We start from the raw sequence: 124,234 nt of genomic DNA on the forward strand, positions 1-124,234 counted from the left end.
AGAGAGAGAGCGTGTGTGAGTGAGAAGAGAGAGAGAGATCTCTCCATGGAAACAGTTCTCTAGCATTGCATATCAAAGTTTCCTCCTCATTAAGGATGGCCAGGCTGGATTCTGATCTTTCTCCTAAGAGCTGTTTGTTGATGCAACACTAGAGGTTATTCAATATTTGTATCAAAAAGACGGTTTCTCTTTAATAGTGAACTGTGAATTCTGAGGTAGATACCAGTAAGACTCCCTAATTGGGAGATAAGCTACCATCGCATGTATACACAAATTAAGCAACCTTGTGGTGGCGCTAGAATGGGGGCATGTGAGAAATCAGGGGCGGAGGTTGTGGTTTGCGAGCCAAGGAGTGTGTGTGCAAAGTTTGGCATGGATAGGGCAATGGTGCCGGAGATAAGAGTAGGGCCAAAAGTGTGACGTGACGTGAAGGACAGACTGACAGAGGGACTGAGGGACTGACAGACAGCCGGTGCGGGTTTTGATAGTAACTTCGACCTGACGGTCGCAACAATCTATCGTTGGGCAAGCTAGTTTACTGAGCTAATCTACCAGTTACTCCGTCTACATTAAATGAAGCTTCACTGGCGCTAACCCCCAAATCCCCCCTTCATTTGAGCCTTTGATGTACGACTCAGTAACAATGGGTGGCCTGAATGTTTCGTGGAGATGAGTAAGACCTTTTGAATGAAGTTGAACCTCTATAATACAAAAACACAACCGACCTTGGCCAACAGTATAATGACCAATGAATTTTCGGTCTTGGGTTCCCGTTTGGTGGAGCATTGTTTTTGTTCCCCCACATAATACAAATCAATTCTCATTATTCTATAATTCTATTATAGAATAATTCTATATTCTATAATTTGCATTATATCATTCTAACCTAGCCTGGAACCAGACCAATCCGCCTGGGAAAAAAAACTTGCCCGCTCAATTAGCCCTTCGCTATGCCCCTCCTAAAGCCGTCCTTGTCCAATGCCAAGTTAGCAACAGGTTACTAACGCAGCTGACTTGGCAAGCTGCCATGGCGGCGCGCATCGCTGTACCGCGAGTCTGGCTGCTAGATAGAGATGGGATTTATGGTTCTCTGAAGTGAACCGGATCTCTGAGATCCGTTCCTTTCAAAGAGCCGTTCAAAAGACTGCCTCATTTTAGTTACTGGTTACTTTGTAGATTTTGATTATGATTGTAAATCACTTCCACCCAAATAGGCCTATACATTTTTGCCATTGGATACATTTCTGGCATTTGAAAATAGGTGATCTACAAGCTCACAATGTGTCACGTTGCAATGCATTGTGAGCTTGTAGATCAGCTATTTGCAAATGATTTTTCTACATTTTACTCATTGGAAAACCTGTGAAACAGGACATTCTGCATAATGAGTAGGCCTACGTTCTAATATTGGTAGGCTACTTTAAGTACATTTTGATACCAATACTATTTTACTTTTACTCAAGTACATTAATAACATTCCAAACTTGATTGCAGATATGTTTACCTAAGTAAAGAAATGTATTACTTTTCCCAACACTGTTCATTAGAAAGGAACGGCTCCCTACTGTGAACCGAATCATATCGTTCATTTCAAAGAGCCGTTCAAAAGACTCGATTCGTTCGCGAACGTCCCACCCACTCGCTTCCGTGTCACAAACACTGAAACAAAAACAGAACGGATTGCACTGACCTACACAAACCCACAGGAATAATTTAGGAGCACTTCATGAGAAAATATAACTGGTAACACTTGTGTACTGTATGTTAATCTGACTTTAGTATAGGCTATTGTTTTCTTCCTAGACGTGCGTTTGAGGCAGGTTAGTCTGCAGCTGGGTGCTATTGCTGCACGCCGCCATGGCAGCTTGCCAAGGCACCCGCCTTAGTAACCTGTCGCTAAACGTGGCATTGGGCAAGCACGGGTTTAGGAGGGGCATAGCGAAGGGCTAATTGTGAATCCATTTCCTCTCCCCTAAAATTTGGGAGACCAATCAGGGCCCAACATTGGTCTGGTCTAACCAATCGTGTCCAGAGCAATTTTTTAAACCACCCCTTGGAAATGAAAATTCTGCTCGCGAGTCCAGACTAATATCCAATACGCAGTGAGGAATTAGTATGAGCAACGCCAGGCTTATTCTAATCCACCAGTCGAGTTAGAATAGTACCAAACAATTATTATACCAAACAAAACTAAACGATTATACCAAACTAAACAAATGATTACGCCCCTGGACGATGGGACCCATTTTGCACCTGGAGGAGCACCGGAGTACTTGGTTTCCACTATGTGTTCCGGCCAACTGATGGCGCAAAGTTATAAACGGTCTAAACCGGATATCATATATTGATGCTCATATTAACTTTATAAAGTATTACGTTCTTTTTGAGCGGTGGTCACAACGCTCCTATACGTGGCCGTGTGTGTGGGTCTGTCTGTCTGTCTGTCTGTCTCCGTGTCTGTCTGTCTGTCTGTAGCCTGCAGTAACCTTTTCTGACCACACATGTTAAGGGAGGGGCGCTGTTGCACACACACACACACACACACACACACACACACACACACACACACACACACACACACACACACACACACACACACACACACACACACACACACACACCACCGCTCAGTTCACACGAGTGTGATTTTTTTATTTGCACATGCATTCCATAAATTCCATAGGCCTAGACCACACATGGACATATGACATCAACTTGCGACGGGCATTGTCCCACTTTAATAAAACATTTTTTTCTATTATTTTCTATTAACTATTTCTAAGATTCTGTAAATAAAATGTTTAAGGTGTTTTTAATTTTAAATTTTAGTTATAGAGCAACGAAGTCATGACGTGACTCACTCATCCCCCGGTTCCACGGAAGTAATTTCTCTATGGAGAATAACATTGAGTCATCTTAAAAACAGTCTGTATTAGCGGAGCGGCTAACTGCTTTTTCTCACCAGAATCTTTCAGTTCATGATAAAAGCGTGAAAATTGGCATGGACAGTCTCCATGGGTCACTTGACAAGAAAATTGGCCGAGGCAATTGAAATTTCAAGATGGCGGCCATTTTTCAAGATGGACACCACCGTAGTGAAGCAATTAAGTGATATAAGGGTTTATTTGATGATGCAAGCATGAAAATTGGCATGAACAGTCTCTGTGGGTCACTTGACAATAAGCAACCCACAGCTACTTGAAATTTCAAGATGGCGGCCATTTTTCAAGATGGCCACCACCTTAGGGGACACTTAAGTGATATAATGGTTTATTTGGTGATACAAGCATGAAAATTGCCATGAGCTGTCTCAAAGGCTCATTTGACAAGAAAATGCCCACAGCCACTTTAAATTTCAAGATGGCGGAAAAGATTGCCACCACCTAAATGGAGCATTAGGCAATATAATTGTTTAGTTAGTGACACAAGCATGCAAATTGTTATGATCAGTCTCTGACAAGAAATCACTTCCAGCCACTTGAAATGTCTATTTTCAAGATGGTGTCCCACTGGATCCTCAAAAGATCCATTTTCTCATAGAAAAGTATGTATTTTCCATTAAGGAAAATTTGGTGTAATTTTATTTTAGATTACGCTAAAGAACCACTTTCAACACATGAATATACAACTGTGTTGATCATAGTTAGATTAGAAAATGGCATTGGATGAACGATCGGACTAAGTGTAGGGTTACGGCATGAACTTAGTTGTATCCCATACATCAAAGTACTTGGTAAAAGGTGGTAAAAGGATAAACTACTGCTGCTGAAGACACAGAAGATACCAAAGATATCCATGTCAAGAGGCCAAGAAGATCCCAGCCCTCAAAAGCTTTGTGCTTTATCTGTGAAGATGAGAATGTAACGTCCCCTATACAGGACGCAATGATAAGCTTTGCAAGGAGCTTCTTGTCGCTTAGATTCCATTCATTAACCCTTTCATTAAGTTTCATTGTCAGCACTGTCATCTTCACAGATAAAGCACAAAGCTTTTGAGGGCATGGATCTTCTTGACCTCTTAACATGATATCTTTGGTATCTTCGGTGTCTTCAGCAGCAGTAGACGCTCTCTTTTGGGCCCTTTCCAGCTCTGTGTTGTTTACAGCTTGAATGATATTTTGCCCTGTGTCTTGTCAATGTGCTTTCTATACCATCACCTTCATCTAGTCGGGTTGGACTAAGTAAGATAGGCAGAGCATTGATCTTATTTATAGTGACTCATAGAATAGACTACATGACAACCAGGAATAGTCTGGTGACCACCAGAGAGACGGGTGACAGCCGGAATGTAGACGACATCCGGGAGCAGGTTGGGTTAGTGCCCCAGCTTCTGTCTTCCGTGAGGAAGAAGCCCAACAAACCCACTGTGAGGCCTTTAGGAGGGCCATTCAAGCCACAAGCGGAGCCTGCATGCATGACCACCATTGGGCCAGGTGGAGCCTGCAGTACCATTGTGGCTCAAAATCCACCACTCCTGAGTAAAATGTCTGGGGCTGGAGTCTGGTGCAACGCATAGGTCCTGGACCTGGTGAGACATAGGAGGGGCCCGGACAGGAGTCAATCCACAAAGCCTAGTCCCTCCATGCATGCGCCACGTTTTCCTCTCCCAGTCTCGGCCGAGTAGTTCCAGAGCGGTGGAGTGAATGGTCCTGTCTTTCTCTAATGGGACTGATGGTGGGTAGCTACCGGGACGTAAATCGGGACTTAATCAACCCCGGCTGGGTCAACCAAGTCAGGGGCATGATGTTGCGAGACCCGAAATCCTGATGAGCTTGGGCTACATCACTGAGGTGGATCCATGCAATGTTTTTTTGATATGAAATAATGGAACATTTCTTGCAATGGTATCATAACCAGTATGATCGTGCTCTCTGCTGAATTGTTTTTCCTCTGTGACCTGCTGACAAATGAAACATCTGTCCCAGTTAGTTTTCTCAACTGTTATGATGGCTTCTCTCATCATGTCTTAGGCAGAGACAGAGGGTTTATCCTTGAACCACATTTTACCAAGCACTTTGATATATGGGATACTAACTAAGTTCATGCCTTAACCCTACTTGGTCCAATCGTTCTTCCAATGCCATTTAAATACTGTTTAACCTTGGCTCGGCTCTCCCGTGCTGGCACAACCTGTCAATTCAGGTGCAGCTATCTAACTGTTTTGGGGTAATTAGACAGCATTTGGGATACTAACTTTCAATTAGCTGACATTGAACCCCATTCTGAGTTTAACAGCAGTGATATATCACCAGTGTGTCCTGGCAGTGCAGATAATCACTCTTTTCTTGCCATAAAGACTGCTCATATCAATTTGCGTACTTGTGTCACTAACTAAACAATTCTATTGCTTAATGCGCCATTTAGGTGGTGGCAATCTTGAAAAATGGCCGCCAACTTGAAATTTCAAGTGGCTGTGGGTGGCTTATTGTCAAGTGACCCACAGAGACTGCTCATGCCAATTTTCATGCTTGTATCACCAAATATACCATTACATTACTTAAATGCTGCACTAAGGTGTCGGCCATCTTGAAAAATGGCCGCCATATTGAAATTTCAATTGCCTCTGCCAATTTTCTTGTCAAGTGACCCATGGAGACTGCTCATGCCAATTTTCACGCTTTTATCATAAAATGAAAGATCGTAGCACTTAACCGCTCCGCTATATCTGGTGAAAATGTAACTAATTCGGCGACAGTAACATTAGCGTTTTCTCACCATCAGTTGATTCTTCAATATCCATATGAGTCAAACCGCTGAGATAATTGTTTATAATTGGAACACAGTTCTTATATGACGCAATATGAAAAAGGTCTATGGGAATTCAGAATGGAGGAAGAAAACCGCGAACCAGGTAGGATGTATTACGTCACACTTCACTGCTCTATAGAGGGCAATTATAATGTATAAAGACATATAAGGCTTATTAACCAGGGATCCTTTTATGGATTGCAAGTTTAATAACGGAGAACGCTATAAGTGACGGAACGTGGGTTTAATAGCCAGTGAGATTGGAAATTGCCAGAAAGGTTTTGAAAACCCAAGTTTGGGTAGGTGAGAAAAACTAACTTGAGTCTTAAAGAAAAAATCGAACCTCTGTTCGAAGTGGAGCTGTGTGTGTGTGTGTGTGTGTGTGTGTGTGTGTGTGTGTGTGTGTGTGTGTGTGTGTGTGTGTGTATTGCAGTTGATGCTCAGGGCAGGCTAGACTCAACAGCACCTCTCTGGTCACCCAGGATCATGTGTACCGATTTTTGTGACATTTGAAGAAAATATGTAGGAAAAGGAGCAAAAAGTGTGTTTTGGAGAAAATTCAAGATGGCGGAAAATCTATCCTGGCGCAAATGGGCGTGGCCTATATGGGGAGATGCGTCTTGACCCAAGGAATCCAGGGAAAAAAGAATTTTAATTTTCCGATCTACGGTTCAGACCCACACACACGGCCACGTATAGGGAGCTTGTGTTCCACACAGCTCCAAAAATAAATAACACCCATAGTCAAGCAAAAGAAACACCAACGATAAAGACAGCTATAGTCAGGATGACAAGCAAAGACACAAGTGAGATGGATTGAAGAAACCAGAAGACCTGAGAAAGGGGAAGAAGAATAGAGACAGGAGACGTATTCACTGTACTGTCAGTGTATCGGGTAGAAGGAGAGATGGACAGGCTGTTATGAGAACATAGAAGCCAGAGAAAGCGATGCACTTGTGATAAGAGCAGACATGTACTATGTCCTCTCACATAACCCAGAATACCTATTGTATACCATCAACCTGATACCATACCGTGTTCCTCTCCTCATCGCTCTCTCCCATTCCGCCTGTCTCTCTTTCTTTTTCCAGCTGTCCTTTCTTCTTCAACTCTCCTGCTTCATCTCTGTGGGCGTGCATCATCATCTCTCAGTTTCTTCCGTTCCGGTGCCTGCAGCAAGTCTCCAAGAACCGCAGTACTGCATGACAGTTACAGTACTATACGTCGAATCTAGAGCTGCTCACTCTCCTCCCTTTATCTTTCCTCGTCGAAATCAAACGATCTTCCCCCGATGTCACAGGCGTGTAGCGTAATTGGCTACACTGCGAAATCATTAGTTGATACCCAGACATCAAAATGAATTCTGCTTGGCTCACACGTGTGCTCTGGTGACGCGCAGCACTTCCACGCGCTCAAATACCAAGAGGTGAGCAGCTCCTAATTCCCTAATTTGACTAATTGCTGTACAATTATTTCTGCCTCCTGTGCCAATTATAGCCATATTGATGAGTACGAAGGCCCCAGATGTGCCATTCTCATCATTAACAGGGTAATTTTACAGCGGTTGTATTTGCTGGGTTTCCCGATTCACCTGCATGGAGAGAGGTGTCTAATGTATGTGACGCCAGCATCGCATTAATTCAGTCAGTCAGTGAAAAATGGATGTGGCTGTCAGCTTCAATTAGAAATGTAATGTCGTAGATGATAGAGACGGGGCTCCAGGTGCATGGGATATACTGTAGGCATCCACACAGTCAAATCCTCAGTGTTCATTTTATCAATTTGTATCTCAGAGAGTGTACAAATGTAACCAAATCGACCCAAATTACAAAGGAAAACCTCGTCAATTTACAATCTTTTTTTTTTGTTTTTGAGACTGACAGGAAATGGGGGGAGAGATGGGGAGTGACATGCGGAAAAGGTCATCCGGATCGGGAATCAAACTGGCGATGCCGTCAGGCCTCAATGCCTATGTAGTATGTGGTATGCGCCTGGACCAGTAGGCCAGCGGGCGCCCCGACAATTTACAATCTTAATCCCTGAAAAATCTTGAAAAGATGTGAACATTTCCCAATAACAACTCAAATCTTGTATCTTGGGGCCCCAGACACAAAATATTTTCCGATGCGGGTCAGCGGCCCAATACACATGTATTAATCATTTGGGGGTCCATGGCATGAAAAAGTTTGAGAACCACTGGGGTAGAGGAGTGTGGAGGGAGGGTGAGTGAGGACTAAACATGTCTAGAGGGCAACATTTGTTGCTGTGATTCTGAGCACGGCTGGTGAGTTGGAATTTGGCAGAGAGTTGGAGTAGCTCTGTGGGCTACACTGACAAAGTGCCGAAAGCAACCACACAGACAGATACCGAGAGATGCACCTTAGCATGCACAAAATTACACATATTTTAAGTCTGTGTGTGTGTGCGCGTGCGTGCGCTCCTGGGTGTGTGTGTGCTCCTGTGTGTGTGTGTGTGTGTGTGTGTGTGTGTGTGTGTGTGTGTGTGTGTGTGTGTGTGTGTGTGTGTGTGTGTGTGCCTGTGCCTGTGCGCCTGTGTGTGTGCTGACTGTACGGCCATCCATGATTGGGTCCCCTGCCGGGGCCTAGCGTTGAGATTTAGTGCGGAAGCAGATCTGACAGAGGAGATTAATCGGACAAAAAACTGCGTCCTTCTTAATGTTTACACCCGCCGTGCACACAGATTAATTACACACACACACACACACACACACACACACAGAGACGAAGTACACATCCAGGGACAATGTAGTCATTAGTCTTCCAACACACACACACACACACACACACACACACACACACACACACACACACACACACACACACACACACACACACACACACACACACACACACACACACTTTCAGGAAAAGATAGTGCTATGCTAATGTGGCATCTCTTTGTGGCCCAGGGGTGTGGATGAGTTTGTGTGTATGTGGGTGTTCGTGTGTGGCGGAGCAGCTTAACTCTTTTACCGCCATTTATATGATATTATAAGAATCTAAGGATGTCTTTTAATGCAATAAAAGTAGCTTACCTTTGCGATTTCATAAAAAATATCCATCCATTATTTCCGTAAAAGACGGAATTATTATAATATTATTATTTGTAAAAGACTAGCGTATCCCTCATCGTGTTGTGAGAAAAAAGAAAAAAGAAAAGTCAAACGGGCGCTTCCATTCCAATGAACGAGGCTGAAGTTTGTCCTTGGGTTGCACCAGTTGTAGACATAGAAATGGAGAAACTAGATCTAGGCATAGAAATGGAGGAGAAAAGTGATCCCGCCGCCATTGTTGAGACTAACGTTACGGGAGCTGCTGCTACTGTACTGTACACACCCGCGCCATCCCTCATCTGCTTACAGTGCTCAGACAGGTAAAAGAACAAACGCTCGTTATGGCACCGTGGATAAAAGAACAAGCGTTACGTCGGCGGCAAGAGAGTTAATGGTTAGAAACACAAAGTGCTTTTGACTGAACTCAATCTCACAATTACAACTTTTACAATTACAACTTTTACAACTTGCGGTCCAGGCACAGGAGGCTCTTAAGTAGCCTGACAATGCATCGCTGGTTCAAGTCCCGTTCCTGATGATCTTTACTGTGACTCTCCCCATCTCTCTCCCTGTTTCCTGTCCTTCTTCACTAACACACTATCAATCAATGCAGAAAAAGCCAGTTGAGTGGCTGCACCCCTCCTTCCCCTGACGTAAATCCCTAAGAGATGTGTCGGGGTTCGCGGTGGATAGCTCTTCACCGCGAGTAATGAGGTAATGTTGTAGTTTTATGACTTAATTTAAGGTTTTAAGACTACACCGCGGTGGATAGCTTAGCCTACTATGATAGGGGCTTTACCCTGCACCCCGGCACCGACCACCATTAAAGAAATTTAAAAAAGTGCTCCGCCAGGTCAGGTAGGTTATTGTGGGCCAGCAACGTTGATGGAATATGAAAAATGGCACAGATCTGACTTCGGTCAGGTGGAGACAATAAAATAAGTAAATTAACAATAAATTATAAATAATAAATAAACCATAATATTATTTTTAAATATTACTCCTACAGATTATGTCCAAATATCATGCAAATTGGTACACATTATCTCTAAGGTCATGTAATCAATATCTCTAAGGTCATGTAATCAAGACGTATCTGTCCAATTTTTCATATAGTTAGTTAAACTGACACTTCCTGATGTACTATGTATCCAACACCACACAAAGTTTGTTGCTGTTATCTGTTTTAATGTTGTAATTGTATATGAGATATGAGACAAAAGACAAATCTCCACATTGTGGACAAATAAATGAAACTAACTAACTAACTAACTAACATGTCCACACTCCATAAATCATTCAAGTTTGACTATGGTTAACTATATTATTTGTCCTATTTGAAATGAAAGGAAACTGAGGGGCCTATAATGCTATATATTGCTTGTTGCAATACATGCATGATGCCTCTATTGACAGCTCTGCATTCCACTCAGAGCACCTATTGACACACACACGTTCACAGGGAGAGAGAAACATGCAGTATAAGTATTATTATGAGGGCATACCTACCTGGCGGAGATTAGCCATCTACTACCTTTACCTTCAGCTGCATTTACTCTGTCACATTGTGAAACGGGACCATTGAGCTGGTTTGAGATATGTGTGCGTGTGATTGAGTGCTGGGGCAGAGTGCAGCAGACACAGGTGTATTAAATTGGGTCAGGGTTTTCATTTCCCAGGCAGCTCTCTCTCTCACACACACACACACACACACACACACACACACACACACACACACACACACACACACACACACACACACACACACACACACACACACACACACACACACACACACACACACACACACACACACACACACACGTGCAATTCTGAAATGAACAGTCAGTGACGCAACCACCCACATGCTATGCATAAGAACTGATTCACTCACCACTCATCTCTCTCTCTCTAAGGTAACACACTATAACCTTAAGTTGTATATTAAAAAGGATGAGGTAGGTGTGATGTGTGAATGGCCCTTGGAGGGATAGTTGACCCTGAAGTCTCTTGGCACGTACCCTCTTCCCTGCAGAGTGAAGAAGAGCAAAACGAGCGAACAGGGAAAGGGGTGGTTGAGGGAAGCAAAGCATTCCTGGCTGGTTTGAGGGTTGGGTTCATGTAGAAAGTACAGACGGGGAAAGAGTAGATCTTAATGAGTGTGGTTCTCTACCTCTCGAGCAGAAGTTGTAGACCTACCATATGGTAGTAACCGACAGTAACATGGACAGACCAAGACAGCAGGACAGCAACACTGTCTCACTCACTCACACAGCACACACACACCTGTTAGACATGCTCTGTCAGCATTAGCAGACACAGCAGGCATGCAGTACTCGCACCTGTCTACAGTACATCATTCAAACGAAAGAAAGAAAAACAAAAATGAGAGAAAGCTCGACACAAGCACTAGCCCAGCAAGCCAAACCATCTTTACGTCAACGTCTAGACGCGGGGGAATAATCCATTTGCCTAATCAGGGCTGTTCCAAATTGGAGCGTTAAGATAAGATGATTTACTTTATTTACAAACAGTTACAGCTGCTGTACGTTCCTCTCAGCACAGAGCGCCAGTAGAGACGAGCGAAATATCAACAGACTGACTCGACTCATAATGATAGCTTGAAACCATAACGGGGGAGTTCCACCTAAAACCCTTGATCCACCTAAAATCTGACATGACTTGTCAGCTGTAGACCCCAAACCCTCTGCCCTCTACAAGCCTGTAGGACTAACCTCGCGTCACCAGTCTTTCCTAGGGAAAGCCTGGTATTCGTTTACAACGGGCCGGTTGATCCGGTCTAAGCGGAAACCACAAGCAGAAGAAGCGGCGTCGCCTTGCTTTGGTTCCCCCCGTTTGTTTGGTCCCCTTTTAATCCCTATTAAAATGCCTAGTGTAGTCTTGCCAGTCGCTACAAGTTGGACTAAAAGATGCATATACCAAACAAAATTTCCAAAAGCGAAACTACGCCGCATCAAGGGGTTTATTATGTAGGCCCTAGAAGTATGTCCTAGAGTGTAGGGGAACTATTTTGGGTTAAAACTGTTTCCGGTTTGATAGTTCAGTCCAAATTGTATTCCTTCGTGACATAGAGTGGTTTCTGCTCCCGACCGGATCAAACCCCGAAATTGTAAACGATCCCAGGCTAGAGTTTGCTAGAAGAGATTTTGTGTTGAGAGGAAACAAAGGGGGTGGCCATGTACACTCCTGGGGGCTCTGGTCAGTGAAGTATATAGAGCTAAAGTGGTTAAATTGTTCAGAAGTGACTGTTGTCAAATATTAGTATCAATCATAACATGTGATACTATACTCCCAAAAGGAAATGCACGTATGTTATGTTTATTTTATATGACATGGACATCACAATCACATTCTCCACAGGAGCAGGGCCGTTGATAGGGGGAGGGTAAAGGGTACTCTTTTCCCCCCTCCCGGAAAGGGGGGCCCTGCGGTGGGGGGGACTCGGGAGCAGTCTAGTTTGTGTAGGAAAGATTTGTAGAACTGTTTTTTTTACTTAAAAAATGAATAAGTTCCTGTGAAAAACCTGTATTTTTAGGCCCACGCTGTGCAGTGCACGTGCGAAAAATGGAGGGAGGGTCCCCTCCCAAAAATCTGTACGACGGGCCTGCACAGGAGTCCTCTGTTTAAACACATGACCATCAGTCTCTAGCTTTAGTTCAGTGTGCCCAGAAGCAAGGATAGAATATCCCCACCAGCCATAAATATGAATGAGCAGATGACCAGGGGGATACAGGACTGTAAAACAAAAGGCGTGGATTTCCCAGCAAATTAAACCCTACACGTGTACTGTAAAGTATGTGTTGTACCACAACATTTGGGCTTGACTCATGTGATGTGATGTTTGGGCCTGTAGTAAAGTCTCTGTAATGTGAAACGGTGTGGGGTTTTGGTCAATTAATGGCGCAAGACAAGGCACACGAAGTACCAGGTGTTTTTTTTTGTATTTGGCAGAAGGTATGGAATTTTAACAAATTAATGTAAAAAGTAAGATACTTTACTACTCACCATTTCCGCGCACACACACACACACACACACACACACACACACACACACACACACACACACACACACACACACACACACACACACACACACACACACACACACACACACACACACACACACACACACCAAATCCAGCTGCTAGACTGTGTCACTTGGCACAGGTGCCTTAAGAACTATGGAGTTTCATTCATCAAACTGGGCTTGAAAACTGCAACAACTGTGTACCCCTAAAACAACTCCCCTTCTATCTCTATCACACACACACACACACACACGCACCACGCGCACACACAGAGAGAGAGAGGTGAAATCAAGAGAAGGGGAGAAACAGCTGCACTCTGATGAATGCCCCATATTCACTCCACAGGAAGCTGGTTCATCTGTCACTATACTGACGCAACACTTCCACTAGTCTACACCACCTCCCACGCATAAGCGTGCACACGCGTGCACGCACACACACTTTTAGTTGTGCATACAGTCACACACATTCAGCATTAGTTTTCTCTTTTTCTGTTTAAAACCCAGCTGGACTCTGCGACAAATGTTCCTTTGATGCATTGGATGCCACCGCCTCACCCCAGCCGCCCTCCACTACTTATTCTACTGCTTCCTGCATGGCATTAAAGTAACAGCTCTTTCCTCCAGCAACAGAGATGATGGTACAGAAAGAGATTCATCTTCATCACCACTGACTTTTTATTAATAGTATCAGTGTAAATCCATATTTACAACTGGCTCAACCAGTTAGTGCACTGACCACAAGCTTTTTATGAGTTTCTACGACCTGTGTTTGACCCAACTCCTGTCTAGTCTCAGGAGAGTGTTTTTTGCAGGTCGTTCAGTCCGAGTGTATCAAAAATGCTCCTCGGTTAAGGCAGACCGAAGCTTGTGATTGGCTGCGCGGAGGTGACGAAAGTCTGGGCGGCGGAGATACACCTAAACCTAACCTTAACCCTAACCTCAGTAAAACTAACGCTGGTGAATGTTAAACTGCTCGGAACAGCGGTGCTTAAGGTGCATTTTTGATACACTCAGACTTAAAGACCTGCAAAAAATACTCTCCCGTCTAGTCTCCCCCTATCTCTGCCCTGGGTTTCCCGTCTTTCTACACTGATCCTTATTTAGATAAAAGATTTACAAGCCCAAATGAAATGCCCGATTATAATTCCAAGTCCATTTTCTGCTGTAAACAAGAAATGTGAAATCAGTAGGAGCGGGTGACTGGGCGATGTGCTATGGATGATTAATCCATTATTTTCCTAACCACGTGATTTATGTGAATCAGTGAATAATGTGTGAAAGGTCACAAATGGTGGCCAACAGTCCATCAAATACACGTGTCATACACTATATGTTGCCACTTTGAGCATTCATTATTTTGGCAAAGAAGCACTGATTTACCGGTTAATTATTTTGGTGGCACGCTGCGCTGCATTTCATCCATTTATCCTCAGTGGCATCACCCCCCTACGAAAGGTTATGTGTTGACTGTATGGAATTGTCACCACACACACACGCACGCACACAAAAACCCTAAACAAAACTTGCTACCACAGATTTTATTCAAGAATTCAGTTTGTGCAGTCTGATGTGCAAATATGACAAATGATAACAGTCAAAGTCTTGATGTTTAACCAGCTACCATACAATGATGTTACCATTGCGTGACCTCTCATACCATTGCATGACCTTTCATACGCCAAGGTTGGCAACACAAAAACTTGAACTGGGTTGATATGTGGAGGAAGATTGTGACATTTTCTCTCCTGTTGTTCTCCAATGCGAATGTAACAGGTCTGCCCCAGTTGTTACTTGGCACAGCCTCGTTAAAAGTCAGCTTAAACAACAGACTGACCTCAGTTGGAAAAGGATTTGACCGCCAAATACCGTCTCCAGAGAGAAAGCTTTAGTGTCGACCCACAGACAAGGGCAGCGTTTCCAACATTTTACAGACTCCACGTTAAAAGAGCTTGATCTCACTTAGAGAGCTTATGCAGTAATTTCCCCCAGCGCTGAACTTTCACATTTTATTTCCTGCGGACGCCGGCGTGGACCTACCTTGAAACGCCCGAAGGTCACTGCAATCCAGCGAAATTATATTATCGGTAAAGAAGTATGGGGGCAGAGGCAAGGACCAGACCAGGTATAGCGGTCAGAAGGAAGCTTGTAAATATGGTTCTTTATTGCACACATGAAACATTTGCTTTTTCCTTATTTTTTGGCGTGAGCAACAATAACTGCCATAACATGTTTTGACACCCTATTCAAAAATTCTAGTCTACACCTCTATATAAACAAGGTAACACAAACAAAATAAAAACTACTTCACATAGAAACTTACAACTCGACAAAAAAAAAAGATTCTCACAGATTTTAGTGCACCACTATGAAAGAGGAACTTACAGTATACGTCATCACTTCAGGAGAAAAAATAATAATAGCTTTTTTATTTCATTTTTAAATTATGCTTCCAATGCATATATTCATTACAGAACAAAACACACAACAAATGAAACAAAAATATAATAATAATTCCAGTGGGGTCAAAAATGTGTCAGTTTATTTTGGTAGCATTTACCCTTTAACCACCTGAGTGCTAGGTCACTGAGAGACCAATACTGATGGGTAAAACCTGCTGTCGTTTGGATCGTTTGAGGAATGTTTCTTCCAAGAAGAAAAAGAAGATATACGACTTGACATTAATAGGTGGAAAGGTAGTTAGTAGATAAATACAATGAATGCCCTGTGTATATACTCCGCCATGCGACAGGAGTGGCGCGCCGAACACAGCAGAGCTTATAGATCCGTTGGTTTCGGCGCACGACTTGGTCACATGATCGAGTAGTATTCATCAGACTTGGAAAGGCACTGAGACTGGGCCATAGACAGCACGGTGTGGTCCAATCAGAAGGCGGGAAACGCCAAGGTCGAGCGAAGGAAAAAGTTATCAGCTAATCAAATATAGAGCCAACTTTACCATTAAACTGAAGCTTAATGGAAGAAAGCCATTAGGACCAAATGTCTCACTTTGGTCAAATCTGTTCAATACTAATATACCGGTATATATATATAGCTAAAAGCACATGGGCTTTTAGTTGAATGCTGAACCTAAAGCTTTTGGGTGAGAGAAAGGGGAGACAGAAAATTGGCCCTTGAATGATACAAAAATATATATATATATTTTTAAAAAAGTCACAAAAGGCACTTGTTAGTCAAGTGAAATGCATTGTGCTCAGGAAAAAAAAATAACGTTCCACTTGATGTTCTTTTCATCAGCTACATTTTACGAGGCGAGCCTTTAAAAACCTCGCCGACATAAAAAAGCAACACTTGTGCTGGTGACAGCATAAATACACCCACTGCTAATGGATGGATCTTAGCCACGGTTATTCGATACAGAACAGCCAATAAAAAACATGGGAAGCCAATTAAATTCTGCATAGATGCAGAAAGCGTACGCTTTCAGAACTCATTTATAAAACATGGCTCTAAATTCAGACGAAAGGAAGCGGGTTTGATTGGCAGCTGGTCATTCAATATCTGTCTCTGGCTTGCTGGTGTACAAGCAGGTTGTTGTACTGTAGGACGAGAACACCCATGTTCAAATCAAAGAAAAAAACAAATTAAATTGTTAATTTCAGACAGGAAAGAATGAGTCAGGTGTTAGACGCTTTAATTGGTGTTTTCTTGCCGAGGCGTGAAAGGGAATTAGAATGGTTAAGGTCAAAGGTTTGCTTTTGTTGTGCAGTGATACTTGGTAAAAAGAAAAACAAACAAAATTAAAGAACATAAATTGGGAGGCATCACTCGGTGCGTTATTAAAGTTATAAAGGAGATTAATGAAGTTAATTTCTTTGCTTGTGTGTCAGTGTCAACAACTCAAATTAGTGAAGGACGAGGGAGAGAAGCAAAAGGGTATAACAGTGAAGAGCTGAATGAAATCCGGGGCGGCTGCACTGACACATTAGTAGAATGAATAACACACTCGCTGGCTGGGATTCAGATGGGGCTCCCACAAGGAAGAAAAAACATTATAAAAAATAAAGCTCACAATAAATACTATCTAGCTAAATGCCACATTATCATGTCCCATGGAAAGAACTGTCAGAAATTGATCCCAAAGTTTCACATTGGCTACTCTTCATTTCCATCTTCAAAATGTGGTATGACTTTGATGGTGGTCATAGATTATATACAGCAGAAGCTCTATGCGTTGTGTCCTATTATTACCAACGCTGTCTGATGTGCCAGTTATTACCCAGTATGTCAATAAAACCACTCTTGGTTTAACAACTCATAGGAGGACTTGTAGTGCCAGCATTTTATAAAACAATAGTGAAATATTTCCAGCTTCAGACCAGCCCACTCATCTTAGATCTTGTTCCAAATCTAGATGTTGATCAGCGTAAAAGGCTTCCTACCCTCTACAACGTGGTGATGAGTCAAGAACATCGGCTACAAGTCAAATAAATCCCTTTGAGATGACAAGGCATATTATGCATTAACACTATAATAATGGGCAGCACTTGTACTTGTGCGTCGCACAACATAAAAAGACTAGCCCTGCCAACTAAATAAAGGGCTAAGCAGAGCATACCTTAAGTAAACCCATACGGTCTGACATATGAATATATGGAGGTAAAACATTTCTTTGTTGAGAAAATTATAAAACATCTATTTAATCAGAGTGTTTGGTTGAAGACAACTGACTGACCCTGAGAATGGCAGTCGCTCTGGTGTAAAGCCCGATTCATACTTCAACGCACGGCGCTGTCGAGCACAAAAAAACAGCAGACCTAAAAGCTCAAAATGTACATGACGAGTTGTGAGCTTGTAGGGACGCATTTTCTGCCCACAACGTCATCATGCGACAAAGCAGAAATTTGGCTAAAGCCACCGTTGCAGTACAACCCATTTGTTTTCCAATACAACACTTCCCATGTTGTGGAGGAGGGGAGAGACGGACAGCTCCGTCTCCCAGACGCATGCTAAATTTAAACGCCGTAATAAAACAATGTGGCTCACTGAAAATAGCCCTTTACAAGGTCGCAAAGGCGACACGATGTGAGCTTGCAGATCGGCTATTTTTGGCGAGTGACACCATAATACTACGGCACATAAATCGGGTTTCACTGACATTGAAAGACGGGGATAACCAGTGAGAACGGTCCCCACAGAGAGTAGTGGTGTTGGAACTGAAGGGAGAGTGTCAGCACATTTCTGTTTATTTCCAGCAACAAAAGGTGAGAGCGCGTGAGCAGGAGTGAGGGACGGATATCGGCTCGTGCACAGTTTCCAGTTAGGCTGTGTGAGTGCTTTTTTGTGCGGTGAGTGAATATGTCTTCATCATTCGTGCTGCAAAAGTGTTCCTTAATGTGTTGCAAATGTCCTATATATGTACAGCATGTTGAAAGAGAGCTTTTGCATGTGTACATGGAACGTGTGTGTGTGTGTGTGTGTGTGTGTGTGTGTGTGTGTGTGTGTGTGTGTGTGTGTGTGTGTGTGTTGTCAGTCAGTGTAAGTGATGGCGGCCAGACACCAGTTTTAATTGTGTTAGTCCGTGAACCAGACCAAAGTAGTACATTCATGAAACTGGTTAAAAACACAAGACAAAAATATCAGCAAGTTAGTAAAATTTCTTACTAAGAATGTTTTATTAAAATAAATGCCAAGAGGTTAATAAGAAAAAAAAAAAGAAAAAAGAATAACAGCATACACCATGAAAACTAAATGCAAGCATGTAAAAATACTTATGACAAGGGAAAACTAATAAAGTCGCTAATGAGTTAAACAAGCTAGGTTTTTGGCAAGAAAAACAAAACAAAATATAACTAGGAAAGGCAACACTCCCCACAAGAGAGAGACAGTTTTGAAGATGTTTTGAAGAGAGAGGGGGTAGTGTATGGGGGAGAGAGGAGAGGGGGCATTTAGGGGGAAAAAAGGAGGGAAAAAAAGGAAAATAAAAGTTGCAGTGGGTTTCATCAAAAACAAAGAAAAAAAAGGAGTCAGAAAAATGATTTATAATATACATATAAAATGAGATTAGAAAAATACATTATAAACCTGTAACAATGGCTGTTAATTACATTATCATACATGTAGTAGGCAGGCCAGAGAGAGTACGGTAGGTATAGAGTTCACCATTCACCTGATGGGACGTTTATCCAGCCTTTCACAATGACACAGCACGTTGTAACATTGCAGAGGGAATTTTCTTAATACTGTCAAATGCTGAATTGTCATCTCTTGCTCCACTTTTTAATATTGCATTTCTCTCTCTCTTTTTTTTTTTCAAAATAGATAACACTGAAAAAAACGTATTCATTTGACCTCTTGGTGTAACAGCAAGATGGAGGAAATCTTAAACAGAACAGACTGCCAGGGGTGGTTGTCAGGACCTAGGAATTCCTTGAATCAATCTTAACTGCTTTTTTATTTTATTTTTTCCTTTCTCGTTGTTAGCTTTTAAGGAGGGGGAAAAAAACAGTAGTTTCAACAACTGAAAACTCTTTGGTTGTGAGATGGAGCTGGTAAAGGGCTTGATTCAACAGCCAGCAGCTTGGTTGCCAATGATTAAAATCACACGATTTATGTTAAAGATTTGGGAATTGTATTGTCAATGGTATTATAGAGAAACATTGGCACTGATTGGATTGCTTTCAGTTTCCAGCTTTTGAAACAAACAAGAGGCATTCCCCTAGTTGGACGAACCCACCCCATTAAAATCAATTTCCTTGAACTGATTCTTTTTACTTTCAGCTTTACGATCAAAGCATGTTCTGGCAGACTACTGCGTTGCTATTGGCAGTTCAATTTGTTCTTGGAAGAGTAAGTCACAGTCACCACACACACACACACACACACACGCACGCACGCACGCACACACACACACAGAAAGAAAAAATATCTAAACTATAATAAAATTGTTACAAACCAAAAACACAGGAAATAAAAAGTGAACAACGGTTGCTCAAATGGCTGAGTAAAGGGCAGATAAGGAAAGAAATCATTTCTCTTTCAAAAAATCAAAATAAATGTTCAGGAAGACAAAACCATGGCACATGTTTAGCTGGTCAAATGACTGCTATTCTTTTTGCATAGAATAACGATGGTAGCCCTGCCACACGGCGAGAGCTACCCTGCTCAAATCTTGGGAGTGCGACCACTTCTAGCCATTCCTAACTGCTCCATCCCGCTTGGTGGTGCTGGATATTATTGAACATAATCTTAATACTTGGAAAACATAAACGACCGTCGATAAGGCACTTTGATTTCTAGACTCTTTTTTTTTTATCTTCTCTGGATGTTTGTCCAACTCTCTCATCATCACAACACCTGGCTCTTATAACATCCCTAGGGTTATCACTGTTTTGGTCTTCATTTTCCTAGCCAATAATAGCCATGGTAACACAGCGCTCTTCCTAACACCCTCCCCTCCCCTAAAATACTGTTTTAAACTCCCCACCCACTTTTTTTTCTTTTTCATATTTTGTAACTGCAAGTTTGAGTATAAAAAGCTAAAATTGCCAAAAATATATTTTCTTTTGTCTTCTCCAGCACCCTGTAAAATTGTCTAATTTTGTTCTCTTCTGTATTTATATATATGCAATGACAAGTATCTACATTTTATATATATATATATATATATATATATATATATATATATATATATATATATATATAACAGGTATGTATAAAGCAATTTGAACAGGCAGGCATGGCTTTCACATCCTATTTTTTTTTCTTGAGAAAATACTTAAAAATAAAAGCCCACAGGCTCAGGAGCTGGAATAGCATCACGCGGAGAGAGTGACACATTGTGGATGCGCTTTTACTTTGAAACGGTTTGTCAGAGTGTGACAAAGAAAATAAAGTTAACCCATTAATAAAAGTGACTAAAACATATTTCTCTTATTTGCAGGTGAACTTGTTATCATGCCAACCTGATTATTGTGAAAAGGTTAAAAGATAAGTCATAAACACACAAAACACCAATTGGCCAAATGCTGAGATGCAAAAAACAACAAAAGAGAGAAAATCAAAACAAAAAGTCCAAACAACAAAAAGGCAGAAATCAAAGAGAGGAAAGCATGTTATGTGCAAAACCTCCCTGCCCAGTAATGTACTGTATAGCATCTTGAGTTAAGCCCAATTTATATTCTGTCACACCACAGCGTCGCATACCAAAAAAAGCGATCTACAAGCTCACGGTGCATGGAGGACGCAGCGCCTTGTGTAGCGTGTAGATCAACCATCTTTGACCCGCGACACCGCTGTACAACGGAGCATTAATTAAGCGTTAGTGTTAATTTTCGGTGTGTCACTTCATGGGAAAGCTAGATCACTGATGATGAGAGAACAATCTTCATCTAAATGATTGGCTGTCTTTTTCCAGCTTAATGCAGGCACAACTTCACACCCTTTCCAAACTCTAAAATTACCAAGAGAGCCCTCTGCAAGTTATAGATATATAATTCAATATGTAACCCTTTGGCTAAATATGCACACTAAATACTTTTTTTTTTTTTGTCTTTTAGGTCACAGCTCATAATGCATTGAGATATCTTTGACTAAATACACCAGGCACTGTATAATGGATGCAGTGTGGGGTGGGGGGCATAGTTATGGTCAGTAGCAGCAGGTTATATGCACTGTTCCAATGTCCCCAAAACCGCAACGCATCCTACTTTCAAAAATAGTATTAATAAGAATTACGGACTCCTCATCCCAAATCTTTCCCTGCCCGTTCCTGCCCTTTCCTAGACACCTTCCTAGTTTCAGCTACCTGGCCCCGACGAGACTCTCGCACATAAGCTTGCCTTTTCTCGGATCTAATAACCTGTGTATTTAGTTTTTTCGTTTTTTTTCTCTCTCGCTAGTCCTTCAAAAACAAAGCTAATTAGTGAGATGTGAACAACAGAGGCATTGAAATTAAAGTGAAGAAAGATGACTCAAAAGAGAGAGGCAAACAAACACAGAAATCATAAAAAGCTCCAATTGCATCGATTTAGCCATGCATTTTAAAAAACAGACAGCTGTTTTCAGCAGCACACCCAGAATGTGTCGGCTCATAATTATGTTTCAGAGCTCAATAACATCACTACTGTACATTAAAATGACAAACAAAACAGAGTTTAAACAAAGTTGGTGTGAGTGTTCTCTTTCCTTCCATTTCTTTTTCTTAATAAGCGTTGGACCGGAGTGGAAGGTGGGAGGGGGCGTTAGGGGGGAGTTGTTTTTTTATTGTAGTTTTTTGTTTGTTTTTGGGGAGACAGGGTTACACATTAGAGGAGGGTTGATGTCATCATTATGAGACAGCATGGTTTTTTGGGTTCGGCTCCCATTTATAGCGTTAATTCACATGGATGAGGTCACCAAATCACAACATTCTAGAAGTAGGGGATTTTTTGGAGGGTGGGGTGGGGTGGGGGTTGTTAGAGGGTGGGGTTGGGCAGGGGTCTTTATTGCTATATAATTCAGTGCAGATTCATGAGTCAAAAAACAAACATCCACCCAGGATATGATTCATGAAGAAAAAGAAAGAGAAAGAATGGGAATTAAACTCAACAAACAGAGAGAAAAACAAAACAAATGAAAATCACACAACTTTTCAGTTTTTTTTTCTTTTTTGTCTTTTTTTTTCGTTGTGTTTCTATGAAGGTTCTGTGTTCATTTCAGTTTTTTTGTCGTCGTTTTTTTCCCCGTCAAAACAGGTTAGGGTAACTGTACGGGGCAGGCGCCTCTCTCTCTCTCTTTCTTTCACACTTGCGTCCGAGAGGCTAGCAAAAGGCAATTACCAGTTAACTGATCAGCAGGCAGGCTTGGGGCAGCTCGTCATTGGGTGAAGAGTTCAGAGGTCAGAAGGTCATGTGTTAGTTGCCGGTGGCGGCTAGGTGGTTAGAAACAAAAAACAAAAACAAACAGAAAAAAAAGATAGAAAGGATATTAGTGTCAGCAAGAAGAGACTGGAATGACATCATTTTAACAATAAAATGAATGCAATCTCTTAATGTGGCTCCCCCCCTTCTATTAGCTATTATCTCCCGCCAAAAAGAGACAAAACCCCGCCTACGTCGTCTGGCGTTAATCATGACGCCGCAGGCTACATCATGAACCCACAACTACCAAGCCCCCACCCCAATCAGTCTGCTAAGGTGGGTTTAATTCAAGCGCTACATTATTGCCCCCAAGTACCAACAAACAGAAGCAAAGAGGTGTCACAAAACGGACAGACAAAACAAACAAATTAAATAGTACAACAAATCTAGTGTTTTAGTTTCTGTCGAGTTGGAATGCAAGTTACGCACAGTGTGATTAGTTGTAAGGAGGGCTTGGCGGTAACTAATGTTATGCAATGGGTAACAAGTGACTAGGTGTTATGGATATGTGCAATGAATAGATAAAGTTTTCCGATTCTTTCTCTTTATTTATAAGTATATTTATAGATATTTTATAATGTATATACAGGAGCATAAATACATTTGCTATAAAAATTTCAAATATAAAATGACAGTACCTCGTGTACAACTGAAATAGCATTAAAAATAATATTTTGTCTGGATTTCTTTTTTCCAATATATATTTTTTTAATACACTGGAGAGAATTGCAAGCTACTTCAGCTTATGTCTGTGCGAGTGTCTGTCTTCCCTTGCGAAAATAAAATCCACAAAATGGAAAATGCAAACTCAAGAGGCAAGAAAAAATGAACACGAGGCAGCAGATACAGTAAAAGGCCTGTAAAATCCTCTGTATTAATTTATCCATTTGCACTCTCTCTGTAACTCAAGAGAGCAGTACGAATGTAGCCTAAATGGACCCTTAGGCGTCCCCATTGGACCCAAATGGACCCTTACGGGTCGATTTGGGTTCATTTGTGCCCTCTCAAGAGTTAAATAAACACGGAGGATTTTACTGTGTACTGGTGTTCTCGCCCCTACTCTGGGTCTCCACTCTAAGCTGTACAATATTCAGCTGCTTCACTCCAGCGCTCCTTGTGAGCAGAGGAGATAAATCATGTATGGAAACAGAGTCTGCCCTCTTTTAGGCTCTAATCTCACATCAGAGGAATGTCATAAAATAGCTTAAACACTGCCTGTGTAGGTACTACCTGTCCTGGGTCCACCACCATGCACAACCAATGCTTTTAATAAGATCACTTTTTTTTTGCTGAGCTTCAAAATGTATAAATTCTAATCTATCTAGGAGACGAAACACTGTAATGTAAACAAAGTGTGCATACCACAGTCAACCATTTAGCTGGTGTGCGGATGTGTGGGGTAGCAAAGGTGGTGGTAGGAAGAAATAATAATAATAATAATAATAATAATAAAAGACAACAGACAATATTCCTGACTAAGGCATCATCAAGGCATTAAACAGAGCATTGCAATACAAGTCAATAGCAGAGTGTGTCTTAAAGAGACTAAACTGACCTCTGTCAGCGGTCACAATCCTTTGGTAAGGATGGACCCGCGTGTCATGCCGTCTCACTTTAGTAGCCATTGCACCTAGATCGCAACAGGTCCACAAGGTTAGAAACCATTCACTTTGAGGAGGGAGAGAAAAGCCTGACTTATACTTCAGCGCATGGCGGCGTCACGTGCTGAAAATAGCAACTCTTCGAGCTTATAGACTCTGCTATTTTCGGCGCCTGACGCTGCCATACGACGGCATATAAATTAAGCAAAACAAGTAAATCTTTTACAGTAATAACATTCACATTTCTTTTCTTTCTTTTTTTTTACCACGTCATTTATACTGCTCGGCTTATACAATAATACACAGGACAATAACAATAACATTATACAGAATATAATACATATAGACACCATACACATCTTTTTTTAACGACTAAAAAATGTGGTAGAAAAGAAATATAATACACATTTTTTTTACTTAGTATTTAGAAATGTATAACTTAAGGTAATAACAATTCCACAGTGCTCAGGGTTGTTCAGAGATTAGGGCAGGCGGGCGGGTGAGTGGGTGGGTGGGGTGAGTAAAAAAAGGTTATCGGCAAAAATAGTACGATGCTTCCTGTCGTGTGGATCCAGAGGGGGCCGAGGAAGATTTAGGTGAAGTCCATTTAGATCTTAATAAAAGACACTTGAACCCCAGCAGCCATGTTCTGGGGGGAATGTGGAAGCTGGACACTTGGAAACTCTAAATGAGGCTATCCAAAAGTATTTTTGCCATGGAGATTTGGTGTAGACAGAGGGGTCAAACACGGTCCAGGCACAACGCGGGTCCAATTTACTAAAGCCTAGAGGGTTTAAGTGGTTCAACAGAGCCAGACTCTACTCTGCCTGCCTCTCTAGCGCCATCTACCACTTATCTGCTGCCATTTCACCAGTTCTTAAGGAGTAGTTCACCCCCAAAATAACTTTTTCCTATCGTTTACTCACGGCATGGAGACATCAGTTCAATAATATCTTTTTTTGTATTTGTCGAATTCCTAAGATAATAATTTGATTACAATAGATTTACCCCCATTGATTCCGGATGGGGACCCAAATGCATTCGGGTCCCCATCCGGAATCAATGGGGTAAATTTACTATAATCACATTCTTGTCTTAGGAATGCGACACAAACTAAAAAATATTATTGAACTCAAGTCTCCATGGCGTGAGTAATCAATGGGATTTTTTGGGGGGGTGAACTACTTCTTTAAGTTCCTAAGAGGATCGGCTGCTTGCCGATGGCCGAGGCAGACATTTAGCCTGGTTGTAGTATTTGTTAAAAATGACTTTAGTCTTTCCTGTGTGTGTGTGGGGCATCTCTCTGTGTCAAAACACAGGCTGTGGGTTCCTGCAATGGGTGGAGGGAGGCGAGTGTGTCTTCGCATACAAATGTTGATCTTAAAAAGGAAGAGATATGAAATATGGAGACGGTGAAGCTCTAATGTTAATGGCTCACCATGAAAACTAAAACTAAAAACTAAGTGTTGCAAAAGGTCTAGCAAAGGAACTCTGCACAGCAGGATGCCATTTTAGCACTCTGGAGGTCATCCCTCTCCAGCTTTTATGCAACGGCGTCAATATTTTAGATTTCGTTTTTTGCTGCCAGGAAGGATGGCCCTTGTCGGCTCTGGTACGGGGCCAAGGATAGAAGAGCGATGTGGCTACTGCCATATTTCTCCTCTCTTCATTACAGTGAAAGCCTTTAGAGAGATTTGTGTGCGGAGCCTTCATTGGCTAAATGGTGGGCAGGGCCATTGGGCCCGCAACACGGGTCACACTGTGACGAGGCTCCGATGCAGCAGAGCAAAAACTACTCCCAGTACTTGACGCAGTACGGGAAAGGGGGAAAGAAAAGATAAATAAAAAGGTGAGCCGCTTTCGAAAGAACTTGAAAGAGTGAGTTAGTTTGAAAGGGTTTTATTCTGTAGTTGTCAGGGGGAAACTGAGCCTGTGTACTTCCAAGCTTTGACTGACTACACAGCCACCAGATGGCATGAAGTTTCGTTAGACTTGCTGAAGCCTAGCTAGGTACAGTAGCAGGCCAGTGTTGCCATGTCTGCTTATTATAAGCGACTTTGGGCGTGCGTTTATTTTTTTACTTATTTTTAAAATGTAGTTGCTTATTTGGGCTTCCTTCCAAATGCTTTAATTATTGTTTAACCAATAATTAAGGACCCCCAAATGAATAGGTATTTGTCCATAGTGCAGAGTCACCCATTAGAGATTTGTGTTTGACTTTTTTTTTGTAATGGCAGATCTACAAGCACACAAGGCATAGCATACTCATGTCGCTTCTTTTGGGCTTGTTTTCATAGACCTGGTTGCTCATTTCTCTCGCAGAATCTGGCAACACTGGCGAAAGGCAGCGGAGCCAATTGTGTGAGCATTAACGCGCGCACACGTGTTTGTGTGTGTTCCACTGGGGCGCTCTGTTGCTGAAGGCACCGATCGATGGCGTGAGTAAATAAAATGCACTAAGCTGGTGTAACCCTGCGAGTTAAAGAGAGAAAAGCCAGTCAGCTGCTCCTCTCTGCTCCACACCGGGCTCAAACACAAACACAGGTCAGTGGGAACAGCACTTTGTTTGTCCGATGGTACAGTCGGCACCTGAGGCGCAACGCACTGTTTAGAGGGAGGGGAACACCCGCCGATAAAGGCATCTTGTTTGCGCTGCATGTACACATCTAGTGCAGTTGAACAGCATTGTCATGCCAACATGACAATTGTTGGTCTATCTATCTATATATCAATATATCAGCTATATATCTCTCTTTGGTATGTGTTAAGTTTAAAGCACTGTGGAGCGTGCGTTTGACATTAAGCGTACGCTTGACATACAAACTAAGGGGGAATGTCAGGTATTAGCGCTGGGCCTGGAGTTCAATAGGGGTGAGACTAAGACAGTGAAGCATAGAGGCTGGCAGGGGGGGGAAAAAGAAAAAGGAATTTAATGAACATCCCCAACGGGAGAGAGAGAGAGGGGGGGGGGGGGGACTATCTGCAGGCATCAAGGCGTGCCTGCATAGGACAGCACAAAGGAATGATTTCAAAGCTTCAGAAATCCGAGGGGATCCACCAGCAGACTGGATATGCCTCCAGGCCAGTGCATGAAAGGGTTAGAGTGCAGGCGGTGGTGTGTGCGCGCGCCTCGTTTCGGTGTGCACGCTGCGGATCGAGGCGCTTCCTCTCGATGTGAAGCTTGTAGAGCAGAACCATCCTGAGAGTGTTGACTGTTAACTGGGGAAGTGTAACGATGACAAACAGCCTCCTTTTAAGACCTTAAATTAACTAAAAAAAATACAAAAAAAATACAGAACCAAAGATCCTTCCGCCCCTCCTTTCCTTTGCCTTTGTCCGTGACCACCAACCACCACCACCATCACCTCCACCCTAGTGAGTTTTTTTTGTTTGTTTTGTTTTGTTTTGTTCACTCTTCAGGTGGACACGACATATTTACCTTTCATAAAGTCCTGATTGTGGCTCATGGAAGCCGCGTCCAGCATCCCAGCCCCGGCGTAAAACAAGCCCTCCTGTCCTGGCTGGGAAAAGCCTGCGGCGGCTGCTGCTGCACCCATGCTGCCCCAGGGTCTCTTACCTAGAACCCCACTGTGCTCGATGGGGTACTCCAGCAGGGAGGTGGGTGCCAGGGCGTAGGGGTAGTCGTAGGGGGAGGCGTAGATGAGCCCGCCCTCCGGTCCGGGGGGCATGAGGGAGGGTGTGCCATTGGGCATCATGGTCGCCATCTGCGCCGGCCGGATGATGTTCATGATGGGGCCGCCGCCGGGCGTGGGGGGCCGCATGTGCGCCTGTGGAGGCAAGACTTGGCCCGGGGGGCCCGCTATGAGGCGCTGGCCCTGGGCCGCTGCCGCCGCCGCTGCAAGAGAAAACGCAAGGGGGGCTGCCATAAGCCAGAGAGTGAAGGACAGCAGAGAGGAGAGCGGGAGAGAGAGAGAGAGAGAGAGAGTGCGAGAGACAAAAGACAAAAGTGTGGTGGTGGTGCAGTTGATCATAATTACAGGTGAAGAGGAAAATAGCGAGAGGGAAAATACAAAAGCAGGAAGGAGGAAGGGTGGCAGGGAGAACAGGGGAGAGGAGCAAAAAGGGAAATTAATCCATGCAAATGATCAGTGTTGACCCACAGAAGCCACAATGTGCTGCAAAATGACATTCAACAACAGGGGTGTCACAAGGGGGGGGGGGGAAGTGGGGGGCCTTATTTTATACTTTAGCTATTGAAAAATAGCAGATCTACAAGCTCGCAGCGCGCGCTGTGAGCTTGTATATTTTTGAAGAGTTGTGAAAATGTGTGCAAATCTTTGAATATAATTATGTACTTTTTAAGCGAACATTTGTAACTAAAATTTAGCTTCTGTGTCCGTGGCCAAATACATATTTTGGAGGTCCTTCACATAAAAATATTTGAGCACCAATGACATAGAAACATGGGTTTTTCAAAAATCCTTAGAAGGATTTGAAATATTCAGACAAATATATTCACGATTTTTCAAAAATAGCAGATCTACAAGCTCGCAGCGCAGCAGTGCCACGCTGTGAGCTTGTATATCTGCTATTTTTCAATAGTTAAAGCACAAAATGTGAGTGAATCCCTGTACCCAAGGCCCAGAATTTGGAGTGACACCCCTGTTCAACATGACAAAAAATAAAAAACAAAAAATAAAAAAAGCCCTTACACCCAAAACACAAAAAAGCATACAATCAATGCAGCAATTGCGATCATCCAGCAAGGCTAAAATCCAAGCATACCAATCACCGTGGCAACTAAGGCTACACAGAAATGTATTGCAGAATTTGTGATCAAAGAGGTTTTAAGAGAGGAGGACAAACAGAAATGGATCAATTCACCATAGAGAGGAGAGCTGGGATCACACATCATGGGATTGGAATTAGATATGTGGTCATAATGCTGATGTGTCATTCTTAAGTTGTATTGTAGTTGCATTTCAGAAAACGTTTCTCCTCTCGATGGCCAGCAGTCCATTTCTGTTCGGGAAACACAAATGAAATGCATTTCCAGGTGGTGTTGCATTTCGTCACTGTCGAGCAGAAGCCTATGGACATACAAGGTTTTGCCCAACAGCAATTTGCGACACATGCGCATCCCCCAAAGGAGGGTGCCAGAACAAATTGTTCACACAGTAGATAATACAATGTAATTACAAACAATGGTCAAGTCACAGGCTAATTATTTAATCCTAAATTGCTCAGGTCTATACGTTTTCAATTTGACAGCCAATTGAGTTTCTCAGCTTTATTTCATATTCATAAACTTGAACCATGGCATCTCTATAAACAAAAACAAGTACTATAGTCTGGTTGCCCTGTTGGGGCAACCACACTGACAAATGTATTATCATTAATAAAAACAACACAGAGCAAGGGTCCCATACAATACCACCACCAAGCAGCCACCACAGACATAAGCTTTAGGCTAACTCCTTTCAGAACTTCCGCCATCGTGAACACTTCTTACATTTTGTGAACATCGTATTCAAAAAGTAAAGGTCGGCTTTCCCTCTCTCAGATGTTTAGCGTGGAAGTAAATCTAAGCGATGGGGTTGAAACAAGAGTTTAAATCACTGTTTGTCAACCTGTGACCAGTTTTTGAACGCTTGCTGACGAAAAGTTTCTGGTGGCCAGTCACACATTCGCATTCCTGCTTCTGTGAAATTGCATTGGGAAAAACTGGCCAGAGGCTGACAAATATAGCGATTTAAACTCTTGTTTCAACCCCATCGCTTAGATTTCCTTCCAAGCTAAAAAAGCAAACATCTGAGAGGAAAGCCGACCTTTACTTTTTGGATACGATGTTCACACAAGGTAAGACGTGTTCATGATGGCGGACCTTCCCTGGAACTTTCCGCTTTGGGCATGTAGTTTCCAGGAACCTCTCCTCGGAGCTAGGGAGAGGTTCCAAAAGGAGCTAGCTTTGGGCCAGTATGGGCTATGCGTTTACACAGAGGGACCCAGGAAACAAATTATATGCGTGATCCAGATACCAAACAAGTGTGGATGCGTGAGCTACAGTATACAGCTACTGTCATGCACAGACAAGCGTGTGGGATTCAGCATTCTGCAGTGCACTGAATGCTTAAAGGGTACCCGTCTTAGGAGTGACGCAGAGCCATTGCATTTGGATGGCAGGGGAAGGGGATGGATGGATGGAGGGGCGTATGAGGAGAGAGATAGAGATAGAGGGATAGCAAAGACAGAGATTGAGGCAGTGCTGTGTGTGTGTTCTTTGATTGGTTCAGTGGACACAGGAAACGTTTATATGGTTTTCGAGAATATCTTCATGATGTTGTGTAATGCATTAAAAGTAATATACGTTACAATGTTACTTGGCATTTCGTTTTCAACTTGGTCAGTGAGGTTAAGAGATTAGACGAGGTATCATCTACATTTGTAAGGTCCTGCTTAGATGGACGTTATTATGCGTGTGTGCGATATGCGTGTGCCGTGTGCTTACGTGTCTTGATGTTGGTGTCTCTGTATGTCCCGTTGAGAATCGCCAGCTCCATCAGCTGCATCTTCTTCAAATTATCCTCTCCCTCCGCCTGCAAGACAAAAAAAAAAGACTATGCATTAACATACTGCATGCTAATTACATACCAGTAAAGACATCAACCCCCTCACAGCCCATTGGAGACATTCAATCAGTGCTGAGTGTTGTTGAAAGGGGACAGAGATGCAGCTAAATCGTTTGGACTGAATGCGAAGAGTTGGTCCGTTCTCTACAAGCACCAGTTGCACAGGGGTTGGATGCTGCGTTGGTCGAGGCCTCGGGCAAAAACATGAGATGGCGTTAGGCAGATGCAGCACCGTCACGGCAGAGTGCTTTGCGTTGTTGCTAAACCTGACAGACGTTAAGAAACCGAGAATGCATATTCATAATCCATATCAAGACGATAATTGCCGTAATTTTCCTTTGTTCCCTTGCGCGCAATCAAATGCGCAATAACCGCTCCGGCTAATGTCAGTCCCGTCAATTAATGTTGGGATAAATAAATACAAAAGCAGCAGCCACCATCATTATCGCCAAATTAGGGGACCGAAATTATTCACGGAAAGCAATTAAGATAGAACCCCTCCTCCCACTCACATCCCATTCATCCATCCATCTACAATCCCCCCTCCACCCCCCTCACTTCCTCTCCCCACCCGCTCCATTTCCCCTGAAGCTGGCGAGCACTCAATAACCATGACAACGCTAAAGCCCCAGTGATTTTCCAGGTAATGCATCATAATTTAAGCAGGTCCTTGTGCGTTAGTCACTGTGCAATCTGAAGGGCAGAGACGAAAAGATGGACAGACAGACGAGGCCCTATTACTTAAAATGTTCTTATTAAAGTTATTACGGTGAGTGCTTGAAAAGAGACTGGGAAGTAGGCTTGGCAGGGGATTTGGTTTGCTCCAAGGCGAGGAAATGTTAAGGAGACTTGTTCAAGCGCACATGTGCATTATGTACACACTAAGGCAGGGCCCACTTGGGGCCCACCAATTACGTGCTTTTTTCAGAGCAGGTTAATGACCAATCAATGGACTGTGGGTCGATGGAACTAACAATAGTATACTCTCAGTTACTATGTATCTGTATCACAATAAAAACTGATTTTCAGAGGTTTCCAAAAAATACCATGATTTTTTACCTATTTCTTCAAAAGAAAAGTATTTTGTGCGCAACACACACACACACACACACACACACACACACACACACACACACACACACACACACACACACACACACACACACACACACACACACACACACACACACACACACACACACACACACACACACACACACACACACACACACACACACACACACACACACACACACACACACACACACACACAGAGGTCGGAAGTTCCTCGGAACCTATTAGTGGGGTGGCAGTAATGAAGGCAAAGGGGCAGACAGTGATCTCTCAGTGTGATCTGTGTGTGTAGCCTGTGTGTGCTGGAGTAATTCACAGTTCAGCAGCAGTGTGCCGTGCCATTCAGGAGGTCATGCAAGAAAGATGTTGAAGCGGAGAAAGGAGGAGAGATGGGGGGGGGGGGGAGAAGAAAAGAAAGAAGACTCAGAGTTAAGCCCTCCCATGAGATTCCTCTTCAAGGTATAGACTGTATTGTGTGTGTGTGTGTGTGTGTGTGTGTGTGTGTGTGTGTGTGTGTGAGAGAGAGAGAGCGAAAGAGACAGACAGAAACAGAGCGAGAGGGGTCCGTTGAGCACAAGAAATTGGCGAGTCTGACAAAGAATACGGTTAGAGCTTGACAGAAGACAGGTGTGTGTATAAGTGCGTACACGTGTGTAGATGTGTCAGCTTAGTGCACGTCACAGCCCCCACTTAGGGTGAGGAATCTCTCTCTCGCTCTCCCCTTTCTTCTACCAAGGACGGTGTTAAAGCAATGAAGTGGCAAATAAATTGTTTCCAAAGTTACAGCACGTTTTCCTGCGATTAGTCAATACACCAGTGGAATGTATTATCTATTGTGGTTTCCCAACTATCAACCCAAAAGTGATGTTTAAACACACACCCACACACATTTCAGCATCCTCTTCAATATTAGAGGTGAGATAAGCACAACTTGCCCTGCAGAGCTGTGATGAGCACAAGGCTAATTAAACATGGCCTGAGTCACTACCTAACAAGGCTAGCGCTAGCAAGCTAACCCACCCCAAAGGAGAGGTAACATCACTGTCAATTAGGCTCGTCTTTCTGACTGCACATAAAACATTATTAAAACACAAAACCACAATGTACCCGTTTCAGGCCGAGTTAAACCAAACCCACAACCCTGCACAGGTCTACAGCGCTATATATGCTAAAGCAGGGGTCTTCAACGTTTTCAGGCCAGGGACCCCTAAGTCGAGAGAGAGATGAAGCAGGGACCCCCACAACCTGTTCATAGATTCCACATAGTTTCATTGTTTGACAGCACAATCATCAGTGTATTTTGGATTCATGTCAATTTGTGTTTTCAGATATTTAACCACTTGAACAGTTAATACATAATAAACTTGACCTTTCACTCTGTACTTAGTATGCTCTTTTTCCCCTCTACACCAAACCCCGTTCTCAGTAAAAAAAATAGTTTTTTAAATGACAGAGGCAGTTTTTGTTTTTCTTCCTGCCCCCATCTGTCTACTCTATTACAGTACATCGCTCTTCTCCCCTCCTTCCATCTCTCTCTCTCTCTCTCTCTCTCTCTCTCAAAACTGTGTCAGTGGTTCTTTGGAAGTCAGCCAAAGCTGAGAAATGACTGAAGGGAGGAGAAAAAGCACAACATAAACATGAATCTACCAGCTATACATGGTGGGGAGGTGGCTGACAGCGTGTCAAATGATGCTTTTCCATCCTGTATGCAGAGCTATAAAAGCCATAGCAGTTATTATATCCATTTTGTGGTTTAACATGGATCATAATATCTAGCAGCTCTGTCCAGAACTCCTGTGGGACACATAACGCATGCCAATAGCAATATTCGTAGGTTCCTGTTTAGTGCTAATCCATTCCTCTTTTTTTTTTTGCCCAAAAACCCCTTCAATTAACTTAACAAAAACATAACACCTTCTTGCAATGTATTCTTACTGAAATGCTAAACCGGAATCAGCTATTAAGACTATGTAAAAACACAAAATAGGGCACACACACACACACACACACACACACACACACACACACACACACACACACACACACACACACACACACACACACACACACACACACACACACACACACACACACACACACACACACACACACACACACACACACACACACACACACACACACACACACACACACACACACAGCCTTGCTATATACGCTACAATTTATACATCACTGTTTACCAGTGTCCCCCACCAAATAGAGCAGATCTGAGTTATGATACGTTGAGCCTGTAGATTGTTTTATATTCATATAAATCAGGCTGTAGGTAGTATAACAGTAGGTAGTGATTTTTGCCAGTCTCAGTGCAAACTGGACAGCATCCATAGAAGCTGAGCCATGTTGGACTGAATAACCGTCACAAGGTTTGCCACTGCCAAGTAGCGACGTGACTGTGGACACGTCACGGTGTGGCAGAGCTTTTAAAAATCACACCAGTGTGAACCGAGCGGTGGTGTCCATTCATTTCAAGTGTGTGTGTGTGTGTGTGTGTGTGTGTGTGTGTGTGTGTGTGTGTGTGTGTGTGTGTGTGTGCATGTACATTTCAAGACTGCTCAACAGCCTGGCTCAGGCTACATACAGACAGACACACACGGACGGATACACGCATACAGACACGGCCACACTAAGGAGACGGTGTGACCACCGCTCCAAAATACACGGAAGTTGTGGAAGTGAGGGATATGTGGGGGTCGCAGAGGAAGAGGAATGAAATAACTGGTAGCTGTTTAGAAGAGACGGGGATGTCCTTGACAAGCTCAGGCTATGTGTATGTGTGTGTATGTGTGTATGTGTGTGTGTGTGTGTGTGTGTGTGTGTGTGTGTGTGTGTGTGTGTGTGTGTGTGTGTGTGTGCGGCTGTGCGCGCGCACTAGCTGTCTATTGTTCAGAAGCAGTATATGCTGGGATGTGAGTGAGTATGAGAGCTGCCTGGTGTCACTGTGTTCTTGTGTACGTTCCATGCGCGTGTGTGCGTGTGTGTGTGCACGCTCTGCGTGTGTGATGTATGATGATGGATCTGGAGGGTAGGGGGGGTTAAACGGGCGCTGGGGAAGAGCGTGCCATCATCCATCCACCTCTGCATAGGTGGCACAGCGCCTGTTGAGACCAGAGCGAGGCAAAATAGAGGGCAGCAAGAGGGGAAGAGCACAGATGCTGCTGCAGCTAGGATGAGCTGTGTGTACGTGTGTGCGTGTGTGTGCGTGTGTGTGCGTGTGTGTGTGTGTGTGTGTGTGTGTGTGTGTGTGTGTGTGTGTGTGTGTCCACACTTCGCTCCCGCTGATACAGCGCCATCCCATCAGTACACACAGTTTGTTGTTAGGAAAATCCCACACAGCCAGGGAGATCATTTGTGCTTTATAACCATAACGTGTGCAACCATCTCTCCATCCAGTTACAGATTCCGCCATTGCTGAATGAGGTTTTCACTGTAAAAATGTAAACTGAAATGGAAACCAAAAGCCTTACCTATATAAATGATCACAGATAGCCCACATATGCCATTTGAAAGAGACCCTATTGTGAATTTTACCATAGAACGCACAACATTGATTACAAAAGGATGCACATAACGATAATGTGCATAAAGGCATAGAGGGAATGTGGAAACCGACCCCTAGATTAGTGAGGTGCTGGCTATGAACCAGGGTTATTATAGTCAACTAAAACTAAAACAAAGAGTCAAACTAAAACTAAAGCGCAAAAATAAAATAAAATTAACAAAGAAAAACAATAATGGATGGTATGTAGAGTAAACTCTATACTGTACAGTATATCGTCGTTGGTGAAAATCTTTTATGTCCAAAACCGTTCGTTTTGCCTTTTCCATTTTAAAAATTATTTAAACTAGTGAAAACAGCTTGTAAATCTGCTGTTTTCACTACTTTTGTGGGGGCTTTACTTTGCGAAAGAACATACACATTTGAAACTTGGAGATACGAGGTTTCCACCCGACAACGACGATATAGCATGTACGTAAAATCAGCTTAGTTTCAGTTTACCTGCCTCAATGTGGACGGGTGATATACTGTATATACACCTGAAAAACATAAACCTCAAGTGGAAACAGACGTAGCTATCATCAAGCTTCACCTCTGCCACACAGCTGACTGTGACATCACATCAAATGAAATGAGCGGTAAATCAGTGGTGTGTGAGTATTGTAGCCGGGGAGGACTGGGATGGCTAAGTAAAGAGACTAACCGCGGGTGACCGGGTCAGAGTTACAAATTAATGTTTGATGAAGTGGTGGACGAGCAGTTGGATAATTTCACATAGCTTTACTCAATATGCAATCACAATTAACCTATTCCTCCACAGCCTGTGTGTGTGTGTGTGTGTGTGTGTGTGTGTGTGTGTGTGTGTGTGTGTGTGTGTGTGTGTGTGTGTGTGTAGACAGAGGATAAATAATGGGTGTCATGTAGGCAGGGTGAGGCAATGAATTTCTAGGATTCCCGATGGAGAAATACTTTCCGGGTTACACATACAGGGACGAGAAAAGGAAGTTTTCCTTTACAGTCCCCATCTATCGCTCAGTCTCTTTCCCCTCTCTCTCTCTCTCACACACACAGACACACACATTCCTGTCTATCAGCGAAAAGCCACTCAATAATGCTGCTCTATCCACAGGAATCAGATTCAATCAATGAGGCCTATTTGTGAAATCAGCAGAGCGGTAAAAGCTATCAGGGAGGGAGGGAGGGAGGAGGGAGCCGTGTCCCACTGCCTACCTGACAACCCTGTGGATGCTAAATCACAGTCATGCTTCTTGCTCTCTCTCTCCTCGTTCAGACACGGCAGGCATAAGCCAACGCACACATACACACCCGCACCGAAAAAGGAGGGGATACACATCATGACAAATGTTGATAATGTTAAACATCTGTACAATGAAACCCATGCAACTTTAATAGTTATGAAGGGGAAGAAAAATAGGAAATCTAGCGTGTGTGATTTTGTCCCATACGATAAAAAACAGATGTGAGGCTGTTCTGACAGCGTTTAGAGATACACACCCTCATTCTGACCCTTAAATCCCCCTACCCCCGAAAAAACCCTACATCACCCACAGATAAACAAACAGGCGCCTGGATTAGGGCGGATGCGTTTTGCACACGTCTGCAACACGAGTACATGGAGCCTTCGTTCATATCTGGCAAGAGGAGACGGGAGGGAGCGCCTTTGAGACTCGCGGCGTGCAGAGATAGAATGACGATGAGAGAGACAGAGAGAGACAGAGGGAGGGAAAGGCTGAATTAAAGAGAGAGTAGGAGGGAGAGCGAGGGAGTACGAGTTCAAGATAGATCACTTGTGATTTTCTTTTGAATTGGTAGAGATGGTGCGAGAGAGCGCGAGAGAGGCGGGGAGAGAGAGGAATTGTGAGGAAATATGAAGAGAAGAAAGAAAATACAAGACGGAGGGAGTGTTGAAAACCAATTTGTAGGTTCCCAAGTGGGCTGACACTGTGGCTGGAGGGCTACTTTCTTCACTAGCCTCTAACATCATCACTAACACGCACGCACGCACGGACAACATTACAAGCATACACTCATCCAGATCCAACATATCATTGCTGTCAGAGGGAAAACTTATGTCCAAAGTCTTTTTTTACATTGTTACGAACGATTCAACACATTGCTATTTTTGCACTAAGCTAAAAAATGCTGCAAAAAGAATAAAATAGGACAATTATGAAAAAAACATTAAATACCGGTATAGATAATATAGATACAAGGTTTCTGCCCGACAGTGATGACACAAACGCGCATGCACACAAACACACAAGTAGGGCCAGGGTCAGGTACTATCCAAACTACTCCAATTTCCTCAGCAGTAAACACTGCCAGCCCTGGATGTCTCCAGAGAGAGAGAAAGGTAGAGAACTGGGGAATATGAGAGAGAGAGAGAGAAAGAGAGAGAAAGATAGAGAACTGGGGAATATGAGAGAGAGAGAGAGAGAGTGGAGGGGGGCAAAGTGCAGTGGTCTGGTTAAAGTAGTGGTTCTCAAAGTGTGGTCCAGGGACCCCCAGGGGTCCTTGAGGGAGTTACAAGGGGATACCCTGCAGAATATGTGCTTTTTAGGTCATCTTTTTCTTTTTTTAAGAAATTGAATATTTAAGCATTTTAACAACACAAGTCTTGCATGGGGGTCCCTGGCACAAACCATTTTCAGAAGAGGCTCCACGGCCAGGCAAACGCATATCAATTTGGGTGTCCTCGACACAAGAAAGTTTGAGAACCACTGGATTGAAAGTATAGGAAAGGAGGAAGTTGAGGAGGTACGTGAGGGAGAGCAGAGCAGGGTGTCGCACCAAATTCTGGGCCCTGTGTACAAGGATTCACTGTGTGCTTTAACTGCTTCAGCAATTGAAAAATAGCAGATATACAAGCTCACAGCGCGGCACCGAGTGCCGCGCTGCGAGCTTGTAGATCTGCTATTTTTGAGTCTTTGAATATTTCAAATCCTTCAAATGTTTTTTGAAAAATGTATGTTTCTATGTCAGTGGTGCTCAGTATTTGGCCACGGACTCCCATCTCAAAATATTTAATTCCAGGGACCCCCTAGTAGCAAAATTTGAGTTACAAATGTTCACTTACATATACCGGTACTAAGATTTGCACACATTTCCACGACTTTTCAAAAATAGCAGATCTGTGAGCTTGTATATCTGCTATTTTTCAATAGCTAAAGTACAAAATAATTAAGGCCCCTCCACCTTGGGCCCTAGCAACTCAGTCCCACTCCCCCCCCCCCTTTGTGACGCCCCTGGAGCAGAGAGAAGGCGCGGAGGAGTGGATGACTTCATGTCGAGGGGGAGGCGACTGGCATGTACGGCAGCTGGCTTTTCTCGCTGCGGCAGCCCCCCCCACCCCACCCGTCTCTCTCTCTCCCTCCTTTGGTTCCCTCCCAAACTCGAACATCTGGAGGAAAATGATTACTCTGTCCGCTCTGCCAAGACGACTTATCAACAATTCCACACTCTTCCAGAAAACAGAGGGGAGGAAGGAGGGGAGACAGTGATGGAGGCAGGAATGAATAGTTGTAGCTGGAGCCATAAAACACCTCCCAACTAAATGACTAAACTGACAAACTGAAAGTTTAAGCGATTTGAGTCCACCGCAGCAAACTTGAAAGAGGATTGAGAGAGAAAACAAAATGAGAAAAAAAGGGAAAGATATCTCAACTGAATCCCGACCAATTTCAAAACAAACATGACTCACATGTTCTCACAGGCGAGGCTGTGGACCAATTGGCTACCACAGGAAGGCAAGATGAAAAAGTTTTGAAGATTTTCGGTCTCATAAACAGCAGCGTTTAAGAAAGAGTAAGTGTGTTGTTTGTTCCTTCTGAAATCTGCCCCTGCTCTTTCACAGGCTATTTTCTTGCCCTCCCCGTCTTCACTTGGCTTTTGCAAGAGTATCTACCAGAGAATCGGGCCTCAACTGTATTTTTCCTTTTCCCCGAAGACTAACAATGCAATCTCCTGCAACTCTCCTCTCTGAATGTCTCAAACCTTCACAACACTTCCACAAAGCCTCTTTATTTCCCCCTTTACGCACTCTTCTCTCCCCCGCTCTCTCCTTCTCACTCCCAGACAGTGTCAGTTAGCGGCAGGCACTATTAGTCATGCTAAACCGTCGACATGCTAGCTCATTAGCATAGAAGTGAACCTGGCTCCAGTCAGATTATTACAAACACAGCACGGCTGCTCCGCCCCATTAATGTCAATCACAGCTCATACCAGAGCCATGCAATACACTCAACCTCTTTCATCTTCTTCACTTGTTGTTACATCACAGCTAAGCTCATGAGAGTCATGCTGTCACGCTGCTACAGCACCAGATGGGAGAGGCGAGGACATCCATAATGTGGCTACATGTGTTTAAATAAAGTTCCACAAAGTTACACCCCATAACTAGTGGAGTCTGTAGTCAGAGCCTGTAAAAGTCACTGGCGGTTGGCATTGACACTGGCCACTGGATCTATGAGGCTTATTACAGCCGTTTATTGGGCCAGACAGGAGTGGAGCAGGCAGCCTTGGTGCTCGGTGGCAGCCCCATCAATATCAACTGACGCACACATAACACACAGGCAATATCCCACCAAGATGGGGCAAAGGGTGGAAAAAAAGTAAAAGTTTCTATTTGTGGGTCCCCCCGCCCCTTTAGCTCACTGACCCAAGACATTTAGATCCATGATCAAATACATTTGCTAGGAGTACAACAATAGGAGAGCGGGATTCTGAGCGATTCTTGTTTATCCTCAGAAACCGGGTTAACTGCCATGTTAATGTAGCATTAGGAGGGGATTAAACTTTGTATAAATAACCTAGAAAAAAATATATATACAGATTTAGCGACATGATTCGGATGGATACAGAATGAAAGCTGGTTGGCCTGTGTCGGCTTTGACAAACAGATGATGTTATGGGCCAACAGCAGGGGAGACAAAGAACTTGGAACCTGAACACGAGATGTTTGAGAGATGAACGGGATGTTGTCACGGTGTAAGCCCTGACAGACAGCTGTCTGAATTTCATTCTAACCTCATTCCCCCTCTCCCACGAGACCGTCGCCTGCCTCAACCGCACAACACTCCCTCCCCCACATCAATATCCTCGTTCTTCATGCCTTCCTCTACCTCCTCCCTTTTAGTCCTTCCTCCAACAGGCCCGCCAGACGATGTATTGTTCTGTCGCAGTGATCCTTTAATGCCATAATCGAGCGGGGGAATATCTTGAGGGGATTTGGCCTCGGATGATTTGGGAGCTTTAAATACCGCCGTGGGATTTGCATCAGATTCAGAGATCCCAACTCTGAGCCCGATGGTCGGAGGCCTTTCCCTTAAACCTGTGGATCTGGAGAACTCGCACGAGCCAGGACCTGTAATTCATACCTGGAGCCCACTGGGATGTAACCCCAGACCTGAGCCCTGACAGCCCAGCTAACCCAGGTCTGGCTGGCCGTTTAGATGAGATATTGGTGAAAAGCTATACGAGTCAGGGTGCAACCCCATCTTCCATCCACAAAGCGGTGTTGAACTCTCTGCTATGGTAAGAGCCAGACTCGCAATTCTGTCAGGGAGCCTTCAACTACAACTCGCTCTGTGCTCATGGATCAAATGTGATCACAGAAGAGACTATATATGGAACAATCTGTGTGTGGTTCTCCACAGGGCAGAGACAGATCGCTGCTTTCATCGTGATCCTGCGGCTGGCAAAAAAGTAGTTCGCTATTAGGGTCAGGACACCACAGGGCTCTGACACAAGGATGGACTTGTACACAGACGGTCATTAGTCATGGACCGGGCTAAGAGGAGCCCAGTAAAAAAAAACTACAATCTTTTAAGACTAAATCTAAAAGATGCCAATACTGGCAGCTTGTTGAGGGAGGTGATAATGATGCTTAAGTACCTTTTTGTTATATAACACTTCAGAGAAAGTAGAATAACTGAATGCCTTTGCTAAAATGAATAGTGTAGTTTTATTTATTTTTTGCTGGTGAGCTGTGTTGTACTGAACACGACCCAGGTTCCACATAAAGAAGCAGTCAATGATATGCAAAAGATCTAAGAAAAGAAAAGAGATCTAAGAAAAGATAAGAGATTCAAGTATCACTATTGAGAATGAGCAACAAAAAAAAGAGAACAAGAGAGAATTGCGGTAGGGAGAATGTATCAAAGACAAGCAAGTGAAACAAGACAAAACTCTGTACGAATGTAACCAAACGGACCCCGGAAGGGTCAATTCCATTACATTCGTACACACTCAGTTAAGTTCACACTGAGGATTTTACTGTGCAAGGAGGACCGTAGGAGGAGGAAAAGAAGGAAGAAAGAAATCAAGAAAGAAAGTGGGCAGAGTGGACTAGAGTTGGAGCGAGAGAGTGGAGTTGGGTTTTTGAAGTGACTGAAGTCGTACTTGGCAGAGTGAAGCATCATCATCACAGCCTAGGAGATGGATGTAACGGGCTGCCTTTGGGCTCTCTGAATGCACAGCTCCACACAATCCTATTTTCCTCCCCGAGTGCTGCGACACACAGTGGCAGAGATGAAAGCTCTGTGTGTGTGCGTGCGCTCATATCCCCAGGGCACTTCCCAGATGTCAGACCCTGGCCAAAAAGTCGGACCCTTGGGGATGGCCAGAACCGTCTGTGGGTGGACGATGGATAATGTGCACTGTATGGAGTTTGTGTGTGTGCGTGTGGTGCGTGTGTAAGAAAAACAGAATGTGCAAGAGACTATATTGGCAGTGGCCTTGAAGAGGGGGCAGCACCCTAAGTGCACTCCCCACCACACACACACACACACACACACACACACACACACACACACACACACACACACACACACACACACACACACACACACACACACACACACACACACACACACACACACACACACACACACACACACACACACACACACACACACACACACACAACTACATTTCCTTGCCCCCGCTATAAAGGGATTAAGGGGGCCTTCAAAGAGAGGCAGAGAGAGATTGGCTAGGAGCCTGCAGGGCCCCCTCTCGCCTCCTCTGGAGGACCAGGGCAGATTAAAGCTGCCTCGGCCTCTGCCTACCCGACTGGGCCAGGATGCCCAGAGACCCCCCCCCCCCCTGGAGAAACCCACCACAACCAGGTGGATTAGGAGAGAGGATATTTTACAATGGAGGTAGGGGCCTGGGTGAGTTGAGACCTAGGTAGAGTTGTATCACACACGCGTGTGTACGCACGCGAAAGAGAACTAGAGAAGCTAAATTAGCGGGACAGCATTTATTTTTTAATCGGTTGGAAGAGTGCAGGGACACATTGCGGAAGAAAGGCAATGTCACCTGGGAACCAAGTTGCCTTTAGAACCTAAATGAGAGGAGGAAGGACAAGAAACAGAACCCAGGCCCCTTGGCATGAAGGCTAGAAGGAGATGGATTAGCAACCGTGCTAGCTAGAGAGGGGGGAGGACCAAATGCGTGGCTGATTAAAAAGAGGTTTGGGTTAAGTGACATGGGATGCAGAGTTTGAGTTTCAAAAGTTGATCGGGGGATGTTCTGAACTAGGGATGGGACGATACGCGATATTATCGTTTATCGTGATAAAAAACACTCATGATAATCGTATTGTGGAGATTTAATTCATCGTGATATTGTCCTCCGTCATGCACTGGGATCAATTCACCTTTTATTTGCTGAGCTGCATATCAGTTAAACCCTCTATAATTGGTAAAATGTACTTATAATATATGTACTTGATAGTCTTTTTTTTTCACTCTATCAAATGTCTTAAAAATAGCCGATCTACAAGCTCACAACGCGTCGCAATCGCGATTTCTTTTGTCACAATAATCGTGATATGACATTTTCATAGCGTCCCATCCCTACTTTGTACTGCAATGAATCATCAGAGACAAAGAGAGGCCTTTAATTCTTGAATGATTCCCACTAGTCTAGCTTGCTGCAGTCCACGGGTGGTCAGAGAGCAATGGAAAGAGTGAGGGAAGGTGAAGATGAAAGATGCCACCCAGTGCCGTTGTTATTGCAATAATATGAGTGCTTTATTTTTCCCTGGCTTTGCGGTTTTCCCCTCTTCCACTGGTGCACTGTAAAATCTGTGATTTAATACTCGTGTAAAAATCGACCGTTGAGTTAAATTAACGCTCAGTGCAACTTGGTTCCAGGAGCCGAGATGCTGGGAGTGGAAGTCGACCACTTTCAACATTTTTCAAAATAGAAAAGTAAAAGCTCTAAAGTAAAAGACGCTCTACAAGCTCACAACATGTCACAATGCATTTTGAACTTGTAGATCAGCTTTTTTCACAAATGTCTGCCCTGTGGCACAAATGCACACAGACACATTTTTGAGGGGGGCTAATATAGATCCTTGGCGGACCCTGGTCAGCAAAGTATGTAGGGTTTAAGTTAAATCACTACCAGTATGCCAATTACAGTATGTGTTGACACGAGCATTACCTTTTTTCTTTAAACACGTCACACTAGGCATCAGGTGTGACAGCGGGGACGGTGAGATCGTGACTTTACATGTGTTTGTTTTTTCCCCCACATGCCCATCAGGGAAGAGCATCTCCAGGTTCCTCCTGGCATGTGCACCTCACGGAGGGGTTTGGCTATGCCTCTGGGTTCCAGAAATGTCTTTCCAAAAACTCTCTTGCACACAGTGTGTGGAAGCCTGCCTCGCTGTCAGCGGTAGGGCCAGGGGATTAGTGTGTGAGAGAGAGACCAGGGAAGGGGGCCCAGGCCTTGGGCAGACTGCTTCCCACCGGGAGTACCTCCTCTTGAGGTCAGAGCCACCTGTCTTCCCCCTGGGAGAGGACGGGAGCCGGAAGATAAAGAGAGGGATGGACAGATGGAGGCTGGGAGGAGGGTGACGGCAGGGGAAGGAAGCTCAGAGCTGAGACCAAATGGAACCAAAACCTCCGAGGCAGGGCCTGGCACACGGTAAAGACACGTACTGCCAGCCCGCTGTGTGTTCCACAACTAAAGAAACATGAAATTGTTAAGTATGCCGCTTGTAAATCATTAACGTTTTCTGAGAAGAACAGAATTGAGGTTATGTCAACATGATTTATGAGGACAAGACTTCTTCTATTTCATTTTTTTCACGAAAACATCAGAAGCATCAACGTGGACGCTCTCGTCTTGCGTGACCGGCACGGTCCGCGGCAGACAGCTCAAGTGATGTGTTAAGTTTTCTAACCCATGTGTTGGTAACAGGAGGCTGAAGGCCTTCAAAGTCCACCGCGGATACGTTTGAATGGAGGGGAGAGCCAGAAAACAATCCACAAGAATAACGAGGCAAACCAAGAGTGAGGCAGAGAGAGAAAACACAAGAAGAAAGAGAGAGAAAGAAACCAGACAGCGAGAAGGGACGTATGACAGAGAGCGAGGGGAGCAAACGCCAGTGGAAGGCGAGAATGTTCCTGTTCGCCTGGTGAGATAAACGCCATTAAAATGAGGCACGGCAAACACAAACAACAAAGGGACGTCTGTCGTTATAAATTATGCATCTGCGTTGTAGAAACCTTATACTGGCACCACTGTGAACATGACAAATGGCAGCAGAGCATCGGAAAATATATGTTTCTCTCTCTCTCCTCCGTCTTTATGATTCACCGTCTGAGAGACTAGCCCTAATTAAAGGAGTGAGAAAGAAAGAATGGGATTTTTTGGGAGGGTGAGTAGAGAAAGGAGGAAGTAAACAATGGATGAATGCATAAAAACACAAGACAACCTGGTGTCCTAACGTACATCACAGAAGGGGCTCTCAGATGGTTTCCCCTCCGTGACCATAGCAGACGCAACTAGAAGCAGTGCTCTTCCGAGCACAGGTCTCCACCAGGCCGTGCGTCCTGGTGGTGCTACTGTATAATAGGCCAATGTAAAAAGGGTGGCATATGTTCTTCACCTTAGATCTTTCATGGCAATCGGACGCTGCATGCATGATTTGAAGCATTGTGTTCCAAAAATGTGTTTTGCTAAAGTCTACCTAATGGTGGAGCTATAACAGGCCAATGTGAAAAAGGTAGTATTTGTTCCTTGACCTAGTGGGAATATGTGTGGCAAATTTCACGGTAATCGCAAGCTGCGTTGATGACTTGAGGCATTTTGTTCAAAAGCGGAGCAATCCTGCAAACTTTGGAAGCTAATTAGCCAATCAGGATGGAATATGAAATATCAGACTGATCGGACTTGATCACATGACTATAGAGATACTGTGTACCGATTTGCGTGATCTTTGCATAAAATCTCAAGGAGTAATATCCAAAAATGTGTTTTACATATGTCGGCCCAAAGGTGGCGCTATAAAAGGCTGATGTGAAAAATGCAGGGCAAAGGTTTATCCTTAGCCTCTAGGGAGTGCGCTTACAAAGTTTGAAACTGATCGGTGGAGTTATAGGTAAAACCACGATTCGGCCTGTTATAGCGCCACCATGAGGCTGATTTAAAAAAAAATAAGTGGCATTTCTTCCTCGGCCTAGTGGGAACGTGTGTGCGCGATTTCATGATAATTGCACTTTGCGTTTGTGATATGAGGCATTTTGTTCAAAACGGCTCAATCCTACAAACTTTGGAAGCCAATCTTAGCCAATCAGGATGGAATATGCAAAATCGGACAGATCTGTGTCGATCACATGACTGTCGAGATACTGCCTACCGATTTGTAGGATTTTTGGACAAAATCTGTAAGAGTAGTGCACAGAAATGTGTTTTGCGAACATCGGCCACTAGGTGGCGCTAGAAAAGGCCCATTTGAAAAAATTAGGGCAGAGGTTCTAGATTGGCATCCAGGGAACGTGTGTGCTCACTTTGGCAGCGACCGTGCCAACGGCGACTGAGATTAGGTGCTCACAAACTGCGAGGACGCACGGACGGACGGACGGACGCACGGACGGACGGACAGGAAAACATACTCTCCCCCATGCCTTCGGCTGGTGGAGACAATAATCACTCTCTCTAGCAGAAACTAATCTCTCTCTGCCTTCAACTCCTTCAACCTTCTCCCTCCCAGATGGAAAGCTCACACAGGGAAAAATGAGTTCCTTCAATGCCTTGCCAATCACTGTATGCGTGTGGCACTGTGTGTGTGTACCAGTGTGCATGTTTTTTTTTGTTTTTTTTTTTGTTTTTCAGGCATTCTGTGCTGGCATGATGAGATGCCAGACAGGGCCGTGCCTGAGCCTGCTTCCAGCCAGGCTGCTATTTGAAGCTACTGCCACTGTGCTACGGATGATGGCTCAGTCTGGGGAGAAAGGGGCTCCTTTATTGTTATTTTGGTTTGTGCTCGTGGTATATTTAGAGAGAAAGACGAGCTTTCATTCCATTTAGAATAACCTTCCTGATCATCTATGCAATTGGCGGGGGGCTTAGATGCCGCAATTATTAGCGGTTAAGATGAAAGATAAAATGGAGACGGCGGATAGCGGCGATTGTGCACGTGCGTGCGGTGCGCGTACATTTGCATGAGAGAGGAACAGGCTAATTCAATGGATAGATAATGTGTGCATGTTGTTTTTTTCCCCATGTGAGGAAACCACCTGTCTTTTATTGCATGCTAACCAGTCACCTGATGAGTGTCCGTGATCGCTATTGGCAGACGCGTCGGAAACGCTGTGTCCGTTTGATGCAGGTGAAAACGGAAGGCCAATTCCTCGTATCACTCGGTGGTTCATTAACCAGTGGTGGGGGGGAATCGAGAGAGAGGTGGTCTCCTCTCGCGGCATTGGGACCGTTGCGTCAGAGCACTGCAGAGATATCCGTCTGGGTCACACGGGTGTGGCATGTAATGGGGCAGACGGGCTGGACCAATAAGTGGAGAGAGAGCGATACGATGAAGACATGAGTGGAGAATATGAAGGAGACGGAGTGGAAGGGAGAGACGGGTCAAAGGTTAGTCTCTCCCCAGGCCCTCCGCCACTAGAACAGCCTCTTGCCGATGAGACGAGCAACACATACACGCTGCACACACACCCAAACACACCACAGAGAGCGGGAGGAGGGGGAGTGCGGAGAGATGCAGCCGTGGCGACTCAAGCGTAGGTCACAAAGTCAAGGAACCCAATTAAAAAGATGATTAACATTCATGCGGGAGACGGGGTGTCTACGTGAAGGTGGGATGGGCTTGTAAGGCACGCGCATGCACGCGCAGACACACACACAGTCACACACACACACGCAGTGAGAGAACGAGTACTGCACTGCGATCTGGACCGTTCTAACTGCGGCGTCCAGGGAGGTGGGAGATCAGCAGGTTAATATGATCCAATACTGCCGCTTCATTAGCCTGATGAAGGTACTAACAGCCCAGAGGGGAGAGAGAGAGGGGACGTGGCAGAGACCACCAGGTAGACTACAAACATCTACCCTACGCCTGAAAAGCTTCCGAGTTGCATGGCTGAGTTACCTGGTAATGATACGCAATGCTTGCATGAGTCCAATTGTGTTGGAGATTCATCAATGACACAGCAATGCATTCTACTGACATCATATCGGCTTCAAGTCAGGCAGCTTTTCTGCTGCAGGAAACAATAACGTTTAGCCTGTTAACCTGGAGGCTGGGAGCTGTTAAACTGGGAAAGTTGATCGTTTAAGTGGTCATTTGTGAAATGCCTGCACTGTAGCGAAAACTGCAGCGGCACACTACCACAGAGCAGTGCTTAAGCTCTACCAAGGAGCAGTGCTTGCTCCTGTACAATAGTTCCATTTTCCAACTGCCTTGCATATGGGCACACCAGCAGTGGTAGTATAAAAAATCCATTAAACTTTAGTAGAATCAATCAGGCTTCTATAAGAAAAGCCAGTTCTTGTCCTTACAGCCTTGGCTGAATCCCAAGCACTGGCGGAGGATGAGAGGAGGGAGTGGATCAAGAGTAAATAAGAGGAGAATGGTAGCGCTAGGTAGGCCTAACAGAGAGTAAACATCATTAATTGGAGAGGCACACATGGATGGATGCGGCCAGATGGCGTTTTGTACTCATTTGTCATACACTGCTGACAGGGAGGGAAGAGAGGAAGAGAAAAGAGGAATGGGGAGAGGAAAAGATTGTGTGTGTGTCTGCTTGTGTGTGAGAAAGAGAGGTTTGTGTGTCTGTGTGTGAGAGAGAGAGATTTGTGAGTCTGCTTGTGTGTGTGAGAGAGGTGTTTATTGATTGCAGAGTCTACAGAACACCGTTACCAAAAACAGACTAAATCTAGTTCTCCTTGCTCTGCATCCTCTGTGTGTACATGTGTGTGTTATATAAATACAGAAAACTGTCCCGGTGAGTGTGTTCCTTCCTGTTTGTGCATGTTTTTGACTGCACTGCTACTCTGCCAAACTGGGTGAGAACTGGCGAGCGCCGACACAACACCCCACAGATCACCAAACCTGGCAACCATTATGGCCCATCTGTCTGCCTAATGCACGCCATCTATGCCCTACCACCGCAGCGGTCAGCAGCAGCAGGGGGAGAGGGAGAGGGAGAGAGAGAGAGAGAGAGCGAGAGAGAGAGAGAGAGAGAGAGAGAGAGAGAGAGAGAGAGAGACATGGGGTCTGGTCTGGCCTTAAAAAGGAGGATGGAGGTGGGACTTGAACAGAACATGGCAACCGACAGAGTAGCCAATGCAGACTGGCTGTAAATGTGTAATACATAATCACCCACCTCTGGGATGGCGATACAGGAAAATGAAACATTTAGCAAAATGTGCCTACCTAATGTGAAATAGAACTACTAAGCCGTTCTATTTGCATAACATGTAAACAATGTAAAATGAATATAGTAATAGCAACAACAAATAATCTACCTTGCTTGAGACAGAACGAGCGCAACAGAGAAATAATAAGACAGAGAGAGAAAGCGAGAGCGAGAGAATACAAGGTCCAGACTCCATGCCATGTAGTAAATGGAGAGCATAGCGCTGGAGGCCGCTGGTCTGTTCAAGCTGCTCAGCTCACTTTGTTCCCGGCAAGGACACGCCAATTCAGGGAGACGTGCTCCCAGTTCTGCGGGGCCAGAAGTGCTTCTTCTCTAACCAGCTCCTCCTGTCTTTTTCACTGAGAGATGACGTCCTTCTGATGATGGCTTTTCAGGGTTTTGAGCGAGAGCGAGAGCGAGCAACAGAAGCATGACAGATTCTAGGCCAGCCAACTAACTATTATGTTGGTGCCTCGAAGTGAGCGCTGGCACTGTTTAAGACAAAACATTACCATGACCCCCAAAAGACAGCACAGTGTGCCCACACACAATCTTGGAAGTTCCCGCCTCATCCCGTTGCACACAACTTTAATGGGACCATTTAAACACCGACCAAGGACCCTGGTCTCTGTAAGCAAAATTATAAATAAGCAGAAGAACCTGTGAACTTCCACTCAACTAAAGATTAACTGCTGTACATGGAGTCGAAAATTCTATCCTGACAGGATAATCAGAAGAGAGACAAGACTGCGATGTTCATACAAATATATTATACTTCTTTTCCCCGAAGAATACTTCTAGGCAAAAAGAAATACGCACGTTGTTAGTCTATTTGACTTCTGCAATCTTTTGTCATCATTGCTTCTCTCACTCCATTCCGGCATACATTTTGTCACTTCCAAGTCCTCGTCAACTCCACAAATCAGTTGATCGCAATTTCTACTGCCAAACTTCTCTGCAGCGTATATATAGGCAAGTTTGCTTATTACCGGCGTAAGACCTAGCTTTCAGCAGCCGGCGCAGCAGGGTCTCTTTGATCAACAGCAAAGAAAGTAAACGGTTTAAAGCACAAAGGGCTTCAAATGAAAGGTAAAGTTAAGTAATAGCGGTATTCTAATCTGCAATAGAGAAAAGAAGCAAACACTACAGGTTGCTCGAGGACAGGATTTGTGTCTATAGTGGGTCTCTCTGTCTGACTATCTCCTGCCATTTTCCTGGAAGCCAATTAAATAGCACAGCAGTGACCTGAGGGGACAAATGAGGATTTATTATATCCATAACAACGTCCAGCGTGAGCACACACACACCTGCCAATCAAACGCACACACACACATACAGGAGGCGATGTGGGTGCATACACACAAATCTCTCCACATCCACATGTGCGCTTTTTCACACGGACGCCCATATGCACGCGCCGACAAGCGTGCGCATGGTGTCACCTTGGGTCGTGCTGTCACATCTGCCAAAGCCTTCCCTGCAGAGAGAGAGGATCAGTCACAGATCTAAATAAGCTGTCCCACCGAGCCATCACACCGCTATGCGTCACCTACCCGTCAAACCCGAGCTACCATTTAATGCAGACCAAAAGAGCCATCCAATGTCGGCAACACATTCAAATACTTAGTGTTAATTTAACTCTGAAAAAGAGCACAAATGTAAACAAATGGACTCCTAAGGGGTCGTTAGATTTACCCGTACGTGCGGTGGCGGTTAAATAGGGAAAGCCATTTGTCAGTTGTTTTTCTTTTAGAAAATGCAAAAGCCAATTAATGAACTGGATTAAATCCTGACCCAAACTCCCCGCTCCCCATCACACACACACACACACACACACACACACACACACACACACACACACACACACACACACACACACACACACACACACACACACACACACACACACACACACACACACACACACACACACACACACACACACACACACACACACACACACACACACACACACACACACACACACACACACACTTCTCCAGCACTGTGTAGAAGCATTAGGTACTGGATTCAATTAGCGACAGCGTTTAGATACATCTCCCCGGGCTATGGTGAACCACGTGATGTTCACACGTGTTGTCATGTCGTGTGCCACAGTGATAATCCCACACTCTGGTTTGGCGTTTCAATGTGTCTTGCATGTGCAATCCAAAGCCAGGGAAAGAGACCGTCCTATGATCTAAGGCTGTGTGGTTGCATGGCGCCGCTTGGCGGGCCACATCTCGATAAAAGTGCGACAGAATCTCTCGCTGTGCCCCAGCCAAGCTTTGTTTGACAAGGAGAGAAATAATTCTGGAGATTATTAAGAAGCCCTGCAACCTAATTCAGATGGATTCTGATTTAAGCCTTTATCTAATTACACAAAGTCCACTGAGAGCCTGATGACATTTATAATTTCAACTTCCATTCTGGTTGTACTACTGTACGGACATACAGTACACGTCACAGCTGAGTCACTCACTGACAAAACGAGATGAAACTCCAGGCCAATTGCTATTCTCGTCCAGGCCTTCTAAGGACAGGAACGGGAAGTGAAGCAGGCCTATCAGAGTGGAGACGGGGTTTGGGCACACATCTCTGCAGGATTCCGGTTAGAGGTTACGTGGAGTGCAGTGGGCTGTGCTGCAGGCTCTGTCTTATTAACCATGGAGACAACAGGAGGGATGGGCGAGGGGTCACAGCCTGTGTGTGTGCGTGCGCGCATGCACGCATGCATGCGCACACGTCCCAGCGTGCATGCGAGTGCGCTAACTGTGCTGGATCAGTGGAATAAATCCACACTTGAAAGAGCAGCTCAATCAAGCTCCCCCAGCCATCTCTCTCTCCCCCTCTCCATTCCTCCCTCTCTCATCTTGCAGATGCTTCCCCTGCTCCCGGTTTACAGAGAGTTTAAGAGTTCACGGGACTGGGGAGCAAGTGAGTGCTACCGGGGGTGAAGGGGAACCGCTGAACCCTCGCCACTTCCCATCAGCACCCTCTCCCAGGCTGCCAATCAATCTCAGGCACACAGAGGTTGGTGGGCTGCCAATAAGAGGCCAAGACACCTGAGTCAATGTTCATCGGGCTAACATGAATTACATACGGTACGTACATAACTACAGCGGATGACAGCTACACAAGGAACCAAACGTATTTTAAATCGCATCATGAGCGCACATATTTAACTTGCAATGTTTCACTATTAAGTCTTTTAAAAAAGATGATCATGAATTAAAAAGTCGATCTTCTTTACTAGCAGTTTTCAGTGACAGTATAAGAACATCATAAGAAAGCATCTGTGCATTATCATCTCTCAGTGTTTCTCTGTTCCAGGGTTACAAGCAGCCGCTCCCGCTTCAGTTAAGCTCGTTTCTTGACAAATAATATTTAAAAAAAAGCGTGACCCCATTTTGTTTCCTGTGCGATTCAATAAAGGCAATTTCATGCTGCCAAACGTGGAGAAGATGCCCTTCATTAGCACGGCATATACCAGGACTGGAGATTGCCGTGGCTCACGTCCATAGCTTAATCCAATTTATTTTAGCATGATAAAGGGCATTACTGCCAGCCTGCCCTGATGCCCACCCACACAAACATACAGTAAAAAGAACACACACACACGCACGCACACACACACACACATACAGGCACGTGCTCGCACACATACAGTACATAACACACTTAATGCTGAAGACACCACTAGAAGAGAACACAATGCCCTTGGAGCTCATTCGGTAAAACGGCACCAGGACTTTCTTAAACAGAGGACTGTTGGAGTTAAGAAGACTTCAGCAGAAATAACCGCCCAGTCACTGACAAATTACTTGGCATGCACTTGACAATTATATAGGCCAAAAACTAGGCCAATGTCTATGTAATTCTAATAATGTGCATTAAAGGCACAGTCCTGAACACAAACAGAAAACACAATTCCAACAAAGGAAATTGAACGTCTCTTCTCTTTTCATCAAGTGAAGAGGGCCTTTACTGACTGATATTTGCTTTACAGGAAAATCATTTTACCTGTGTTTTGTTTGTATACAGTACACAGGAGAAGCCTTTAAGTATGTCACATTCTATACATTTTTCCTCATATTTGACAAGAAAAACTATGGGAATTTAACGGAAAGATCTTTCCATTATGTTTAAATGAACAAAGATGCATGGAAGAAAAATGGCTCCTCAAGTGCTGCAATGGGTCATTAATTCACTCCATAAAAGTCTTATTTGAATTAAGGGAGTGAACCTGCTTAACTTCAAGATTTCATTAGCAACTAAAAAGGAGATAATGGCCACGACGTGTTTGAAAAATGAAACGGGTAAGGGTTTCTCCTTGAGAGATATGGCACTTTATTTAGGAGTCAACGCCCTGAATTGATGGGGCGAGCTGACAAAGCTTAAAGCCAGGGGTCACGCAGACCTTGTGCCTCGCTGTCGGAAGGAGGGGGTCACAGGTTGGCGAGTCACCAGGGCACCCACATAACAATTGTCAAAGTGGGGAAAGTGGAAAACGTCCTGGAAAAGTGGCAAAGCTATTTCCATGGCACTCATACTGCCGACTGTGGGCCTGATCGACTAAAAAGGACAGTGAAGGAGGTTTCATTGTGTGGTAGTGTGTGCACGCACGCAGGTAAGAGACAACTCGTGTCTGTGTGACTGACTCACTCTGCCTCGCTCATCAAGGTGCTGTCGCCTGCAGACACGGCATCATCCTCAAGTTTAGCACATACGTTCAAACACAAGTACAGTACGTGTGCGGATGTCTTCACTGCGAGCATGGAGACTGGAGATCAGTGTTACCGTTTCCCCAGTCAGAAACAAAGCAAGTCGTTCAGTCTCACAGAGAGAGAGAGAGGGGGGCGGGGAGAGTGAGAGAGAACGAGAGAAAGAGATAACAAGAGACAACTAATCCTAAAACAAGAGGAAATGGATTGAACCACCGTCTCGTGTTGAGGCTAGACTGAAGCCTTGCCAGGCTCTGACAGGGAGGAACCAACAATGCAAGCGATAGAGGCATAGGCCTTTTCTCATCGCTCATGCTCCCATTTCTCAACGAAACCTAAACCTGGGCTGTTTTGAGAGCTGCAAAATGAGGAGGAGAATAAAAAACAACACTCTTTCCGGCTGTCTGCATTGTTAGCCAGCTGCGGCGGTTGTGAGAAGTCATTTCAGCTGACGTTTTAAGATTACACACAACCGAACTACCCTGTTGGAGAAATACACGTTCTAAGAGACTCTACTACTACCGGTGTAATGAACAGGACCGGAGGCGGTGGGAGCAGATTGCTAGCCGGTCTGGCCTGGCCTGGCCTGGTGTGTCTTGGCACAGGCTGCCCTCGTTTCCGCGGGTCAGCAGATCCCCGGGCCTCGCCACCTGACGGCAGATCTGGAGCCTGCAGCTGGTCGCCACAGGCAACCGGACAGACGCCGCGCGTGGCCTTCGAGCCACCGGCAGTCATCTCCGGCAGCACAGAGGGCGGGGATGAGAAGTGAGAGGGGTAGCAGAGGGGATGGGGGAGAAAAAAAAAGATGCACGCTTGTGCATGGTGGCCTGTGTTTTTCCATTGTGCTGGTGGGGAGGGTGTACGACCAACCTGGTCTATATACGGAGGTAAACAGGACACTAACAGTAGGGTTGGAGGGCAGCGCCATCTGTGGCGTAGTGGGTAGCAGTAACAGTACTGAGCTCTTTGGCTGAGCAAACATGTTAAGGCTTGGAACAGTGACACTGACTGAGCCCCCGATCTGCAGCCCTGCAGAATCCAAATCACAACTTGGCGATTATCGTTTGTGTTCTCTGTCCCCCTGAAACAACAACAACAACGCACATAGAACGCAGACCTCCCATCAGGTCTGTGTGTGCGCGCATTTGCATGTGTGTGTGTGTGCGTGCCACGTGTGTGTACTCACCGCTGGCACTAGGAGTTTCTTGACTTCCTCCACCGCTCTCCTCATCTTGATCTCGGCTCTGCCCTGTGTGTCTTCCACTGTGATTAGGACATGAAGGTCTTCGTTTAGGTGTTCCCAGTTTGGCTTTCCTCTGTTCTGCTCCTCCTAGAGAGAGATGGAGCGAGGGAGAGAGAGAGGGAGAGAGAGAGACACAGTGAGTGGATGTGACAGTGTGGGTGTGTTGGAGAGTCAGTGTAGTAGCATGGCATATCAGAGGGAGTGAAAGAGAGTGGCACACACACACACACACACGCAGACACACACACACACACACACACACACACACACACGAGGACGATGGGACTCTGAAGAGAAGCGGGATGACAGGCGTGGCCCTTTAGTCAGCTATTTAGCTTCAACTTTGAAAGGACACCCTGCTTTAATAGATCCCCTGCTTCAGAGAGATGCAGACGACAGCTCGCCCTACGGCAATTAACATCACAAGGCAAGACGGATGGATGACGGGATCAGAGAGGCAGAGAGATGGAGGGGTGGCTCGCCTTTACTAACTCCTCCACTAAGAATAGTGTATAGATACTGTTCAGGGTGGAGGCACCGCTGTGTGTTTCCTGCACGCGTGAGCGCCTGCCGTCATGTTTGTGTGTGGACAATAGCACACAAGAGGCAACAATGGGAGGTTTTTTTTTTCTCCCTCCTCCTTTGCCTTGGTGAAAAATGGGGTAGAGCCAAACGCTTGAAGAGGGAGCTATATTGTAGCACTTGCACCCCTTGAAAGGCAGAAAAGAATGAAACCATCACTCCCTGACAGCCTTTCAACCGCGTTAAATGGAGAGCCCTTTTCAATCCATCCTGATTTGAATTCGGAGGATGAGAGAAGTAGTCATTTTGAGTTTTATTTCCTTCTCCGGGAGCTGTGGCAAAAAGCCCTATTGCACCTGGCTCTTTGGAGAGAAGGAAAAGTGTAGAAGAGGACACACAGAGGCATATAGAAAGCATTAGCTTTTTTTTTAATATACTATTTTTAAATAGTATGCTCTTCCATTTAGCTTGGCGGGGGTGATGGCCTCTGTCTGTCTGTTTCACTGACGGTAAATGCGTATAGCAGACAGCGAGAAAGCTCTAAAAGGCTTTTGAGGTTGTATCGCGTGTCACTCCACGGTATGAAAGCGAGCGGTTAGGAAAGCTAACCCCCACCTCAACCCCCACCTGAGGTAAGGAGTTGAGGTCTAATTTAATGGCCGACAAAGGTGGCCTAACCTCAGAGTCTACTGCGAAACCTGCACTGCGATAAGAAAAAAAGGGATTTAAAATATGACTATAATTTCAAACATTACGTTTTGAGAAGCCGATGAGAACAAAATAAGCGAATCCCGCACGCCGTCTCGACCTTGCAACTACAATAGCGTTTTATTCAGACGAGACGACCATCTCGTCATCAACTAAGTGGGCCATTTGATTTGCGATAGGACAATCAAAGTGGGGTCCAGGGTTCTTTGAGGGTATTCCAAACGGACCCATACAGGTCTGTAACTCAGTTATTTGTGAAATAAAAATGTATGGTTTTATTTGCGCACTCTGAATCTAGAGTCTAGAGTGCACAAATGAAACCATACATTTTTATTTCACAAATAGTGTGCAAAAGGAAACCAAGTGAAACCAGAACCACTGACACACTACAATAATTCATTTCACATTGACATAATGCAGTGCGGTATAATTTCCCATGCTAAATGAGGTCAGAGTCCCGTGCAGTCCAAAACAGAACCAGACCCCCCAGGTGATGTCATGCCACTTGGCCAGGTTCAACGCTGGTGGAGAGAGACGTGGCATAATTGCCCGAGGTGCATTGTGGTGCTCTGCAGGAGGCCTACCTGACACGTTTTTCAATAGGTCAAAACAAATGCAAGCCAGTGTGTAAGCACACACACACACACACACACACACACACACACACACACACACACACACACACAGAGAAGGTGTTAGGAGTTGATTGCCACCCACCAGCATTCTACTCTGCAGAGAGCAGTTGCCATGGCACTGCTCTTTGCAACACACTTGGTCTCACACACACACACACACGCACACACACAGAGAAAAAGTTCAATATTCTTCTCTCGTTTTCCCCTTTTCAACATGGGGGAGTGTGTGTGAGTGCATGTGTGTGTGCGGGGGGGCTAGTTTCAGCAGCCAGGCCATTATTTCACCATGACTGTTTGCTTATGGCCTATTAAGGGACGTGGGGATTGGAAGGTGACTCAGCACAAACTGGAAGCGACGCGGACACACAGACATTCAAACAAGGGGCTGCCTGTGGAAGAATGGCGTACGGGTCAGAAATACATATTACATGTAGACACAGCCCCTTCATCATACAGCCCACCACCCAGGGCTGCAGCACTTCTCCATCATATATGTGTGTGTGTGTGTGTGTGTGTGTGTGTGTGTGCGCGGCTGTGGTGAAGGTATGTATATGAATGGGAGCAGAGAGAGAGAGAGAGAGAGAGAGAGAGAGAGAGAGAGAGAGAGAGAGAGAGAGAGAGAGAGAAGGAAATGCATACACGTGAGCATGCACGCCCGTGTGTGCACGCAAACACACACGCGCAGCACTCACATCAGGCTGACTGCCTGTGAACAAGGTCATCGAGTGCCCTGTGAGAGAAAGTGACAGCATGACAAACACGAAGGAGGGAGGGGGAATGGAAAGAGAGAGAGAGAGAGAGAGAGAGAGAGAGAAAGAGAGAGAGAGGGGGGGGAGAGAGAGAAAGAGAGAGAAAGAGGGAAAGAGAGAGAGAGATGAAAGGAATGCTGGCACCCTCTTTGAAGAGCACGCCCAACGCCGGCTGACATCCAATGCCAGGGCCATGACCAGATACCAAGGAGTAAACGGTTCTGGGGGAAAATCGCCCACATGAATAAAACAACACCGAGATGCTATCCTTCCATTGCCAGTGGTGTAGGAGAGTATTCAAGTACATTTACTTAAGTACTGTACTTTGAGGTACTTTACTTGAGTATTTCCCTTCTTCGATACTTAATAGAAAATAGAGCTGAAGTGGTTAATATACTGTTTTTTAATAATAAATAGCGGAGTAAGAGTACAATATCTGAGATGTTGGAGTAAAATTATTGTTATACAATACTATAAAACTTTCTGCATGAGGAGTACATTTGGACATTTTTAATACAGGACTTTTACTTGCAACAGTATCTACATTGTGGTATTGATAGACTTTTACTTAAGTAAAAGGATGCGAGTACTTCTTCCACCACTGTCCATTGCACAAACACACACACCACCTGTTTCAACCAAAGGGCCTTCCAAACCCTCAATTGGAGCCCAATAAATCCTGAAGTCAAGGCAACGTTCCTAACACAGGGGAGAGAGGGGTACGCTCCACATGAAGACAGCGTTACAGAAATAGACGCTGCCATGTGTCAATTTCATTCGATCCCGCCCGTCTCCACCCCCCCAACTCGGTTGTATTGGAAAAGCCGTGTCAAATCGGGGAAAGTTCCACAGGCGCTACAGTCGGTCAGCTGCCGTCTCATTTGATCTGACGTTGGGGGTGACTGAGAGCCATCATACTAACATTTAAACCCAGCTATCCCTCTCTCAATCTCTCCTCCCTTATCCTCATTAGGGATGGGACGATATGCGATATTATCGTTTATCGTAATAAAAAAACACTCACAATAATCGCATCGTGGACATTTGATTTATCATGATATTGTCCTCCGTCATGCACTGGGATCAATTCACCTATTTATTTGCCGAGCTGCATAATCCGGTACCACTTAAACCCTCTATAATTGGTAAAAGGTACTAATATAATATACGTACTTGATATGTTTTTTTTTTCTCTCTATCAGATGTCTTTGCCAAAAAATAGCCAGTTGTGAGCTTGTAGATCTGCTATTTCTTGGCAAATGTTCCGACCCAGGATAATGGATTTTGATTATCGCGATAATATCGTAAATCGCGATTTCTTTTGTCTACAATAATCGTGATATGAGATTTTTATATCGTCCCATCTCTAATCCTCATCCTGCCTTTAACCTGGCTTTCAGAGGCTGCTCCCAAAGAGGGAGGTGGAGGTGTGTGTGTGTGTGTGTGTGTGTGTGTGTGTGTGTGTGTGTGTGTGTGTGTGTGTGTGTGTGTGTGTGTGTGTGTGTGTGTGTGTGTGTGTGTGTGTTGGGGTCACTCGAGTCTGAAATGCCAGCAGGTCAAAGCGGGGGGAGGGGAGGGGGGGGGGGGGGGGGGGGGGGTTGACAGCCAGGCACCGGGGCACTAAAGGACAGACAAGGCCTGAAGGGGACTCACTGAATTAAAATACCAGATAGCCATTACAGCCAGTTTCAAGTACTTGGGTTGCAGTTTGTGCCAGCAAAATCAAATGCAAATCAAATCCAGTGAGGTTCCTAATACCCGATTGTTTCAAATAACTTATCTAAATATGAATTAGTACCAGAACTTACCATGGGGGATTAAGGCCTTCGCGGAACAGGTCATTGCAATGTCACAAATCACTCAGAGCTGCCCTTTGTGGCTATAAAACAAACCAATACTTGAGCACTAAGAGCCTCTCTTTAGTACCACGTCAGAAGGAAAGATAAATTATCGTGCCGGCTAACAGTCACCCACTACCCCTACAATCTGTTCCATGTGTCCAGAGCCATCTCTCCCGCTAGAAGCCAATCTTTGACTGCAAGGAAATAGGGATGGGACAATACCGATCTACACGCATTGTGAGCTTGTAGATCTGCTATATTTTGGCAAATGTTCCAGCCCAGGATAATGGATTTTGATTATCGTGACAATATCGTAAATCACGATTTCTTTTGTCACAATAATCGTGATATGAAATTTTCATATCGTCCCATCCCTACAAGGAAAATATCTGGACATCCTTCTGCTTTTCTCATCACCCTAATAGGCCCCTGTAAACACTTAATAAAAAGCAGAAACAAGCTCTGGACCGAACACCCGGCCAAGCAATCAGCGTCCCGAGGCAGATAGAGAAAAGAAAACAAGTCAGCTAAAACTCCCCAAACAGCTAGACAAGTAGGGTTTGCGGTGCCGGCCGCGCCAATAGACCAATCAACTTCAACCTATTGATTGCCGATGCCATGCATTACTCCTTGAGTGGTGAAAACAGAGAAGCTGTGCCATGCCTGTTGTCAACCAGCTGGCAGAGGGTGCAGGCGTGAGCTGGAGGCCTAATGTGTTCTGCCAGTGACTGTGCTGATCCCACAACTTCAGCTATTATACGATGGGACAATCAGCGAAAACACATAAAGCTACAAATCAAAGCTAATTCGTTTGCCATGAAGCAATTCCAGTAAAAAAGTGCGAGGCGTAAAGCTCGCTAACCGTGGCTCAAACCTAAACTGCCACCTTTGCTGCTCACGGTAATATCACATTTGCAGTGGTGGAAAAGGTACTCAAATAATTTACTTAAGTGAAGGTATCAATACTGCAATGTAGAAATACTCCGTCACAAGTAAAAGTCTGTATTCAAAATGTACTTGAGTAAAAGTACAAAAGTATTGGTATCAAAATGTACAAAAGTATTGGTATCAAAATGTACTTAGTACTTAACAGATCTACAAGCAGATCTACAAGCTCACGTAGATCGGCTATTTTCAAATAGCCAAGGTATAGAATAGGGCTAAAGTGCATGTATGTTTTATAATATAATCATTTATATCTGCAAAGTAACTAGTAACTAAAGTTTTCAAATAAATGTAGTGGAGTAAAAGTACAATATTTGGATCCGGGATGTAGTGGAGTAGAAGTACTGAAAACTAGAAACACTCAAGTAAAGTACAAATACCTCAAAACTGTACTTAAGACAGTACTTAAGTAAATGTACCTGGTTACTTTACACCATTGCACATTTGCGTGCTCGCCAAAGCAGGATTATAGAATTGCTCTGGAGAGGGGAGGGGAGGGAGCCCCCGCCCACCTTCGCTGCAGAGGTGATCGATACCTCGTACATGCGTAATTTAATTGGCCGTGTTCCTGCTGTTGTTCTCCATTTAGCGTTATTGCACAAGGCGCGAAGAGCAAGACGGCTGAAGCTGCCATGTTAGATGAAACTTTGAAAGGAAATCAGGCTCCGAGGGGAGCTTCCTTCCTTCTCGTTGTGCAGACAATAGTCATCAAAAAGGGCCAACAACATCCCTGTGGGCTCGCATCTGAAGGCTGGGGGAAGGAATAACAAACTAGACAAGACCCCATAGAGAAAGGAGACGGAGCGTGGCGCCGGAGGGGTGTGTTGTTGTCACAGGCACTTTCAAAAGAGCGTCCCTATGGAATGGTTGTGTGATCGGTCCAGTATGGACACAATGTGTAAAAAAGAAACGAAAACGCTCAGATGTTGTAGAACTGCACGTGTGCACGTATGTACGTGTACACACACACACACACACACCCCTGTGATTAGGCCTTGTTTGATCAGAGGATGAAGTGCAGGCTAGGGAGAGGACCATTATCCTGCGTTTGTGTCTTTGGTCTACCAATTTGCTAAACCTCACGGCCGAGGCTCACACACACTCAAACTAGGGATGGGACGATAAGCGATATTATCGTTCATCGTGATTAAAAACGATAATCGTATCGTGGAGATTTAACTTATTGTGAAATCGTCCTCCTTCATGCACTGGGATCAATTCACTTTTTATTTGCCGAGCTGCATATCCGGTACCACTTAAACCCTTGCAGAAACAGGTGGATATGTGATACAGTCTTTTTTGCACTGTATCAAATGTCTTTGCCAAAAAATAGCCGATCTACAAGCTCGCGACGCGTTGTGAGCTTGTAGATCAGCTATGTTTTGGCAAATGTTCCGCCCCAGGATAATTGATTTTGATTATCGCGATATCGTAAATCGTGATTTAATCATGATATGAGATTTTCATATCATCCCATCCCTAACTCAAACATGGTGTATGTTGGGGTCAGCAACTTGCAGGGATGCAACGCTTCCAAAGTCGTTCCCTGGATAGCGATTCCTGCTCAACTTAAATCTTCACTGTCTAAAAAATCCTGCATGTTAGGCTGCTTCCATCCCCCCACTCCTCCTCTATTCTGGCCCATTGCGCCTCAGGGAAAACATTAATATTAATACTCGCCACATTCAAATATTTCTCCCTCTACCTGCCTCTCTGTACGACTTGCTCCCTCTCTCCCTCTCCTGTCATCTTTTATCCCCCTCGTTTGTCTCCGCTCTGCCATTGTTCCTCCGGCTTTCCCCCAGCTTTCCTACCCCTCTGTCTCTCTCTCACCCTGCAGCTACCGCAGAATCTCTCTCTTCTCCCCCCCCCCCCCCCCCCTTCCTCCTCCGTACAGCTCCAGTGGGCCAGCTTCCCCGCCAGGCAGCGCCGCCCAGGAGAGAGCAGCCATCTGAATTATTGAGAGCATAAAAACGCTGCCGCTAATGGATCCTGAATAAACACACAGGCTTAGCTTAGCTTTAGCTGCTACCGCTGCTCAGTATGCCACGGGGCTGAGATGGAGCGAACGCACCGAGGCTAAGTGTGGGGGGAGGGGGGGGGGGGGGGGGGGTGGGGTGAGGCGAAGGTGTGAGAAGACACACGCCATGCCTCCTCTACCTTTAAAAAAGAAAATGAAAATAAATCATTTTCTTTTCTCACCTCCTATTTACGCACCCATTTTCTGTGCAGAATATCAATGGAAGTGACACACATATCGTCACTGTCCGGCAGAAACCTAGTATCTCCAAGTTTCAAATTTGTATTTTATTTATTTTATTTTTTGTAAACTAAAGCCCTGCTTCACCATATAAGACTGTCACGCAAAACTAGTGACAATAGCAGTAACTATTTATATCATCTTCAAAATTATAATACAAAACGAACTGTTTTGGACATACAAGGTTTCTACCCGACACAGACGATATGGAACACTTTTCAAAACATTTAAAATCCTTGACTCCATTATGTCAAAAAGGTGGGCCATCGCATGCTAATGCGTCTCTCATTAATGTCTCAATGCGCCAGCAGGGTCATTAATGATGGTGGGGTAATTGTCCAGGGCTTTAGTTTGGACAGGTCCCACAGACACACAGACGTAAAAAACAAGCAGGACGTAGGTCATTAAGCTTTAAGATTATAGGGAGATAATCATAGATTAATGCAACGAGCTGAGAGCAACTTCCAAATGAGGTGTGAGGAAGGTGAGCTCTCCTGGCGTCTGTGTGTGTGTGTGTGTGTGTGTGTGTGTGTGTGTGTGTGTGTGTGTGTGTGTGTGTGTGTGTGTGTGTGTGTGTGTGTGTGTGTGAGAGAGAGGGAGTATACACGCTCACTAGTGTGTTCACCCACCCACCACTAACGCTCGCTAAATCCAATTCCAAAAAGGAACCTTAAATGAACATCTCCATCGCGAGCCGTGGTAATGAAAAGCACTAAAGAGGTACTGAGGTAGAAGAGGTGGGAATTAAGCCAAGAATAGAGAATCAAAACAAAGAGAAAAGGGGAAGGGGAGGCCCTACAGCGGCAAACTGCGCTTCTAGGAGCGTAGCCCTCCGCTGGGAGTCTTTGCACATCCTACCATTGATGCAGCCCGTACACTGTGTGTGTGTGTGTGTGTGTGTGTGTGTGTGTGTGTGTGTGTGTGTGTGTGTGTGTGTGTGTGTGTGTGAGTGTGAGTGTGTGTGTGTGTAGGGGCATTCCCATGTGTGCACGATAAAATACACTTCTCTCCTCCTGACTTATGCAAATGAATTGTAAAGCAGCACTACTGCCTGGTAAATTAAAGGGAGAGAGCAATAACTGCTAAGGAAAACATACGACTTCAAAGTTTAAGTGCCCAAGGTAAGTAAACAAGTGTTGCTGAGATTCAGCTACTGCACCTGGAACACGATTTAGAATGAAGCGCAAAAACAATTAATGCAACCGTTTCCTCGCCTTGTAAAGAAAAGAATAACCCTAAAAAAAGGACCAACTAAATCCCAATGTAACCAAACCATTTGAGCCTTTATCTAAACTCATCTGAACTCGTATCTAAACTCTGGCCCCAAACAGGCATAAAAGGCCTCAGCTGCTCGGCTCTTAAAAGTCCAGGAATAGAGTCAGCTCCTGGCCTGCAGTCTGGTGCACTCCTGCCTTCTGCACTTTCCACTGCACAGCCTCTGACAGCCAGTGCTATCAGATATCTGGATGCAGACATCAGACAGGCGTCAACTCTCTCCCTCGTGTGTGTGCGTGCGTGTGTGCGTGCGTGCGTGCGTGTGTGTGTGAGAGACACACAGGGTAATTTCAAAAGTACTAGAGTGTTTGGTCCATATTTGGACTTCAGCCTTATCTCCAGTGAGGAGAAAAAAGCAGTTTCAAAAACTGTTGGGTGACAAGTTTTCCTCCAATCAGGATAGAGTGGGGCCTTCCTCCAATTATGGTCAGTGGGGCGGGCCTTATGCGCACCACGGCCCGCACCCACTTGATCATGATTGGAGGAAGGCCCCCGCCTGTCACTTACATGAAAACTGACACTTAACTGAAATCACTACTGCATGTTGCGCATCATTGCTGTCGGGCAGAAACCTCTTATCTCCATATGTATTTTTACGCCATGTTTTTTAATTCCCTATACTTCATCATACTACAGTGTCATGAAAACATGTCGCGACTGTATAATATAGTATGTAATATAGCCATTGTAGCCACTGGTGTGTCAAATAGGGATGACTAGCGCAGCTAGTCTATGAAACAGAAATACTGGTCGGTTCAACATTATTTATGAACATAAATGTATTGAAAACCCCACTAGTCATGTAGTCGGTTTGAAAGGTTTGTCTTAAGAAACAGTGAAATACTTTGTTGCACAGATCCCTAAAGAACAACGGTGTTGTCTTTTGACTGTATACATTGTGGAAAGGTACTGACTGAATGAATCACATGAAGGCAACCTAACATCAGCTCTTGCTGAACTGGGGCAGCTACCTGTGAATTCCTGACACCGGTAAAAGTAAAGTAAACACAAAGGGGCTTGGTTTTATTTAATATTTAAGCAGTTACATTAGGGTTTTGTTTTGGCATTTTTTGTGAAGGTTATGTACTGAAAGAAATAATGGGGGGGAGCATATTTTTAAGGTGGGTTAAAACCTTTAAAGTACTGGTATCAGTGTGTGTGTGTGTGTGTGTGTGTGTGTGTGTGTGTGTGTGTGCGTGCGTGCGTGTGTGGTTTAATGGCGCTTACCTTCTTCTTGTCTCTCATGGAGCTCTTGCCCCTCACCATGATTTTGCATGCAGTCTCTGCTTCCAGCTGCTTGGCTGTGAGTCCTCGAGGACCAAGAATCCTCCCCACAAAGTTATACTGCAGGACCAGACAGAGAGAGAGAGAGAGAGAGAGAGAGAGAGAGAGAGAGAGAGAGGAAATGAGAAAGTGCAAGAGATTAGTTAGTCTACAGAGTACCACTGAATATCGAGTATTGAAAAGATTAAGACAATTACAGCACAGAGTTATTTCACGCAGGGACCTCGGTGATTGGAATCAGACCACGTTGGCGAGAAGCACTTAACTTCATTTCGTAGGCAGAGTTAATTTAGGACGATTGTGAACCATGAGTAATACGTTTTAGTGGGGGTTTAAGTCTGGAATAAAACAATTAAAATAAAGTCGAACCATAAGGACTCAAGACTGCTCGGCTGGATGTCATGCTCACTGCTGCAAAAACCACACACACACACACACACACACTCTTTTCTTCAGCCTTCAACAGTCGGTTAGAACTGTATTAACCACTATAGCAGGGGTCTTCAACAGGGGGTCCGGGACCCCTAGGGGGTCCTCAGCGTTACTACAAGGGGTCCTCCAAAATCTTTGTGTGATAATAACTTGTTTTTTCCCCTTTTCTTATATTAACCACTTGAACCCTAGCGTCCATATTCTGAGAACTTTAGCCAAAAATAGCAGATCTACAATCGACTATTTTCGGCAAAGAGCTTTGGAGGGGGAAAAGAGCAGACTAAGGTTAAGTATTGACTGTTCAAGTGGTTAAATATCTGAAAACACACATTAACATGAATCCAAAATACACTGTTGACAATGAAACTATATCTATGAACAGATTGTGGGGGTCCCTGCTTCATCTCCCTCTCAACTAAGGGGTCCTTGGCCTGAAAACGTTGAAGACCCCTGCACTATAGTATAGTGGTATACTGTATAGTGACTGTACAGCACTGTTATAGTGACCAAACAGTACATTTTGTCATACGACAAATGCGTCAAGACTCATTTTCTTAAAAAAAGAAAAAAGGATTTGAATAAAAATAACATTTTAAACGGCATGCCCAGAATAGAGATGCCAGGTTGAACTTGGTTATCCCATTTAGGCCTAGAAATGATTGAATGCTTTAACCAGTGAAAAATAGCAGATATATAAGCTCACAGCGCGGCACCGAGTGCCGCGCTGCGAGCTTGTAGATCTGCTATTTTTGAAAAAGTCGTGAAAATGTGTGCTACATCTTTGAATATTATGTATTTTCAAAGCAAACGTTTGTAACTGAAACTTTGCTTCTGGGGGGGTCCCTGGAACTAAATATTTTGAGATGGGGGTCCATGGCCAAATAAATATCATTTTGGGGGTCCTTCACATGAAAAGGTTTGAGAACCTCACATCAAATGACACTTATAGAATCGGGTCAAAATTCTAATTGTCACGATTTTTCAAAAATAGCAGATCTACAAGCTCGCAGCGCTGTGAGCTTGTATATCTGCTATTTTTCAATAGTTAAAGCATAAAATAATGATACACAAAATGTGTACCCGTTCTAAATGGGTTAATAACAGACCAGGCAGCAGACAGGCTGCGGTACTGAATGAACCCCCTACCTGGCTGAGCCAGACACTCTCTTTATTAGTGCATCACGCTGGGAAGCAGCCTGCCAGGCCACGGAAAAATGAAATCTTTCTTGAGGGTCGAGGGAAATGAAAAATGAAACTACGGGGAATTAGAGACGTGCAAAGGAACAGAGGGATGGAGGTGTAGAAAAGGCAGAGAGAGGGTGTTAAGAGGAGGGGGGGTTGCAGTGAGGTGAGGCACCCTGCTTGGCGCAATTTTCTTATCGAGGTCCCCCCCCCCTCTCCCCCCTCTCCCCCCCTCTTCACTGGTGAGTGGCTTTTGCGGCTTTGTACCAAAAGGAAATGTATTTACCGACGTAATCCTCACCACTTGAAGCGGGCTTCTGCTAGGATAAAGGGGAATTGTGTTGAAATAATCCAACGCATTTTCAGCCAAAATAAAAACAGAAGGTAAGGAAAGAGAGAGCAGAAGGGAGGGTGGGGGTTCAGGAGGGGGGGGCGGCAGATGAAACAAAACGGTCGTGTTTAAACATGGCACGAGTGTTAGTCCCTGGCATTCAGAGAGAGAAAGAGAGAGAGAGAGATAAAGTAGGGGTGGGCAATATGGAAAAATAAAATATCACGATATTTTCCCAAGCTGTATCACGATACACGATTTTATCACGATTCTTTTTCAAATTTTTATGGTTATTTGTCAAGTTACTTCACAAAAACTAGACTCTCTGGGTTCCTTTTGGGAGGTGTAATTTGAACTTTACAAGTATGTATACAAATGAAACCAAATGGACCCGTTTACCGTATAGTGTCAGAGTTAAATGGAGACCTTGACATTTTTAAGTTTGAGAACTACTGATTTAGACCAAAATGCAGGTTTAAATTGAATTCTGCAACGAATCTCTGTATTAACAATTAAACAGGATTTCTTACAAGGCCTCCTCAATTGTATCACGATATATACGATATCTCTGAAAAGGCATATCGTGGAGACATTGTATCGTCTCGACGATACAATGTAGGGGTGGGCGATATGCCCACCCCTACGAGAAAGGACAGCGTGATGGGGAAAATAAAGCTACTGTTATTGAAAATGGGATATTTATACTGTCATGCACATATTTTCCAAAAGCTGAAATATCCACAAGGGTAATGTCACAGTGGAAGGCTTTTGCTATGGCCATCCCAAGCAGAACCGTTCCCGTTTCTCTGGTCATAACAATGAGCAGTGACACCGCGGCGCTCACTTCCTAACTGCAGTCACATCTGCTTAAACGCTCCAATGCCTCTGCAAATAAATAAAATATATTTAAAAAATAAAAGGCCATTGGAAAGGAGACGCCTGTAATTAGAGATGCATTACAAATCTACGGTGGTTCCTGTTAAACAAACAAGGGGGACCAGAGTTTAAACTCGTGTCACTGTCACAGCTGATCTCTGATCTGTCTCGGGGCTAGTATTACTAACACACACACCCTGTGGATGGAAAGACAAGAATTCCTGTGGATGACGACAGTGTTCCGAGGGGTGCATGCGTGTGCGTGCGTGTGTAGAGTAGACCCTGTGTGTGTCTTGTAGGGCAGTGGTTCTCAACCGTTTTACGCCAAGTACCACCACAGAAAATATGTCTCTCCAAGTACCACCATAATAACTGATGTTAAAATACAGGTGTGTAGACCTACCATCACATTCAGCAGCTATGCACAGTTAACACAGGAGGCCGATTTATTCCTTGAATCCATGGAGATTTTTTAGTTTTTGTTGCATTTCCAAGCTAATAATTTGATGACGGGTCATCGGACAGATTTAGCTACTACATTTGTGAACTTCCCGTGCAAACTGATGATATTTATAATGTGATTAATCTGTTCTCTAACCTTCTATTTAACGGCTAGGTGTGATGTCATGCTCATTTTAGCACAGCTGGAGAGCCTATTTCAACCAATTGCTATAGGTCAGAAGAACTACCTGTAGTATAATATCAATATTTCACTCCACTTATGTATTTTTACCAAACTCCTCTGAGTACCACCAGTGGTACACGTAACACAGGCTGAGAACCACTGTTGTAAGGGCATCGCTTACTCATCACACATCCAAATGCAGGGTATGTTGTGTGTGTTTCTGCTGAGGGATACTGTGGTGGTAGGTCGCCTGTCCACTCTCTGAGGTCACTGAGCAGCTATGCACAAAGGCAGCGTTTTGATACATGCTTGTGCGTGCACACGCACACACACACACACACACACACACACACACACACACACACACACACACACACACACACACACACACACACACACACACACACACACACACACACACACACACACACACACACACACACACACACACACACACACACACACACACACACACACACACACACACACACACACACACACACACACACACACACACACACACACACACACACAAGGAATGAAGGAGAGAGCCGTCTTTCTGCATTAAAGTACCAGCTGCAGATGAGGGGTAACACAGAGCTCTAAGCACTGTGGGGGTACACACAAACACACACACACACACACACACGGTAGAGCTTGGCAGTAGGACATTATACGTGATAACACCATTCACAAGCTTTACGGATCAACTTTCAGTGCGTCTCCATACTGTCTGTTCGTCATCGTCTTTAACTGGAATCAGATTCCAGCACAGGTTATAAAGGAAGCAAACCACAGGACGGACAGGAGAGGAGACTTATCTGAGTACATTCTTTTCATTCACATCATTCTTTTGCAGGGCTGGCTGCTGGTTCAACCAGCTAGCGCACTGACCACACGCTCACAACACAGATGTCTTGCATGTCTACCAACTCTCTGCCCTCAGTTGACCAAACAAAAAAGTTGACCTAAACAAAAACAAAACAATATGTTTATGAGATTTTCCAGATTTGACTACTGATTTTGTTGATATTGTCTAGCCCTATTTAGTCCTGTCACAATTATTATTAATTAGCAACTGCAGTGCAAAGGGGATTTTAAAAATGGCAAGGAAGCTGAGGCAAAAGGAATACATACACAAGATAATCATGCTGGATGACTGAGGGTACTGGACAGGAGGCAGGTGCAATCAGCCAATCAAAGGAAGGGGTCATGGTATCTATTGCCAGTTAAAACCCTATCAGAGTCTACCACAGTAACCACTGAGCTAGCTAAAGATGGGGAAATGACAGCATTTAAACAGGATATAATAACAGCATGCATGGCATCCCTGTCCAATCTTGAATTATCGATAGTAAGTTACTATGTGTGGAGTTTGTGAATAAAACTAAAAATACAGGAAAAGCTGGCTATGTCCGTGTCCTATTATGGAGAATCTATGCCCAAATAGCTAAGCTATAGGCTACATATTTCACCAATAAATGGTCTGCATTTCTATAGCACCTTTATTTATTTATTTATTACATGCATTTCTGGCTATCATGGCTGGATGTCATGAACATGTGCTTTGATTAGTCTACTTTTGTGGGGATACATATTCCATACAGATAACGCCTGTTAAAGACAACCTGCCCTACGGGCGTACAAATTAAAATAAATCCATGCAGGTATCCAATCCAAAAAGTCAAGATTTCACCAAGCTGACATGGAAATGGCATTTTAACATCTCACTCCCTCTGCCTTCCCTGTGTGTTGCTTATACCATCGCTTTGTCAGTCTCTCCCTGGACATGAATATGTTGATGATGATTGGACATGACAGTGAGCAGCGGACTGATGGAGGGAAGTGGGTAGGGATGGAGCAGGGGGAGAGGGAGAGAAGACTAGAAGGGGGAATTTCATGCTTTCAGTGACTGGAAATGTAATTATGAACTAAACCAGTTAGCCACCACTAGTCTCTGGTGGAAGGTTAGAGGCTAAAAGTGACTCTCATGTCCCGCCGTTACCCATAAAAAAGGGGATGGAAAAAGAAAAACGTGATGGTTTTTCCACAGTGGAATAATAACCCATCCTGCGTTCTTTCCTTGGTGCTCAACTCAAGCAAGTGTATGCATAGAATAAGCAAAATTGTGAGCGTGCGTGTGTGTGTCTTGTTGACGTTGGGGACTGCTTCTAATGGTGACGAGGGCACACACACGTGAGCGCAATCAGGACAGACGCGCGGCAGCGACCAGGGATCACATCTGGCTAAAACGTTGTGCAAGCTAGCAGCCACAAATGCTATGCACGTGCGCGTGTGCACGCACTGCCTGGTCTCAGTGCAGGAAAATTCAGAGATGCGGCCACTAGGGATGGGACGATACGCGATATTATCGTTTATCGTGATAAAAAACACTCACGATAATCGTATTGTGGAGATTTAATTTATCGTGATATCGTCCTCTGTCATGGACTGGGATCAATTCACCTTTTATTTGCCAAGCTGCATATCCGGTACCACTTAAACCCCTCTATAAATGGTATAATATACTTATAATATACGTACTTGATAGTCTTTTTTTCACTCTATCAAATGCCTTTGCCAAAAAATAGCCGATCTACAAGATCACAACGCCAGGATAATGGATTTTGATTATCGCAATAATATCGTAAATCGCGATTTCTTTTGTTACACTAATCGTGATATGAAATGTTCATATCGTCCCATCCCTAGTGGCCACATCAAAAGTCTGTGTTTCTACTACACATCTGTGTTCATCACTATAGTAGCGACAGCACACACTGCCTTGTCCAATTAAAACCTACCAGGTATAACTAGACGTCTACTCTAAATGTCCAAGAGAAAATAAAAACAGCCTGAATTGACTGCGGGTTAGAATTTAAATATTGACCTCTACCTACGTTATATTTGGTTGGCCTTTAGTGCCTTTCAGCTCTGCAGTCTGAAGTCTGACTCGCTTCTCGCTGAGGCCGGTTTGAAAAGGGCGAGTGCCATTTTAAGCTGTTGGAATATATATGGAAACAATGGAGAAGCCGTGTGTTGGAGTCATCAGAGGGATGCTTAAACCCGTCAGTAACTCCACTCCACCAGGCCTAGCCAGGAAGAAGTGTAGGATGGATACAGCAGCCTCCCTGCCAAAGACACCTTCACTTCACTTCTACAAAGCTCACCAGAAATACCTCACCGCCTACGCAGCCACTACAAAGAAATCCAGGTTCAACAGGCACACAAGTACTCTCGTTTCTTCCCCGACCGTGGTCTGGTAACTGGTAAGTGCGGCCCCTAGGCCATATTCCAAGGGGAATATGACGATGGGGGCATGTCACCACTTGCAGTAGTCTCTAGTGAAGTGGAAATGAAGCCCCATTCATCCCTACTAGTAAACCTACTTACATTAAGTTATGTATGGAATATATCGTTGTTGTCGGGCAGAAACCTCGTATCTCCAAGTATGTTTTTTTCGTAAAGTAAAGCCCTGCTTCATCACACAAGGCCGTCGCACAAAAGTAGTGAAAACAGCAGATCTACAAGCACACCGCGAGGCGTTGTGTGCTTGTAGATCGGCTGTTTTCACTAGTTTAGTTCATTTTTTAAATGATAAATACAAAATGAACGGTTTTGGACATACAAGGTTTCCACCCGACAACGACGATATTCAATTCCAAAAGCTGCACTCTTTCACTGTTAGCCGCTATTCCCACAACTAGTCATCAAAGACTCGATTTAGCCTTCCTTGGCTAAATCAGCTCCAGCTAACACAAGGGGGAGGAAATACACAAATAAATAAACAACCCAGCAAAAAAATCATTTATAAGTTCTATTTACAAATGCACTCTTGCCATCGCCATCTGGTGAACAGAATACATGCATAAACTCTTTATTTCGCCAACTCTGCAACTCTCTCAGCCGCCTCTCTTCTCCTATTCCCTCCCCTCATTTACGGCATTAGGAGATTAGAGACATTGGGACCCTTGGTGGATGGACTCTCTCCCCTCTCTCACCCCATCTCTTTTATCGCATTCTTCCTCCGAGCTCTGAAAGCCAGCACACACACACACACACACACACACACACATACATACACACACACACACATATATAGACCCACACATTCACAGGCAGAGAGCAACAACTACACACACAGACCCACACATACACACCAGGCCCCCTTCAGGACGAGGGCTTACCCTGACATTAAAGGGTCTTTGTTTACCCGCCCCGTTATCGCTACTCCACAGGCGGGTTATGGCGTGTGTGTGTATGTATGCATCTCCATGTTTGAGTGGCCGACTGCAGAACTACACACAGAGTTCTTGCAGACACCCTCGGCTACACTCAGAAGCTGGCTGCTGTTGAAAAGTGTGTGCGTTTTGTGTGAGAGGGCATTCGAGTGCGCGCGCAGGACAAGTGCTGCGAGCGCGCGCGTGTCCGCGTTGTTATGATTTGCGCCGCTGCGGTGTGAATGGTGTGAGTGGGAGACGATGGCGGGTTCCAACCGACAGTGCTCGGGGAAGCAGAACAATCGTTTCATGTGACACTGGTGTTTGTTTGTGGCGATGGTGAGAAGGAGACAGGAAATGAGATCATGCATCCGTGCGCGCGGGGCAATAGAGCGAGCGGTGGCTGGGCCGAGCTGCGAGGAGAATACCAATCGACGCGCTCGCAGGTTTGAGGGAAATGAGCAGCAGTTCATTCGGTGCGGTGCATCGAGAGACTGTTGCTACATCGGGCGCCGCCATCTCTCTCTGCCGCTCTCCCTCAATCTTCGCTCCCCTCAGTCTTCCCCCTTCGCTGTCCTGACCTCAACCGCTTTATTGGGCAACAACTCATACCAAAGTAATGGCTGGCCCGCTACTGTATCTCATGTCCCTCTCTCCCTCCTCCAATATATATATATATATATATATATTTTTTTTTTTTACTTCACCCCAAATTACAAAGGAGAGATCGGAGCAAGGGCACAGAGATGAACAGTGGTGTTGTGCTGTCTGCACCGACCCCTGTTCTCTCCACACGTACTAAACTAAAGCCGTCTTTTCCTCAACCATTCACTGCTGCCTCAGGAGGACTAGGGATTGGACGATAAGCGATATTATCTTTTATCGTGTTAAAAAAACACACAATAATCGTATCGTGGATATTTACTTTATCGTGATATCGTCCTCCGTCATGTACTGGGATCAATTCACTTTTTATTTGCCGAGCTGCATATCCGGTACCACTTAAACCCTCTGTAATTCTAAAAGGTACTTATAATATACGTACTTGATACGGTCTTTTTTCACTCTATCAAATGTCTTTGCCAAAAAATAGCCGATCTACAAGCTTGTAGATCAGCTATTTTTTGGCAAATGTTCCGCACCAGGATAATGGATTTTGATTATCGCAATAATATCGTAAATCGCGATTTCTTTCGTCACAATAATCGTGATATGACATTTTCATATCGTCCCATTCCTACTCAGGACCCTCCTTCAGCACACATCCTTCTCTTCTCCCCATCTGTGTCTGTCTATGTACACGCTGCATCCAGTCTGTGTCTGTCTATGTACACGCTGCATCCAGTCTGTGTCTGTCTATGTACACACTGCATCCAGTCTGTGTCTGTCTATGTACACGCTGCATCCAGTCTGTGTCTGTCTATGTACACACTGCATCCAGTCTGTGTCTGTCTATGTACACGCTGCATCCAGTCTGTGTCTGTCTATGTACACACTGCATCCAGTCTGTGTCTGTCTATGTACACACTGCATCCAGTCTGTGTCTGTCTATGTACACACTGCATCCAGTCTGTGTCTGTCTATGTACACGCTGCATCCAGTCTGTGTCTGTCTATGTACACGCTGCATCCAGTCTGTGTCTGTCTATGTACACGCTGCATCCAGTCTTTTGCATATCTGTCAGCCCCCCCAACACACACACACACACACACACACACACACACATTTCCTCCCCCTCCCTGCGCAGATCTCTCGCAGAATAAATAAATCAATGTTTCCCTCTCGACTACACGCAACCTCCCCAACCGCCGGCTGGCTGCCCGCCCGTTTATCGCTCATTCATCTGCGGGCTGAAATGTTCATGCGTTCAATTAAATCCATCTCATGCACTTCCCCTGCGTGACCCACACACACACACAAGCCCACTACACACACCGTACAATACATTTCCAACTAGAAGCAGTGCTCTTCCGAGCACAGGTCTCCACCAGGCTGTGTGTCCTGGTGGTGCTACTGTATAATAGGCCAATGTAAAAAGGGTGGCATATGTTCTTCACCATAGATCTTTCATGGAAATCGGACGCTGCATGCATGATTTGAAGCATTGTGTTCCAAAAATTTGTTTTGCTAAAGGCTACCTGCTGGTGGCGCTATAACAGGCCAATGTGAAAAAAGGTAGCTTTTGTTCCTTGACCTAGTGGGAATATGTGTGGCAAATTTCACGGTAATCGCAAGCTGCGTTGATGATTTGAAGCATTTTGTTCAAAAACGGAGCAATCCTGCAAACTTTGGAAGCTAATATTAGCCAATCAGGATGGAATATGAAATATCAGACGGATCGGACTTGATCACATGACTATAGAGATACTGTGTACCGATTTGCGTGATTTTTGGATAAAATCTCAAGGAGTAATATCCAAAAATGTGTTTTACATAAGTCGGTCCAAAGGTGGCGCTATAAAAGGCTGGTGTGAAAAATGCAGGGCAAAGGTTTATCCTTAGCCTCTAGGGAGTGCGCTTACAAAGTTTGAAACTAATCGGTGGAGTTATAGGTAAAACCACAAATCGGCCTGTTATAGCGCCACCATGAGGCTGATAAAAAAAAAATAAGTGGCTTTTCTTCCTCGGCCTAGTGGGAACGTGTGTGCGCGATTTCATGATAATTGCACTTTGCGTTTGGGATTTGAGGCATTTTGTTCAAAACGGCTCAATCCTACAAATTTTGGAAGCCAATCTTAGCCAATCCGGATGGAATATGCAAAATCGGACAGATCTGTGTAGATCACATGACTGTCGAGATGCTGCCTACCGATTTGTAGGATTTTTTGACAAAATCTGTAAGAGTAGTGCACAGAAATGTGTCTTGCGAACGGCCACTAGGTGGCGCTAGAAAAAGCCCATTTGAAAAATTTAGGGCAGAGGTTCTAGATTGGCATCCAGGGAATGTGTGTGCTCACTTTGGCAGCGACCGGGCCAACGGCGACTGAGATTAGCTGCACACAAACTGCGAGGACACACGGACGGACACACGGACGGACGGACGCACGGACGGACGCACGGACGGACGGACGGAGGGGAAAACATACTCTCCCCTCAGCCTTCGGCTGGTGGAGACAACCAGGTTATCAAGAGGCAGTGCTGGACACAAGGATGGGAGGAAAAGGATTGAGATGGAGAGGGGACTGGTGTGGGGGGTTGGGTTGAGGTTGAACGGAGGTGAGGTTGAACGGAGGTAAAGTAGGGGTGGGCGATACGGTAATAGTTATCGTTTAGACGATACAATGTCTCCACAATATGCCTTTTCAGAGATATCGTATGTATCGTGGTACAATTGATGGAGCCTTGTAAAAAATCCTGTTGAATCGTTAATACAGAAATTCATTGCAGAACCTGCATTTTGGTCTAACTCAGTAGTTCTCAAACTTGAAAATATCAAGGTCTCCACTTAACTCTGACAGTATACAAATGAAACCAAATGGACCCGTAAGTTATATACTTGTAAAGTTCAATTTAGACCTCCCAAAAGGAAACCAGAGTCTTGTTTTTGTCAAGTAACTATAAGAACAAAATAACCATAAAAACCAACATGAGAAAGAATAGTGATAAAATCGTCTATCGTGATACAGCTTGGAAAAATATTTTGATATTGTATTTTTCCATATCGCCCACGGCCCGCAGGGAAGTACGGACGAAACCAGGGGATGCGAGGCGATGCCATGCCATCCCAGGGCATTTGAGGAGCACGCGCGAGTGGACGTTTAGACTTTGATTCTGACGGGTGACATTTTCGCCTCAAAGCCCTATAGACTTCAAAGCACTCCATTCAGCACATCCAGCATTTAGCGCCTAATCCAAGGCTCCTTTGATAATTCTGTTTGAGTTTATTTTGGGGTTGCGGGCGGCAAGGAAATGGACTTGGAAGGCAGAAGCGAGAGAGATAGAAGGAGAGAGAGAGAGAGATGGAGGGAAGAGCAGAGATTGATGCCGGATGAAACAGCAGCAAGGGGTGAGCGGAGAGCAAGGTTCGCGAACTCTTAAATAAGCAAATGAGAAAAAAAAGTAAAGGGAAAGGAGGAAGAGTAGAAAAGGGGGAGAGAGATAAGTTAAATAGCAGCCCGCCTCTGCCTCAGTGTTCATCCGAGCGTTGGTTAATCAGCATAAGTCAATAGGAGACTGCCCTCTGACAAGGCTGAGAGCGCCGTGGAATTATGCTAGCCACGCTACGCTACGTAGCTGCAGCCTTATCCCACCGGGAGGAGAGGGGGAGATATAGAAAGAGGAAAGATAGGAGAGAGAGAGAGAGAGAGAGAGAGAGAGAGAGAGAGAGAGAGAGAGAGAGAGAGAGAGAGAGAGAGAGAGAGAGAGAGAGAGAGAGACAGATCAGACATAAAGAAGATTTGCCAGATCCCCCCCATTTTGGTTAATATATCAAATCCGCAGGCTGTGAGTCTTGGATGAACTAAACATGAACTGAATAGCTCAAGTGAATGCCGAGGCTGTGCCGAGTGCATCGCTCCGTGTGCGGGAAGCACATACGGAATATTTTGTATACAGTCTTATTTTTTGGCAACAACGAAGGGAAAGATTTAAACGTTATTTAAACGTGACACTAATTATATTAGGACGCACACCAACGCGACAGCGTTTGGATAGGCTGCTGTGGCGGATGAAAGAAGACGGGACACAGAGAGATACACACACAAGAGAGAGATAGGGAGAGAAAGAGAGAGACTGTGTGTGTGTGTGTGTACGCTGTGCGGTCCAGCAACAGTGGGGAGGAGGGGGTGGTGGTGGAGTGGGGGTGTGTTGGCAGCAATGACTGACGACAATGTCATGTTTCATCCACATCTCCATTTCCTGCGTTGGATACATGTGTGTGTGTGTCTCTCCTTTGATCCCTCTGTGTGCAACCTGCCTCTTCTGTCCTTCATTCTCCCTCCCTCCCTCCCTGCCTAATGACTGTAGAGACACACGGGCCGGACACAGCACAGCAGCGCGAGCACTGCAACACAGAGAGCCGTGCTAAATATATTCACCTGAAGGTTTTTGTGGCTCATTTACAACTCCTCCACACGTCACGGTTTTCAGGCATGTGACCGCATAGGTTAATAATAAAAACATTAAAAATAAACCATAACAAATGTATTTCTTATCCATCAATCCATCAAGAAATCAGTTTAATTACCCTCTATACCCACTAACTGAGGATAAGAAAAAACAATTACCATAATCACGCATGGCTGGCTAACTAGTGAGATCTAAATATCCCCTGATCTCTTTCTCTGTGGGCAAGGTGAGGCAAGGTGAGATGAGGTGTGGTACGGTCCTGGGGCTGCTAATGACTTAAGGGGGTGAAGGAGGAGATCAGGCTGTGGCATGATGATGTGATGACACCCTCGTGGGAACCCGCCTAATGACTTTCACGCAAGAGCAAACACGGCAAAGACGTACGGGGATCCAAATCCCGTCCGCTCAGAACGGCACTGCCGTCTTCATTTTTATATCTTATCTCCGGAAAAATCGGTACCGCTTCCTGTGGCAGTGATGCACTGCAGCGGCAATAAGTTGCTCACGTTCCACCGTCGCACATTTCTTATTTTTTTTTCTTCTTCTCTTTTCCCCCCTCAAGCCGCTCGCTCGCTTTCCCCTTTAATTAGTTCCCGGTTATTCTCTGTCGACACACACACACGCACGCACGCACGCACAAGTGTGTTGCAGCATGCACATCTTGTCCACCTGCCAGGAAAAGCGTGTCTGCAGCGGCCTCTAGCCTAATTACTGTCCCCAGCACACACACACACACACACACACACACACACACGCAGCTAACTGGAAATGACACCGCTAGTCTATTTTTCATTATTCTACTCAGGCTCAGTCAGGGCATCTCTCCTGGCCCTCTGTTATGCCAGCTGAAAGACTGCTCTTCTTGTTGATGAGCATGCATTCAGACAAGGAACTTTTAAAAAAGCTGTACAGTCAATTCCCCAGTGTTAATTTAACCACTTAAGGCATATTTTGTACTTTCTACAAGGTCACACTGCGCCGCTTTGTATGCTCCCCGATATTGGCAGGCACCCATGCGCGTGTGTGTGTTTAAGTGTGCGAGAGAGAGATGGTGCAAATTAAAGTGGCTTACACCCACATTCAAACAGCAAAGAAAAATATTAAACACTCATTATGAGGCCGCCATTGAAAAACAGTTTGAAAAAAAAAGAAAAAACAACTGTATTGAATGAACGAGCGATTTGCCTTGAATTAGTGTCACCTGAATGATGGCTGGTGGAGACTGACTGGGAAAAGACAAACATGAAGCACCGAGCAATTGAGCCAAGGGCAGACAGACGAGCGTCCTTTGACTGCTTTCCATGCACTTAAAGAATCATAAACAACAGCCATGAGCAACCGGCGGCGGGTTTCGACATGCCGCCTCCAACAACCGAGGGAGTGCATGAGGCGATTTTTGTGATCAATCCCTGCAGCCCCCCCAATCCCTCTGCAGAGAAGCCATTTGTGATGCTCAATTGGAGTCATTTGGCATCAAAGGGCGGGCTAATAACCAGCAAATGAAGACTTGACTGGGATCAAACAGCTGTTCCTGTGACGACCCAGCAGCTCGGGCACCACGGAGACCAGAGAGGAGGGGGAGGTAGATTGTTTTAACAGTCAACTTAACCACTTGAGCCCTGGCATCCCTCCCTGTTCATGGGGAAACCTTTGCCAAATATAGCAGATCTACAATGCGTTGCAACGCGTTGTGAGCATCACTTAACTACCACGTTCATCAGCATGACCGACTGCCTGGCTAAATCCCAGACCGAAAATGATAATGTTAGGGTACCCCCTTATGTCCATATATGGAGATTCCTATATTGTCAATATTAAGGACATTATTATGGATATTATGTTATCAATATTAAGGACATACATGGGAATGCCCATATTTGGTAATGTCCATATATGGGCATGTTTTGACATAACATAACTATCATGAAGGGGTCTCCATATATGAGTAACTGGTCCCATATACATCACTGGCCAGATGGCCAAGAATTGGCGCGATGTCGCCCTGAGGTCGCAAGTCACCCTGAGGTGTCTTACTAGTAATTGACAGCACTTTAGCCTGTATCACAAGTTACAATGCAAGCCCAACGTGACATTTTTAGGCAAAGCGTTGCAGTGTGTAATACAGAGCCGCTATTCGGTGTGGATTAGCATAGCAACCATGACGCAAACTAAAGCTTCATGGACAAACTGGGAATAATGTGCTCCTGTACATGCTAACCATGCTAATGGAGGCTGAAGTCGGAGAGCCCTGTGCTGTCTGCAAATGTATTTCTCTTCTCAGCTGCTCCTTTAAAGCCCCGGTCCAGTCAGGGCTGTTTACCAGTTGCTTAACACCGTACGTCTACGACTCAAGTGTCCCATTTCACAGAGTCAGCAGCACAGCAAGGGTGTGAGAGCAGCACAGCAAGGGTGTGAGAGCTAGGACCGGGCAATAAACTGAAAACATTTATTGAAACATTAGAACCACTAACAGACTTAATCTTGTACACAATCGACGAGTAGGTTTTATGCTTTTAGTTTTATTTCCTATATCAGGAGTTCTCAAACCTTTTTAGGCCATGACCCCCAAAATAAACATATTTGAACTGGGGACCCCCAACCTGACAAGCACTTGGAATTGTAGGTATAACATTTAATGTGACTCGGTTCCGCAGATAAATATGGTGAAAATAGCAGATCTACATACTCACAACGCCTCGCAACGCGAGGCGTTGTGAGCATGTCCCGACCCCACGTTTGAGAACCACTGTCATATATATGATGAACTAAATCGATTAGCCCGATTAACCACGTAACAATGGTGGCGATCAACAAGCCAATCGGCTATTTTCACTCACACATTTTTCATTCATTGTAACCAAGGTAAAAGTTTGAAATAATCGTGCCAGCCAGCTCTGCTATGCACATGGGGAACACAAGTGGTTTCACCTCAACCCCTATAGCATTCCTTATTTCCTTGCATCGTTCCTTGCCTATTGTTGCTTTATTTACACAGACGCTAGATATAAGGTCAAAGGCATATGTTGTTTACACATATGCTATGGACTCTATTTACACAGATGTATGTCGTTTCCTTCTCCACAGATGCCGAAAGTGTCATTTAGATGTACTGTGGCGTTTAGACAGATGCTAGGTTTGATGTTTAGCTGGTGTCCTTGTTACTTTGTGACACTAAATTGTTTTCTTTGCACTCTATTTACTTGACAGCTTTCCACCCATTGTTGGCCGACTAGAATTCAGGCCATTCTGATCTTGCACTTTCTAAGTCGCTCTGGATAAGAGTGGGTTTAGTGTCTGCTAAATGGCTAAATTTGTAAATAGACGCACATATCAAAATGCCCTCGCAGACGACACCTCAAGGTCACCGGAAACGACACGCCCAACTGTCAGTCAACTAGCGGCCAATCAGAGCATTTGTGTTTGTGCGTGGGCATGTGTGTGCCAGAGAGAGAGAGAGCGCTACAGATAGGGTTTAATTGAAGATGGAAGTTATCAGATGGCCCGCCACTCTGCTGTCAGTCAGAACGCAGTCACCACTGTGACGCGTCATGGCGCTCTGCACACTGAACACTGGTGACACGGATGTATGCACACAAACACACACACACATACAGTCACAGACATGCATAAGCGGACACGTTTATGCGCGCAGAGACGGGTGCACACAGCCCGCCACAACGAGAATGAATACTCGTCTCAGACACACATGCAGCCAAAGACAGGGAAGGGATGGAGCCACACACACACACACACACTTACGTGCGGACAGACACACGTACAGAGACACACCGTTAAGGGAATTAGAGCAGGAACGTGCTGGCAAGACAAGTTATTTTGGTGGAATTGACATGCTGCACTGCAGCCAGGCACAAAGACAATCTAATTATCTGAGAGAGAGAGAGGGGGAAAGAAGAAGAAGAGGAGAGAATGAGGGGTAGAGAGAGACAGACAGACGGATGACATGGGCATTAGGGAGTAGGAGAGAGAAGGAAAGGTGATGATGAGTTTGTTGTTTGTTGTATTTCGTGATTGTAATTACTGGGTGAAACCAAATGACAGGTGTTCCAAAGCGAGGAGAGGACGAAATGACTAAAGACATATTTCCATGGCAACGTCTACAATGCCAAGAACACAAAACTAGAGATATGGACCACTGGGGGACTTTAAGATTCCCAGACAGTCACTCTTTCTACTGAGTCACTGAGTCACTTAAATATGGACGCTAGAATTTACACTCCATTTATGCAACATCTTGTATGGAAGCACACGGAATTGCATCTGTGATGCTCGCACAATTCATCAGAAATCTTGAAAACCTTAGTCTCCACGCCATTACAAAAACCCAGAACATGGTCCAACCCATCTCTCTAGCCATCAGGTTCAATAAAATCACAGAGGCCATTATTTGGTCTACCTATTTCTGTTTTAATGGTGTATGATGGCATATGATGCCCATTAACACATAACCAATAATTAATAGTTGTGATTACAGTACCAACCCAAATGTATCATGAGAGGGGCAAAATATTACCCTGTCTAATTATCATTACAGTGTCCTCTGCCGTTGATGGGGAGATGCAGACATTGTTTCTCTATCATCTCTCCCCCATCCATCCCTTCCTCCCCCCCTCTCTCTCCCTCATTCACATTCATCAAATGGTCCTCCACTCTTTGCATGGCTTTCTGATAAAACTAATCCTGAGATAGTTCGTCCAATCGTGAAGACAAAAGGGATTCTTTCCTGTCCATAGACTTATTCGAGACTTAGCAAAATGTATTAGCTGCCATCATCATCTACATCAGGGGTCTTCAACAGGGGGTCCTGGATCCCTAGGGGGTCCTCAGAGTTACTACAGGGGGTCCTCCAAATAATTTTTTATATTAACCACCTGAACCCTAGTGTCCATATTCTGATAACTTTAGCCAAAAATAATACACAACGCTGCGAGGCGTTGTGAGCTTGAAGATCGGCTATTTTTGGCAAAGAGCTTTGGTGTAGAGGGGAAAAAGAGCAGACTAAGTATATTTGAAAACACAAATTGACACAAACCCAAAATACACTGATTGTGCTGTCAAACGATGAAACTAAATGGAATCTATGAAAAAGGTTGTGGAGGTCCCTGCTTCATCTCTGTGAACTAAGGGGTCCTTGGCCTGAAAACATTGAAGACCCCTGATCTACATGCATGATGTACCAGCCTGCAGTACACATACAATCCCAGAGAAGACAGTTACTGACACACACACACACTACAGTCCAAACAGGAGCATGACTGTGTTCTGCGACATAATGGCCAACACAGCCACTCCCATCTCACAGTAATTCCATGAAGACCTGCTTCAGATTTCCCCTGGTTTCAATCAACAAGGCTAAATATAACCCATGCTATTTGGCCTTTCCCTTTTTTCCTGTTACAGACTTAATGACCACACTGTGTGTACGAGTGCTTCTGCGTGTGCGTGTGTGATCATAAAATAGAGCGAGAAACCATGTGATTTATGCCATTAGTGTGCAATGCCACAATTCTCTCTCTCTGTGTGTGTGTGTGTGTGTGTGTGTGTGTGTGTGTGTGTGTGTGTGTGTGTGTGTGTGTGTGTGTGTGTGTGTGTGTGTGTGTGTGTGTGTGTGTGTGTGTGTGTGTGTGTGTGTGTGTGTGTTTTCAGAACGTCACTGACTCATCTTGGCCACCAGGGGGTAGCCTAATTAATTTAGTGGCTTGCCCGGCAGCTTATAAAGACATTACAGTGTTACAGAAGTCAGCACAGAGCTGCACAACACACAGGGGTCAGCCCAGGATGCCACAACATTTAATGGTGTGCATGAGGGGGGGGGGGGGGGGGGGGGGGGGGGGGTGTACTCACATTTCTTACTTAAAGTAAAAGTATCAATACTACAATGTAGGAATACTCTGTTACACAAGTAAAAGTCCGGTATTCAACATTTACTTTAAGTATCGGCGTCAAAATGCATTTTAAAGTACCAAAAGTAAAAGGGCTACTTATGCAGAATGTCCCATTTTAAGTGTTCTCTTTTGAGAATAGATCTGCAAGTTCATCGGCTATTTTCAAATTGCCGGTTTTTATAGGGCTGAAGTGGTTCATGGTTATGTTTTTGTAATCAATGTTTTGTAAGTAACTAACAAAAGTTACAAGATAACTGGAGTAAAAGTACAGTTTTTGTCTCTGAGATGTAGTGGAGTAGAAGTGAAAGGAAAACTTAAAGGACTTTGCCACTCACTAATGTTCAAAATAAAATAGCAAAAAAGAACTGTCTACTCGGTCCAAGTCTCTTAGGAGAGCTGTGGAAGTTCAGAAATCCATAGTCTTGTGACATCATCGTTTGACAGATTTTTGTAAGCAATTTCTTTTTTACTTTAAGTATGGTATTTGAGTACATCTACTTAGTTACTTTGCGTGACATTCAGTGTCATTCCTCTCCTTTTCACAAACCTTACTGGGTTTCCTGTCTGACAGCTGGTGCGGGAGGTTAACTGGGGTGGCACAGAGACATGCACTACCTCCACGGTACCCACACTGGACGATGCTGTCCCGCTCAGGAAGATAGCAGATCTATTAAGCTCACAGCGTGATGCCGTGCGACATGTTGTCAGCTTGTAGATCTTCTAATTTCTGAGCAGGACACCATCGTAAATCAGGTTTAACAGATCTGGCCACAAACACGCACACGCTACCCTACATATTGCATGCAGTGTATAATATGAGTTCACCATTCCTGGAAGCTCATAAAAGATGGGATCATATTTTATCTGCTTAAGGTTAGTGACTGAACAGACTGGCCTGGGGATGGGATTATACTGTTAGTAGCCAACGTTGTAAAAAATAAATAAATGTCCTTCAAAAAGCCAAACTGTATTTTGAGACAGATAGTCCTTTTCCATGTTAAAAGGTCAAAACGTCAAAATGACGGAATAAAAGAAATATGCAACTCCAGTTGCATATTTCAATAAATCTGACATCTGCCTTCAGAATAACTGCAAATAGCTAGCTTACATCAATAGCATAAAGGGGGGGCTGGGCAAATGCATTGCTTGACATGTAAATGTTTAACATCCACTGGTTTGAACAACATTTAGGAAACAAGCGTAGCCCAAAATAAGCAACTACACTTTAAGTACAGTACTTAAATAAATGTACTTAGTTACTTTAGTTTCCACCACAGTGTAGCATGAGCCCTGTGGGCAGGCCAGAGCCGGGCTGGGCTGGGCTGGGCCTGGGTGCCCTTTATCAGCCCTGTCAGGGGGAAAATGCAATTCACGCCTGGCTGGGCTCTGCCCTGCCCCCTGTCCCTCCATCCTCCTCTCTGCTGCAAGCTGGGATTAGGAAGAGAAATGTTGCTGCTCGAGAGGTGACACATCCAGATGCATGCACGCGCTCGTGTGTGTGTGTGTGTGTGTGTGTGTGTGTGTGTGTGTGCGTGCGTCTGACCACCTAGGATTAACGTTGAGGACAGGAAGGACTGAAGGAGGTTGAGTGACCCTGGTCACAAACTTAAGCAAACCACAGACGAACAACACCCTGCTGAACATGGAGTAGGAGTCGGACACACAACACCTCACCAAGGCTAAGACTGTACACCCGTTTCTCTCGCACACACAGACAGACACACACACACACACCAGCATCTCACCAGTCACCATCACCCTCCGGATAAGCCTTCCAGCCTCGTCTCTCCTCGCGTCACATCCTTCCTCATCTTTACAGTCTGGCTGACAGCTCTACCCTGGCCACGCTCTCTAAACCATGCTCTGTGTGTGTGTGTGTGTGTGTGTGTGTGTGTGTGTGTGTGTGTGTGTGTGTGTGTGTGTGTGTGTGTGTGTGTGCGTGCGCGCACACACACACACAGTGTTTATTCCTCTCTATCTGTTTAAGCAGCGCCATCCGTCTGGCCTCCCCAGACTTTGCCGGTAGGCATTCCACCAAACAGCTTTCCATTTTCTACACTAGGAATATATATTATAAAATAATAACATATTTATTGAGGAGGTAGTTTTCACTGCCCCCCCTCTCCCCCTCGGTGAACAGCTGGGCGTGTCGTGGCTTTTTCCTCCGGTCAGGCCAGATTTAGACCGGACTGTTGATGCAGCCATGCTGTGGTCGTATATTAACGACTCAGTACACATTCTGCGAGTCCACTGGCCTGGGTAAACAGTCTATCAATAAGAAAACAACAACATAGCGGACATTTATGGCAAGAGTAAGAGGGGAGAGAGAAAGAGAAAGAGAATGGAAGAGGAGTGGCCCTAACTGGAAGGTCACGGCTTTAAGTCCGGTTATGTCGAGCTGTCACTTACACTACTTCAAAGGGCTCTTGTACGAGATGTTCACCAGGCTTTAGGAGTGTCTCTCAAATTACGGTGGAGCATATCCACTTAATGTTGATTCCCCTTTAATTGCCAGCGACTGAAACGACAGCTGAAGCTCAAACCGTAAGCTCTCCGGGTAAAGGACAGACATGGGAGCGCTTTATCTACCATCTTTGAACACACAAAAACATGAGCAGGATGTCAAAGCCCTCACTGCTCAGTCACAGCACGTCGCTCTGTGTCGAGGGCAATGTTAAAAATCACATATGAAACGGGAGAATCTAAACAATGAGTCCCCGGTGGCGTCTATCAACTGCTCCCCTGGTGAATGAATAACGGCACAGAGGAGAATGTGAGCGTCATGTTAAAGCAAGGCTGAGGTAAAGAACAGGTGTGAAAGGAAGCATGGCACGTGCCATTGTATCTAAGATCTTTTTAAAGGAGTCGGCTTAACCCGAGAGTTCAAAAAAATGTTAATCCGCGCCTGAATGAATCAGATTTGGATTTGGGAAAACAATGATTAATCAATCTTATATATCGTTGCCATCGGTAACCTCTTAGTAACCTCTGATATTAAATACCTCCATATTTCTACTTTGTCTTTTAGCAGATTTATTTTTAAATAATAAAAACTGTTTTGGACATACAAGGTTTCCACCCGACAACGACAATATCTTATAGACATGACGTTTGCCGAGATAGTTCTACAATGATCACATATAGGATATCAAAGTGATCCCAATTCATTTATGTTTTGTACTACTATAAAATTCAAATCTGGTCCACTGGGATAGGGATTATAAGGTAACTCTTGGGCCCTGGGGATTTCTAAATGCAAGCAGGGTGTACAGTCCCTAACAAACTTATACGCCTGCTGCTTTGGAAACCAATAATGTCACAGACTCCATGTGAAGGACAAATACTCTGGATTGGTTCTGCAACGCAGGCCTATTTCAAAACTCTGTAATTGTTTCAACCCAGTTTGAACAACGAAAGCCGAGGTATTGTGTTAAGTTGAGCGAAGCATTTTGAGACCGACTTGTGAGTCTACAAAGCAGTTAAAGGGAGTGAGGGGGAAGAGAGAGTGCAAAAAGAAGACAGCGAGACGGAGCAGGAGAAGTGCGAGTGTGTCTGTGCTCAGTGTGCTGAACCATCAGTAGCCATCATTACATTGGTGATACGTCACCCGGATCCACAGCCTGGGGGCCTCGGCAGCCACGGGTGCTACTTGAAGAGCATCGCTATTGATTCGTCGATGCAGACAGATTATGAAATGTGCCTTACGCATTGCTCTCTCTAATACAGATTTGATTTGGAACAAAACTTTTTTTAAATCCTGAACAGCCATTGTGATGTCAGGAAGCATAGAGTAAATACTTGCCAATGACACTGGTGGACCCGACTCATCAACTGTACCCTAGTGTGTGTGTGTGTGTGTGTGTGTGTGTGTGTGTGTGTGTGTGTGTGTGTGTGTGTGTGTGTGTGTGTGTGTGTGTGTGTGTGTGTGTGTCTCTATTACTGTACTTGTCAGAGCCAAACATCTCCACCCCCGCAAGTATAATAGAATTTAAAATAGGTATTGCGAGGACAGTTTTCTGGGTACTCACAAGAGAAACTGATGGTTTTATGGTTAAGGTTATTTTTAAGTAAGGCTTAGGAATGACAAAAGATTCAGGTTAGGATTAAGCATTTAGAGCTTATGTTTAGGGCTTAAATTCACATTTATACTTAGTTGTGCGCCTGTGTCACATTACAAAATAGCCAAAGTATAGTAATACAAACGTGCTAATGTTGAGTGTGTGTGAGTGTCTGCTTACGTCGGGGTATTCTTTGACAGGCACAAAGAGTTTCTCCTGCAGGTGGATGATGGGTCCGTGGGCATCAGGCAGTTCCAGGGGGTGTCTGTCCTGCAGGCCGTTCACTGAGTCGCTGTACATGTCCTTACGTACTCTGTTGATCTCTGGAACACAAAAACAAAACGGCCAAAGGTCAGTACAGGTTAACAACAGAATTTAAAGTGTGGCCCAGACCTCTACAGGCACCTAGGCTCCGAAGTATTCTGACAGCGTGTTGCGGGTTCGAGTCCCGATTCCGACAGCCTTAGTTGCACGTCACTCCCCATCTCTCTCCCCATTTCCTGCCAAATAAGGCGTAAAAAAGCCCCCCCAAAAAACATCCACAAGCGCAGCATCTATGTCTGTCAGTGTGCAAAACGTAGGACCGCACATGTAAATTACATTCCTCAGTAATTTGCCATTTTGTGCTAAAGCCAACAGGGTTTGACTCGCAGAAGTATCAAACCCCTCACATAGCCTAACATTTGCGCCCATAGTATACAGAACAAATTGAGGAAACACTGGCAATTGCCTTGCGATTCATCAAGGACAAACTAAATCACTGCAATAAAGACAACTTCTTGGAGTGATTATTAATATTTGAAACTCAGGAAGGACTTCATGCGCTGAGTGAGATAAACAAGCTCCTTTTATCCACCGTTTGTCTACATCGCAAGGGGGTTACGGCCACCTCCAGACACCTTGCTTCTTCTCTCCAGTGACTTGTCTCTCTAATATAGCAGTCTGTTTGAGTGGCTGGGGCAGGACAGGACAGGAGAGGGAGCAGGAGAATCGCTCAGGCTGAGGTATATGCCTTCAGATCTGATCCCCCTGTCAGATAGAACTAATGGACCTAAAGGGATTGGTTCCCTCTCATACACACACATACACACTCTGGAAACTGAGACTTCCGTTTCATAAAAAATAAAATAAAAATACTCTCGTGAGTCGTGCACTTCCAAATTTCACCCCTTTTCGCTCCCTCTCTTTCTCACACTATTATATAGGCCCCCACACACACACACACACACACACAGCTGAGGAATGTGGTCCAGCGGGGTTGGCAAGACAAAGCGCTCATTCATGCTGCACAGCGTGAGCGTGTAGCGGTGTGATGAGGGTCGACGGCTGCAGCCGTAACACCCTTTAACACAGGACACACACACATTGGTCACACCGACTCAGATCCCACGTTCAACAAAACCAACACACACACAGAGAAATAACTGACTGTGGCACGGCTGGAGCAGAGAGGAGCATGCTGTGTGTGGTAAAGATATACCTGTATGGCCTTGCAGAAACCCTGTGACTCATTTAGTAGGCAAATATATATATACTATTGCCCTCTTAAACGCTGATATTTTGTTAGTGCGATAACATAATGTTATCGCACTAACAAAATATCAGCTCATATTATAAGCAAAGTAAAAGTTAGTTTTAGTCTTAAGGGCTGTCCATACTTCAACCGAAACCGAAGATTTCGGCCAAAAGGTCCTTTTCGACCATACAATTATGTCCCTCGGAACTTCTGAAAAGCATTAGACCAAATGAGAGTTCAGAAATTTGCACGTCAGAAAACAACTCACCGAACACCGACAGGCCTTTAGTCTTAAATAGATACTGTATACGTTGCACCTTTTGTACCCCTTTTGTATTTATGCTTTGTTTCCCCTGTGTACTCTCTACTATTGTCTGCCTGTTTTTATGTTTTGTTGTGGAGACTGCGGATGTAAATTAGCATCTGTGCAAAAATCCGGTATGTATTGTATATGTATTGTTGGATTGGATATGTATTGTTCATCAATATGCTGTGTCCCGTCTAAAAAATAAATAAATAAATTTTACGCTCAGACTGGAGAACCATACGCTCTTCTACAGAAAATACCCAGGCCTGGCCTCACAATATGACCCATAATGAAAGATGGTGGCTGGCGGAGGAGCGGATTAAAAAACAAATAGGCAAATTGCTCAATTAGGAAAACTACATTTGAAATCTTTCCCCTCAATGTTTTCTGTTAAACCGACGGTACCTTTAAATAAAAATCAGCATACCGAAGCAAGCCACAGAGGGGATTCGGCTTTGGAAAGCGGGTCGGGGGGAATTTCCTGTTGAAGCGAAGAGATGTTTGCTCAGAATCCCCTGATAGCGGGATTGACAGGGGTGTGATCGATGGGGTCTCTGACACTGATGAACAAACACACACACACACGCACACACACATCTGGCTAACAGCTGTGTGGATCAGTGGTGGGGCAGCACCTCTGGGACCCATCTGACCGTACAAACAAGGTGGGATAGATCCAACCTCGAAGCCAACTCCCATTCCGACCCTCGCGCATTAGCTCACTGCTCCGTCTAGAGACCACAATCCACTCCTCTCCACCCTGAAACAGGAGAAATCCTCCTCCCTGTAACCAAGGTTAATGGGAGGACGCTGTCCATCCGTCCCCAGCAGCACCACTGACAACACAGACCACATCCTCCACTTAACGTCTGCTGCTTATGAACGTCTGAGGAGGGAAGCAGCGAGACACCAGACAGGAATGTGATCTGGACAACACATGAACCAACCAACAAATAGAGCAGGGGTCTTCAACGTTTTCAGGCCAGGGACCCCTTAGTTGAGAGAGAGATGAAGCAGGGACCCCCACAACCTTTTCAGAGATTATATATAGTTTCATTGCTTGACAGCACGATCATCAGTGTATTTTGGATTCATGTCAATTTGTGTTTTCAGATATTTAGTCTGCTCTTTTTCCCCAATACACCAAACCTCTTTGTCAAAAATAGCTGATCTACAAGCTCACAACGCCTCCCAGCGCAAGGCGTTGTGAGCTTGTAGATCTGCTATGTTTGGCTTCTCAGAGTTCTCAGAGTAAGGACACTAGGGTTCATATAAAAGAGGAGAAAAAAAGCTTCTATCACACAAAGATTTGGAGGACCCCTTATAGTAAAACTGAGGACCCCCTAGGGGTCACAGGGACCCCCTGTTGAAGACCCCTGAAATAAAGAAATAAAGCTAGTTAGAAATAAATGGTTTTGGCGTGTTCACCTCATAAAACCCCGGAAAATCTAACTAACAAACCAAAGTGATCAACTGCGTGTCGCGTTGATTCATCTCAGCAGCTAACAGGATAAGAGGGGCCTCTTCCAGCCGACATCAATAAACAGCGGTGGGAGCCTTATTAAACAAGCTACTGCGTGTCTGTAGAGGTGTGTGTGTGTGTGGGGGTAAGGATGGGACGATATGAACATTTCATATCACGATTATTGTGACCAAAGAAATCGCGATTTACGATATTATCGCGATCATCAAAATATCCCCAACATCCATTATCCTGGGGTGGAACATGTGCCCAAAAAATAGCAGATCTACAAGCTCACAACACGTCGCAAGAAGATCGGCTATTTTTTGGCAAAGCGATTTGGTAAAGAGTGAAAAAAAAGACTGCATCAAGTACATATATTATAAGTACGTTTTACCAATAGAAGTTTGATATGGTACGCGGATATGCAGCTCGGCAAATAAAAGGTGAATTGATCCCATGACGGAGGACAATTTCACGCTAAATGTAATCTCCACGATACGATTATCGTGAGTGTTTTTTAATCACGATAAACGATAATATCGCTTATCGTCCCATCCCTATGTGGGGGGGACGGGACCATTGTTGATGATGGCTAGAAGGAAATTAAGCGCTCGGCGTCGCTCGGCGATGTGAAAGTCAAGCGGTTGTACCTGGCTAACGAGATGGCCCACCACCTTCACCAGGAGCATTCATCGCTCATGACGACAGAATGAATAAGGGGAAACATGTGCGCAGACGTCAACATCCCTCCCCCCCCCCCCCCATCTCAACCTTTTGCAATTCTATTTCCTCCTGCCGAAATGTCACATTAACATAAGGGGGGCCGTGCCGGGCCCATCAGCGGAGACGTGCGACATTTGACAACCTCTAATTTCGGCACAGCACAAATTCCAACACGCGGGTCTTTTCTGAAGCGCCGCCGCCACGCGCACACACCTGGAAATTACCCTCTTGCCTCGCGTGGCCGACAAAAGCATTTGTCTAGACGTCCTGGCAACGACAAGGCGGCGGGGGGGACAAAAAGTAAACAAAAGGAGGAATGTTGTGATTTGAAATGGAGGATGAAAGGGGAGGGAGGGAGTGTGAGGACTGCGGCCTCATGGAGGACCGGAGGAGAAAAGAGCAGGAAATGAAGCAATGAGCTGTAGGGATGGGACGATATGAACATTTCATATCACGATTATTGTGACAAAAGAAATCGCGATGTACGATATTATCGCGATAATCAAAATACATTATCCTGGGGCGGGACATTTGCCAAAAGATAGCAGATCTACAAGCTCACAACGTGACGCGTTGTGAGCTTGTAGATCGGCGATTTTTTGGCAAATACATTTGATAGAGTGAAAAAAGAAATCAAGTATGTATATTATAAGTTCCTTTTACCAAGTATAGAGGGTTTAAGTGGTAACGGATATGCAGCTCTGCAAATAAAAGGTGAATTGATCCCAGTGCATGACCGAGAACGCTAAATTAAATCTCCACGATAAGATTACCGTGAGTGTTTTTTATCACGATAAACGATAATATTGCTTATCGTCCCATCCCTAGAGAGCTGTCCTTCAACTCTGGCATTACCCTGCACATAGGACATTATGGAGGAACCTTGTCATTTGCTGAGAGAGTGTGTGTGTGTGTAATGAGGTTATATGAGGGTGGGGAGGGTTGTAACAGATCCCCTGTCGTTCCCCCCTCAGACATCTCTCAGCTCAGCGCTAGTGTGTCACCAAGGACCTGACTCTGCAAACTGAAGCTCCACACACACACACACACACACACACACACACACACACACACACACACACACACACACACACACACACACACACACACACACACACACACACACACACACACACACACACACACACACACACACACACACACACACACACACACACACACACACACACACACACACACACACACACACACACACACACACACACACAGGCCTGTCTAACCACAGGTAGACTAAAACACACACACACACACTTAGAAAGGATAATGTCTCTATTCAGCTCTTGATCCAGACAAGCAGGAAGAAACAAATCTTGACCTTGAGGAGTGACCAGGGGACACATTGGAAGGTTTAGGATAGAAAAAGAGCAAAAAATAAAGAGCAAAATAAAGAGAAGGATTTTACAAAAAAAAGTGTCATTCTGTGTTGGAGTCAAGCTGCCCCTCGTTGCTTCCAGGCACGTTAAACAATTTTATTTCATTTTGCCCTCTCCCTCTCCCTCTCCAACCTCCATACACCACCGCTTTCTATTTTCTTTCCTCTCTAGTTTTGCCCTTTTCTTCTCCAATCTGCAGCGCAGAGAAAAAAATAAAATAAAGAAAATGTCACAGTCCATGTCCACGGAGCCCCCATTTGCCCCTGTGTAAGCTCCCATAAAAGAGAAGATTTCTCCTCAATGCAAGAAATTAGGTTTACGGCGTGCGTGCGCACAAAGAGGAAGGGATGAGAGGGAGAAGAACAGGAGGAATCAAAGGACGGAGGGAAGACTGGTTCGAGGCCAGAAGAATATGGGAGAGACAGTGGGGCAGGGCAGCTGTCGGCAGGAGTGAACGTTATGCGAGTGATTGAGTGAGGGCACATGGCTGGAAGCTAGAGATGGGACGATATGAAAATATCATAACACGATTATTGTGGCAAAAGAAATCGCGATTTACGGTATTATCGCGATAATCAAAAATTATTATCCTGGGGTGGAACATTTGCCAAAAAATAGCAGATCTACAGAGCCTGTAGATCGGCTATTTTTTGGCAAAGACATTTGATAGAGAGGGAGAAAAAGGATCAAGTATGTAGGCTATATTATAAGTACCTTTTATCAATAGAGGGTTTAAAATGGTACTGGATATGCAGCTCGGCAAATAAAAGTTGAATTGATCCCAGTGCATGACGGAGGATGACATCACGATAAATTAAATCTCCACAATACGATTATCGTGAGTGTTTATCACGATATACGATAATATGGCTTATCGTCCCATCCCTACTGGAAGCCTGGGGAGTTGGGACATGTCTGTACTAGCCTTCTCAGAGGTCAAGAGGAGGCCACACAGCTACATTTGTCAAGAGAACAAAAAGTGTAGATTTTTTACATTCCTGAATTCTGACGTCATTAACCGCTACACATATAAGCCATTTCAAATCATATACCAAACTTCTTGTTCCATGCAAAACTCTGAAGCCAATGAAATGCAAAACTCCAGGAAACGCTACAAAACTATCCAACTTCATTTACATATCAATGTTCATTCACAGTTTACATATCAATGTTCATTCACAGTGAGAATAGGAGACAGACCTTCAGCCAAAAGCAAAAACAAGTCGGCCATTCGTAAGATCGCTCCACGAGCAAGGAGAAGCCAAGACAGCCCTCATTCACCCTGGTACACTCTTGACCTCAAATCCCCCTCTCTCTCCCTCTTTCTCCCTCTCTCCCCCTCTCACACATGTGAATGTGTCTCCTATACCCCCTGCTGGTGGCTTCAAGCGGGCCCACTTCCCCAGGCAGTGGCAGCAGCAGTAGCTGCCCAGTGGTGCGAGTTCAGACTTTCCCCTATACACACACGACCCCCCCTCCCCCAACGCCCCTGGGTGCTCCGCAGGAAAACTAGGCCTTGACTTGAGGGAACGATAATAAAAATAGGGACAGAGAGACGGATATATAGTTGTACAAGGGAAATGGAAAGAAGGAAATAAGTGTGCTACATGTATCCACTCAACTGTGAGTGATCTTTGACAGGCTATGTCTGTGTGAACATAGCGCAGGGGGATAGAGGGAAGCTTTTTATTTGCCCTTCCCCCGAAGATGGAAACATTCAACCACATTAACCCCGGCGTCCCTATTTTGGGCACGTCACTGCATTTGAACATTGGCTCATTATGATAAATATCTGTTAAACATGTAAATTGATAACATAGTTAATTGCTACGTATTCTCTCAATATGCTTGGATAGGGTGAGAATCCCCTATTCACTGCATGCCATAATGAATTATGGATTATTATCTGATGATACCCAGACAGACCTTGTGCACTGATTTGCTCAGGCTGAACGGCCAAACCTGAGCATCTCAACCCTCCTCAATGTGCGATCTCTTGAATTAACCGTTCTCAGGAGGATCTTGGACCCCTTAATGTCTGACTACCGCCAATGGCGCAGGACACACCGTAAAAAAACAATGACCGATTGTCGGCCACAGACACTGTCGATGACGGTCCGATGTGGGCTTGGTGTGTCAGGGTATTTAAAGTAGTGGTAGGGGTGGGCGATATGGACAATCACAATTCTTTTTCATGTTGGATTTTTATGGTCATTTGTCAAGTTACTTAGAGGTCAAGGGATTCTCTGGGTTCCTTTTGGGAGGTCTAAATTTGACCCTTACAAGTATCTAACTCTGACAGTATACAAATGAAACCAAATGGACCCGCAGTCAGAGGGGAGACCATGACATTTTAAAGTTTGAGAACTACTGATTTACACCAAAATTCAGGTTTAAATGAATCTCTGCATTAACAATTAAACAGGATTTTTTTCTAAGGCTCCCTCATTGTATCACAATATATACGATATCTCTGAAAAGGCATATCGTGGAGACATTGTATCGCCTCAGCTATATTTATCACCATGTCGCCCACCCCTAAGCATTGGCACTGCTAGTGATCTGGAACTGGAAGAAAGAAAAGTGGAAGCGAGACAGGACCGGGAGGCAGGAACTGGACGGGGCGGGGGACATGGATGGAAGAGTAGACAAAGTTGGGCCTCTGTGATCCGACATAATCTGATTAATGTAAACACAGCACTAGGACTTTTGGCGAGGACAAGGGAGGAGAGGTAAAAAGGAGGAACGCAATGACAGAGGAAGGCAGAGAGAAAGAGAGAGAGATGAAGGGGAAGGTCCGGAAGGAGCTAATGTAATCAGGTTTAGGACCGGAGATCAGCCAACTAGACCTGTCCCACCAGAGGAGGATGGAAAGTAGCCCATTTAGAAGACTAAAATAGACCTGCACCGTAGGGGCACTTTAACTGCTTTGTCCTCGCCCTGTAGCTCAATGTAAAATGTCCTCCAGGCCATTTCATATGCAGACTTGTTGTGTGCGCGCGCGTGTGCATGTGTGTGTGTGTGTAAGCAGTGAGTAAGCGGTGTGATCAGCTTGCCACAGTAAAGCAGCTTTAGATGCCTTGCGATGCCTGGTATTAGGCCTATAATACCTGCCATTGAGCACACCACCAATTAAACCTCCAGCCAACATGATACTCAATGGTTCAAAAAACAAGAGCCATTTAAAATGTACAATGATCTGCAATTAAACCACATACACACACACAGAGACACATAAGGGAGTGTAGTTGGAACAGGTGGGAGGGGGGCAGCACATCATATATGGTACCCAACCCCCACTCCATGTGCCAGTGGCAAGCGAGGCAAGATTCCAGGCGAGGTACAAGCTTTTCCACTTTGATGCCATGCACTTTAGCTATCACAAAGCCCAGCTAACCATTGCGGGGGCAAGGATTTGGGCTTTAATGCACTGCCTCTCCTTTATTCATTCCACAGACGACTTTATCCAAGAGCGACGCTCCACTTCAGCGGCGGGGCGGGGTTGGCAGCGCCGGCATATGAAAGGCCAGAGACTTCTTTTAAAGCGGGGAGGGGGCAGGAAGTATCGTTAGGGTTGAGCGAGCCATGAAAATGGATGCATTTCTCGGGCTTATCGTCAATTTACAGCCGTCCCTCTCTCCGTCTCTCTCGCTCTGCTGAGGGGTGGTGGGGATGAATGTTGTCTTCCTTACGTCTCCCATCTTATTTTTTACCCCCACCCCACCAACCCCAAACCCAGTCAATCTCCACAGTAGCGCCTATACGCGTGGTCCTTTGATGTTCATTTGCACATTTATTTTTACAAGGCTGTTAATGAGCATGCTGTAAAAAATAATGTACTCCAAAGGAAGATGTTGTATGTTGCTGCACTACACTACTTTTTTTTAAAGAACGAGAGGGGGGGGGGGGGGGGGGGGGGGGGGGGGACAGGAGCATCGCCTGTGCTTCCGTTTTGAAATGTGTTATTTTCTATATACCCTGGGGACAAGTGAAGCTTGGCAACTGAACATCCACCAGCGATACCCAGTGCCAGAAACCAGACTTAAATCTGTGATGTCCATGTCCCACCGCTGTGCACTGACTTCCCCGGAATCGGGGTACATTTTCTGGTTCTGCAAACACCAAAGCAATGATAAATGCAAACCAAATCCAATCGAAGCTCAGCAAATTGTTTAAACGCATCCCAACACAAGAGATTGTTCCTCTTACTGTCAAGGTTGCACACCCGGACTGGAATTCTTTTTTTTTTTTATATTGCAAATTTGCAATGGTCTCTAAGGGGAAGTTATTTTCCCTTATTATTTGCATGGTCAACCACACTGAACCAGCATCCCTAAAGCTGACAAGGTTTACTGGACTGTTCACCACTAGGAAAACATGACCCTGCCCTTTGATATTTGTTCACAAATAGCTTTAATAAATAAAATATTAAATCACACCAGAACTGGTACACAATTTAGATTTTTCTTTCATCAATTCCAATTTTACGTGTTTATCCTGTATGAGTACTCTCTCCTGATTGGATGAAATTGGTAAACCGTCGTGAAAATGTATTGACTAAAGGGCTGGAGAGACAGGGAGACCTCCCTTACTGAACAAACACACTGTTAAATAGCTCTATATTCCCATTATTGCTGCAAAGACGGATATGTTGTATACCGTAGATCACTACACCCACTTTAATCCAACACACACACACACACACACACACACACACACACTGACACACACACACTATAATGAAATTTGACGATTAATTGTTATATACGTAAAAAATACTTAAAAAATACTTCATGTTTTTGGCTTAGAAATTGTTCAGTTTGACTTTATTCTTCTAAATGCCTAAACTGTAGGCTTTGAAATAAATTGCACAAGGTAGATACAAATTAATGACTTAAATAGCAATGACTGCTACCAATAATCAAAAATAAATGATGTAGTATGGCCATTGGCCAAAATAGGCCACATTTAATTATTGTATATTCAAAATGTGTGAAAAAAAAAGAGAAAAGTGGAGATAGCCGATCTATAAGCTAAAAACGTCCAACCTCAAAAACTCAAATAATTGCTTAGGCCATTAATTACGTAATAATTGTGTCAGGCCTATTATGTAATAATTGTGAAAGGCCTAACACATACACAAGTTCACACCAATCCTAGCATATTAATTGCTGGCCCCCACACAGGCTGAGCGTCCTAAAGCGGTTGCAGAAAGAAATGACGGTGCAGTTTGCTGGCAGCCGAGGGGAGAGATTTACGTTGCATGTGTGTGGGATTCTCCCAAGGCAGTCTGGGTAAAAAGCTCCAGCGTCAGGTCTTTAAGCAGATAGGCCACTCAATAAACGACTGGCGTAACAAGGTTTCTGAACCCTCGCCGCTTCCATTCCCAGTAAAGATATACGCACGCACACGCACGCACACGCACGCACACACACACACACACACAAACACAATTTCCTGGGCAAACAGTGAGCCAAGACGTGGCTGGATGAAATACACTTTCATTCAAATTGGGGAAAGGTGGTTAATCGCACTATGAAAGAAAAAATCGAACCTCGGTTCGAAGTGGAGCGGTGAATTTGAGCAGCTGTACCCTATGTGAGTGAGTGAGTGAGTGTAAACTGTGCCTGTGAGTGAGTGGTGAGTGTGCCTGGCCTGCACAAAACAGCGCCCCTCCTTTAACTAGTGTGTTGTGTGTGGCCACTCAAGGTATTGCCAGGCTACGGACGGACACGGCCAGCCACCCAGCCACCCACATACCTGTCTATTGGGAGCGCTTTCACCGCTCCAAAAAGAGAAATAAAAGAATATACACACGTGTGCCCACACACAACCACATTTGAAGTGATCCAACAAGAGCACACAAATTGATGTGGGACTGAAAATACGAATATACGTGTGTGTGTGTGTGTGTGTGTGTGTGTGTGTGTGTGTGTGTGTGTCTAAGCCAGCGATCGCTGAAAACTGCCTAAGCGACACACTAGGGCTGTCACATAGTGGAAATAGCCAATCTACAAGCTCACAACGCGTCGCAGCGTGAGCTTGTAGATCTGCTATTTCCAAAACAAAACAAAATGTTTGAACATATATAAACATCTTTCAACATGTAAACGATTATGACGATTATCACAAAATAATTGCCATTAGACGATTATGTAACAATTGTGACAGCCCTACGACACACAGTCACACACACACATATAAAGATCATCTTGCAAGACTTCACTGACATGATGTGTGTGTCCTGACAGACATCCAAGTCCAAACAGTATACACACATAAAAAGTACCCAACAAAACACTAGACAACACACACGCTCTTTCTCTCTCACACACACACACACACAGCTAATGAGCCTGAGTGTTCACAGGCGAGGCTCTCCTGAGAGAGAGAACCCACAGAAATAACACTCCAGGAGGGAGGAGGAAGAGGGAGAGAGTACCGCCTCAGAGAAAAAGAAAATCTACTGATCATACGTCAGGAATCGAGCAGGAAATAGCACTATACCTCCTTCTCCTCCGCCTCTCTGAACACCCCTGCATTCAGCCCGATGACAGGCCGAGAGCGGACAAAGTCTACCTGAACGCCCATCAATCCATCGATACATACACACTATAACGAATCTACACCCCGTCCCCAACCAGCTCTAACGTAATGCCAGGGGTCTTCAACAGTGGGTCCCTTCAAATCTTTGTGTGATAGAAGCTTTTTTTCTCCTTTTTGGAGCTGTGTGAAGCACAGGCTCCCTATACGTGGCCGTGTGGGTGTGTCTGTCTGTGTGTCTGTGTGTCTGTCTGTCTGTCTGTATGTAGCCTGAACTTCCTAAACTTCGGCACGCCACTAGTCCCACAGTTTTGCCACCACACACTCGCGCCATATGTCAAATCGAACGGCTTACTCGGCAATCGTGGGCTATTACTTTTCTAAGAGAAAGGTTCTATAGTTTAATTGATATTAATTTATTAGTGAATTAATTTTCCCCATTGACTTATAATGGGAATCGCAAAAACTCACATTCAATTATTTGTCTCTCGCAAACCATAGGGGCTAGAGTTTCAAGACTTGGAGAGGAGGTTCATAATGATTTCAAGGATTAAATAAAAAATAATTGTGTCATTTGGCCGCATGGTGGCGCCATAACACCCCACTTTACGTTTTGGCCTGTAACTCTTGAACCGTAGGTCGGAAAATTAAAAATATTTTTTCCCTGGATTCCTTGGGTCATGACGCATCTCCCCATATAGGCCACGCCCATTTGCGCCATGATAGATTTTCCGCCATCTTGAATTTTCTCCAAAACACACTTTTTGCTCCTTTTCCTAAATATTTTCTTCAAATGTCACAAAAATCGGTACACATGACACACACACACACACACACACACACACACACACACACACACACACACACACACACACACACACACACACACACACACACACACACACACACACACACACACACACACACACACACACACACACACACACACACACACACACACACACACACACACACACACACACAGGTGTGATTTTTATATTAACCACTTGCACCCCAGCGTCCATATTCAGATAACTTTAGCCAAAAATAGCAGATCTACAAGCTCACAACTCCTCGCGCTGCGAGGCGTTGTGAGCTTGTAGATCGGCTATTTTTGGCAAAGAGGTTTGGTGTAGAAGAGAAAAAGAGCAGACTATGTGCAGAGTGAAATGTCAATGTTATTAAGTATTGACGGTTCAAGAGGTTCAATATTTGAAAACACATGAATGACATGAATCCAAAATACACTGATTGTGCCGTCAAACGATGAAACTGGGTTTCATCAACCACTGGGTTGTGGGGGTCCCTGCTTCATTGTTCCCTCAACTAAGGGGTCCTTAGCCTGAAAACGTTGAAGACCCCTGGCCCAAACACAACCGTTTTGACGTTGAACCTGAACTTGTACTATGATGACAGGCTGAGAGGGTACACAAAGACATCCATCCATCCATCAACTGTGTGGACCCCAAGTACGAATAGGAGGGAATAAACCATCAACCAGAAAAGCCTTTTCTGGTCTGAATCATTTCACCACTTTTGTGTTGCCTCTCTGACTGGTGAGGAGATGATGATTTATTGGCTGCAGTCAATTATGTACATAAACAGTGCATGCCTGCCTCTCTCCCGTGCAGATGAATGCCACGGCTAGAAAGCAGGTGTAGATATTGACAGCATCGAGGCCAGCCGCAGAGACTCGCTCATCAACAGTGCTGAATGCAGCGTTTTCTGAGGCTCTGTCACATCAAGCGACTGCTGCGTGCGCCCACATGCTAAATTGAACATGGCTTCATGGGGCTGCTGCTCTCAGAATATGCCATGGCATGTTAGCGCGGCTGATTAGGCAACACAAGCCGAAAAAGAGTGGACAAGGTGAGAAAGGAGCAGCAAGGGATGAGAAAGTGGGCAGCGAAAACATAAAAGAGGAATGGGAGAGCATGAGAGCAACGTGGCCGAATAGTGGAGAACGACGGCTGGTGAGGAACAAAGCCGTGTTCTTGTGTGAGAGATGGCTCTGTCAGGGCTTGTTCCACTGCCCAGGGACATTTTACTGTCCTGTCCGTAAACAACACAGTGGCCCTGGAAACCAAACTCTTTAAATCGGTATAAACAAAAGCAAGGCTAAGAAAGTAAAACAACCCTCATAGATAATATCAAAACGCCAGCGACGACTAGTTTGATCACCCACATTTGTTGCAGAAGCAAAGTACCCAAAAACAAAAAAACAGACATGATAAATGGCTGTTTCTGCAAAGTTCCAGTAACGCCCCACCCCCTCTCTCATTAGTCATTATAGGATCGTGCCGACACCCAGCAGCGAGGGGCTTGCAACATTGTATCTGCAGAGCTATTAAGACCTCAGCCTAAAATTAGAAAGAGGGATCATCACATTTGATGATGTGGAACTGCTTTATGGGGATGTGCGCCGGTGGGGGGCACGCTAGCGGCTCAATGAGCCATGGGAGTGCCAGTTTCCCCGCACACAGTGGGGTCTGCCATAGCGTGAGGTGAAACTGGCAGGGAGTGCTGGCTCAATGCTGAGCCATAATGGCCTCCTCTTAATGGTTGCCGCGGGGGGTCAGCGTTCATTATTCTCCATGTGCATGGGGACTTTAGGAAGGATCTCTGGGTGAACCTTGTGAGCGCAGGCACGCACACACACACACAGGCACCCTGGGGTGCACAAGCAAGCCAGAGCAAAAGAAGGTAATGCTGCAGTGTTTGTCATAGTGCACATTATCCAGACACTAATAGAAAAAGGACACACCTCCACCTCTGGGACATTACCTATTAATAGAGGGCAGTTAAAATTAGCAGTTTAGCAGCTTGATAAAGCAGTTTTTCACAGTAGTTTCCATGCTTGCTAATTCACACAAATTCAAAACGGATTCAAACAGAGCAGTGCAAAAACAAAAGCAGCTTCAAGAAAATTGCTCCCCTTTCCTCAGTTCACCTTTTAGAAGAGCAGCTCAATAATACCCTCGCTCAGCTGAAACAGCCGTCGTAACACACAAATGCACACTTAGGCCCACACCCCTCTAAAATACCAAGCAAAGATAGGCCATCTTACTGCTGCCTTTCTGCCATCTAAAGAGGCTGGGATATGTAGCGTTAAATTGGAAGGCACAGCGATAGTCATTTAACGGACTGGCTTTAAGAAGGGAAACCTCATAAGCTGAAAAACGGTTCCACAAATTTGAAAGGGAGAGAGAGACTTGCTCAACTAGGCAAACGGTACCTGGAGGAACCCCATATTTCGGTACTACAAAATAAATCTTGTGTCTGTGTGGGCAAAAAGAGAAACTTAAAAAAGGAAGCCGAGCTGCCGACAGGCTTACTCCAAACGGGTGGATTATTCGCTGTGCACACGCAGACACACATGCAGCAGGAAAACATGCATGCGCGCACAGACAGATTGTCGGTTCTTCTTCTTGCCATCTCGGGGGAACTCATTTCACAGACTTCACCTGCCAGAGGAATCAGGCAGCCACACAAAAGCAGGACCTGAACCATACTGTGCTGAGCTATGCTGCGCTATTCAACACTCCTGATTTACTTTAACCCATTTACTATACAGTCACTGTGTCAGTAGAGACGCTCACACACACACACAGAAATATTTTTACCCACTATGGCTTCAGGCATACTCCCACACACTCTCTCTCACTCACACACACACACTCACACACACACACACACACACACACACACACACACACTCACACTCTCACACACACGCAAACCCCAAAACAATGTAGGGGATGCGATGTAGAAGGAGCCCAGGATGCCTGTTGTGAATACACCAAGATGTGAGGATATGAGATAAGAACGGAGGAGAATAACAGGATGGAGAGTCAGGATGCGAGCTGAAAGGTTGTGCCTGTGTGCGCGTGTGTGTGCGTGTGCGTGTATATGAGAGAGAGAGAGATGGGTTGGGGAGGCCTCTGATTCATTGTGTTGGTACTGTACTACTGTAGCACTGGAACCAGCTCCTCTTACCTACTGGAAAGAAGGGAAGCCTTTCCCCTGCGCACCACCAGCAGGGACATGGGCAGAATTAACACTTCCTGTCGCTAGGCAGACTGGCTGTTGAAGTAAGAGAGGCTTCATCTGTGACATGTTGCCATGTCTGCTTGTTAGAAGCGACTCTGGGCTTGTTTTTCTGTAAAGTCGCTTGGAAATGGTTGTGGGATTTTTGCCTCATTTCTAAAGTGTATGTGCTAATTTGGACTGGTTTCCTAATCGTCGTTTAAACCAGTGACCAGTGGTTCCCAAACCTTTTCATGTCATGGATCCCCAAATTATTATGCATTTGTCCACCAACCCGTCGCCCACCAAAATATTTGTACCAGGGACCAGATTCGTGTGATAAAATGTTCAAAAGATTACAAGCTCACAACGGTAGCTCGGCTATTTTCAAATAGCCAATGTATGTCTAAAGTGCTCATGTGGCCTATTGGCTTCTTTTGGGCTGGTTTTCATAGACCTTGCTGCTTATCACAGAGGCTGACAGGGACAGACTACTCTTTTGCGGGACTGTCTTTTGTCTATGTGTGACTGTGTGTTTACATGTGGCTGTGTGTGTGTTGTTCAGAATTGGAGATTCTCACACACACACACACACACACACACACACACACACACACACACACACACACACACACACACACACACACACACACACACACACACACACACACACACACACACACACACACACACACACACACACACACACACACACACACACACACACACACACACACACACACACACACACACACACACAGTCTTTCATACTCTCTCTCTCTCTGCGCCGTCAAACAACAATGGCAGGAAATGTCCAGCTGTCAGAAGAGGAAGCAAGGGCGGAAAGAAGGAAGGGCTCTGACTGTCAATGTGACTAGAGGAGATAAGTAGCGCTTCTGCTTCCTGTCCCACCTATGTAACCATGGAGACAACCACCCCACCCGCTGCCAATATGGAGAAGGGAGTGCAGGAGGCAGAAGATAGTCATTTTCCTCTAGGTAAGATGGAGACATTCGAGTCCCCCCATGTGATCTACCCCCTCGCCTTTGTATCTGAGGAAAGGAAGCTCCTTTGCTACAACAGGCTTCAACAATAAATAGTTTGTTGTTAACGCAAATGCTTCATCAGGAGGTTCACAAAAAGCCACCGTAATGGCTGCAGACGGCGGGATCGTCATTTCTATTGCGGTTTCATCAAAAACAGACACCTAAATGGCAACGGCTAGCAAACAGCAGCTGTGTTTTTATCATACAGATTAGGACAAGCAGTTAGCGGCTTCTGTTTATCAGCAATGATATCGTCGCTGTCGGGCAGAAACCTTGTATCTCTCCACTATTTCAACCTATTTTTTGGTAAATGAATGCCCTACTCCATTGTACAAGAGCATTGCACAAACTTAGAAAAAATAGCAGATCTACAATCTCACAACATGTAAATCAGTAGATCTTTTTTTTTTCTTAAATACAGTATATATATATATATATCATAAAAAAGGAACGGTTTTGGAAATACAAGGTTTCCACCCGACAGTATGATGATGATAAATGAGTGATTAGTATTCGGAGCGTAGAGCTGGAAGCAGTAAAAGTTTAGGATATATTACTATGTATTGTGTGTTTGTGTCCCCTTCTCTTTATAACGTGTGCATGTTTATGTGCGTGTGAGTTTCGAGTACACAGGGTGAGAGAGAGAGAGAAAAAATGAGGAACAACCACATTCCTTTCCCTCTCATTAGCAGGAAATGAGGTCACACGATGGCAACGAGGAGCCATTTATACCAACGAAGGCCAGAGAATCTGTAAGACAGGACAATTGCCCACAGTTACGTGCTAATGGCAATTAATGTGTTTGTGGCTGAGGAGAGAAAGAGCTGCTCTAGCCTCCGATTACCAGCCTAGAAATCAATTTCCATAGTCTGCAGCATGGGGAAACATGCCAGACAAACAGGTTACATCACTATAGCAAAACCTTCAGTGTTCGTTTATCAAATTTAAATTGCCAGCTCTAAATGAACACTGGGAATCTTACTGTCTAGGTGTGTGCAGGGGATAGAGATCAGGGAACTGGTATCTCCATTTCCTTTCTACTGGAGTACAGGGCATGCTGGGTCTTGCAACTGCCGTCTGCAAGTTCCAGCCTTCTCTTTTCTTTTTCGGTCCCCGCATACGTGACAAACAGTGGCACTCATATCTTGTTATGGTGTCTCTCTCTCTGCTTCTCCTTTTCATCACAGCCAGACTTTCAGAGATCTTGTTCAGGATCAGACAGAATGTTATCTCCCAGTGGAATGTCTACAGACACACACACACACAATAACTGTTAGACTTATATGAAAGAATATAAATAAAATAAGCAACGTGCGTTAAGTATCTGTATGGATTTCGTCTGGATTGTTCTGGGTCAGCCATCCAGAGAGGCTTTGCATGTGAACAAGTGTTTGGCCTATAAGTTCTCTGTCAAAACTAGTTATGTCTCTCTGCGCAGAACCAAACAAACAATCTTGGCACGGTCAGGGCAACGCAGCAACGGTCCCTCCATCCCTGAGACACTTCTAAATGGTTTACTCGTCTTGTGGGAAAGACAATGAAAAGAGGAGAGCGGAGACTGAGAGAGAAAGAGAGATGGAGAGAAATATAACAGGGTTTTCCAGATCTTTTGCTCTGTCTGCATGGTTCTGTTCTGAACAGTGCCGTTTATCCACTAGTGCAGGGGTCTTCAAGGACCCCTTAGTTGAGAGAGAGATGAAGCAGGGACCCCCACAACCTTTTCATAGATTCCATATAGTTTCATCGTTTGACAGCTCAATCTATTTTGGATTCACGTCAATTTGTGTTTTCATATATGTAACCACTTGAACCGTCAATACTTAATAAACTTGACCTTTCAGTCACTCTGTACTTAGTCTGCTCTTTTTCCCCTCTAAACCAAACCGCTTTGCCAAAAATAGCCTATCTACAAGCTCACAATGCCTCGCAGCTTGTGAGCTTGTAGATCGGCTATTTTTGGCAAACGTTCTCAGAATATGGATGCTAGGGTTCAAGTGGTTAATATAAAAAAGGAGGAAAAGGTTTCTCTCGCAAAGATTTGTAGTAACTCTGAGGACCCCCTAGGGGTCCCGGACCCCCTGTTGAAGACCCCTGCACTAGTGTTGTGACCAACCGTTTGGGGGCAGGGGGGGGGGGGGGGGGGGGGGGGGCAGTGCTAGACAGACAGTCCGGTTTCCACACGACTCGCACCATGATTAACCAGGCAGCCACCCACCCCTTCTTAATCCTGTAACCTCTGATCTACCTCAAAGCACTCGGTTGTGAGGACTTACTGAGTGTACAGTATGTGTCTGTATAATCACTGCCAGCATGTGCAGGCATGCACTCCGCTACCAACCATGAGAGCCTGCCTGCGTGCGTGCGTACATGGGTGGGTGCGTGCGTGCGGTCGCTGTCACAGACGAAGGGAGTGTCTTGCTAGTGTCCTGGGTGCAGACAGTTGCTGTCGCTGACTCGCTGGGCTGATGCAAACCGACAGGCTACGTTACAGGCCTTTAAGTTCAACACTGGTCCTCACATGAAAGAGAGGCAATGTAGCCCCGAGGCTGGATTACTGCCACAGTACAACACACACACACACACACACACACACACACAGAACCATAGAGAGAGAAAATGGATGGAGACAACTCACAGGTGGAAATGAAGAGAGAGAGACTCCAGAACGAGAGAGAGAGAGAGACGGATTGAGGAAAGCAAGCTGGAGATGAGAGAACGAACAAGAATAAAAAGAAGGGTGGGCAGCAGGAGTTGCAGAGTCATGATGCCAAAATAAATATTACAATAAAAAGACAAAGCCAGGAAAAATGAGTCATTCCCATGGGAGAACAGATAGCGTTTTCCTCCTTTGGAAAACACAAGGGCCAACGACGGAACATCTTTCACGCCACGCTCTGTACTGCTTCATCTGCAAAATGGATGGCAGTGTAGCACAAACACACCAGGAGAACGTGTGTCAGGTTTTGAGGGAAGGGGAGAGAGAGAGAGAGAAAGAGAGACAGAGATAGAGACAGAGCAAAACATAAGAAGACACAGAGAGGGACAGACGGAGATGGAGGAGAGAGAGAGAGAGGGAGAGGGGGATTTTGTAGTTTGTGATGAGTCAAAGGAGGAACCGAGATGAAGCCGGGGGTCTGGTTCATCGAGAGTGTCAGACGTTCAATAAAAATAAGGCTGGAGGAAGATCTCCCGTCACAAACAGCCTCAACTCGTGTCAGACAAATTCTCTCGAGGAAATGAGGAGGAGAGGCGTATTAAAAGGGGGGGGGGGGCTGACACAGACGACTCCATCTCCAGACAGAATATTCCTCACCTGGATGTACCACAACAGCTGCCACCTTGGCACCTTGCTGATGCCCACATCTGTCTGCCTTCCCACTGTATTCACGCACGCACGCACACACGCACACACGCACACACGCACACACGCACACACACACACACACACACACACACACACACACAACCCTGGCAGCCTTTACCCTTTCTCCACAGGACACTGCATTACACAACAGTCACACATGTCATTCTCCTTCACCATAAAAAAAAAAGGTGTAGATGAAAAAATAATACATCCAAACAATGTGTTCTTCAGTACTGTTTACTGTATATGGAAGCAAATTTACAGCTGGAAGATTCCACTGAAAGAACAGAAATGGAACCCAAGCGTGTGTATCCATACTGGACATGCTCCAACCTCACAGTAAATGATATGTGACAGACAGAGACAGCTGTAATCTCATCCTGTGCAACAAAAACAACACCTTGTAGAACGTGTTATGGGCTGGCATTCCACCGACTGCATCCAGTTGCTCTTGCCGAGACAACTGGACTGGAGGACGTTGAGGGTTAAAGCGGACGGGAGCCGTGTCTTTCCACTAGTTCATATGGCAGCAGGACGCTCAATTCCTTTGACTGAACTTCAAAGCATCAGGGCTGACATAGCGCCTCGGTGATATAGCAGCTGCCTAAGCGGTGGTCATCACACCTGAACTGACACTTCATCTTTAATTCAAGGACATCTTTTAACCATACTGTAAACTCCTGAGGCTGTTAACCACACTGTAAATATTGGTGTTAACCAGTTAACAAATCCATCTGTACATTCTTTGAGTTACAAATAATTTATAAATAATAAATACTGAGGATTTTTACTGTGCATCTGCTGTGAGAAACTAAAGCCAGGCTCACAGGACAGGATAATCGGGGGTGATTTTAGGCCCGGGAAGGCCCCTCTCTAACAACCGGGGAGACGTTCTTGGTTCAAGGCTGATCGGTACCAATTATCGTCCCAGATCATATTTGTGAAGATTTCAAAAGATCCAATGTTAAATCTCTCGATCTGCTCACAGATAATCGGGCCATCTTCATAACTATCAAACGCGTTTGATCATTTGTGACGGAATTAAAGCGGAGAGCCGCCTCTGGTGGAATCACAAGCATTGACCAGAGCCATGTAATGGCTGGAACCGCAACAAAACGTTGACATGGTGACGCGTAATGCAACCACATTTCAAACTCGAAAATGGACATCCCGTTCAAGTGCGTGCAGCGCACATACAAAGTAAAAGCCTGTCTGAAAGTCTCTGAACGTGCCGAATTGACCCGATATCGCTATTTTACGTTAAATAACGTTATAAATGAACACCCAGCACTTTACCGTGTGCTAGCTTGTGAACTGGTTCAAAAATGTCCCGGGGTGCATACGTCTATCCCATTACCACACAAAGGCCTTTTGTGTATCAGAAATCATGGAGGGAGGGAAGGGAGGGGTCAGTGACCTTCCTCTTAGCCAACCAGATGACCTCATTCTCAGCACACAGGAATTCTCCCACTCTCTTTTCCCTGGTCTTTATCACCCTCTCTCCCCCCCTTTTCAGCGCACACAACCAATCAATTGAGTGGGCCCAAAAGCACACTCACTAACCCCTTTCATATAGAGCACGATACATCCACATTCTTTCCTGCTAGTTATCTGCGTTTTATATTCATGTCTTTCCTGTGTTCCAAACGAGGGCTGTATGTAGGGACCCTTTGTTGCTCCGTCATTAAAGCCTAATCACACAAACTGAGCCATTGTCTCTGCTCGGTAATCTGGTCACAACCAGTGCACTGATAAGAACGGACGTGCCGACTTTCAAGCTGTAGTGTAAACAGTCGGTCAGCAGCACGACACTAAAAACAAAATAGCGTGGACATAAAAACGTTGCAGCGTGGGCTCTCTGGCTTCGTGCAATGCAGCCGTTCTGTCACTTTTTGGGGTAGGAACACGCGAGCATGAATCGCACGAAAAGAAAATCCTGTTTTACATAATGTGTGAGACAAGAGGGCAGACAGCTACAACGGTCGTCTAGTTAGGCTGTGTCACAGACACTGTGTCCGAGATATCGGAGGAGGAAGGGGCCGTTTGGCATACTGGAACATTTGAGAACACGCAGAGACAGAAGGGCTAGGTGCAGTGTTGCCAGGCCTGATTAGAATAAGTGACTTTGTTTTGCAGTCAAGTTGCTTAATGTAAATATTGGTAGTTGCGGTTTTGCACGCGTCTAAAGTGCAGTTGCTTACTTGGGCTCAGTTCCAAATTCTTTGATTATCGTTTCAACCAGTGGTTCTCAAACATTTTCACGTCACAGACCCAAATCCATCTGAAATTATAATTTGTGCCATGGACCCCCGTACCAGATTTGTGTTAATTAAAAGGTTTCAGGCTACTCCACTCTTTCCTCAATTTCTTTATTATTATTATTTTTTCATATAGCGGATCTACAAGCTCAGAAAATTGCGACGGCTTGTGACGCGCTGTGAGCATGTAGATCGTCTATTTTCAAATAACCGGCATATATCAACACAGGTTTGAAGCGCTCATGTGGCCTATTAGTCACTTCTTTGGGGCTTGTTTTCATAGACACGTTTGCTTAGTTCTCTCGCTAAAATCTGGCAACACTGTGCTAGGTGCACAAAGTCTGTGTGTGCAGTCAGTGGCGTCACGCATGCCACTGCTCCTTGCTGCAACATTCCCTGCTATAATGTAGTGAATGTTTCATCACAGTTAAGTAGAGCGCAGAACTCACACACGCGCGCGCGCAGACTGAAAAAGAAAAACAAGTTGAGCAGTACTCTCTCTCTCTCAAGTCTCCCCTTGGCTCCGATCACCTGATCCACAGATACAAACACGGGCGGCCAATTGCGAGACTGGAAAAAACGGCCAGGGGTGGGGAGAGGGTGGTGTGAGGTTAGGTGGTGGTGATGGGGGCTCAAAATGCCATGAACTCAAGTTCCAGTGTAGAATAACCGAGCCCTTGCTCTGTCTTTCACAACACACACACACACACACGGGAACTGCTCTGGCATGGCTGCTTCGAGCCTTGCCTTCATAACCTTACCTCGGTTACTCACTCATTCGCTTGACATGTGCTCAAACCTGTTCTGTCTCACTCAAAAAAGAAAACACAACCGCCATCAGCCAGAGAGTGCATGCACTCTCAAAGCTGCCCACGTAAAAAGGCATTTAAAAATAAACAAAAGAAAAACTACCTCTCTTTGACCGAGTGCAGCGCCACTCTTGCACAGAGGTCAAATCTGTGTGTGTGTTTACATACATAGCACGTTTCCCAAGATAGGAAGAGAGACGATATATATGAGTGGTGGTGGGGGGGTACACCAGTGGTTCTCAACCTGTGGGTCGGGACCACCAGGGGGGTCTTCACCTCTGGGACAACCCTATCTTATTTTATTGCTGTTTGGGACACGATCAACACAATCCTATTGTTATTTTGTGTGTTCAATCAGTTTTTTGAGATATTTTAGTATTTCAGCATGTACTAGTGATGCGTTCTGCATCACCACTTTTTTGTGTTCAATCTGTTTTTTGAGATATTTTAGTATTTCAGCATGTACTAGTGATGCGTTTTGCATCATATGATGCAAAACGCATCACTGAAGATGCAAAATGCATCACTATTGAACACAGGATTGTGTTGATAGTGTCCCAAACAACAATATAATAAGATAGGGTTGTCCCAGAGGTGAAGTGGCCCTTTAATGTGCAACACTCAACAGTAAACAAACCAACATAAAGTTTAAGTGTATAGAGGGAATATGCACATTTTTAATACCTCTAAAATGACAAATTAAACATTGGCCAAATTGTCAAATATTAGAGGCAAAAATTGTGAAAATAGCCGATCTACATGCTCACAACGCCTCGCAACTGCTATTTTCTCAATAGGACCGTGTTAAACAAAATGTAATGCCTCAACTCTTAGTGCTCGTCAGGGTGGGGGGTCCCCAGTTAAAACATGATTATTTTGGGGGTCGCGGCCTGAAAAGGTTGAGAACCACTGGGGTACACAAGTGTTGTCAAATGGAACCTAATAACCATGTAAAAAGAAAAGAAGCCGAGCATAACATCCAAGCATGTGTTGGAACGGAGGACGTGGGTTGACCTGGTTTAGGTCAGAGTCTTCTCTACATATTTAATGGCGAAATGCATCGGAGGATCCCCCCGTTCCTCTGGCCCGCTGCAGGCCCTTAGGGAAGGTGACGGTGGGGCCGCCTGCTCGTGTGGCAAGTCACACAGAAACGACGCAGCCTCCGCTAAGGGACGGGTCAATTATTCATCCTGGATTTATCGGCCAGCCCCCTACAACCGGGGCAAGAAGCCTTGTTGAAGAGTTGCAAAACCCGCAGCCCAGGCAGACTGATCTATTGAGGCATCTATAGGGGAAGAGATCGGGAGGAGTGCACAGGATTTCAGAAGGAAAAAACCTTTGACAGGGAGCCAAGACAAACGTTGCAAAGGAAAACAGATTTTAACACCGAGATGTGTGTTCCCCATATGTTCTAAACTGCAGAAGAAAACAAACATTTTTTTCTTGCCCTTCGGCCCTTGATCTGTTTTACCCCAGTGGAAAAGAACTTGAAGTTGCCAGGTGGTGAAATAACAGCTCTGTCAAAATTGCAATAGGATTACACATTAATCTTTTCGGGTTATTCGTTGTCTAACTGATGGCGTGTCTTGCATCAGCTTCTGAACGCAGCACAGATCAAATTGATTTAAAACATACACACACACACACAAAATGAAGGATTGCAAGGGGAAAACAAACAAACAGCAGATTGGAGGTTAAGTGCTTCGACTGCACTCCCGGTGAAATTCCTGAACTGGCTGTCAACTCGCTTGCCATTCCTCCCGAAACGAGAGAAGAACGCAAGAAGGGCGGGCAATGAGAGAGAGAGACAGACAGAGTGAGCATTCAGCTCTGTTTTTCTTCCTTTTTTTCCCTCTCCGCCTCCCTATTCTGTGAAGAAAACTGAACAACAGGGGAAAGGAACGGGGAGAAATGGTGACAAATGCCAGCGTAACACCTCCTGCGGAGCCTAATTGTTAGAATCCACATCTGTAACAGCAGCTCAGAAAATCGAAGGGAAAAAAACACGCTAACAAAAGAGACAGTGGAAAAACAGTGAGAACGAAAGAGAGAGAGGACATATTGTGAGTGAAAAAAGGGGCGAAGTGTGCGTAAAGAGGGGGGTGGTAGAGCTATTCCAAGCAGTCAAAGAATGCAACAGGGTGGGGCCCATACTCGTCTCAACTGAGAAATAGTGTTCCTCTGTGTGTGTGTGTGTGTGTGTGTGTGTGTGTGTGTGTGTGTGTGTGTGTGTGTGTGTGTGTGTGTGTGTGTGTGTGTGCGTGCCAGCGAGCATGACGCAAAGGGGAATGAGAGGAAAGATGAACAAACCACAACGGGTGCCAAACAACCAAAATGTAAATGAGTGGAGAGGAAAAGCCTGGAGACAGACCCATCTCTGTGGGAAACAACAGCAGAGAAGAGGCAGGGGGAGAAGGCCTCGTTCCATTCTCTGGACACTCCCTTGTTCATGTTCTTCTCCTCCTCCCATTTGTCTGGAAGGGAAAACAAAACCACTGTCTGGGTCCCTCTACTAAAACAGGTGTTATTTCCTGTGTGTGGCACACACACACACGGACACACAGGGCTGTGCAGCCGGGGTTAAAAGGGAGGGGTTTGCCATTTCAGGACATCAAATAAATAACACAATATATGTAAAACTAAAAGTCAGCAGCACAGAGGAGAAGTTGAGACATAATCGTTACAACATCCCCCTACAAGCTCTACCCGTCTTTCTGTGTCACGCTACTGGTCATCATCTGGAAATTCATGCACGCTCACACACACACACACACACACGAGCTGTGTCATGGCCAGGCTAACTAATAACAGAACTGTGACTCTTTTCTTGACAAGAAACACTCAGTAGGCCTGGCCTCTGGAATACTCTCACTGCACATCTGGCTGGAAACGAGCACACGTATGTTATCTTCATTATTTATCTATCAGTCAAGTTCTCCTCAAAATGACGCAATCTATCAGTCAAGTTCTCCTCAAAATGACGTAATCCATCAGTCAAGTTCTCCTCAAAATGATGTAATCTATCAGTCAAGTTCTCCTCAAAATGACATAAAACACTGCCTTTGTACCGACAGTACAAAGGCAGGGCCCTTAGCCAATGAGGTGCAGCCAAAGGGTAGATCTTTGTGCCCAATCTGACCATACATACATGGTGTTACATGCGAGCCCACGCTCTTTCGTAGGAACAGTATTTCTAGTTATTGATCAATTAGTACAGGCCTGTTTAAAGAAAGACACAAGGAAACTTTTTTCAAATAGGCTTTAGAAATATTACGCTGTGGAACACTGAGCAGCAGAGGGAGGCAAGGGGGTTGAGGAGGAGAACGCTTAGTTTAGGTGACAGTCAGCCAGCCAGATAGTCAGCTGGGCAGGGGAGGAGACAGCAGGGCAAGGCAGAGGCTGCAATGATAAGGTGGCCCCAGCACATGCGGGATTGAGGGCCGAGATAAGAGCCAGAGGCTGTCGTTAGATGACTTTATCAGGCTGCAGGAGGCGGAGGGGGACTGGGGATGGAGCTAAGCCAGGGGAACCAGATGGGGGTGACTGGAGCTCACAGCCTCACACACACACACACACACACACACACACACATCAGAGAGAGAAAGAGAGAGACTTCCACGTAGGTGGGAAGGCAGGCTGTAACTGGTTCTTCCTACCACAACCCTTACACCTCACCTCACCCTGTCAAGACTTCTGTCACCTCCTAATACATTACCAGGGAGGTAAGTAGGAGCGAAAAGCGAAGCAGAAACAGAGACAAGAGAAGAGTGTGAGCAAGACAAAGAGGGAGAAACCGAGACGAGAGTTAGAAAACAAAGCCCACGTCTTGAGCTCTGCGACTGGCGTGGCGGCTCCGCAAAGTAGCGCACACACACACAATGGCTCATTTAATTAAATTCCAGCTTATAAGCAGTGCCTTGAGAGAGGATGGGGTCAGGTTTTAGCTTGCACAACAACCATAGCCCCTAACCAACAACAACCACCACGGCCACTAAGCCGTTCTGCCGATCGCCGTCATCAGCGCTCCGTCCTCGCAGGCCTGAGCCGTCTTACTTGCCATTCAATCTTGTTAGCCGCCACATTGATTGCATGTCGGAGGCTATCGAAAGTCCAGCTAAGGGAGGGGGGGGGGGGGGGGGGGGTACAGGGGACGAAAGGGAGACGAAGAGAGGAATGACAGGGAGGAAACAGGCAGGGAGAAACATGAAGAAAGACGGGAACACAGAGATATGGACAAACTGATAAGGATGTAAGCTTATACCGCTCCCCGTCTCCCATTTATCAGAACGCTAATCGAACACGGTTGTACTCCTGTGGGACTGGTCCCACAGAAAAACACACAAAAGCAGCGTCACAGGGGACTGTCCGTCCATCCTTCGAGCATCGTCATCTCACCGGGGAGCATCCTATTAAATCACAGCCCAGGGACAACCAGGTAGACATGAAACTCTATGCCAGGAGATGCTGTGACCAGGGACCAGAGCCGTAGACCGCACACAACCTGGTTACTGCCACACAGCACGCGCTGCAACAATGGACTATTAAATCCATTACACAAACAAGGCTAAAATTGAGCCTGTAAGGAAAATGGGGGGTGGGGGGGAGGGACTTGGAACAAATGGTCTCGATCAATCCGACAATTGCGTTCCGTGTAGAGAGACTTGCCAGAGGACACGCTTTAAAAAAAGAAAGGTGGGGGGGAGAGATAGAAAGAGGGAGAGAGAAAGGTGACTCTCTCTCATCTGCTCCAGTAACTTACAACAGTGACTGCACTTCTACTACTACAGAGTCACTGGATGTGATATGGGCTGTCTCTTCCTGCCAAGAGAAAATATAGCAATTTGAGGCAGCTTGTCGTCTGGAATGTGAAGTGAGGATCGCAAAGTGAAATATAAAAAAAAAGAGAATAAATATAAAAAGAACACCATGGTGAGTGTCACCTCTGGAAGAGGAACTTGGGGATTTCAGAGATGGGCCTGTCAACTCTGACCGAGTGACCTTGACTGGCTCTATATTCGACTGGAGTGATATAGGGACGTGCACGCACCGCGCACACACACGGTCTGACGCGGGGTCGTCTATGAGCGGCCACTACACACAGGGGGGCACAAGGGGGTGTCAGTTTTCATTCGCCGTGGAAAAAGAGGCACAAACATGCACGCACAAAGTGGAGGGTGGGTGGGGAGGAATGCTTGTCACCTACGTGTGTTAGTGTGCAGCTGTCAGGAGGGGGGGGGGGGGGTCGTGGTGCGGGGAGGGGGTTACTCTCAAGGGAGACAAGACAAGAGCTAAAAGCGCAATTTCTACCCATGTCACTTTTTGAATTTTATCACAATATTTTTTAGTCTGACAGCAAAAAGTATTTTGGCCATTTAAATTACAGTGAGAGACAACAGGCACCTGCCATTTACGCTTTCCTGTTTTGCGAGGCGTTCGCCCGCACAATTTTCATCAACACGTTGAAATGTTCTCCCCAAGGAGACGAGGCAACAACACCTCGTTGACAGCTAAGGAGTGCCCTTCAGTTTCTGCCTTGGTCCCCCCTCTCTTTTTCCAGCATCCCCCTCCCCCCAACAAGTGACAATATTTCTACTCCACTGTATGACTACCTTTTTTTCCAAGCAGCACCTGTTCTCCTTGTCACCCTCTCAACACTAACTTGTGGAAGGACAGCCAAGACAAGACGGTGAAACATCTCTCCAACTGTTGGGTGGAAACCTTGCTTGTACAAAACTGTTGCTTTTCAGAAAACAGACAGATGTCTCTGTTCCAATGGATCCAAATGTAGTTCTTATTTAGTCAAAAGCGCTTGTTAACACTTTTCATTGGTTCAATATTTATACAACCCACAGACTTGAAAACACTTTCACATTCAGATCTACAACACTTTGCATCATATCAGACGGGATGTGTGAGATCTGCAATTTTTGCTACTTTAGCATAACAAAGCAGGGAATTAATTTATGGAAAAAAAAAAATCTCCAAGTTGACATGTGGAGATACAGGGTTTCTTTCTGCTCAACAGCAACAATACGTTCTGGAGAGAAAGCTACACAGAACAAAAAACATGATTCACACACACCACACAATACTATGGGATTGAGGAGAAGGGAAAAACGGTATACCGTCTGAAATCCTTCCTGTCACAGAGAGGTGTGATGTTTGTTGTAACTGCTGGCCTGATGCCCTTGCCTCTATATTTGCCTAACTGGAACACCACACACCAACCTACCTGGCAAATCTCACCCACACAGCATTAATGATTACTTCACAGACACTGATTCAGAACTGGTGTCTGCTCTTACGAGCCACAATAATCAAAATAAAATGTGTAGTAGCTTAACACTACTTCATAGCCCCTTTCAGTATTTAAAGACTGCAGGCTGTATTAAGATTTAAATACAAGTCAATAACATAATCCATTTTTTGGCAACAGTTAAGACTACACATGAGAACAACTCCAGAGTATGTAAAGCTAAAACCAAGAAGCCATGCAACAATACTATATAATATATATATATATATATATATATATATATACACACAATATTAAAAAAATAATAATAACCTGGGTGGGGTTTGGTTTACACTAGGGTGGGACGGGGACAGGGAGGATGGCCTAAATACCGCACCGGAGCTCTGGCTCAATCCAGAGGGCAAGCAAACCAAACAGACCCGCTAACGGGAACCAGACAGTCAGACAAGCCTACCCTGCCTGCACTTGGATGGCTTACATCACACACACATGAAACATTTGGCGGATATGTAAAGTTTGGGCTGCTGCTGTGGAAACCTCAGTAAACTGAGGAGTTGTGTGGCGTTGGGTTGGGGGAAGAGAAAATGGTGAGAGAAAGACAGAGGGACGGGGGAGGGAAGTTGTGGGAATTGTAGGAGTTGCTTCTATGCTTTCTAAAACTAAAACAAAAACCGAATAACAGGAACCCTGGGCTGTGGCACAAAACCATACGTATATACAGTCTGAAAAACTAAAAGTCTGAAAGAGGTATGTGTGTGCTGCATTTCAGAGTAACATGCACTCCAAAGGCAATCCACGGAAATGTTAGGAATGACAGACAATATCTGAACCGCACAGGGTTGGGTCGTTCCCTGTAAGACTATTTTTTAGTTCAGTTATTTTAATAAATGCAAAGAGGCACACACACAGTGTGCATGGTCCTTTCTTTCCCCCTCATTGTCCAGTCCACTAGACTAGAGAACTGATAAGTTTTAAGGTTGTGGGGGTTGGGTAGCAGAAAACAACAGAGCAATGTTCTGTCTACCACCCATCAATAAAAACTTGGAACCCACCAAACCCCCCGAAAATAAAAGTCTAATTAATTAAGCATTTATTTTCAACACTGGGTGTGTATGGGTTTAACCAGTTTTTTTATGAATTACTCAGTGGAGACCTTTTAGTTTTGGGGCAATCAAAACCTGCTTTTATTTTCATTAGATAAGCAACTATTTTATCATTTTTATTACATTTCTGTAGGCTTACCTTTATCTTCATTAAACCTCTTGTACCTGACCTGTTCTATTTTTTCATGCCTATGTGGGCTGTAATGACACCTGAATTTCCCCACGGGAATGCATTTCCATCTACAGCTGGTAGGATGTGTGACATAATGTCACAAGCACTCAAATTAGAGAATAAATGTGTTTACCTGGTGCTTCATCATTTATCCAAAACTGCCAAAATAATTGTATGTCTTTTCTGTTGAGACATGAGCAACATTTTGCTTGGTGTAAAAAAAAAAGAATAGCTTGTTTACCAAATGTCAAGGAACGCAGACAAATTTAGAAACCCCTTCTAGACCGGTTTAGCAAGTACAAACTACACGGCATTCACACATTCAGCTGAAACTCAAGTTCGTGGTGGTAGCTCTCAGCATGAGGCTATCAGATAAGCAACTGTTTGTTTATCTCACAATAGTGTGTGAAAAGCTGCATTTGAATAAAAATGACATGGTGCCTTCCTTGCCGTGCAATACACACACACACACACACACGCGCTATGGGGACGGCCAGGCAGGGGGATGTGGCGCTCTCTAGTGTCCCCCAGTTCAATTCCATAAAGCTCAAGTCAAACCGTACACTAAACCCGCTTAGGATATCGATACTGTCAATGGCGAATAGGTCGCAGACAGAGCCGTTATGCGTGACCACACAGAGAGGGGAGACATTATTCCAAGGACAACAAAATATGTCTGTGATCATGACAAAGGCGATGCAGTTTGGTAGGGCAGACTGGCAAAACAAAACACCACACGACTGCAGCAAATGAGAAGGGGAAACACTAGTGGTCGGGGAAACCGTATAGCTACCCAAATCACGAAGAGAACGTTTTGTTCTCGGGAGGGGGGAAAAAGTATTTACCCGTCCAACTTTTGCCTGGATATTTTATTCATGTGTGCAGCCCACCACACACTACAACTCACTGGCCATTGTCTGACCAAACACGCAAAGCAGCCACATTCCGATGTGCTGCTGGTAACCAGCACGGCTATTGAGGGGAAAAGAAAAACATCTTTGTATCAAATAAACAGAAACACGGAGAGCGAGGAGGAGGACTCTCCTCGGTGCTGGTTACAATCAGTTTACAATGTATATCGTGTGTTTGCTTGAGAGGAGATGTGTCAGGAATCTGGGGGACAAGTTTGATAACAGTGTGGTTCCATGAGGGTTTGATGGAACGCGGAGGCTCCACTCACTTCCTCGTGCCTCGCTGCTACCACGCAGCTAAAAGCTAAAAAAGAAGCCCCCGGTTTGCTTCGTCGTACGACGACGTCGCGCCCCGAAAAAAAACAGCAGATTTACAAGCTCACTGCGCCTAGCTGTGGGGACGCCTAGTGAGATTGTAGATCGGCAGTTTTTTCGCACTCAAGTTTTTTTTTTAAACTCTTGGCTTGTGTGTGTCTGAACTGAAGGCCCACGACACGAAAAACTCCCAACTATTTTCACAGAACAAACTTGTTTTAACAGTTTGTAAAGAACGCGTTTATGACGCGTAGTCATTAAAATGGGCGATATGGGTAAAAAGTTGCCCCTTTTCCGTGGCCACAAAGTATTAAGAGTGCAAAACAAAGTCGGGATCCTCATGGAACGCCTCTTCGGTTCGAGAGAAGTCTAAAAACCCCAACCCCCTTGTTGTGGTCTCTCTCTGGTGATACAAACACACGCGTTCGCAACGAAGTTATTGCTTTTATTTTAAGTTGGAGGTATCCTCATTTCCCCCAGACAGAGATCTGGCCCCGTGCTAGTGTGTGCCTGCGTCCCCCTCAATGCAGCAGGCATGCCCATCGAACCCGCGCCGGACTGCGCCGTGGTCACGCTTCCCCTGCCTGGTCTCTCCCCCCAATCACCGCCACCAAAACGCTCCAACAGGGCCGTTTACCTTCATCCAGGAGCCGCTCGAGGTGCGTGAAGATGCCGCAGAGGTTCGGCAGACTCGTCATGAGCTTCTTCTCATTTAACAGTTGCATCAAATAGTCGGGACTCGGCCTCGGTCGCTCCTTCACTTCGATCTCCCCGACCATCATCTTTGCGACGAAGAGTGTGAGAACGAGCCAACCGCCGACAGAATCCTCTCTTTGTGAAAAGAAGAAAAAAAAAGGCAAAAGAAAAAAACTTGCTGCTCAAATCCCTCGTTCCCCCCCACGTTTCGATCGCTGCGGTTAGACGACCCTCTGAACCGAAAAATATGGTTTGATTTGTTCTCGCAGTTAAGAGTGGAGAGGGGGGAAAAAGAAACCGTTATCTCCTTCCACTGAGTCGTATACTCTCCTACACGGTGTGCGCTCGGGGACGGTCGATTCCACCACTGTCAGCGCCAGAGAGTATTCTGCTGAACGGCTCCGTCCTCCTCAACGCCCATTGGTCAGGAGGGCTTTCAAGGCATCGAGGAAAGCACCAATGGGGACGCGGTACTGCGCCATGAGGGCGGTGAAGTGCCAATAGCGACCATTGGTTAAATGATCTACAGAGATTAGGGCCAATTGTTGTGCAGTGCACAGGAATGCATGAAGCCAGGCCTAGACCTCCTAAACAGAGGTGTGATCACACACATTTACTGTTATTCCCTAGTGCCCATGTAAAAATTATATTATTAATCAATTGTAAGATCCAAACATTCAATAATATTCCTGGGTCTTTTTGGGACCTTTTAACAATCTCTTGTCTTGTTTCTTAGGCTGATTGATGGGGCTGAAATGAAAATGGATTACCTGTCTATTTAGTATCACATGCATATTGTTACACAGGTCCCTGTTAAACAGGTAAATCTTAATGTGTCTTTGTAACAATTGATCATTGTTGCAAATAATCAATGAAGCCCTCTCATTGTCCTGTCCTTGGGAAGACCTTTCCTAATATCCTCTGAAGATTAACACCATGATCAATGGTAACGCACACAGACCCACTGATTACCACCTACTGTCCCACACACCCGGCCTAGGGTGCACCACGACTGGCTGCTCGCTTTGATTTTAACAGCTGTTGGCTGAGAGGGGCCCGGCTAATTCGGAGACCTCAATTTGTCCGCTCATGTCTTTGTAGAAGTAGTCCCCGGTCTGTTGGCATGAATATCCAACAGCTGTACAGCATGACCTTTTGGCTTCACTTTGGCCCCATGTCAGTCCTCATGGCCAAAGAATATTAAGACACATCTCATGTGCTCAGTGTAGGGTGTTCCTTCATTAAATACATGAAACAAATCCAACCTGGAATCTTACAACCAGTAAGACTCCCTAATCGGGAGATAAGCGACCGTTGGTCGCTTATCTCCACAATCTGTCGGTAGATAATGCCGGTCTTATATAAGGGTCATTTGTGTACGGTGTGATGTCGTACTGATGTCAGCAGTGTGATGTCATACTGATGTCAGCAGCTATGTCTCTATATATGGAGTTATATGTTGTTCGTGTCCAAATATGGGGCTTGTGAGGTCAGACTTAGTGAGATTTGTCGGTTATCTCCATATATGGAGGGATGTAGGGTAAAAAACATGGTTGCTATGGTAAACAGTTGGTTGCTAAGGTAAAAAAAAACATGGTTGCTATGGTAAACAGTTGGGTGCTAGGGTAAAAAAATGGTTGCTATGGTAAACAGTTGGTTGCTAGGGTAAAAAAACATGGTTGCTATGGTAAACAGTTGGTTGCTAGGGTAAACAGTTGGTTGCTAGGGTAAAACCATGGTTGCTAAGGTGGTTGCTAACGTACACTAACAGACCAGCAACAACAGACTGTTGCCACAGCAACGTACACAAAGGTTTGTGTACACATGTGGTGTGATGTCATACTGATGCGGAGATATGAGCAGGGCAAAGGTGTGACGTGTGACGTGTGACCGACCGACCGACCGACGGACGGCCGGTGGAGGTTTTGATACTAAACTGCGACCTACTCCCATAGGTTATATGGAGATCTCAGTGTTTGTCAGTCCTTGTTCATTTATGCCCATATATGGACATCTCTATATCTACTGTAACAGTCCTTGTCCCGGAGGAGATCTCTTAACTGTAAGTCCTTGTCCCTTTTATGCCCATATATGGATATTCCTGATGTCATCAGTATATGAACATATATGGGCTTTCTGATATGCCCATATATGGAGATCTCTTAACTGTAAGCCCTTGTCCCTTTTATGCCCATATATGGATATCCCTGATGTCATCCGTATATGCCCATATATGGGCTTTCTAATATGCCCATATATGGAGATCTCTGTATCTCCATATATGGGTATAAAAGGATACTTCAGGTCTGACATCAGGTTTGTTTATATTGGGTTGCTAGGTTTGACATCACAAACTCCATGGGCCATCTGACCTAGAAATCTATATTTGGGCATAGATGACTCATCGTGACCTCATCATGATTTCAATCGCTATAAAAGGACTCTCAGTGACATACACTCTCCACAGATAAAGCAGTCAACCAGCCTACCAGTCAACCCATTCTTTGATTACTTTGTACAACTAGATTAACTTTTCAATGGCATCCCCACTGGAATTGACCGAAATGTACGACAGACAATGCCGGTCTTATACCAGGAAAGAAGCATTTCTTCGACTCAGACCTTATCGCCAGGGTTGGCTTATAGCAGCTGTCGGTAGATAATGCCGGTGTTATATAAGGGTCATTTGTGTACGGTGTGATTTGCCATGGTTACTCATTGAAGTTGAATCTCCATATATGGAGATAACCTACGCATCACTGGCGCCTGTTTATTGGAGCCAAGGGGAGCAAAGGCTCCCCCAATCTGCCAGTAGGGGGAGCCCGGCTCCCCCTCCCGCACCCCCACCCCCCCCCCCCCGTCCCCCCCCCGTCCCCCCCGTCCCGGGCCGCGCTTCTACAATATCTTTCAATTAATTAATTCTGCGACTGGTGGAATGACGACGCGTGCCACGGGAGCTCAGACAGAGAGAGAGAGAGAGAGAGAGAGAGAGAGAGAGAGAGAGAGAGAGAGAGAGAGAGGGAGATACTGTTTTAAGAAGAGCTAAACCAGGCGTGTCCGTCTTCCTTTAATGTTCGGGTAAGAACACACTCGCTCCATGGTTCCCCCCCATGGCCTGGGCTTGGGCTAAGCCAGGAACCCACTGCAGCGAGTGTGTGTTCTAGCCCGGACGGTAAAAAAAGACGGAACGCTGCTGTGTGATATCTGTTGTTGTTGTGTGGTTACTGGAGTAATTAAGTAAAACTCGGA

At 45.0% G+C, this 124,234-nt stretch overlaps 1 protein-coding gene across 1 annotated transcript; it reads right to left on the bottom strand.

Moving 5' to 3' along the window:
* Positions 1 to 24,246: 24,246 nt before the first annotated feature.
* On the bottom strand, positions 24,247 to 121,338 carry qkia (QKI, KH domain containing, RNA binding a; the record flags this gene model as incomplete). Its single annotated transcript, XM_080750738.1, is given in 8 exon segments — positions 24,247 to 24,261; positions 24,264 to 24,358; positions 27,769 to 28,209; positions 30,799 to 30,886; positions 55,112 to 55,255; positions 65,331 to 65,447; positions 88,262 to 88,404; positions 120,927 to 121,338. Coding segments are annotated over 8 exon segments (1,188 nt in total). The 5' UTR covers positions 121,072 to 121,338.
* Between the last annotated feature and the right edge of the window lie 2,896 nt (positions 121,339 to 124,234).

Source organism: Nannobrachium achirus (assembly GCF_963921795.1).
Source record: "Nannobrachium achirus genome assembly, chromosome: 20".
Classification (NCBI taxonomy): domain Eukaryota; kingdom Metazoa; phylum Chordata; class Actinopteri; order Myctophiformes; family Myctophidae; genus Nannobrachium; species Nannobrachium achirus.